This window comes from Ixodes scapularis, unplaced genomic scaffold (genome assembly GCF_016920785.2).
Source record: "Ixodes scapularis isolate PalLabHiFi unplaced genomic scaffold, ASM1692078v2 PGA_scaffold12__126_contigs__length_90152505, whole genome shotgun sequence".
Lineage (NCBI taxonomy): Eukaryota > Metazoa > Arthropoda > Arachnida > Ixodida > Ixodidae > Ixodes > Ixodes scapularis.
The window spans coordinates 15898241-16042419 of record NW_024609838.1 but is presented as its reverse complement, the minus strand read 5'-3'; the positions used below and the strand labels follow the sequence as shown (position 1 = coordinate 16042419).

The following is a 144179-nucleotide window of genomic DNA, read 5'->3' as shown; positions in this document are numbered from 1 at the left end:
TAGTCGAACGCTGAGGATTTATTACCGAATTAAGCTCTCTCGACATCATACCTGTGCGATTATTCGCACAGATTATATCCGTGCGATTAAACAAATTAAAGTAATAGCGTTTCCTAGCATTTTTAATCTCCTCATTAAAGTTGTTTGTTCACGATTTAAAAATCGTTAGTTTATCTAAATTCCTTGTCTTCTCATTTTCTTTTTTTTTAGAGGCAATTTTTTATTTTAATTTTTCTAAGCAACTCTTGGGTTGGGCAAAATTTTCGAGATTTTTTTTTTTTCTTTTTTCCTCCGATAGATTTGTAGGGGAAATAGTTTTCGTAGAGCAGTTCAAATTTATCGATAAATATATCAAAAGCTTTATCCGGGCTGGATTCACCGCTTACGTCATTCCAATCAGTGCTGCGTAATTCAGCATAAAAAGTATCTAAACGGTCACTCGTTCTAAGTTGGAACCAAACACACTTTTCTGGTACTTATTTCGTCACACTTATGAACGTATACGAATGTGGCAAGGTGATCACTGATGTCGCAGATGACATCAGTAATCCATGTACATTACGGCAGATAATTCGAAAATTGCTATAAACAGGTCTATTAATGATTTAGAGCTCCCAGTGATTCGTGCTGGTGTGAAACAACCATTTGCTTGAATAAAAAGTTCCAGTTGTTTTTTCGGAGAACTCTCAGTTAACGTGTTGATATTAAAATCCCCGCCCAAAATCACAACTATTTATTTTCAAACAATTCCGCAAAAAAAAAAAAAAAAATCACGAAGTTATTTTCGGAGGGATGGTAAACAACAGAGACAAGCTTTTTGTCAAACCTCAATGACAATACTTCGTGGTCGTCTGGTACAGTTGAAAAGACACTAAGTAGTTCACAGACAACTCCCCTGGTTGCTAAGATTGCGACGCCGCCACCGCGCTTAGCAGTGCGGTTTAGAAAATACGTGTTATATAGAGATAGCCGGGAAAACTTCACTTTCATCATATTACCATGGCTCAGTACGCATTCTAATGTAAAAAAAAAAAAAAAAACATTCAACTGCTCAAAAGTAAAAAAAAAAGAAAAAAAACATTTTTAAGATTAGAAGATTTGTTTCATACAGATGGCGCGTTGAAATGAATAATTTTAAAAACACACCCCGATCATCTTTAATATAACGTGATAAATCACGTGGCAGAAAAAAACATGCGGTCTGTCATCTTAGGATTAAAAAAAAAGAAAAGAAGAACATTAGAAAAGCTGCCTTTTGTAAGTGGTCTAGTTTACTTCAATCCTAGGCAGTCTTTGTCCTTCAAGGGATACTGAACCGCAATTTCGAGCTTACAAAATAATGCGGGACGGATAGGCGGGACGCTGCAAAACCCCAATAACATCACTCATACAGCGATATCTCTAACGGATGGCCGTATTTTTGGAAAAGAAGTGCGCGACTGAGCACGGCTGACGAGGCCGACGAGCACGTCACGATTCCCATTCCCTCTCCTCCTCGCTGCGTCCCGTCGGGCTGGTGAACCGAAGCGAGGAGGAGAGAAACAAGGCCGCTTCCCCTCATTCTCAAAATCTCCATGAGGACAATGACGACATAGCCCTCGCTTGATCGCGCCCTTTTATTTTCCAAAAGTACGCCCATCCGTTTGAGATATCGATGTGTGAGTGATGTTTTGGAGTTAGTAGCGTCCCGTTCAACGCTTCTGCTGTCTTAGTTTGCGAAATCTAAATTTCAGTTCAATATCCCTTTCACAACGTCAGCTCTTTCACCAGTATTTTTGCGGACTAGAATGTTTCCGTTATGATGTCATGCGTATTCATACTGTTTGTCACGGGCCCATTCTTTCGCGGTTGCCTTATCGTGTTTTCAAGAATGAAAGGGCCAGATCGATTTTTGATTAATTTTCCTTTGGCGGGCAGCCAGGCGTCTCGTGTGTTCTGCATCACAAAACGAACAATAATGCCGGGCACCTTATCTGACTTTCCCGGTAATCTGTGAAATGCGGTGATATCTGCCTTAACGAGCCAACTTTGCTGCTGTTCCATTTACATTCTCAAGCAAGTTTTTATTCTTGGTTTTGGCAATTCCGCGAAGTTCCAGGTTTAATTTTCTACTTCTCCATTCGACATTATTCATCTCACGTTTCAGTTTTTTTACTTCGCTTTTCTGCTTTTGATTCTCGATCGTTTCCCTATTTTTCCTAATGTGTTTATATATTTTTTTTTTCGTTTTTTTTTTTTTCTTTTTGAGCAGGTCGTTATAGTCTGAAAGGTGTTTGACGGTTTTCTCGATATTATCTACCGTCGCTTTCATTGTCATGAGCGAGTCTAGTTTCATGTTCATGCTCGCAAGCAGGCTCGCCATGTCGACTTCAGATTTTTGCTTTTTACCTCTGTACGTCCGCGATCTTTGCGGTTTAAACGCTAGGCATAACCATGCCTGTTTAAAACTGTCATGTTTCGTTTTGAACACTTTGGCACTGACCCCGGACCATGCATCTAGGTGGTATGAGTAATCGCACTCCGAGCAGCACAGCATTTCTCCAGTTTCAGGTAATTCCTCAGAATACAAGTGACACTCATTTTCCATCTATTAAAATGCTAAAAAAAAAAAAAAGTTGCGCACGTGCTTGTGGGCTGATAAGAGACAGCGAATAGCAGCAGCAGCGACAGTAGTTTCGTTAAAATACCTGCACGTAAAAAACCCGTAAACCAAACTGCAAGTAGCGTGCGAGAGATGTTAGCAGGCTTGTATCACCACGCTGCCGCCGCTACCAAATTCACTTAGACAGTGTCTTCCGAAAATCACAGCAGCAACTGAATCGAGAGCGGCATTGCGCATGATTCTAGGCAGAGAGAGAGAATGCAATTTCTTAAACAACACAAGCTAAGTGTTCAAGATGTCCAATGCTTGGTCGACCACCGTTTGATCTTCTAATTGCTCCGACGCTAGCCAGGCACCTCAGGAAGTGGGAGGGAGGTTAGGGAGGAACGGGGTAGATACAGCAACCGGGCACTGTTCTATATTGGCGTGTAGGGAGGGACAGTTAGGGCATGAAAGATCGGAACGGTGTCGAAAGTGGTAGAGCCTAGCGGGAGTTATAGAAGGGTATTTGTTTGGATCTTTTTAATGATGTGGATTTGCGTGACATTGAGGTTAGGGTGGGACCGAGATAGGCGTTTCTGAGAGTTCCGGAGGTGTTCGTAGTGAGCTTTGATTGAGCGTTTGTAGATTAAAGCCAGATCGCTTGACGTCCATATTTGTCGAGCCTTTACGCTTAGGAGGGGTTCTAACGAAAGTACACCCGCCGCTCGGTCGAAAATATTCTACAACTTGCTACAACCGGTGTTTTCGTAATCGGCAGATCTTTTCTTTTTTCTTTTTTTTTCGTTGTTAAAACGGGGAAAGTCTGCGTCAGCGTGGAACTTAATTCGTGTGTATCTGCGTACCAACGAGCAGGTAATATAAAAATAAAAGAAAATACAATAAATGAGATAGCCCAGTAGAAACGCCAACTGGTTATATTGAAACAAAATCAGGTATCAGTACTAGCTATCTTGAAATAAAATAAACGTAGCCAACACACTCTAAAAAAAAAATAAAAGGTGCAGCTTTTACATTTCTTTATTCCATATAATGCACCCCAAAACTTCAGCTCGACGTACAGCGCACTAACGTCGAACTGACGGCCCCAACTTTTACGAGAGAGTTGATGCCGGTGGGATATATAAAAAAATAAACAGCTAAAGTACGTATCAACTATAGAAAAAAAAAACGAAACAAAAAAACAATGAGGTTTCGCAGTTAAACCAAAAAAAAATATGATTATTTTTTTTTCAGTCAGTTACAGGTACAATAGCTATTTTATTAAGTTGTACAACTCGGCTATCAAGCCGCTCGTCAAAGTTGGTACCGTCCGTTCAACGTCAGTGCGCTGTACGCCCAAGTGAATTTTTGTGGCGTCTTATACATAACAAGGGGTGTAAAAATATTTTTTTCTATGTGTAGAAATCTTGAACTTGAAACAATTAGAGACCTACATTTATACTAAAATGCTGGAAAAGAAACAATGTGTCCTGCCTAACGTGTACGCTAGGGAATGTTTGCGTATTACCTAGCAGACGATACGGAATCACGCCAACCACAAAACAGAGTCGCGAAAATGCAAAAGAAAAAAAAATCAGAAAGAAGAAAAAAAAAACCTAATGTCTGTTAATGTGGACAGCTTGCAACTAGCAACTGCCTTCAGTTGCTAGTTGCAACTAGCAACTGGAACTGAACCTTCATGTTCAGTTCAAGTTGTTCAGCTGTCCAGATTAACAAGCATGAACCAACAAGCACCACTAAGCCCGCCCATATAATCCATAAGTTCATACCCCTCATTTTCGCCGCACACGTGATGAAAGTTTCGATGGAACGAAGCGCTAGATCCTCGAGCAGGACCATGACCCTCACTCCTAATCCCACTTTCTAAAAGCCCTCTAAGGTCACTTTTTGAATGAAAATATTTATATACACCAGCCAAAAGTTTTAGCTTTTGGTGACACAGCAAATATTGGGTGAACAAAGTAGATCTTGGCAACGTTTCGGCCGTAACGTCAACCATTCGGCCACGTGCGCGCTTGCTCGGAGACGCGTGTAGCAATATCTCAACAGACCCCATAAGTCCAACAAAGACTGACCCATAAATCCGCCCCTAGGTCTTGTTCACTTGAAGACCGCATCCTCTAAACGCCAGAACGTCAACTACTTCGCACTTAACACTGCTTCAATTGACATTAAAAATCTGGCATTTAGGGACGCGGTCGTGGTGGCGCTTTAAGAAAAGAAACTACAAGCTCACTCGATGCTGCCACCGGCGCAAACCAGTCGGGGACTTCAGCCGACAACGCGCGTGCAAGCTAATCCAATGCAGTATGGACGACAAGGCCCGCACGCCTTTCACCCCGCAGACGTCATCACTATCCACGCAGCGCCGCTTGCACCAGCATCGCCGCCAGCGCACCTTGCAGCGTCTCGCAATGAGAGTGACCCTAGCACGCGGCGACGCCAAGATACTTTAGAGCTTAGCGTGTCTGCCGCTTGGGGCGTGTCGGGGGTCCACTAACGATGACGTCATACGCAGGCCTCGACTTCTAAGTGGTATTGCCAGGGCAGACAGCTGTCGAGAAGGGCTGAAATATTTATGTAATCAAACTTCGACTGGCTACAACATATCTATCAACCAATTACAATTCACATCCGACGGAAAAGAGTGATGTGTTGCCAGGGTCAGTCGGCTCGGTGACGGCTGTCTGCAAGCATCTAACGTGACCCCACGGTCTGGCCTTCGCCAGAAAGCGGCGCCACGCCTAACGTTACTGAGGGCTTCCTTGGGCGCCTTGCGGCGACAAACCGTCAGAACATTTCACCGAGTGAACGAGTGATCGTGAAACTGATATAAGAAGCGCCCCGTCAAATGTTCCGAGGGTTCGGCTTGTCTTTGGGGCCCAAACTAGGGTTTGGAAACGAACGTCTCATTTAGAGCCTGAAATACAACCCCACTGCAACGTTACGTTAGACGTTGTGACATAGGGCGATATGGGGAAGTACAGCTTGTTCCCCTTATTTCGACAAGAGTGCCTTCATGTGCGCTTCGTTTAGAACTTTAGGGTGATGACATCTGGCCATTTTGTTCCGAACGCTTATTTTTGTTTATTGTCTGAAGCGCGTGAAAGAACGTGCTACGCCGACATTTTGTTCTCGACGATTTCTTTGTATTTCCCTGTGAAAGTGTGCTGTTGACATGGAGTGTTAAAAAGGATGGCATTACCCTAAACAGAAGGACGTTAACTGCCAGCTCGACTTGCAAGTTATACGTCCGACGTCACTTCACTGGAGAGCGCGAGAAAATATGAATGCTAGTTTTAGCCTCGCCTCCATTTTCTGTTTCCTAAGTAACTACTTGGAATTAAAAGATAACGAAAAGTATACCAGTAAGAGCAAAGCTTGGGAATTCTTAAAATGTGTGTGGATAGCTTGAGACATATCAAGAAATTTGAGTAACGCAATTGATGACAATCGAACTATGGAAGTGTCGGAGGTTGGAGCCGCCAGCCGACCACATGGGAGGAGGAACCACGGGGAAGCCAACAACCTTTCCAGACGTCCGTCAAACCTGCGGTAAGTGAAGATAGTACCAGAAGCCTACGAGCGTAAACGACTAATGTTCAGAAGAGCAGCGTGAGCTGCACAAGTTCACCAGGGCTGAAGATGAACCTAGCCCAACGAACAATCTCATTATCGCTCCGGGAGGCGATAATGACTGTAGGGGACTGTAGCAAAGTACAAAATAATGAACAGATAAGTACAAATACCCAAATAAAAGAATAATTATGCGTGTACACTAGCACGCAAAGTTAACCCTGAGAAACGGATGATGTCGAAAGACGATACACAATGGTAAACGGCTTCTGATAAACAACGAACAAAATAACTCGGGATGTCATTTTTTGTGCAACCAAATCCACTATGCAAGGAGAAAAGACGAAAAGAAAAATTGCTACTCTGATAGCCTCCGAACAGAGCCACGACCTGGGTCTGGGGTGGGGGCTGTCCCGACTCGTAACTTGGCGGGAACGCGAAAGCGCTGAAAAGCGAAAAGGCGGTTGCGTCAACACACCGCGTCACGACCACGGAAGGCCACCGCCAGAGGCTCGAACCTCGGGAAGAAAGCGGAGCAGCGCCGAGCCGAGCCGCGGGCTTGCCCCCCGAGCTTCGAAGTTTTATAAATAACCGCGAGTCCTTGGAGACGCATCCGGAAGGCGGCAACGCAGCGCAGCCCGCTGGGTCGCTGGGACGCCGCCCCAAGATCTTCCGGAGGTCTTCGGCAAGACGACCGCGGTCGTGGAGACAGCGACCGCAGCAACGTCATGGCCGACCCTGGCAGGTCCCTGGGCGTTAACCTCTTCGTCTGCTGCCTCCTGGTGCTCTGTGCTGGACTAGTCTTCGTGGTACCGCTGCTCGGTCAACTATGGCAGGTTGGTGCTCAGTCCTCCGCGGGGGGAGGGTTCTCATGGAAGCTCGCCTCCTTCCCTCTCCAGGAAGCGTCTAGTGGTTGTCCTCGCGGTCTATATAGCCCTCTCTCGCTCTTATGCTGTTGAATTTCGTTAGCGTCGGTTATGATTTCACGAGAGAGCTACCACTCCTCTCCGAGCTCGTTGGTTGAGCTGTTAGGGCGTGATTGGAGACAACCCGCGTTCAGTCGAGCTCCTTCAGGGAATCCCTCGGTGGATTTTCAGCTCTCTAAAAGCGCTCCATGCTGCGCGCTGCTACCTTTGCCCACTCGGCCGTGGAAGGCGTTCTGAACACGCGCAGTTATAGTGCCAAACACAAGACGTCGCGCACGCGCCCACAGCTCAGTGACTAGGCATTTTCCGCCTGGGTGCGCTAAAAAGGTGTGTAACCTCTCCACTTTTTACCTTGTCCCAACACGGCTGCCCTCGCGGATGTGGGCGGATTATTTTCCCTGCAGAAGACTGAGGTCGTACGTCGGCTTCTCAACGCGCGGTCACACTGCCAAAACTGAAGACAGTCTGCAGACCCCGCCCGCGTGTTCCTGCCTTGACGATCCTGCCACATGAGTCACACAAAAACTGTCTGCATGCATGTTCCAAGCCTGCATACAGGACATTTATATGCTTCGAAGGTGCCCGAGGACCAGATAATTATCTCATTCTGCAACAAACACCTTGACCTTTGTGCGATGTCTGAGCAGTTGGTCTGAGGCATTAGTGCGGTAAATGCGAGCGCATAGGGCGTGCGCACAGGGGAGGCAGGGGGGGCGGCCGCCCCCTCTAATCATCTAGGGGGGGGGGGGGGGCGCAACCTCGCCCCCCTCCTCCCCCCCCCCCCCCCTTAATGAAAAATCCTGTGCACGCCTATGTGCGAGCGCACGCTTGCACGTGCAAGGAGATGCATACAAACAAAAAAGCAGCCCGAAACCATTCCGATTCCGCCATTGGAGTGAATTATTATAGATCAGGAGACGCGCAATAATGAGACAGGAGGGAGCCTTAAGATTACGTAATTGTAACGTGATTCCGACTTTCTGATGACGCATTCAGTGCTGCATGCCAGTACTTTCGCAATTACTTCCGGGAGCGATGCTTGACTTCGCTTGGCGACTCCTTCGCCCGGGACAACATGCGGAAGACGCAAGCCGAATCCATGCACGTAGTGGGTCATTCCATGTGAAACGTCCCAGACGTTGCGCTCGACCACCTCCGATTTCTAAAAAAAAACTCATGGGCTTCGGCCACAATGTCCGTAGCCATACCCTAAAATAGTTTTGACGAAAAAAAAATTTGTGATGACGTGAGCGCGATTTTAGTTTTTGAAAACAGCGTGAAACTAGGCATCACTCAATAATTTACGAAAAATCAGATTTTTTATGAAATACCCCACAATATTTTTTTCTTAAATTTGCACGGTTGTCGGCTTACAATGTGGTTGAGTTTGTGCAGTTTTGTTTAATATAAATATTTAAAAAAAAATCATAATTTGATTCAAAAATAAACATTTTTGTTATTTTATAAAAATATATATAATTGCTCCCGGGACCTAATATAACTGTTTACTGGTTTCCCTCTAGGTATATAACCTATAAAAATATTTTAAACCGCTGAATTAAAACCTTGCAGTAAAACAAAAATCCTGAAGTTGCCAAAAAGTGCGTTTTGACGCATAAACAGCCGTTTATTCCACCCTGAGGTGGTCCAAGTAAAAATACAAAGTATGGTGGGTTTGGAAGAACGATTGATCGTCTTTTGATTCTGAAAGTTTAATCAGAGTAGTTTTTGTTTAAAGCGAGAAAACAATTTTTGAAGTTGAAGTCTCGCACCACTACCCGGCGTCGCTTCTTAACGCCTCTTCCCCGCACAGCACGCCACCTGCGACGATAGCCGAAGCGATTAGGTCCAAAGAAACAACGGAGCTTGCTGCCCGCTTCCCCTCGTCCCTCTTCTCTGGCTGTAAGGGAAGAAACGGCGGGCATCGTGTACTAATCGGAAGTGCCACCAGTGCGTCACCATAGCAGGCACGTTGTGCCCTTTGTACCCGAGGGCGGCTCCTCACACTCCGAAACGTGGTCTTGGACTATCGCTCGGTGCATGTGCGCGCGGTTTGGCGCCATCTAGCGACTGAAGCAAGAAATATTGGGTACCCCTGGGAGTGGTGGCTGCATTGTTTAAACGTGAGCTATTACTCTGGTGGCGCCGCTGAGCCTAGTGTCCGAAGCAAGAAATACTGGGTATCCCAGGAAGCCGTGATCGCGTAACGTGCCAGTAGAGCGGAAGCTACGGACCTGGCGGGCCAATGGGAACGTGACTGCGGATCACCGGAGCGCGCATGAGCTCCGAAGAAGTATCAGGCTTTTCGCTGCGTCATGCTCCAATATGTGTGCGTTGCGTCGCGCATTTCTCTGCCTTCGGCACGCAATGTGGGGCTTATCGTTCGCCGTTTGCCAAGTTGAGGCAGGGTATAACCGTGCGCTCTCACCCTGCTGGCGCCGCCTGGCCGTTGCCGGCTGCCTATGGGGCTAAAGTTCCTAGATGAAAGCTTCCTACAAGTAGCGACATTCTTTGAAGCGGCGACTGCGTGACGGTGCAGGTTCTAGGAAGCGAACGGCGGCGCACAGCAGAAGACTGAACTGAATGCCGCCATTTTGTTCCAGCGGATTGTGCTTTGTCATTTGTATTGGCTGTTGCTTGTAAAGGAAGTATCAAGGGACTTTATATGGGACCCGTTCGCGCCGCTGTTATCTCAGCTCGCGGCTGCGTGGTGCACATGCGAGCAAAGCTTTGTCGCTGCGACAACGTTGAAAAGGTGCGTTGTCACGGTGACACCGTGGTGACAGAGCGCACTCGCGCCGAGCTAAAGCGCTTGCGTACCGAGCGGCGGTCACGGCATGTCATAGAATTGGACGTGCATCTTCGTATATCTGGCCTTACAGCGCACGCGCAACCTTCTCGAGCCCGTCGCCAGCCTGCGCAGCATGTATAGGGAGTATTCACTGGCGGCCATAGCTGTGTGCGCGAATGCTGAGCGCGTGCTGATGGCGAGTTTCCACAGTTCTTTTGCGACGTGCATTCCGCACCATCAAGAGCGCCGGTCTTAGCAGCCTATTAATGTGAGCTCGTTCTGAGCATGCGCTCTAAACAGCACCCACAAATATGGCGTCCAGTGAATACTCCCTATAGAAAGCTACGCGCTCCGTTCTTCGTATTTCAAATTTTCAGTGTATCGCGGTATTTGCTCCCTCAACAGTGCGGGCAGGCGATCACCGGAGAAACTGTGCTATCGACCAAAAGCGTCGCAGTCGTCGGCTTTCCAGGACTGGTCAAGCACGATTTGAGCATGATGATTTTTACTTTCATTAATAGCAGTAAGAGGAACGTCAGAGCGTCAACCTTAACGGTGTCAGTTTAAGAACGCGATGATTACAAGCGTCCACCGCACTTTTTACACACACCGTTAAAATTGTCGCTTGTAAGTAGGGTTCCTTGTTTTCGGTATCTACTTTTCTTCACATTCGAGGATTCTTTTTCGATGTTTATTTTTTACCAGAATTCGGTGTGTTTCGGTGTCTTTGTGTTATCACAAATAGACACCGACCCACAAATCGGGGTTTTTGCCATATACGAGCCCCGATAAACCCACAAGTCGGGGATTATTGGGTCTCATATGGTAAAAGCAAAGGTATATCTGGCGCGCTCAAGAAAAAACGACGTTATATGCGTTTTTTTATTACTCAATAAAGCACACAGAAACAATTTTCGAAGAAAAGACCAGCGTCGCGGACAGTTCCGTGCGGTCGATGCTTGGGTTGGACAGAAAGAAAGTTATTTACAAAACTTTCCTGCCGTGAAACTGCGGTTTTTGCTTCTTCAAAGCAAGCTTCAAGTCGGTGTTTTTCGGTTTTTACCGATTTCGGGAAAAAGAACCTTCGCAGGTTGTTTTCCGGTGAATACCGGTATGTAACGAAAACACAGAACCCTACCTATAATTGATAATCCTGGTCGGGATGTCACAGATAGGAACCATAAGAAGGAGCCACTGATTTGCATATTTCGTTGGTACGTTCCTGTTGCACCGTACCAGCGGGCTTTCCAGTCACGAGTAGGCAGACATGCATGCCAGCTCGCCAGGATGGTGAGCGACCGTCCTGCCAGCTCGCCACTGGCAGGATGGCAACGGCAGGGAGGATTCGCCACTGGTAGGATCGATAACATCTAGGTGCCTTGTGAGCATCGAGTATGCACGCGCAGTCAAAGTACGACCGAAGACCACAAGCACGTGCTGGAGGCATCCAGAAGGGACGCTGTACCGTTCCAACCTGTCAATGACTATGCTGGGCGCAAGTTTGTCTACTTCTTGTACATGGGTAACGATGATGTCAGAACATCAAACGTTTATTGGCCGATTGAAAAAAAAAAAAATATAGTGCGTAGACTCTCAAGGCATATAGCATTCAGGTCCACCCCCCCCCCCCCCCTTCCTGTCAGTCAAAACCAATCCGAGCTCGGCATCATTATGACGTCACCGCGACTCAAGAAGCAGACGACTTGCTTTCCGCATAGAGGTGCAATATAGGACAAGCGCAGGGCGCGTCTTTTTTGGATGCCAGTCCTCACGCACACGCTCACTGCTTTCCGTCGTGCTTTCGCTGCACGTTCAAGGCGCCACATCGGAGGAAGGAAGCTCGAGCTGGAAGCGGGAGAATTTAAATATTTTGTTGCCGTTCTTATCCTGCGGTCAGTGGCTTTACATGGCTTGCACGTGACGCCTTATGGCCATATCTTTCTGGTCCTTACTGAGAAAAAAAATTTCGGTGATGCGAGCTCTTAAAAGGGGCACGTTGAGCAGCAAGGACACCACAATAGCCGCTGATGTGACATCAGTGCGAGCCGTGAATAAGGAGTATTCACTGGGCGCCATATTTGTGGGTTCTGTCTAAAGTGCATGCTCAGAACGAGCTCTCATTAACAGGCTGCTAAGACCGGCAATATTGAGGGTGCGGAATGCACGTTACTGTGGAAGCTCGCCATCAGCACGCGCTCAGCAGTCGCGCACACAGCTATGGCCGCCAGTGAATACTTCCTATAGACGAGACAACGTCGCACAGAAAAGACTTAGAACTTTACGTTAGCGCATGCAAAACTGTCAGTGGTCGCCGAGTACGAACACCGGCTCAGCTGCTAATGCCGATTGCCCGTGTTGCGCTGCGTTAACAGTACACTCCCGGACAAAACACGCTAGCCGGGCGTTTGCTGCGTACAATTCCGACAAGCACCGTTATCTCCAGAATTGTCAAACAGCTTGAAGATTGAGGCCAAGGCTTCGTGTTCCAAGCCAAAATTAAAGCAAAGCTTCCTAAAAAATAAAAAAAAAGTCTTCTGTAATGCGGAATAGTCGCAGTGATAACTGCGATACCTTATCGAACCCAATGTATCCATCTTGCACTTACGTTTCTTGCACCTTACGTGAAGTAACCATTGCCAATGTCTGCTCGGTGAGTGACAGACTCATCTGTAACTATAACATGAAATCATGACGTCACGTGACACCTTGGCGTCATGTGACGAACATGACGTCACGTGACACCTTGGCGTCATGTGACGAACATGACGTCACCGTAGCGTCACAGAACATCACGGTGTCATGTAATAAAATCGACGGAGCACGCCCTACATCATCATTCCATGTGGGAGGAAGAGCCTATAGGACCATGATTAAAATGGCGCGAAAAGGACAGGGTCAAAAAAAGGCACACGTACGACAATACTGGCGCCAGTCCTGTCGTATGCGTGCCTTTTTTCTTCCCTGTCCAGGTGGCGCTATTTTAATCATGTCTAATACAAACCAACTAGCCCAATCAAAAGTCGTCTTACCTATAATTACTAGCGTTGTCAAACAGGCAGAGAAGACGAAGCAAAGAGCGCTGTTTCAGCTCGTATACCCTTTTCTCCTCCATTCTTCCATCTTCGCCACCATAACCCAGCGTCCTCGCGATATCTGTTAAACCTTGAGGAAGGGCGGGGCGAAGCCCCATGCACGTCAAAACTTTAACTATAAGCATACAGCACATAATGTGTCTATCTCTTGAAATTTAACCCTATATACGTCGCCTCGAACACGAAAGAACTTTCACGTGAATTATCAAACACCTTCTCCTTTCCTGTGTCCTGTTTTTTGTGATCTCTACATCGTTAAAGATGATATTCCTTGCATTCTTTCCTCCCACATTTGTGTTCCTGCGTCTTTCCCTTTCTTTTTCACTGAACTAGTCTGCGTGCTCCGCCTCATCCTTAGTGTGCAGGTATTTCAGTGTCAGCATTCGGGTTCGGTTTGTCCGTTTTGTGTTTAACATTTTTATGCATAAATACTCGAATACTTTTCGTGTCCACCGGGTATCGTTTATTCCAGTTAACCTTTCTTCAAATTTCAATTTACCGGTTGCCTCTGATCTCAAAGGACGACCAGCCCATGTAACTCTGCACTCCCTCCTTTTGTGTTCCCACGCGCAGCGCTGACATACCCACGCTCCTTTGTCGAATTTCAAGTCCCGAGTTAATCCTTGATCTCAGACACAGTACCCGATTGACAAAAGACAGTGCTGACACCATTACCAGTTCCCATATATCCCTAACCACTTCGTATTCATTATAGTTCCATATTGCCTCGTTTTTCTTTTTTTTCATACCTGAATTTCCGTTTCCCTTTTCTAATTGTATTTTCTCCGTGTTCCTCTAAGTATTAGTTAGTTTTAGTATTACGTATACGAGCAAACGCAAGCACTGTGCGTTTGCGTTAGCGTTGCGTTCTCCACGCTGCGCATGCGCAAAGTCGCAATGCGCCAATCCAAGGCCGCGCAGCTTGGGTTTGCGTTCGCAACGCTAACGCAAACGCATAGTGCTTGCGTTCGCTCATATACGCAATACTAAAACTCACTATTAATGCGATATCGCTAAGGACCTCGTGTTGCTGAAAAGCCGATGTCGGTGGCGGTGTGACGTGAAAATCTTGATCGGTCGATAGGCTCATGACGTCACAGCCACATGACCTTGCGCGGTATTTTCAAACAACCCCCAACGCTCAAGTGAAACCTGACTTCATGCGCGGAATGAACGTGATTAAAAAACATGACTTGTAAACGATAATAGCCCCTGGAGAAGGGGAACAAGGGAGACCAAGGACAAACACAAATCTCCAAACACGACTAGGTGATTGGTGCGCGACTGAAACAATCCACCTGGTCCTGGTATCGAACCAGGGACCTCTCCATTTCCTGTGGAGCGTTGATTATCGTTATTCTTGTTGAGCTCGCTTGCGCCTTTGCATTAATTGCATTATCAGCATGACATGTAACGCGAATTAAAGTATGTCGAATATCTCAAATGATTTCACTTTATAAAGTAAGTCATTTGAACCAACCGAACCCACGACCTTTCGGTTGCGAGCCAGACAAGCTACTGACTATATAGACCACGCAAGGCTCGCTTGCACGGCTTGGGAAAGAGGGAGAGTTCATATGTTTATATGCTCCGCTATCACGTTCCCCTCTTAAAGGCGAAGCTTAAGCGTCCTCCTGTAATTTTTTGTTTCTTCCCTCATTGAGCTATACTCCCAGATATTTGTATTTTCCCACGCAGTCTAGTTCACTGTCTCGTATTTTTAGGGGACGCCCAACCCTTTGGGTCCCCGCCCGCCCGCCCCAGTTGACACTCGCGGACTCGCCTACGATTCCGCGAGTGTAAACGCACAGTACCCCTACAAATACCGCGGACAATACGAGTAGCCTCCAAAAGTCGGGCACCAAGCCGGCCCGGAGTGGTTCCTGAAGCGTGGCTTCCGACGCGTTCCTCGGCACATGCAGGTGATCCCGGAGCTGTCGACGGTCGAGGTGGCCATGCGGTTCCAGGGGCTCTTCCTGGCGATGGCCGCCGTGTGTGGCATGGCGGCGTACTGCCGCCGCGCGGGATCTTCGCGGCTGCACGCGCTGGTCGGTAGCTGCGCGGCGTGCGCCACGGTGGCCGTCTGCCTGACGGCTGTGCTCTTCGCCTACAAGCTGCTCCTGCTGCTCCAAGTCCTCGAGAAAGACGGTGGGTCGGTGGCCGTTGGTGGTTGCCACCCTCGGCTGTTGGCGATCGTTACACTCCAGGCTATTCTTCGCGGACGCTACGAGCTGAAGGGACACATCAGACAGCGTCAAAAGCGCAGGTCACTGGGCCTCCTCTTATGATTGGTTCAGCGAAAAACACGCACAGAAACATGACGATTACCACGATGGTGCGCTTTAACGCGGTCTCATTGGTCGCATCACATCGTGGGTGAAACGAAATCTAAGAAAAAAAAAATGGATTATTAATTCTTGTTTTTTATGTCATTTTCGCACGACTGAGCGGTAAAGGGAAGAAGCGAACCTGAAAACAATGGCCATTCATTTCGTTGGTGTCTCGTCAGTTCCAACTTGGAGGAAAACAAAAATTGCCCGGCTCAGACATTTTGTCAAATGCTGTGCGCAGCGCAAGTTCGTCTGCTTCGTTTGCAGGTGCTGTAGTGACGTCAGAACGCCGAGCTTTGATTGGTTCTGATTGAAGGATAGTGGGTAGACGTCAAGGCAGCTTGCTTTGACGTCTGCCCACTATCCTTCCATCAGAGCCAATCAGAGCTCGGCATTCTGACGTCACCACAGCACCTGCAAACGAAGCAGACGAACTTGCGCTGCGCATAAAGATGTGATAGCGCAAATACGCAGTTCCTACACCACTACGCAGCCCCCGCTCCTGCGCAGCGGAGAGAGGCGGGGAAGAGGGGGCTGTTAGCGCACCGCCCCCCCCCCCCCCCTCCCCCCCGCGCGGTGCAATGCAATTGGTCGAGAATGCGCTATAACGTTAAACTAACAGCTGCGTTCCCTTGCTTATACCCTCTCCCATGTCCTTGCCACGGCGCGACCAACGCCAACAGGAGCAATCAAGGTCCGTGCAGGGTTCCCATACAAAACTATCGCTCTAAAAAAAACATTAGAATTTAGACAAGCTTTGGCCATATCTGTGTTGACACTAGCTTTATTTTATTTTATTTTTTTTCACTTCCGCGGCCTGTTACACATTTTTCTCGGATCCCATTAGACGTAGAACTATAGCGTATACCCATGTCAGCGATTCAGGGCCGGACCCGAAGGAACAGCTAGAGCGTGTGCCGTACTTACGACACGTGTGTTCGGTGGCCGTCGGCCCCTGTTCCGGAGATCCCCTGGGCAAACAAACTCCCTTCTATTTCGGGTCAGAGCCAGCAGCCACGGCATGCACGGGCGCACCGGACTGCGGAAGCGTCTGCAATAGCGTGGTTGCATATATATATCTCTCAACACAACAGCCGGCACAGACACAGAAGTCCGTGATCTCGACCGCAGGCCGACGGAAAAGCAGCTGTAACTGGATCCGAAGCCTTGCAAATCTCGCGCACAGTGGCTACCGATACGAACTAATAGGCGCAAACGGCGACAAGGCTATACAGACCACGCGGTCGAGCAGGCAGCGGGTGGGATCAGAACCGCAAGCGATACCTCCCAACCCCGGACGCACGCACGGTAGCCGTGTGATAGCGCGGCTTGTGCTGCCTGCATGGTCTCCTTTTGCGCATTCTAGAGTATAACTTTATAGCGCTAGCGTGCACTGTACTTCTGGCCTTCAGCACAGTGTGAAACTTTGGTGTACCTCACAGTCAACAGAGAACATTCGGTCATCCGAGTAAGATAGTACAAAAGGGGCATTATTAAGAATGTAAGTTGTACCCGAAGGGTTTATTTAAGCCGCGACAAAGGCGTCAACGAGCACTGGGACTATTGCTTACACCCAATACTGTGCGTTCTATTTTTTTATTTTTTATTTGGACATACTGCCAGCCGCCTGTTGGCAGCCAAGGCAGGGGTGGGCATAGACGGACACACACACGCACAAAAAAAAGCACGATAACCCAGCGCACAGCAAGCATACATGACAAATCATCGGCGATCAAAAGAGAAAAAGAAAAGTGTTCATAATCATAATTTTATTTTCAATGAAAAATAAAATTATTTTTATTATTATTAATCTTATTATTATTATTAAGGTATTGCCGACGTCATAGAGGAATCGTCGCGGGCCAAACGTCGACATTAGTCCATATTGACCGGTAGATGTACATCTAAATAAGGGCCGAGCCTTTCGCGTTAATTCAGTGAAAGAAGGGCCGATGTGGACGACGATGCTCAGAGACCAAGGAGGTGAACCTGGACAACCTCGGGGCGGTGCTCCTGCTGACGCTGCTCTCGGTGGATCTGCTGGCGCTGCTGGCCACCCTGGCGGCCACCGTCTGCTGCATCGTGTACCTCTCGAGGGCCAGGAAGCTGCGCTGCTGCGCGGCGCGGCGCGAAGGCAGCTACCCCGTCGAGGACCACAAGTACGGTGCCCCCGGACTGCCGCCCAGAAGGCCCCGCGGCTCGTCGGACGTGCCGGTGCTCACCGCGGCCAGATACCCCACGACGGAGAGGTGGGCACCCATACGAACAGCCTTTTCCCTTTCGCTCGCTTTCTTCTTCCACATCCTCTGCTTTAAAATGAGCGAGTTACAAACGCCAGCTTGCTTGGTTCGCAAACACCCGACTGTGACGTCACTGCGGTGGCGCTGCTATCCGAACTGCGCATGCGCAGAAGCTTCAGTTGACGCGGTTACTGCGCACGCGCAGTGCCCCCACCTGACGAGGGCGAACGCGAGGATCGTTTCTAAGCGGCACTTTGGTACCTCCTCGCAGGGAGCCGGAATACAGCCTGCCCCGCAAGGGCGCTTACGGGGACGACCCAGTGGCGCAACCCCGGCTGGTCATGGCCCCAGACGATGCCCCGGTGCTGCACCTGGGCAGGCAGCCCCCCGGCACCGTCTACGTGCTGCCGCCCGGAAGCCTAGTCATGCTGGAGTCCCGCTAACGAGCTCCGCTTTTGTCTCACTCACTCGTCACACGCTGCTCAGAACCGATACCGCCAATACCACATGCTCCGTGTTGTCCTTACCCGGCAACGTCCAGTCATATGGCGTACGTATTAACACGGTGTTTTAGAACGGGCCGGGGGGACGCTTGGGGCACCTGAGCAGCGTAGTGTCTCGACGCACAGTGTATGCGCGGAGCTTCTGGGCATGCGCAGTACGCAAGCTGCTCGGGCGACCCGAAGCGTTGGGGACGCCCTATTCTGAAACTCTTTATTAGCGACCAGTCCACGTACTACGCCACCACGCTCTTCCAAGGGCTGCACGGACCACATGCCTCGTGCGCTGGCACACTTTTGTCTGCTAGCGGGACCCGGTATCATCCAGCACTGCCGCCCTTTGTCGAAAGTCACAGAAAGGACGAGACCAACAGGGCGTCCTTCGTCGCCCTACGGTGTGTTTTGGCTGCTCCTGCGCAGCTTACCAAAAGCTCCGCATGCACGCGACGCAAAGATATATACTTCTCAAAGCCCGCACTAGTGCCGATGACACAATCACGCTGCGCATATAACTTCTGGGACGGACTACAGCCTTTGCCAGGAAAATCAAGTTTCTACAAAAAATCCAACTTCTAAAAGCAAATTTCTAGGCAACACTGATCCCAATCTTCGGACATCTTCTCGAACCCAGCAGGAGAGGGGAGAAATTGAGTGAGACTTCAGCTAGACGGACTGTAACTCAAAAGATGCTCGAGCTTACATTTTACGCGCTCGTACGTCGTGTTTACTTTACACTGCCGCTTAGTCGAAAAGCCCGTGAATATCCTTGCGTTCACCCGCTTGGACAACATGGGCTTAGATGTTGCGTTCCTTTCATCGTGATTCTGAAACTTTTGGCGAGAAGTGAGAACGCAGAGCTGGACCACAAAGCTGCGCTGTTTGGAGAAATGTTGATATAAATGGCGCCTTGGAGCTACACCTCAGCACTGACTGTACAGAACGTGGGCGAACTTAAACTCGACAAACGGCGTCCGCCAGATACTGTTCCTTTAAATTTACCTCAAATGTGTTGTGAAATTTTCGCAAAGAAAAAGTAGCAAATTTTGTTCGCATCTCATATGACAGTGCATCACTCCACTTTCGCTATATTAACCGATGTCACGTTGTTCGTTTGTGTTTTGTAATATGTGACTGACGAAAACAAAGTAAATAAAGAAATATTTACGCCACGTTCACGTGCGGGAGCCGGAATAGACATTTTTCAGCATCCGTCGCATGGGCGCTGCCATCTTGGAATCGCGTGACACGGCCACCATAAGATGATCTCAATTCGTCACCCCTCCGCACCATGGCGACGGCGTTGTATTCGTGTTTTTTGTCTCGTGTCATCGCGTTTATGGTCTTCTTGTGTCTGCCTAAAGTAGCTTCGGTTGCGACTCCAACGGGGCAGCCTTTCACCGGCTTGACGTGGCCTCTCACGTCGCTTACAAAAGTCTACTGCGCGTTCTCTTCGCCCTCGCACCGTTTCAGAGAAGTTGAGATCGCTGAAAGGGCCCTAAAAGAACTCCAAAGTCGAGAGTAAAGCGTTGTCTGCTCACAGCGACAGGCGGCACGCGCGGAAGAGCGCGGTTTCCTCCGCGCGTGCCGCCTGTCGCTGTGAGCAGACGACGCTTCACTCTCGACTTCGGCTAGGTGGCGTAAGCTACCGCCCGATCCAAAGGGCTCAGCCGGATTCATTTATCCATCCATCCATCCATCGCGGGAGAACACGACACTTCCGCTCGGGACGGTTCGGAGGCGCGAGGGAAACTCGAGTTGCAGGACGACTCAATCTTTGACGTCACTAAAAAACTTTACCTACGTCAACGGGCGAGTTGTCTCTCAGCAGTAGATGAGAAATTTGTTTGACGTCACTGCACTGGCGGGTATCGTGCGGGAACTTCAAATCCAACTTTTGGAATTTTGTTTTTTTTTCACAAATATTGAATTCCCAAGCTTCGAATTTTGAGGGTAATGTCGAGGAATCGTTTTCAATCGTTTGGGAAGAAAGAAAAATTTGACTAGTTAGTGCCTTTTTAAAGAATGTAACAAATATGCTCACCATATGAACCAATGTTTGTTTCTTGAAAAAAACATGCTTAGCCTTCATAACAAATTTAAAATAGTTTTTTTTTGTTATATAGGACATATAAGATAGGTAACGAACGTATAACTCACATATTTTGGGATGCTTGGGACAATGGTAACATACACATCAGGCGATTTGTTTGTTCACGATATTACACCTAAATGTGTTAGACGTTCTTAATCGTATTTGCAATATAAACATTTGTTTGATTTGTTTAATTACGAATTTATATAAACCGTACACAATGCTCGGTCCCACTTCTGCAGTCATTCAAGTGCTTTAACGCATTTGTAAGACATACAATTCAATTAATTTATTTCAATTATTTCAACACAAATGTCGGGACTACCCCAGTGAAAAAAAAATCGGTCACAGACAGCTTGAGAGTGCCTCGGGATCGCATTATGTTGTGCCGAAAAGAAGCCATCTATATGAACATCGCCCTAGTTCAACGTTATAGGTTCCACATCGCCTCAGTTTCAATTGAGATCTGTCTACGCGGGCTCACGAAGCGGTGCCTTTTAGCACAACGTACAGGAGGTCTCTTCTCTCGAGCCCGTTAATTTCAGTTGACAAATTTTATGCAAAGACAAAATTTCGGACTTACCTTGATGGGCCTGTCACTCATCTCATATGCTGAGCATACGTCGTAATCAAATTTCAGTCAAACATGTAGTTTATTTTCCAACGCCAACGTTGTGAAATGCCTTGAATAGTACTTTAGCAGGTCAAGTAGCTAAAGATATTTCGCACCCGGCCAAGGACGGACTATCGAAATATTTTTCGAGCACGAATTTCATAAAAAGAAAAAAAAAAAAAGAAAAAAAAAAAAGAAAAAAAAAGCCGGCCGCGACAATATCTTTTTTTTTTTTAGAATGTCTGCGTTACTATAGCTTATACAGTGATGTGATTGGCTAGAATTCTTCCCAGCACCTCTTGAAGCAGCCAAAATTATGTTTAAAATACAAATTATTTATCTTTTTTTTTTTTTTTTTTTTAGCGCGCGGATGCTAATTTGTTTTGAAAGGGTGCTTTTTTTTTCCCCCTAAGCACGCGGATGCACTGCGGGGTAGGCAAGCATTTTAACATGTTTTAACGTTTTTCACACGTGTTGTCGTCATACGGCGCAGTGCACTACAATCTTCACGCGAAGACGCAGAAGCAGCGCCCCGAACTAGCGCAGTCAGTGCCCATACCGCAAATGTCGCTTTTCCGCAGTGCACCAAAGCTTCCGGGGAAGCGCCTTCAACGGAGCCTACAGAACGACCTTACCAAAGACCGCGCTACTGCCTTTCCAACAAACAAATACTAAAAAAAAAAAAAAAAAAAAAAAAAAAAAAACAGACGACTAAGACTTTGCAAGGCGATTAAATGAAAAGTATCCGTCGCCACCTCCATCGCCATTTTGGCGCTTTCGAAAGTGACAGCCACGCCAAGATCGCAATGGTGCGTCGTCGTACTGAAAGCCCTTCTCGCGTCTTGGTCTATAAGACCAAGACGCGGCCCTGACGTCACCAAGCTGCGGTGGCGCTGCCGACGGCACTGCGCATGCGCAAACGCTTCACTCCTCCCGAATTAGGTTTCTGCGCACGTGCAGTGCCCACACCTGGTGTGGGCAAACGCGGGCTTGTTTGTAAACAGGGTGTCGGTCTATAAGTGTCTTTGGCGCTGCATATGCAATCAACTTGTCAACCGGGCTTAATTATGATTCGCAGATCCTTGACAATTATATTGTTCTTCGTAAGTATTTCATGACGGAAAAATTATTTTTCCGATGCCGCCCACCACGAGCGCAGGATGTCGGTGCTGGTGTGTGGACAACGTAACCGATTTTAGATCTAACAAAATCTCGGGTGTTTTAGTTTAGAGCGTTCCGATACCTCCGATACCCTCGACGACAACACGACGCATCCGCAAAGGCGCCGATGGAGTTCCGGGTATCATTATTGGAGTCATCGGAACCATCTACCACAACGTCGAGAAGAAACCGCCCATTTGGTGGACTAAAATGGCGACCATACGGGAACTGAGGAGGTTAAAGCAAGGGGGCAGGCGAGCTGGTTGAGTACATACATCATATTAACCCTGGATGGGGGAAAGAAGGAGGACAATAGTCCTCCAGGGTTAAAATAATGTCTATACTAGTGATGGGGTGAAACTCCGAAGGTTCGGTTTCTTTTTGGACGAAATTTCGGTTGTTTCGAAGGTTCGGCACTTTCGTCGCCATATGGCCAACATGGCGTTGTTCCTCTTTGTTTTGTGGGCGTTGTGAGTGTGACTCTGAACCTTGAACCAAAACCCACATTCTATTCTTTTTATTATTATATATATATATATATATATATATATATATATATATATATATATATATATATATATATATTTTTTTTTTTTTTTTTTTTTTTTGCCTTATAGCAATACATATCGGATTGCAGGCCGTGTTAAAGGGATCTTCGTAGATCCTACGTTCCGATGCTGAAACTTGCGGGGGCGTCTGACCCATTCAACGCGTTCCTGATCCGTGCTCGAAGTGACGGCCAAACTGACGGCAGGAGCTCAGAAAGCAAAGCTGTATGGTCGCTTACGCGTGTCCGAGTGTCAAAGCTCTGGGCGCAGTGTGTAGGCCTTTCGAACATTTCTGTCACGAATCACGGTTGATATCATGATCATATGATCTTTATTTCGGTTTAGGAGAGCAGCGGCAGCGGTTGGCTGATCGGCGATTTCATTTCCACCCTGGAAACACGCTGTAAGTGGTCTTCGGCGCAGCACTGTGTAAACGACGCCCCACTCTGATGCACGAACTGCGGAAATAGCTTTGGATTCGCGCAGGTCTATCCCCGCCATCTGTTTGACGCCTGTGCTCTTGCGAAAAATAGTCACTCGGTGCGTCCCCCTGGAAACCTACATACATATAGGGCGCTATGCATTTCCCCTATTCGCGCTTCCCGCGCGGTTTGTCCTGGATTTAATAAATAAAGTTAAGAAATAAAACTATACACTGCTTATCTTGGGAGCAATGGCGTAGTAAAGGGAGAGGGGGGGTGCTCTCCCCCACCCCAGTACAAAATGCTAGATAATGAAAATAGAATGTTCAGCGCTTTACCCCATTACAACATCTACCAGGACGAATAGGGTGTATTTTTTATCATGATTTGGACAAAATGAAACTGAGAAAGGAGCGTCTCGTCAAATTTAGATAGGAAATCCGAATTCGAGATAAGCGACTCCGCGTACCTTGTTGGTTCCAACTTTTTCTGTAAGTACTGGTCTATTGTTAGTTCTAAGTTGATTCCTTTTTTTTAGTTTTGTAAACCAGTAAACAAACATTTCCTCAAAATAAGCAGGAAGAAGCGGTGACTGGCTTCCCGAGTCGTTTTTATTAAGCCTCTGCGTATTCACCCGGTTGACGCGAAACGTGCGAGATCCCCTCGCGATCGAAGTGGTAAATTTAGTAAGTCGGCCACACTTCAGCGTTTAAAAAAAATTAGGTTACACCTGCTATGAATTACAACCGTTTGTATCTTTAATTTTGAGGACCCAAAGGCTCATAAAGCGTGATGAGCGACTCAGTGAGCGATTATAAATTTGTAAACAATTCTTAGCCTAAAAATTGGATAGAACAAATTAATCAATCACCTGAATTTGCCGGGTCATGTCCGACAATTTAAGAATTACTGAAAATTTCTGCTTTTCTTTCGAGCAGAAGTCGCGGTGCGACAAACTTCTTTGCCACTTACTCGATATGGGGGAAGCTAAGCGTCAGCAACTGTCGATTCACACTTTGATAGAAGCGTCGGTATCGGCAAACTCAGTGTAGCTAAAACAAGTGTGCGGCGCTTTGCAGCTCAACTGTCCGCGCGTGCACAGCTAAAAAGACAGCACGTCATTTACTCTGGTGAATGCAAAACGTTTTCCTACAACAACCTCCACAGAACCGAAGAAAAAAAAAAAATCAGAAAGGCGGTGAATAAGTCTGACGCACGCCGCGCAGGCTGTAACGTGAAGGAGCCCGACTTGTTTTTAGACATTTGAGGCAAAAAAAAAATATATATATATATATATATAGAAAGCAACTTCGAGGCGTTGTTATTCATTAGAAAGATCAGTCACAAAAACGTCATACGCGTTTCTTTAACAAATAAACCGTTTTCAGTCTGCATAGGTGCAAACAAACAGAGCCACTCCGTCCTTCATACATAGAGCGTCGTCCGCTCGCATCCTACCAGCTGCGTCACAGGAGGGCGCCCGCGAGGTGGCGCCACCAATACATCTCGTCCTCGTCGCCCTCCTCGAAACTTGTACCGAAATTATCCGAAACGCTCCGAAGTTTGGTTGAGTACACAAGCACCTTTCCTATCCGAAACCCCCGTTTCGGGTTCGAAATCCGTTTCGGAAGGCGGCTCCGCTGGTGCCCCATACGTGCAAGCACGTGTAGCGGGCGCGTGGGCGTAGCTTTGGCTCGCACGAGCAGAGACACGGCGGCCACCGCTTCCGCAAAGCATCGAGGGAACTTTAGTTTCTTTGCACGCGCGACAACTTCGCTGAAGCTCTGCGCGTGCAGATCACAAGACGACACGACCAACTCGTAAGCTGCCGCCTGCCCCCTGAGTGCTGTGTACTCGAATGCTTGGGTAGTGTTGGGACCGGAGGGGCTCGGGGCTCGCCTGAAGCGCGTGGTGTTGATCGCGACAGGTGTCGATACCGGCGCGTTATCCAGAAGGTGTGCGCGTGCGCGGCTGCACGCGCGAAAATATGAATCTTTGGTGCCGCTTTGGTGGACTGCACATAGGATTCCTGATACAGCTACGACATGCCAGCGGTCGTACCGCGGCATCAATTACGCTGCGGCACGATCGTTAGCAACATGATGCTTCAATGTACTATTGGACGGTACAAGCTACATTACCCTTCCTTTACATAAAAACAATTGCTACTTTAAAGAAGCGGATTGCAAGTTGTTTCAGCATAGAATTAGCTGCGACTTTCGGTTTGTCGGATGGTGAGCATTTTAAATGAAATGCCCATTTCCTTGGTCGCAAAGGTCGAACATTAGATATTTGAAAGCAATATAACTCAGAAACAGTTTATAACTATTTCACAAATAACTATTTCACATCATTTTGAGCAGAAAACATGAGCACACAAAGATCAGGCAAGGAAAAAGTTGTAATAGTTTACAGCATGGCATCGAAATAATGGTTACAATGTGCAGCGCATACATGGTTACAATGCAGCGCATTATCCTCTTGAGGGGAAACCATCTGAAACCTACACGCTCATAACAATACATTTTACCAACAGCTGCTTTCTGGCAACCAGGTAAGTCTCGCCTGAGCTGGGTATTCGAAGGGAAAGACCCATGGTTCCACTGGGGGCGTATCTGGTTCACGCAGACATACAGGGTGTTTTTATTTTGTTCTTTATATAACTTTACATATTTTACAAAAAAGGGAAGTGGCAGATATGTGGATGCCGTCTTTCGTTATATCTGTGGGGCTCGGTGGACAATGAATGGGTGAATAACCGTTTGCAATGTTCAATAATTAACCAAAATCTGTTAGTTAACTTGTTTATTAACGGCTTAATTGGCCATGGTGCAATTGCAGTTTTAAAAGGAGTTATAATTAAAGGGGTAATGCAACAATTTTTGTACTTTGCGCAAATACCACTTAGAACGGATCCCTGACGTTAATGACCTATGAAACACGCGTTCGTTTATCACCCGACGCAATAGAAGTCCCAGAATAAAATTAAAGAAAAACGAGCAGCGTCCTACCCCTCAACTCGCAGCCAGAACGAGCAGCCACGTGATCTAGAGCCGATTATATGCCGCCAATGTAGATCATAGCCACGCACTGGGGTTGGCAAAGCACAGGACACGCGCCGAGTTCCACACATTGGTATGTTTCGGCTCACTGTCGTCGTTGCAGCGATTGGACACGGGCCACTACCCGAATGCTTCTCGAGCTAGTAATTATTACGAGCCCAAATCAAGTGCCCACGCAATGCTCGGGTCCAATCTATGAACCGCATTCAAATATCGTCATTGGGGTCTACTGCGATCCCCACGTTACGTCATCAAATTTTGCAAAGGAAAGATTGAATGAAAAGGATCGCTTTTGCCCTTCAAATTACACCGCAACAAAGGAGTTTCTTGGCCAGTGGCGTTGCGTGTGGGTATCCTTGAGTCCCAGGTGTGCCAGTAAGGTCGTGTAAAGTGAAAAACATTCCAATTGAATAAAGGTTCACCGCCCCTTTAAAGGCATACACAATTTCGATAATTCGCGAAAAGGCGACGAGGCTCGCAAAGTTTATCGTAAAAATTTGCCTTTCTTCGCTTGATTCAGAAACCGCGTTATGAAAATAATACGTAGAATAGTGGACATAGTCGTCTTGATGTGTGGCGCCGGCGAGTCCACCGAAAGCACGCTGTCGAGTTAGTGACGAGGGGACAGAAACAACTGCGTCATTCTTCTAGGCATCGATATCAGCACAACCTCATTCGCGCTTTCAGCGTGCGGTTTTTTAATTAAGCGAAGGCAAAATTTTAGCGATGAATATCTCAGGACAGAACGAGCGGGTTGGTAGAGATAATTAAGCTTGAGGAAGAAAACGAGAAGGGACGGACAAACTCAACAAAAACGAGCGCCTTGTTGCTTTCGCTCAAAGCTCGAATTGTTTGTTCGCGGACTTTCTAAAGTGGGTTGGCCTTTAATAATGGCTCCCTTTGAAGCTGCAAAAATGTCAAAAAGGAAAAGATTTGAAAATACTGATTTTTTTTATGTGCCCTGTACCCTATTTCACCTTGTGTCGTACCGCAGGAAAGGCTACAAGCGCGAGCTCCTTGCTTTAGGGCACATCTCGGCGGCACAAGCTCTCGCGCACCAAGGGCAGCTGCCAACGCTATGAGCTCGCGCTTCTAGCCTTCGCTGCGGTACAACATGAGGTGAAACGGAGTGTATAAAATCGTGGTACCGACACGTGCACCGCTCAAAAAAAAAAAAAAAAAAAAAAAAAAAAAAAGATAAGCGGGCTGCGCGAGCCAAATAACTCAACTACAGCGCCGCTACGAACTGTCAATACACGCGCCCTCACGAGCTCCCGTTGCCCAGCCGCTTCGGTCCCAACCAGGGTGGTCCCAACACTACTCAAATATTCTAGTACACTGTACCCCGAGCACTGACCGGTCACAAACTCCCAAGCCTCACCGCTTCGCTCGACACCAACACGACAAACGACAACAATCTGCATCAAAACGCCCCAAAAGTGAAGGCGTTTGCTTCACTTTTGAAGTGAAGCAAACGCTTCACTTCAAAAGTGAAGCGTTTGCTTCACTTTACTCCCCGAGTACCAAAGTTCTGGCAGAGCAACACATGTGCCGAATCAACGTAAAATACGAAAGTGTAATAATAAAAAAAAAAAAAAAAAAGAGAGTTTTGTGTTGCTTTGCGGCGACGTTGAGCAGAACTACGCAATTTGTGCATCGACCGCGCGACTCGCAAGACACATCCACACGACGTCGCCGCCGCGTCTTGGCAATACCACCTAGAAGACAAGGCCTGCGCATGACGTTTCGTTAGTAGATCCCCGACCCGCCCCAAGCGGCAAACACCCCGAAGCTTGACGAGAGTACGGGCCGCGTCGCAACTACGTCGCATTCACTTGCGGCCGCAGCTGTGTGCGTGACTGCTGAGCGCGAGCTGATAGCCAGCTTCCAGTGCATTTGCGACGTGCACGCGAACGCTCCCTCGGCCAGGAGCGCGAGCTAGCACGCGCTCCTGGCTTTGAGACGCGCATTTCTAGCGCGCGCGCTCGTTCTGCGGTAGGGCGTTTCGAAGCAGCTAACCGGGGTATAAACAGCGCCCTCGAAAATGGCGTTCAGTGTCAGCGTCAAGCGTCCAATGAAGGGCTTTTCAGCCGTTCGCGCAGCAGTAAGGCAATTTCACTCATGCATTTGACGCTCCACGTGAACGTCTAACTTCGTCGTATGCTATTTCCAAGAGACACTCTTCGTGAGCATCTGTTTCATTATCTGTTACACAAACCACCGAAGCAGGCGATGGAGCAGACGATGTAGCAGACGATGTTGCTCATCCGGGCTAGCTAGGGGGCGCTGAGGGGATCTACTAGTAATGACGTTTAGAGGAGGAAACGCGCAGGCCTTGTGTTCTAGGTGGTATTGGTCTTGGTCGGTATCAAAGCGTGCGAAGGTACAGAGACACGGCATTTCGGCGTGCCAAGGAAGCTTTGACCACGCCGCGAGACCGGCGAAACTTGCTTTCGACGAGTTGTGCCCTTTCCCTACAACACTGCGCTTTCGTAAAATTTCCACGTGTTCTCAACGACAAGTCTCAAAGCTTACACAGGGTCTTAAAAAAACTTATACTGCGAATGAAGACTAACGAGTAGAAAACGTAGCTTCAGCACGCTGCCGCCAGCCTCTGCAACGCTAGCGAAAACGCGATTTCGCTGCGTGCAAGATGGCCGTCCGGTGGCCACATTCAGATCACTGGTGGAAAGTTGCAAAATGAGTGCTAAGCGAGAGGAAGAAATCTAAAAGAACTCATAATATATTTTATAATAATAAACATACTATAAAATGCTGCCTCGAATAAATTTAGAGTTCAGACATTTGTTCGGGTTTCGTTTAAAAACGAAGAAAGGTGCGTATCTGCCCAACTAAACGGAGAACTTCGGAAGAATATGCGTTTGCGCAGTGAACTGAATAGTAGCAAAGCTTGCTTGTTTTTTTGGTCGCGTTCCCTGCTTTAACACCGCTCTCTCTCTCCTCCTCCTCCTCCTCCTCCTCCTCCTCCTCCTCCTCCTCCTCCTCCCCCCCCCCCCCCCCCCCCCCCCCTACTTTGTAGATCAGGTCTCAAACACAGCGTCCGTACGCATCCCGTGACAGCGAGTCCCCGTTCCCCAAAGCTCTGCCGTTCACATGCCTCGAGCGCCACAAATCATAGTTTTATATCGTGGATTCGTTTCTGCTCGAAAAGGAGTTCTGCTCATATAACGTGTTCACACATTTCGCACAATTGCCTTCTCTTGGACGAAGTATTACTTCGCCTAAATATTTGCCTCTCGGCCCTTTCTAATTTATATCATCCGGAATGGTAATACCACTACTAGGCTACAAGTGTGAGCTCTTTGCTCAAGGAGGCACCTCGATTGCATGAACTCTTGCTTAGCTGGAGCAACTGCCAAAGAAAAAACTGGGATCCAGGGCTTCTAGCTGCTAGACAACGATACCTTTAAAATATAAGATTTTTCTTAAAATACTGCCATAAAAATCGTCGCGAAACCAAAAACCGATGTACAATGAGATTTTTTCTATGACTATTGAGACATTGTGCTCGTTTCCAGTCTATGGTAAACTGTCAGTACGTTCGTTTTATATACATTTTTACAACATCAGGTGTGTGGCCAAAGTAGTCTTATCAGCAAATGAAAGCTACAGTTGGCAAAACGGTGAGCTTACAAAAAGCAAGAGGTTCCTTTTCTAGCAAATCTCCGGGGTGTTGCTAGGACAGTCGGCTGCTTGCAACGTGAAACACCACTGCTGTTTGTTTGTTACTGCTGTCTTTGTCCCAAAATAGCAAAAGATCGCCTTTGCCCCCTCCGCTCCCAGGGAACCAGCCAAAAGACATCATCTTTGGACATCTTTATTGAGTACACTGTCTTACAAACGGTAGGAAGCCAGATGGGGGCGGCGGCACAAGGAACACGCACGGTTACTTTGGAGCAGCTGCACCCTTTCACAAAAACAACAGACCAATCTTTGCCCGAGGGGGTAAGGCGGGCCACGGGACACACTCCGCCACTCACCAGTGCCAACACCACCCCAAAGACAAGGCCTGCACATGATGTCATCATTAGTGGACCAGCCATAAGCGTTGAACACGCCGAAACACAATAAGAGTCGCTGCAAAGCGGCAGATGCCGACGCATTATGGCGTCATGCTTGTTTCAAGATGCCGCAAGACGCAAGCTAGGTGGCACTGCATATATTCACTAGTGATTACGTTTTGAAGCATGGTGTAAGGCACAAAAAACACCGAACACAAGGAAGACACACACACAGGCGCCTGTCTGTGTAACCCCTGGCCAAGCGCATGCGTGGACGTGAGGAAGGGGACAAGATATGTATTTCTTTCTTTTCTGCACTTTTCAAATATAGTGAGTAGCACCTGTGTGCGTGTCTTCTTTGTTGTGTCCGATGTTTTTAGCGCCTTATGCCATGCTTCATAACGTTCACCAACTAGCCCAACTACAAGTTTTTCTATAGTGCCGACGTTTGGGCAGGAGAAGCGCTGGCCTTGCCTTTTAGGCGGTATTGGCAGTACACACTGTGGTATAGGCTCTGCTTGCAGAGCCGGAGTATTGCGTTTCCTTTCAGCGCCAACTCCGTGTAGGCGGAGAAGCGGTCACGTGCGCCAAGCTGGATCCAACTTTCATGCGGGAAAGCGACCTTCCAGGCGCCGAGTTATGGGCGGAACGTGCTTCTCGCTTTGTATTTGCAAAATATGTACCCTACACTAAAATTGGACGAACAGGAAGGTCATAGAGAGAAACAGGGGAAAAATGACGAGACGACGGCGCACGCGTGGCAAGTCGCCACACTTTTTGCTCCGCACGCCGCCTCACAGTCACGCCATCCGCGCACCCGGTTCTCCCGCAGAAGCGATGGTCACTTCCCGCAGTGCAGCCTTGGATCCAACATGGCCACCGTGGGAGCACCATTGTAATACTCTGCTCCGCAAGTGGAGCATACACAGTTACTCTACGCCAACCACTCAAATAGAGAGGGGAAGCAAAAAGAATGAGTAGATGCCATAAACAGTTGTAAATAGTCTTTTGATCTTAAAATGATACACCATACAAACAAAAAAAAAAGAGGACTCACACACAGACAGAGGACGAAGCCTAGGGAAGGAACTTTTTCAAATTGCTGACCACTTTCGTTTGATTTGTTTCCAAGTGGCAATGAGAAGAGAAAAAAAACAAAGCGGCTGGGAACGGTTTGCATTCGCGAGTCTTATTGAAAGCCGAAAGCGCGCTTGCCGCAGGTGGCTCAGACACGAGGTGTTATAGCACACGAGTTGCACGAGCACAATGAGACTCTAAAAATCTTACGTCACAACCTCATGAAGTCAGGCTGGGTTCGGGCTGTGGTTTAATTTTTTCTTTCTTTTCGACTCGCCCAATCACAGGTTGAGCTGCTCGAAAATCCTGCCGTCGAAACAGCTGCTGCAGAGTACTACACACGGTGATATGTCCCTAGAGAGTAGACAGTGCAACGTGCCCTGTGTGTTGGGCACTTGTCCTTGATTATGTATCTCTCCCGTTTCGTTGGCGCTCTACGGGTAACTGCTTCGCTCGAGTCCCGCAGAAATAACCGAAAACGTGGCGGGTTGCACACTCGACCTTTCACGACCTCCACGAAAAATGTTGCTCAAGTATTTACAGGGGATGTGCAGAGCTATACGTAAACAAACCCAAGTCTAGCGAAAAATATTGAAATAATGATAAAATAGTAGGCGGAGCTCACGTTGTACGCTATCGTGTGTATATATGTACGAAACAGACTTCCAATGCTGCCCAAACATCGCTTGTAAAAATATCTACCTGGTAAGTTATAAAGGGCTCTCTGTTAATATAACAGAAGTACAAATCAGCCTCAAAGGACGCACACGAAGACGCCTCCGTCGCAACGCCACCCTGAAAACGTGCCGTTCTTCGAAAACCATACACACATGACGCACACGGCGGGAAACCACACGCAACCCACGTAAACGCAGTCTTCAAAAACGAGGGAGGGGAACGAAACCCAAGGCGTGAACTCTGCACCGTAACCCATTTGTACGCTGCTCACGTTTCTGTCAAAAAAGAGAAAAGAACGGATTTCTATGCCAGCCACTTTTTGTCGGAAAAACGGCGGCAGACATCGTATATTCGGCTTCAAGCACACGCACATTTGAGACGGGCAGGACTGCTGCCAGAATTAAAAACGGTGACCTAGATTGCGAGCGCGAGCTTGCGCTCTTTCCTTTGCAGACAAGACGGCCTCTTTTCCCTACCCTCAAGTTAGGGACCGAGCGAGAAGTCCTTCCGTCGTACCCTCGGAGATACGCCGTCGTTCGTTCGCCGTCGTCGCTATATACAAAAAGGCGCCGTCTCTCCCAACACAATATAAATAACATGATGCTACGATGCACGTATGATACAATGAAAGATGAAGGTAAAAAACCTATGGAGTGAAGGCGGGAAGTCGGATCCCCGTCCCTTGCTGCCTCCCACGACAATCCAAAGAACACACCGACTAAAACGCAAACGACACAGAAAAGTCTGGCGTCGTGGGAAAAGGATACAAAAAGAGAAAACGCTACGCCCACCCCCGCCGGAGCCCTACGTCAAGTCCTTCTGCACGGTGCGTATTGCCTCTGCGATGACGTCAAAGTCGAAGGGTAGAAACCGAACCGAACGTGCTCCAAACTCGGGGGTTCCTGCATTCCTGTTTCGAGTTGGTCCTGCTTATTAATTCTCGGAGCCACGCTAGGCCTCAAGAGGCGTCGTTGTACGCCGGTCTTTTTTTCTCTTCAACTTGAGCACGACGACCTGGGAGCACGTCTCGTCTGCGCGCGACGTGCCAACAGAGCACGTCTTGCATGCGCACGATGCGCTGGTAGAGTCTCGGCGGTCGTTCTCGGGAGGTCCGGCGTCCCACGAAAATGCAGATAAGGGTAACCTGAGTGACTACGGGAGGAGCCGGGCCTCCTGCTCCCAGCAAGTTTCCGCTCCGACGCTCCGACCGCTTTCAAAAAGCGCCGAAACGAATAGAGAGACGGCTGCGCTCGGAAAACGTTTCTACTTACGTCGGCCTGGAGGCCCCGACTCAGCAATCTTCGTTCGGCGCTAAACGCCGTACGACGTCTCCTCGAACTGCAGAGCGAGAACCATACCTTTCGTTACACGATGCGAGCTTCTTGTTATAGCTACCTCCGAGTTGTAGGGACCTCGTTATGGTGCGACTCCATTCATTTTTTTTTTCTGATCCGGTGTCAAAAAAGAAGAACTGATAATGCGCAATCGGCTCCACAGAGAAAGCAACGGGCACTCGTCACGTCGATGGAGGTGAGAGGCGTGGAGTTTGGACCTTGGCCCAAGGGGGTGGGGACTCAGTTTGCATAGTGGTCGAAGCTGCTCATGTACTCCAGCGCTGCCCGGTAACAGAACTGGTACTGGTCCTGAACAGAGACAGACAGAACAAAGGGTATGAGTGACAAGCATTTTCCTAACCATTTCTGCCATGCTTGGCTAGTTGAAGCATGCATTATTTGTAGTGTTTATATGTCTGCAAGAACATCTTGTACAAATCGTAAATATGACCCAAAATCTGTGCCTTCGTTGTTAGGTTGTGACTAAGGTTAAATATATACACTTTTTCTCAACATTTTTGACATTAGTTTTATATGCATAGTTCCCTGTTTGTGTTGTGGAGTGTACAGCTGTTGTCATCATTTTTGTTTGTATTATACCGGGCCTTTCTTCTAAAGATGCTATTCTCCTTGCCTCGTTTCAGTTTTGCCAGCACTGCCATCTTTGTAGGAGGTGGGAACTCTCTAAAGCTGCAGCACTGTAGCTTTCTTTCCAGCCCTTCCCACTCCACTGTGGTGGTAAACAAAATTTAATTCACCTCAATTCACCACAAAGAAATTGCCCCAAGAAATAACACAGGTGTCTGTCATCACCCTTTATGCATTTCAGTATAACAGCGCAAATCTTAGGCACCCGTTTCCGGCTTGAGCGGCGTCGCTGTCGGCGTAACCATGTGTTGCATATTGAGACGTTTCCCATAATGACGTCACACGTGACAAAGGTCGCTCTCGTGAAGGTCACGACGAAGGTCACGACCTTTGCAAGGCCTTCACGAGTGACGTCACGAGGGCCACTAGGGTCCCGAGTGATGCCAGGAGGCTCTCGAGTGACGTCATGAGGGAGGAGGAAGGAAGGGAGAGGAGGAAGGGAGGAGAATGAGAGGAAAAGGAGCAGAGGGGGAGGGGCATACCCTCCTCTCTGCACCTTCCCCTTTTCCTCAAGAGCTGCGCTCTAATTCGGCATTACACGAAATTGTAAACGTCTTCATTTTTCTTCTTGGCAAGCGTAAGAAAAGAAAAAAAGGAATGCCAGCTTCCACAATTTCTAAGCACACTGCATCTACAAGGGCTCGCTTGCTACTCAAGAAGGGAAGAACCGTCAAGGATGGTTCCGACATTTCCGCTCGAGTTTGATCCCCTCCGTTACACCGCTTGCGACTCCTTACGATGATATGACACACTGAAGCCAAATATCCGGTACCCCTGGCTCACTTATGGTCCGCATATATTTCTGAATTTTCTAAATTAAGCAACAATCTTTTACCATGAGCTTCGAATAATTTTGACAATCTTATAAGCAACTATTTCTCACGGATGTTGCATAAATTTGATCTTGCGGATACCACAGAACCTGCAATCTAGTTCAGGACAGAGGTGTCCCAAGTTCTACTTGCCCACAGGTGCCCCCCACATTTCAACTCTGCGCAATGCGTCGTACTGGAACGCGACGAGTTGTAACACAGTCGGTCGTAATGTAACGCACATGTCCGAGCCTGCCTTTAAAATTACGCCTAAAATGTTATCGAGAGGCTATCGCTATAAAACGCCTCTCCAACTGGTCTGTTTACGGTGTCCCAAAAAAGCTCACTCGATTTTGTCACACAACTTCAGCGCTCTATTGCCAGGACCGGGACATTCAATGGCATGACACTCTGACTTTTGCGACGTCATTCACTGCCCCTTCGGGACCACTTTTGGTGTGTAAGTGGAACGGGACACTAAAAACACCACTTGGTGACATGTTTGAGGCTACTAAAATTGATTTTGAAGATTCGACTAGCTGCGCTTTTGCGAGCGACAAGCGGGTTCGTTTTTAGTCAAGGAACGCTGGCGCAGCACCCCTGTGACGTCACGTTGCAGCGGAGCTGCAGTCGATCGGTTGCATTGCATACCGCAGCACCACGGTGACGTCACGTCATGGCCGCACAGCTGACATTCAGTGTTGCCATAATTCTAGCAGATGGTTTCGGCTTTGCCGTAGACGCCCGAAACCAAACTTTGAGCCGCAATATTTATATAACTACACGCAATATCGAAAAAGAAAATTATACCTCAAAATTCAGGGATACCGCCTGAGCTTAAAACAGTCGTAACCCCAAATAAAAAAACATGAACTGCAGTTGCCCTTTAAGGATTGCAACATGCTAGGACCGCAATGTGCAAGGACGTGAAAACGCACCTCTGTCTGGACCATTCCGGGACGCTGGGTGCGAAGTGTCCGCACCGTCTGGAACATGTCCATGACGCCTTCGCACTGCAGTCTCTCCAAGACGATGCTCAGCGAGATGAACATGCCGGTGCGTCCGACTCCGGCACTGAAACGAGAGGGAAGGCCATTGGCACATACCACCTGGAACACCGTAGCGCACACCACCGTCCAACAGGCACGGAAGCATATTAGCAGGTGATGAGCGATTTGAAGACTACCGAATATGCGGTGCAATTGTCGCACTTAGAAAGGGTCACCCGAGCAAAATCGAAGCATTTCTAGTTTAACTTAAAAAGACAAGAATTTCACATTAGGAGCACTTGGCACAATTTCTCATTCAATTTTAGGTCAATCATTCACTGGATGTGTGCTCTCTATCAATGTTAGCAGACTGTTTGAACAAAATAATTTCTTTTTAAAACATGTGATCAAAATTGTGCAAGTCAAGTAACAGAACTAAAACTGCAGTTTTTGTTTTGGGCTGGTATAGCCTGGCTCACCTTGGATTACATCTGAATGAAAAATTTTGCTACAAAAACACAATCAAGTTCTTATGAAAGCATGATAGCAGTGACAACAATACTTTAGGGAAGCACAAACAGCAGCGACAACAGTACTTTAAAGGGCAACTCCGGCCAAAACTCAAAATGAAATAAATTACTGGTATCGCTGTAGTGACACAAAATACGACCCCAGCCAAAATATTACGTCCGTGGGACGCCGCATTCTCAACTAATGCCGATCATAAAAATGCAACCCGCCACGAGCCGCTGCTCCTTAGCGGGTGGCCAGCGGGTTGCCGATCGCTAAAGCAACACTGGGCCGTGACGTCAGTATCGTTCTCTTTTTTTCCTCCGGTCCGGGCGTTGCGCGGAGTGCGCTTCTTTGAACCGCTACCACCGCTACCTCGGCTTGTGATTGGCGTGTTTAGCCGTTGGTTTTATCTGTAGCCCGTGTAGCTTCGATATAGCCTTTTGTTTATTTGCTAGCGAGGACTCCAAGACTCTTTTTAGCGAGCAACTCAGTGCGCCTAAGACTGCCCAGCTGTTCCTCGAAAGATGCCGAGTGCAACTTGTAGCGCTTTGGGCTGCTCAAACAACCTGCCACGCAACACAAAGGTGCTTTTTCACAAGTTTCCAACACACCGGAAATTGTAGAAGGTGTTGGTGAACGCTGTTTGACGAGTGGACTTTGGACTTCGGCTTTTACGTGCCCGAGGAAAAAAAACGAAAAAAACAGACGCGTACAGCCCAGCACACGTGTGTTCGGGCACCGTTGCTCGCGCCGGAGAGCCTCAAAGCTTTGTGTCCTGGGAGTGACCCGCGGCACGAAAGCGAGAGGGGCCCCCAGTACTGTACGTCACTGGCAGCGTGGCGTAGAGCAACGCCGCTCCATCCACGAAGCCCCGAGGACAATTGAGGCCTAGCGACGAGTACAGAAGACCGCACCCACGGCGGCGGCCGCCGAGTACGGCACCGTAAGAGTTCACAGGTTTTCCAGTCGCTAGCTTTTGGGCACATGCACCAACTCTTTCTAAATATGCTGGATAACTACATACCTGCCAACCAGTGGGCTTTCAAATTCGTAAAAGTTCAGCAGCTGCAGTGGGGGGGGGTTACGCGAAATGATGTGCAGCTTAATGTCAGCCTGGCCAACGTGCGAAACGCTTGCATCACATGTACACGAGCTACAGAATCCAAACTTTGCTTGCTTCTTGGGCGGCATGAAGCATGGAAATTTCGCCGTGTAGGACTTCAGGAACACCTGAAAGTACTTCTTTTGAGGTTTGGAGTTCGGCATTGCGCCGACGAAGCCACAGTGACCAGAAGAATGCTACAGTTACACGTGCAACAAACACAGACGCCATACTTCTCGCCTCGAAACTGGCCGAAGCAACGAGGCCCAACAACGTCTGAACATGCCGAACCAACGTGCACCCGTGCACCGCCGAACACACAAACAAAGGCTTTGAGCTTTGGATTGGTTTTCGATCCGTGGCCACCGGATAGACGGATAGTAAAAACCACGACGCTGCTGTGGACGGTACCTATCGTCCTCTTCTGGCGGTGCAAGATACCGCCAACAACTGAGTTACAAAAAATAAAAAAATAAACAAAATTTTAAAAATATATATTTTTCGTAAGATTTGAAGCAAAATTCGTAAAATCGTAAAATTAGTCCCAATTCGTACATTTTACGAAACATTCGGAAGAGTTGGCAGGTATGCAACTACCACGTATATGGAATTAAAACAAAATCAGCTTACCTCCTATCTTTAGACGGCTAGCGCAACAGAGGTAGGTGCCGTTCGGCCTGCATACTCGTTGAACGAGAACGATCCTGACGTCACGTTCACGTAGCGGCTCATTTCCAGTGTTGCCGGGGCCTCGAGCAGCTAGTTTCAGTTTTGTTGGCCACGCTAAACAAAACCTTGAGGCGTCGATATCTTTAAAACTACGCACAATAACGAGAAAAAAAATTATACCTTGCTATTCAGGGAAGTTGACTGCACTAAAAACAGTCATAATCCCAAAGTCGAAAGTATGGACCGGAGTTGCCCTTTAAGCCTGTTCACACACTTGTATCTGCTTACGACCCAGTTCTTTTGATCTCTCATGACGAGAGAAAACAATGCTGCCGCCATCTATGAGGTCTACCCAGAATTATACATTTCACTAGAGCGAGGGTTTTGCGGAATTCGTGAGATCAAATGCATGTATTGTCTACGAGAAACGGTCGTACACAATAACAGTGTCGGAAGTTTTTACAGCGAAGAAAGAGAGGAGGATAAGCCAAAAAAGTAGGAAATGTACGGAAGTGCCGAGTCTTCCACAGCTTCCCGACAGATGGAGCCGGTGCGCTTCCTCGTCGTAAGAAATCCCGAGAGGTTTTAAGGCACACGGTCGTAAGCTGCCCCAAGCGTGTGAACCAGCCTTTGGACGTGGGAAATACGGGTGCCACGGCGGTCGGCGAAAAGCCAACTCGAATTCAATAGAGTTCAAGGACCTGCAGTGGACCGTGATGGGGCCCTCCTGGCCAAACTGCTCCTTGGTCTTGTGGACCTGGGCGATGAACTCCAGGTAGCCCTCGGCCGTCTTGGGAACGCCCTGTTCCGGCCAGTCCGTGAAGTGGAACTGCCGGATGGTCCGAGACTGGCCGTCCTGCACGGGCCACAAAGACACGTCTTGGCACGCTTTCGTCACTCCCAGGCAACTTCCACTTGGTAGCATTTGCTCAAAAATTTCTACGCCTGATAAAATCGGTTAGCGACTATCATAGAAATTAGGAAAGAAAAACCTTCCATGCTATGAGTATGACACAGATGATCAAACTTGGACCCGAGAATCATTCTGACCAATTTTCACCGTTTGATATATTGCATTTTCGATCGCAACATCACATTTATTCGCAGACCTTGATACAAAGATCCGTCAAAGGCCTATAAAGAGACGTGTGTCAACACATAGACACACACTCACTATTTTCGCCTCAAACAAAAATAGCGAATCAGAAAAAAACATAACAGACGTCAAACGACTTACACTGGCGACACGTGCGAACGAGGGCATTACCTTGGCATCTGTGACTTTGAACTCTCTGAGGATGTACTGGGGCATGTTGTACTCTGTGATGGGGTCCACTACGTAGTACAGGTAGCGCTGAGAGTGCTCGGAGGGCCAGTACTGGTGGCACTTCTCCTGTGAAACACAGAGTGGAGAAGGCTTTAAAACCGGAGGTACCCAAAGAATAGCAGCTCAAACTTGGGAGCCACGCGATTCTCGTTTTCAGGTACAACCCGAATTCACTCGAAATTTTCGCCTTTAATGACCAGACTAATGCCCTTATGTCCCAAAAACCGTAAATTCACTCTCTCATGTCCATCTTTTTAACTGCTCAAAATATGCACTTTGGTGTAACTACATACTATCACAGCAAGAGAATTTCGATGACCGTGATGACGTGATTACGAAGAAATGAAGAAAAAGAATAGAGCGAAACACAAAAATGAAAAGATGAGTCGTCGTTCCCTTTTTGTGTTTTGCTTTAATTCTCATTATTAACGTGACAAGAACTTTACACGTGAAAATAAAGTGCCGATAGGATTTCCCAACTACAATGTTTTGATGGTCTCGAAAAGGTTGTAGATGAGAAAAGTTTGGTTTTTCGCTAAAAATGTCCCAACCTTTAGCGGTGAAACATCCCACAGCATGTTAACGATGCTTTGAGAGTAGGAGGGGGTACTGACCCTGCCCATCTCCTTGAGCTTGGTTAGCATGACCACAATGTTGGAGTTGTGCTCCCACACCATCCTCCAAAAGTCTTCCGTGGTTTCGGCCATGGGGCCCTGGGTGGCTATGTAGGCGTTGCGGTACCGGTAACCCTGGAACAAGAGCGCATCACAAAACCCGTCACCTATGTTTCAAAACACACAAAAGAAAAGCTGCCGGGGCAGGCAATCTACAAACGGTCAGTCAGAGATGTCAGTTTATTTACTCTTCATACCACGCTGTAGCAAAGTTTGCTATTTTGTTGACGATTTCTCCGCTCTCATGCCGATAATGTCCACAATGTTAAAAAAAAAGAAGAAAAAGATTGAATAGGACAAAAAAGAAAAAAAGAAAAAGCCATATCACAGAATCTAATTTAATTTCATTTATTTTTCCTTAACCCTTTCACCATCTTGTTTTTCTTCTGGGGGGGGGGGGGATTTCTTACCCTCAACTGCTTAATTGCTGTCCTAAAAATTATATTTTGTTGCCTTCAAATGAAATTTATGCCAAAAACAAAATGGAAGCAAAATTTAAAAATATTCGCCGCTGCCATTCATTGGCAGAGCCGCAAACTAAGCAATGAGCAAGCCTGGTTCGTCAATAACTGTTGGGTGTGTGAAATGGGGAAAGTGGACGAGCTACACTTTCTGAACGGTTCAGGGACGGCTCCACGTTGACGAGCTAGGCTCGTCCAAAATAATTAAGGGGTTAAATTACATAAGGGGTGGGATATGAGTGAAGATAATACAATAATTTGAAACATACAATACAAAGAAAGACAAAAATAGAAACAGTAGTAACAAAAACTGCATACAAAGACAATCTAATAGGACAGTGGTGGTTAGCAGAGGTGTGAAGTGACTGACTGGCGGAAAATGGATCGGTCCGAAATAAGTTCTATTCACTCGGGGAGGGAGCTCCGGATCGTTAAAGCCAGTGGAAAAAAATGAGCTATTAAAGGCTAGTGTTCTGCCTGTTATACATTTTTTACACTTAAACTTTACATCTTTTGTACATTTCACTAAAAACGGGCTTGCTGCGCACAAAAGTTTACTGCTTAGGTTGCCGCACCAAACAGACACTCTCCACCATAATATTAGTTTTAATGACGATTCATTTCTAGAAAGAAAAATTAGAAAAACCGACGGGCACTTGTTTGTGCTAATAGTGTCCCGCCGTTTCTGCTGTTTATTTTTGTTGCTTTTCAGCTGAAACTGAACAAAAATTGTGAGTAAGGGTATAGAGCAATATGCTTGATTTTAAATTTTTTGTAAGTAATTTAAATGAACAAATACACTATTATATGGATGTTTTAATGTCATTCTACAGCCTATCTGATGTCCGAGTCCTCTAGCACAAATTAAATAGTACAAACAACAAATACGCTTAGATAGAACCACGCGAAACAAAAACGTGAAGCAGGCAGCTTACGGGCAAAGCACGTGTCACCCAGGTGTGAACACCAAACACGTCATAGCTACTCACGTCGATGAAGCTGGCGTTGATGTAATCCGAGCCGTCTACGCCGCGGATCGGTTGAAGACACACTCTAGTTGCTTCATCTGCGCAAAGACACAACTCGGTATAGAAAAGCAAGAGAGCCTCTAGAGAGATCTATAGAGTAAAAGGAAAGGTCCAGCTCACTCACAGGGTAGGATGTTCATGAGCCGGTTCTTGAACTTGTTCACCGGCAGGTTCGCACTGACAAACTTGTTGGACTGCGTCTTCATGTTCGCCAGTTTCTGCGCAACGACGACGTCAACCAAATGCCTGGTTTAGGTTGAGTGTCACTACCTACCTGGGCAACACTGTGGACCTATATATGCCTATTCAATAAAAGTTCTTCCCCAAAAACAATTTATACAGGACGCAAAGTGCAAGCAGGAAAATCTAAAGCTCGAGGTGAAGGGGGGTAGACTAGAACCACCAAATGAGCTACGCTCGAAAATAAAGACACTTCGACCACGTTGGTGCTCAAAATCGCCGCTGCCGGTTGTCCGAAGCTTTGTCTGAAACCCCGAAAAATGCTTTTCCGCCCTCCATGAATGGTAAAACAGTCAGCGAGAGAGCAAAACTATGTTGACGACACCATACCATAGCTCAGGAAAGTTGCTTTTTCGAAACATAACGGTCGCCGATTGTGTTTGCTCTACGCTAATCACCAAAATGATAGGGCCCACAAGAAGAGTTCAGGAACGGACTGCCGATATTGTACCTCATTGAGTGGCTCCTTGGTTGACTCGAGCCAAGTGTTGGAAATAAAAGCTGCAAACGACCAATCGAAGTGTGCTGCGACTGACGGCGGTGGCGGCTGCTTTGTGAAAAGGCACGTTGAAGCAGATGCGGCTTCAGCCAGTGTGCTGTACAATGTCTGGAATGGATTCTACGCTTTTTAATTGATGTAAAAGATGCCTATGAGGAGATGTGTGCTTTGGTGGAACAAGTGCGAGAAATGTTGCACGCATTGAAGAACGACAAAGACGCTTTTTCTATTTGGCTGAAACACTCTTTTACAACGGGGACACCTGTGACCGCACCTGCAGTGGAAGGAGCAAAAGTAGCATGTATGCAAGTTGTTCTGTAAAGGCACTTTGCGCCTCTACAGAACAGCTCGCATACATACTTTAGGCGGCGGTAGTGGGGAGACAAGGGAGCGTTTCCGCACAGCGCGACCACATGGGTATTTTGCAGCAGCTACTGCCAAAGGGGTTAAGGAGAGGGGGGGGGGGCTTGACATCTGAGAAACGACAGGGGGAGGGAGAGCAGTACCTCTGCTGTTGAGTGGCGTTGTGCGTTCATACGTGAGCATTTCTTGCCGGGAAGGGGCACTAACCGCTACCGTCGTAAAGAAGTGTGTAGAGGAAAGAGAGAAGAGCAAAACCGAAAAGAAAAGTTCAGAAAGAAAGAGAACCAAAGAAGAGGAACAGGAAGCCTGGGGAAGGCGGAGAAAGAGAAGAGTGGAAACATAAATGGAAGCCCAAAAGAAAGCGACAGGTATAACATTGCGAAGGAGGGCAGTAACCATTCCACATACCCAGGCATTTGTTGCATTCTTTGTACACCTAAGTGCATCATACATGCATCTGTCTGCTGCACACGCGTACGTGTCTATACCCCGTTTCGTCATACGATAAACCGCAGCAGACGCCACGAGTGATCCCGGTCAATCCGGTGCCGCGAACGTGCACGTAGCTATGCGCCTCGCACCGTCTGCACCCCTCTCGAAGGTCGCGCGACCCTCTCAGAGCGACGGATTGGCCGCGGCGTCCGCCGCATTTCATAGCAAGTTGAAACGGGGTATAGTGGTAAGTGTGGACTACACAAGACTGAGTGAGAGAGAACTTGCCTTGAACTCCATTTCCATGCCCGTGCAGGCCTCACCCGGCAGGGTCTGGAGCAGGGACTGGACGTGCGCCGCCAGACTGCGGGCGGGTACCTCTGTGTGCCCCGCCAGCACCGCTTCCAGCACCGCGTCATGGATGAACAGGTACTGGTCCTCCGTCTGCACCATGTAGTTGCGCTGGGCACGCAGGCAGGTCACGTGGCCGTAGATGTCCACCGTGCCCTCGTGACGCAGCCGCTCCAGCATCGAGTCAATCACCACAAAGCAGCCCGTGCGCCCCACGCCGGCGCTGCATTTGGCGTCACGCAAGGGCGTGCATTCAGCGTCACCAACCTCTCTTTCTCGAGTGAATGCGGCAATGCCGACTTGTCGGCTCTTGCCCACCGTCCTTCGGCACGGAGCCCCGGTTCCCGCCGTCTAAAAACGGTACGTCGTTTTAATTTTCGCCCGATAGAAAGGTAAAAGGTCAAAGTTTACTTAGGCACATTTCGGCTTTCGCGCGGCTCTTTTGACACGTCCGACAAGTGAGCCTCGAATGCCCTTCGATGAAGACTGATGGTGCGCTACGCCGAAGTACCTGCAGGCAGCTCCGAAGTTTCCTAAAATCGGGAATGCTACGAAGCTTTCCTCGAATCGGATCTCATCTCTCTATTGCACTCGATCAGCATGTAAGATGAAGAGAGAAACTGCTCCCCTCCTTTTCCCACGTGTCAAGTTTGAGGTGCCGCAAAGCTACAATTAAACGGGAACTGCGAGGCCCCTACACTTGGGCACAAAGCTTCGAAGTCCACCGCGCGCATTTGCAATGTCAATGGGACCCTGCTCGGTAGCATGCCATGCTAATAAGCTCCTATAAAAGGTAAAACAAATGTTAGTACAGTATAGACCACTTACAACGTAACCGCTTATAGTGCAGGACCAGGTATAACGCAACTTTTTTAAACCACCGGTTCGCTTCCCATAGAACTCCATGTAATTACATACCGCTTGAAATGCAGGCGCGCGAAGGGAAATACCGGTTATAGTGCGGTTTCTGAAACAGCCCACCAACCGGGCCGACCGACCAGCGCAGCGAGCACGCTTCCCTGTGCGACACTAGATAACGGTGCTAGCCTGGCTACCGCAAGAGGCACTCGCAGGGCAAGAAGGTTGCTCGAAGAAGCGGGGAGAAGCGAAGAAAGAGGCTTCAGTTGCCATAACGACGGAGGGACGCACGCACGTGTCGTTCACGTGCGTGTGTCCCTCCGCTGCGTTGGAAAACAACAGCCGCAACGACAGACCAATCGCAGGTCTAGGAGAAGTGTTCGCGCGCGTTGCATGCCGGTTGCGGGCTGGCTGCTTCTATCGGCAAACATGGCATCGGTTGTAATCGTCGACGTAGACGTTGTGATGGAAGCTCATCGTTCCGCGTAAAAGCGCTATCCTTGACTGTGAATTTTCATTGTGTGAGCGAATAACCCAGCACATACTTGAAGGGAAGATCCACCTACTCGTGCGGCGATGTCGTGGCGGCACTCGCAAGACGGCAGAACATCCGTGTCGTCGTGTTTGTTTACTTCGACTACAGTGGTGATTTCAAAGCATTTGTGTTTTCGAACATCGCTCGGATTTCTTATTTGGAGCATTTCACGCCTGTGCTCAAATTGAAGGTATTACTGGTGCGTATAAAGGATGCGAATTTTCACGCGTTTTTATCACCAAAAAAAAGTTATTAGGGTTAGCAATCCTGAACGCTTGCAACGTCGGGTCCGTATCACTTGAGTGAATGACATTTTAGCGAGCAGCGATATTTGAGCGAACTAACGTTTTAGCGAATAACGGGGGCGCGCGTTAACCCATCCGCCCTGCTGCGCTTACGCCTCTTCGCTGGCGACAGTCTGCAGCGGCTCATTACAAAAACGTGAACCCATTTGGCCCACCCGAAAATGCCGCTTCGCGGCGTCCGACTCTTCGCTAAAGTGTCATTTGGTGAAACGTGGGCGTTCGCTAAAACGTTGTTCGATCAAGTGAGTGCCTCCCCGCAACGTCCGTCCGCAACCCGCGACGCCGTTAAAAAGCTGCGCCAGGCGAAAGTTGCTCATTTCTTTCAAAATGTGTGACACACTTGAGAGAGAAGTGTACTAGTCTGCTGAAATAAAGACTTTCCTCAAACTAAGCTTTATTTTTCATCTAACATAAAATAAATTCTTTTACAAAGGTAAGTTGTCTCATGGCATGTATTTTGGCCTAAAAAACTGATGTTTTGGTTATTGCGCGGTACCGCTTATAGTGCGGATTTTCTCGACTCCCGCGACATACGTTATACAGTATAGACCACTTACAACGTAACCGCTTATAGTGCAGGACTGGGTATAACGCGGCTTTTTTAAACCACCGGTTCGCCTCCCATAGAACTCCATGTAATTACACACCGCTTAAAATGCAGGTGCGCGAAGGGAAATACTGGTTATAGTGCGATTTTCGGAACAGCCCGGCGACCGCGCCGACTGACCGACGTAGAGAGCACGCTTCCCTGTGCGACACTAGATAACGGCGCGAGCCGCAAACGGCACTCGCAGGGCAAGGAGGTTGCTCGAAGAAGCGGGAAGAAGCGAAGAGAGAGGCTTCAGTTGCCATAGCGACGGAGGGACGCACGCACGTGTCGTTCACGTGCGTGCGTCCCTCCGCTGCGTTGGAAAACAACCGCAACGACAGACCAATCGCAGGTCAAGGAGAAGTGTTCGCGTGCGTTGCATGCCGGTCGCGGGCTGGCTGCTTCTATCCGCGAACATGGCGTCGGTTTTGATCGTCGACGTAGACGGCCGTTGAAACTCATCGTTCCACGTAAAAACGCTATCCTTGACTGTGAATTTGCGTTGTGTGTGTCGCTATGATAACCCAGCACGTACTAGAAGGGAAGATCCACCTACTTGTGCGGCGATGTTGTGGCAGCACTCTCAAGACGGCAGAAACGCCCGTGTCGTCGTGTTTGTTTACTTCGACTACAGTGGTGCTTTCTAAACATTTGTGTTTTCGACCATCGCCCGGATTTCTTATTTGGAGCATTTCGTGCCTGTGCTCAAGTTGAAGGTATTACTGGCGCGTACTGTATAAAGGATGCGAATTTTCACGCGTTTTCATTGCCGGAGAAAAGTGATTAGAGTTAGCAATCCTGAACGCTCGCTACGTCCGTCCGCAACCTGCGACGCCGTTAAAAGGCTGCGCCAGGCAAAAGTCGCTCATATCTTTCAAAATGTGTGACACACTTGAGAGAGAAGTGTACTAGTCTGAAGAAATAAAGACTTTCCTCAAACTAAAGCTTTATTTTTCATGTAACATAAAATAAATTCTTTTACAAAGGTAAGTTGTCTGATGGCACGCATTTTGGCCTGAAAAATTAATGTTTTGGTTATAATGCAGTACCGCTTATAGTGCGGATTTTCGCGACTCCCGTGACATACGTTATATGCGGTCTACACTGTATGCGGTCTATACTGTAGCATTGAAAACGGCGAAGGGCGGTCGTTACCTGCAGTGGACGATCATAGGCCCCGCTTCGGGTGGGTTCATGGTGCGGACCCGCCGCAGGAACATGAGGAACGGCGTCGGGTGGTCCGGAACGCCGTGGTCCGGCCACGCCGTGAACTGGAACTGACGGACCTCCCGGCGTTCCAAATAACCGGACTACAAAAAAAAAAAAAAAAAAAAAAAAAGAAATTGTTTATACCACTCTGAAAATGATGGCACAATACGACCCCTCTACAATCTAGGCCAAAGTAATTTTATAAACAGTCCTTATTGTGCAAGCACCTTTACCACGTCGATATTCCAGATAAGTAGGGAAGTGCAAATAGCAATCTTTCAGTATGAAGCGAATAGTTTGTGGGCTGTTGATACAACTGTAGTCCACACAGTTGTAGTTAAGGGAACAAGAAAAAGAAAAAAAAAAGAACGAACACGACAAGGTTCTATAGCGTGATCAATCACCAGCTCGCCTGCACAATTTCTCTCATTTCAATACAACCATGTCTCATTAATATGGACACATCCATTGCCCCGAAAAATGGCCCATAAAGTGAATCTTCCATGGTACAATCGACTCTCATTAATTCAAACTCTCTTAGTTCAAATTTGCAGATAATTCAAACTTACATGCAGGTCCCATCCTATGCGTCTCTATGGGAGGAAACTCCCGGTAATTCAAACTTTGCTTTATTCAAACAAATTTTCAATCCCCCTCAAGTTTGAATTAACGAGATTCGACTTTGGTGAATCAAGACCAGGATCACAAATAATCAACAAGAAAGGTGGTCACAAAAGACACAATTTATTTAAGGAAAACAAATGCAGAGACTAATTTGCACTGACGTGTTAGCTATTAGAAAGACAATCTGCAATAGATTCGAGAGAGTAGACTCGTTGCTCCTATGGTTAGTTACTTGTGTTGCAGCCTTAATTGATGAACTCATTTTGAGCATGTACTGTATGCTGTTTTCATTCCTTTGTTTCTAGTCTGAAATAATGTATGCTTTGCAACATTTCAAACTTAGAAATACTTAGAAAAGATTCATATTCGATTCGAACTTCAAATCGAATATGGCATTATTCACTTCAATATTCGAAAGTTTGGAATATTCGTACAACCATATCAATAAGTGAAACACGGTAGGTAACTCGACCGAAGTAGGTTAATAAACCAAATGTTTCTTGCGAAAATACCTTTACTGCATTGGCATTCCTGACAAACAAGTCAATCAATTGTCAAGACAGAAACAACCTTGGGAGGTCTACCAAGGTAGGGAGAGAGCACAGATTGTGCTGCCTACCCTCTTGAGGCTGAAAGTCCGGATGCAGTAGGTCGCCAGCTCTTGGACGTCTTCGAGGGTGACCTCCATCAGGCCGTAGGTCTCCGATCCTCTCGAAGGCCAGTACTGGTCACACTGCACGAGCGAGTCAACCGGTCAGTCTTCGGTGCTTCGTGGGCTCGAAAGGAGGCCTAATGTATCGTCCATTCACTGCTTCCTTACAATTGTTGCGAATAAATTTTCCCAATAAAAAAGTTATAAAAAAACATTGTTATAATAGTAGAGCAACCTTTTATTAAGTTACCAATTGCTTGTTGTGCATGGCCACCTGACGGACCATATACAAAGCCCCACTGAGCAACGCGGGCAGCCATAATTTTTTCAGGCACCGCTTCCTGCGCAGGGCGCGACTGGACTCGAGGTAGCGCCGAATGGCGACGCAACATTCATGTGCAACACGCACTTAAGGCTGGTTCACACACGCGACTGCTTACGAATGAGTGCACCACAATCTTTTATGGTATCTTACGACTGGCACCATCTATGATGTGACCCTGGAACTGCATCTCCCCTAAAGCGAAAGTTTTGGGGTATTGGTCAAAAGACTTTCGAGCCAACAGTGAAAAAACGATGCGCACAAAAACAAAAAATATGCGGAAATTACGAGTGTTCAGCGGTCACTCGACAGATGGCGCCAGCGTAACGCATTCAGTTGTAAGCAGACGCAAGTGCGTGAATGGGCCTTTAGAGTCTGTAACCGAAATGTGGTGAGCCCGGATAATTGACGCAGCAGCTACTAGGCCAGTGCACACTTTTATAAACACCGTCTAGGTGGCGTAAGCTGCCGCCCGATTCAAAGGGTTTGGTCGCGTGCATCCGTCTATCCATCTGGCCCATTACGGTAGATGCGACGGGCACGTGCGAGGCGAACAAGAGAGGGGAAGGCCACCTTGACGCGGGTGCGCTCCTCCAGCTTGGTCATCATGACCAGGGTGACGCTGTGCTGTTCCCAAGTCATGCGCCAGAAGTCCCCGCACGTCTCCGGCAGGGGCCCCTGGGTGGCGATGTAGGCGTTGCGCCGCCGGTACCCGTCGCAGTAGTTGGCGTTGATGTAGTCCGAGCCGGGCATGCCCTCCAGGGTCTGGAGCACCACCCGGCTGTGGTCGTACGCTATGACGTTGGCGTACCGGTTCTTGGGCTTGTTCACTTCTAGGTTCGAGTTCTCCCAGGTGAACTGCTGTCCCGGATCGATAGACTGTGCAGAAACAAGCACAACGCTCATTCCTTTACTGATTTCACCCTTATTAGCGTATGAATGTGAAAAAAATATGTCATATACAATTTCAATAGAAAACATTCATAGCAAACATACAAAATGAGAAAAAAAAGAAATGTAAAAAAACGCCTCTAAACATGTCCACGAGGAACACGGTTATATAGACAGTTTATGCACACATACGGGAATGAATAAGATTCTCCAGAACATCTTAACATCAATGTAAGTAATCACTTGGGAAAACAATAAGGCCAATGATTCAGGAAACAGGTTGTTTAAGCTTACAGCTTCATAAGAACTGCTTAAGAGAAGCCCTTTGGAATTTTCATGCTGCACTTTATGAAACCAAATGAGAAATACAGGCTATACACAGGTTGTGCTGCACTTCAAAGTATAGGTTTTTACTCCTAAATTAACCGAAGCATATGTAAAGCTGACATACAAGTAGCATTTTTAACTTCAAGTTAGGGGGAAACATGGGCCTAAATTTTTAATTTTTTTTTTTTTTAATTCATTTTTTAATTTTGAGGTTTTCAGTATTAGAAACTAATTATACACCCTTACACCAAATTTGATAACCATACGCCAAATAGTTACGTTGATATAAAATATTTTCAACACATTGTGAAGCAGTAACAAAGTAAAGGAGCTCAAAGTTTGAATGCATTTTTTTCAGTTCCACTTTTTGCTGCAAATTTCATACGAAGGAACCTTTTGTTCGAAGGTGAAAGTATTCTGATACCACAATCAAGATGTTTCTGAACTAAAATTTACTCAGGAATTGGGCTATCTACTTTATTTTGTTTAAGTTGAAGTCCTCAGTGATAAAAAACTAAGTTTTCAAAAATTGACAGAGGACATATATGCATCTCATAGTTTGAGGTAATAACTCTTCCTAAAATATTTACATTTAAGTTATTAAAACTAGATAGCCCGAGGTCCCATATCCCCCCCTTTGTATTCAAGCAGTCAAAATGATGCTTAATAGCTTGATTTGCATATCATAGATTTCTTAATGAAAAGTAACACATCATCTTATGCAGGTATGTAAATTTTTCCTAGAGAGCTGAAAGTTTGCACAGTACACCTACATCTGAAGCTAAATATCCCCTGCAAATTTGATTCCAATCACTTCAGTAGTTCAAAAGTTTGACCTCTCGCCAGTGTCCCACATAGATACTGTCCACAGAATAATGAAAGTGTTCCCGAAATTAATCTGAACGTCAAACATCTTTCGGGGGATGGTCTCTTAACTCTACATCGATTCTTTTAAGTCGGAAACAATTTCATACACTTTTTACGTTCGAGGATTCACAGCCTGTCACATGCTCTATGCACTCTAAACCAGGTTGCTTCATTCATTTCATACCCAATTTCACTGCTTTTCCAGGTCACTTTTTACAATTCAATATTCTTGTCATAGCATCGGAATATCTCAATTTCGGTTAAGCCCACTAGGCAAAGGCAACAAACACTATCCGGAACAACACCGGGAAATAAAGAGACACGAACGAATGCAAAGGAACACACAAGCATGCACCCACCTCATACTCCTGAGAGAAGCGCAGGTTGTCGTTGGCCTTGAGAGCATCCACGTGGACCACAAGCTGCCCGACCGGAATCGGGGGATGCCCGACCATGGCGGGCGTCTGGTAGTTGAGCCGGCGCATCTCCACGGGGTCCGTGCCGGGCTGGCCACCCTGGGTGGCCGTGAGGTCGCCCGAGTTCATCAGGAGCTTCATGGTGGTCTCCCCCGCCGGCGTCTTTGACTGCCGACGTCTCCTGCGGGGAGTGGCAAAACGTACCGATTTAATGATGGCCGTTCGAACGATGAGTGGAGTTGGTGCCACCTAGAAGACAAGGACCGCGACTTTTTCCCTGAACGTCGTCACGAGTGGATCCACGCGGCGTCTCACAACGAGTGCGGTGTTAGAACGCGGCGAAGCTGAGACGGGTACATCAGCCTTTTTGCAGCGTTTCTGGTCAAGAGTGTTTGTTGCTTGGGCGGTTTAGAGATACACCAACGACGTCGTCGTACGCCGGCTTCGTCCTCTAAGTGGCGTCGGTAAAGGTCTTTTGAGGGGACGTACTTTCCTGGCACGCCGAATTAGTAACTGAAATTTCAATTTGATACCGTAACCACTGCGCTGCAAACACGACACTGCACGACATACAACTGCTGCAAACACGACACTGGCGCTTCTTCAAATTTTGCTCAGACAATATACTGGGGAACACAAACTTGAATCACCTAAGTTGGTGCCACGGATAAGACCCTTCAATCCCTCATGTTTGATGACAGCACAACATTTATCAAAAAGGAAAACAAAAACCCGGCAATGGCTTGTTTGTGCTGTATAGCTCACTCTGTACACTTTTGACTTGGTGCCAAAAACAATTTTTCATGAAAACCACTTTTTTTTCGGTCGTAAATGTATTTATAAAAGGAAAGCGCAGTCAAGGAAGACAGGCACTTGCAAAGAAAAGTCACATGTCTTGTGCATTTAGTCGTGACCCACGTTAGCATGCCTAGGGAAATCGGCAGCCAAATAGACAAAATTAAATGAAAGCACTGCGTCGCATTGTTGTCAAAAGGTAACAAAGACAGACACTCAAAGATCTTTTGAAGATGCTACATATATAGAACTCTAAAACTAACACTAAAAAGAACAGGAACGTTCCAGTAGAGATAGACAAATACAAAAGATGATGTGTCCGTCTCTATGTTTCCTTAACAACATGTTCGTTTCGCACGGCCTCCTTTCGTGACTAGGATAGTCGAGGAGGGCCCCCACCTTTTCATGAGGATGAAAAAGAGCGTGAGGAAGAGGGCCATGAAGACGATGAGCAGCAGGGGCCCCACGATCCAGCCCACATCCGCCCGGGAGCGCTCAATTTGCGACACGTTGGGCACATCGTCCGGGGAGCGCAGTCGCACCTGGGGCAGCATCTCCAGGCTCATCTCGTCCGAGAAGGGGCTCGTCGTGAACAGGTTCTGCAACAAAGCCATCACGTCGCTTGTCCAAGATTGCGCAAATATACGAATTTTCGAATAGAGGTTTCAAATAATAGGCTATTCGATATTTGCTCCCCCCCCAAGATGAACTGCAGTATTCATATTTTTCTCCCCATTGAATGTGCTTCTTACCGAGCACTGGTGCGACGCAGAGAAGCAACACTACAAAGAGTTCGCCTTCCACGGGCGTCTCCTCTCCACGGCGCACGGCACCTTGGTAATAAGCACGCTCATGGGCATAACTTACCGCGAGATCAACAGTTTGAAAAGAACAAGTGTTGCAGCCACATGCTTGGGAGAAAAGCACACTTTCAAGGCGGTATGGCGCACGCATGCGCTTGATGTATTTAAAAGGACCCGACAACCTGCCTTCATAATTCAAGATTGTCTTTTTTCTTTTTCTGAAATTATAAGTGTATGAAAGGCTATTTGCATATAGCATGAAGATTTAAAATCCCCCCCGATTAGGTATACCTGGGTATCTCTATAAGTTTTAATTTTATGTCCAGTGCATCGTTTACCTGGCATCCCTATGTAGGCATTGGACTTTCTGAGGCCACCGTCCATAACTATACCGTATTTACTTGCAGAATGAACACACATTTTTTTCCGAAAAATCGATGCAAAGTTGGGGGGTGCGTTCATTACGCGAAGTAAAATTTTTGCGTCCGTATTTACTTGCATAATGAACGACCTTTTATCCTGAAAAATTGAAGTAACTTCTTATGTATTTGCGCGCGGCGCCCGACCCCCTAACCAAACTAAGCTGTGCAATAAAAAAAAACAAAAAAAAACTCCTCTTTGTTTTGTTTTTCTCCTAATTCCTTGGGGTTTTTTTTGTTGCCGCCTTTCGCAAGCTGTTTCGTTTGCTTAGGCGAGGGCTCTCCGCTTATCTTTCTTATCTTCTTGCGCGCGGCGCCCGACGCACGACCCCCAATAACCAAACTGCGCTGTGCAAAAAAAAAAAGAAAGCTCATCTTTTTCTTGTTTTTTTTTTTTTTCTCAGTTCCGTGGGTTTTTTTTTTTCCGCTTTTCGCAAGTTGTTTCGTTTGCTTAGAGGGCTTCTCCGCTCCTCTTTCTTACCTCCTTGCGCGCGGCCCGCGCGACCCCCGTAACCAAACTGCGCTGTGCAAAAAAAAAGAGAAAAAAAAGCTCTTCTTTGTTTTTTCTTAGTTCCGTGTTTTTTTTCTTTTTTTTTCTTTTTGCCGCCTTTCGCAAGCTGTCTCGTTGGTCTAAGCGCTTCTCTTTCTTACCTTCTTGCGCGCCGCGGTGCGCGAACCCAAAGTCCAGACTGCGCTGTGCAAAAGAAAAAGCTCCTCTCCATGTTTTTTTTTTCTTGCTTCCGTTGGATCTTTGCGAATTTTTTTTAACGCCTTTTGCAAGGCGTTTTGATCGCCCACGCATTTGCGACCTCGCTGCACCAGGGTAAAAAAAGTGCGTTCATTTCGCGCGCGTGGGGTGAGGGGGTCAAAATTTTGACGTCCGATTTGAGGGTGCGTTTATTACGCGAGTGAAAAAAAAAGTCGAAATTTTGAGAGCCGACTTGGGGGGTGCGTTCATTACGCGAGTGCGTTCATTGTGCGAGTAAATACGGTAGTTAGATTAAAATCAGTATAGCGTAGAAATAGACAAGCGGAAGCTTGGTTAAGGCATCGATTCTCCCCGTGCGTCTTATTATTGCCCTGCAACAGGGTGGAAGGAAATCATGACTTTGAAAAAATCTAACAAGTCAAATTTATTTTATTTTAATTGAATTAATTTGATTTATACCACTACCTAAGAAGTTATTCATTATCACTATTTGTATATTTAAATATGGCAGGTTGATTGATCAATCTAGTTGATCACCGAAGACAATGTAAAAGAAGAGATTACTGTACATTTTAACTTTTTGTCTACGGTTAATTAGCAACTTTCTATCGATGTGAATCTGCCATACTGGAACAAAGGCAGATATTTTTAGTTGGTAAAAATTATGTATTTGTCTTTTTTGCATTCTAATTCGCTGGCAATATGACATTACTTTTATTGTTTTTGGTTTCTTTCCTTTTGTTTTGATTTGCTGCAGTAGGACATTAGGTAACTGAAAAAATGGAACAAAAAAAAATCTGAATGCTCCGATTTGCTCAGAATACATATTGAACCTGCCATAAATGTATTCGATCTAATGATTGTTTGATTTAAATATAAAACAAGTGCACACAGAAAGCATCAAATGATACACAAACCGTAAATAAATATTTTTGGGATTATTTTTGCGGGAAATATTTGATTTAAATCATCATCCGATGTGACTAAAATAACAATTTAAAGCATTATTTAAATCACAATTAAAATCACTTAGATCCTTTTCCTCCACCCTGCCCTGCAGCCAATGAAATTGCCGCGTTCGCCGATAAGAATGCAGAGGAACAAATCACAAAGCGAAATTCACGATAAGCCGTGCCCTGCATTTCCTAGAACGGGTACTGCAACGAAATTCTAGTGCCTATTTTATTATTGTCTAAATGTGAACCCTGTTCTGGCCACACCACAGACACCAATCTTTTTGTTTTAAAAGACACAAAAACATTATTCAAAACGAACAAACCGACTGCCAGGCCACACCACAGACAAAAATTTTCTTGTTTTAAAAGACACCGAAACATTATTCAAAATAAATAAACCGATCGCCAGACAGTGCCTGGTGTATGTTCCCAAAGCTGCTTCGAACGCCGTTACGTTCCCACGAAAGCAGTGCCACTTTCCAAAAGTACGCCGACAAGACGCGTGCGCGTGAGCCCTGTCGAACTTGGCCTAACCGCGCTTTCCTTCTCTCCTGCACCTGTTTAACCCTATCAGGAAGTAAGGAGAGAGGAGTCTGAAGCAGAAGCGAGTAACTTTTTCGCCTCCGCTGGCATTTCCGAACCAGCGATGGGGCACCTCAAACGACCAGGTTGTAACGCGTTGACCCCACCAAGTAACGAGGCTTGCAACCACGCCAGCCTCCCCGTATCCTCCCCCGTGAAGTTAAACGGGACGTCACGAACATGCCAGATCTCCCCAAACGCGTCGCGCTGACCAACGGCTGCCCTTCGAGTGCTCGTCCGACTTGTCCGTTTGGAACGAAAAATATGGCCATCCGTTCAAAACACAAACGTGCGACTGTCATTAGCCTGTATCGTCGATCGTGTTATTTCTGAAAGTGGAAGGTAAATTTTAGTTTTAGTTTCTGTCCGTTTTTTAGCTGCCAGAGACAACAGCGCACGTAACAGACATTCCAACGCGATATCTTTGCACGAACCCTTTAAAGTGAGGGAGAGGGAGGAAGCCCACCTTTTGAAGAGTGTCCACCACGGCCCTGACGAAGATCCTATAGCGCCTGAGCGGCTGCAGCTTGCGATTCCGAAACCCCCCGTTGACCTTCTGGTCTCCGAGGGTGAACCGCGCCGGCATGTTCTGGCGCACGAATGCCGCTGTCACGTACGGTCCGTCTTCGTCCAGCGGTGTCGACATTAGCTGCGAGATACGTTTATACAAAATGAATGGCTCTCACTTTTTCAACAATGGGCCGCCTACACTTCACAAGAGCGCGCGCTCGGCCGCCGGCCGCAACTCCGGCAGTAGCGAAACGTGGCCACCCACGCCAGTATGCCGCAGACAAACTAAGGGAGCGGAAGAACGACTTTGTCCTCGGAATTTTTTTTTTCTTGGTAACAACAATTAAAAAACATTCAAATTAGTTTTTTTTTTTCAGTAGTGGGCAACAGCGATATTTCTAACATGATAATTTGAGTGGCCACAAGACTACACCTTGACAGACCCAACTGAAGTATAAGCCTAGTCTACTAATATATTAATAAAAAGTAATTAACTCACCTCTTCTATCTTGAAGTCGTCGGGATCCTTGTTGGCAAACTCCGAAGGAACCACCACCAGGTAGTACTGCTTGATGGGACCATACTCTTCCGAAGCCTGAGGCAGCATCACCGTTATCTCGTCCCCATTGCTGATTGGCCACAGAGCGTCCGGCTTCACCATCGGCTTGGGAGCTGCACAGCCGAGATCAGACAAGCCGTCAGCCACCTCGTCGGCCGTGACAACGGTCGACGCCTAGATTTTGTGCCGGGACTGAATGACTGTAATTAATAACCGTTTGTGAGATCAAAGTTAAAAAAAGAAAAAGCTAAATCTTCTACAATGTTTTACTCAAAAGTCTGTGAACCTTCAAATACTCCAGATGGATTACAAATTATGCCAAAATCATCGTAAAAAGTGATTAGCACTGATAGTTACTAGAGAGTAGGGAAGCACCTACGTGCCGTTTAAACTCTGGAAAACTGTCTATGGCTCTACGTAGGGGGCTAGAATGCACCTCCGACTGCTGTGCTTACTATTCTATTCTATCCCCGCAACGAAGTGGTCTTTAAATTGGCAACAAATTGCGTCACAAAAGCTGGAGTGTCATTCCGTTGGCTGTCGCTACCCCGCTGGGCAGAAATCGAGGGACCATAAAGGGGGCGCGGCAGACAGACCAGTCGGAGACGCGATTGGGGCAGCGCGGTCTGGACGTACCGGCCATGGCGGTGGTGACCATGATCTTGGCGGGTGGCTTGAAGGAGCCGTCCCTGGGCACGGCCGTGATGTTCACCCGGTAGCTCGTGAATGGGATGAGGTTCTCGATGGTGATGTTGGTGGTGCCCACGTCCAGCAGCACATTCTGGGGGGGAATGGGCAGCTCCTGTAGGCCACCCTGGTTGTCGTAGAACTCCTTGTGGGCGCTGTACGAGATCTGGGCACGAGACGACGGCAGAGTTTACAACACTGTGCGAAGCAGGCTTTTGTTACAAAACAGACGGGGGAAGGAAATCGGCGGGGAGGAAGAATCATACTTTTGGTTTCTAAGCTAGGTGGCCCAAGCTACCGCCCGTTATAAAGGCTATAGCTGTTAGCATCCATCTATCTATCCCTTCATCGATAATAAAAATTAAGATTGCATAAATTGTGATATAAATCACACCAATTCAACTATGTTAATTTAAATCTCACCAATTTAAATATGTTGGTGTGGGCATGTAAAGGCAGCAGCTTAAATGGCTGCTAAAAACCCCTTCTGCTTTTTCATCCAGATCCTCGCCTGCACTTGCTGATTCCGTGTTCGACTATGCTGCGGTGCATCGCCCCCAGGATGGTGCATTCATGTTCGCGTCGTCGGTTTCCGGCCGACTCGTGAATGACTCAGCTTACGTGTGCTCAGACTGCCCTACCTACAAGGTGAACGACATCCGTAACGCATGTCTAGTCCGATATTTTCTTTGGACCAGTCATTTACCTTACAAATTATTTCAGAAATCACTGCCAACTGCAACAGTACCTTAGTCATGGAAACTTGCAAAGGTCCTTCCATTTTTTAAATATGGAAACACTGACTCGTTGTTCAACTACAGACCAATTACTGTAACATCTCATGTGTGCAAATTTATTAGAACATATTATCTACAAACATATCATGGAATATCTAGAAACTAACATCTTATGTGATTTACAGCATGGCTTTCGTCGGGAGTACAGTACCATATCACGACTAAGTGAATTCACTCATGATATCACTCGGCCTCTCCACACTGGCAACCAAGTGGACGCAATATTCATAGACTTATACAAGACCTTCGACGCGGTTCCTCACTCTAAACTTTTGCACAGACTCAATGTCATACTATACAACCATTCCCTAGTTAATTGGATAGCCAGTTTCCCCTTTCATCACTCGCAGTATGTATGTTTTAATTCATCAAAGTCTTCTATTAACAATGTGTCATCAGGTGTCCTGAAAAGCACATTCTTGGTTTGCTTTTCTTTTTGCTATACATTAATGATCTGCCTCGCAACATCCTCACAAAAATATGTTTCTATGCTGACGACTGCATTCTGTATAACACGATTAACTCAGAGAAAATACTGTAAGGCTGCAGGCGAGCTGGTGAATATTAACCATGTTGGATAAACCTGAGACTGAGGTAGAGAGGAAACATCAAAACGTAGAAGGGACAGAAAATAGACAGGACAAAGTCTGTTTTCTGTCTCTTCTACGTTTTGATGTTTCCTCCCCACCCCAGTCTCAGGTTTATCCAACATGGTTAAGACTAACACCCCCAATGATTATACTTTTCTAACAATTAATTTTTAAGCTTCTGCACATGGTGTAACACCTGGCAAATGAGTATAAATTTCTCTAAAACCGTCCTCCTGTCTTTTTTTTGAGAGTTCATCCCCTTCCTTGTTCACTTATTCATTTAACGGTTTCTCCCTGCAAAGAGTATTTCAATGCAAGTACCTTGGACTTCTCTTCACGCACAATGTCTTGGTCTAAACACATTGACTTAACGTGTAGCAAAGCACTAAAAAAATTGTTACCTGCGGCATACTTTACATGTTGCCCACCGAGATACTAAAGATCTGACATATAAAACACTTATCTGTTCTACCATGAAGTACAATTCGATTGTTTGGAATCCGTATAAAACACCAGATATTAAAAAACTCGTCACATATTAACAAACTCGAGTCAATTCAGATGACGGCAGCATACCACAAAAGCCCGCATATAATACAAGTTTTTCTTCCAAATTTTGCCATGTAAAATTTGCAGCTCTTATTATACGCGGGCCCCAACAATTTTCAGCTTGGATGAGGTGCGATCTAACGCTGTTTGATGTAGTTTCGGTTTCTAAGCAATATGACGTTCAAAACAGCTATCGTCATCCTTAAAATCACAATGTCCGAGGCGCCCACAGTCAGGCTAGGCAATAGCGTCGGCGCAAAAACAATGCTCGGCCGGCTTCAAAAGAAAAGTCGTCTTGGTTGCGGAAGACATCGGCAACAGTGCTGCCAGACGACAATTCGCTGTAAATGAAGGCAGCATTCGTGGATGGAGACAACAAAAGCAAGCCCTGTTCGCGTACAACAGAGGCCCAAAGAATGGCGTGTTTGCCAATGTCGAGGCAAGTCTCGGCAACTTTTGTAAAAGAGCAACGTGAAACGGCTCCTTGCCGTAAACATCGAGCTGCTGCAAGAGAGGGCGAAGAACTTTGGTGAGCCGACATTGCGTTGCTCGCTTTATGTGCCGCGCCAAGTTTTCACTGCGTCGGCGCACACTCGTCGCTCGCTCTTTCAAGAAGTGTGGGATTTCAAATGCGCTCGACGGTACTGAAGACGACTGACTGCCTTTAGGAGGAGGCGTCGGACAAGGAGTCTGATGATGGTGATGAGTGATTAAAAGGTTCAATTACGATGCAAATAAATGTTTTTCTTAAGACTTCTCGGTCGTATTTTACGCGGAAAAGTTTCGCGGTCTTTAAATTGTTTCGTGTAATATGCGGACAAAACTTTTTTTTTTTTTTTTCTTTTTCACAGTCCTCAACTCATGCCTCGTATTATACGCGAGTTTTTACGGTATTTCATTTTTAGCCGCTACGGCAGGGAATTTTCACCCACCTCTAACCTTACCACGTTAGGCCCGAGTCCCCTTGCTGCACATCGTCGCATCGAAACTATGAAGTTTCTATAGTTTATAATTAACTCTTCCAGTTGCACCTGATTAAGTTCATATCTAAACTTTTACAACGCAACATCGACAAGGAGCCACCACGGCTTAAATACTTCATCCTCTTTTTGCGAGTACCGACATGTTCAAATACAGCTCCTTTACCCGAACAATCAAAATTTGGAACTCATTACCCGGAATTATCACTATCACTATCGCCTGATGAGTTTTTGAGTGCCGTTGACAGCGGCTGATGTCGACGTTTCTGTTGTTTCATGTTGTGTGCCTTTTATTCTTTTATGTTTGTACGATCACACTTTTCTTTAGTCCCCACCCTGGAATAGCCCCAATGGAGCTGCAATATGCATAAATAAATAAATAAATAAAACACCCCCAAATTCAAAAACATTTTTTTTTTTTCATATTTAATGATTTTTTTAGTCATTTAATTTTAAAGCGAGGAATGTCCGAGCAACAAAGATTTATATGAGGCAGTCATTCCTCAAAATATATCTAATGTCGAAAAATTACCGTTTTCTAGCTAAAGTGATTTAAATCAAATAAATGTGATTAACTCCATTGTTTTTTTTCCTTTGATTACCTGTGTTTTTTTGTGACTAAGTTAAGAGCATTTGAATGTGAATGGCCACAAGAAAGCGAGTGTGAGAACAGCAGCAATCCTGTTTCTTCTTTGGCTAGAGCTATTAAAAAAACAGGCACGAAGAATCTGACAACAATTTCGAAGTATGTAGTGACCACTCACGTTGAACTTGATGTAGTCTAGCCGTGTAGGGGGTCTCCAAGACAGGATCATGCCATGAGTGGTTACTCCATAGGCACGCAGTTGCGTTGGCACATCTACAAAAATAAAAAAGAGAAAAAAAAATTGTTCCGATACTCTTGCGTTCTCGGGAAGACAAGTGCTTCCTCAGTATCTTACGGCAGATACGTCCTACAAGATAAGACTATGAGGGGCAAGTAAATCGAAAGAGACACATTGGTCCTTTGTGAAGTCATGTCATCTGGCAATATGTAGCATGACCGCATGACATCACCCTGTTACATGGCCATCAGGAGGTCACGTGACCTTATATCATGCAGCCTTATGTCATGTGATGTCATGTCACATCGCGGTGCCCCCTGACATATGGTGTCACATGACCTTCGGCCAGGTCGCGTCATGTGACACCATTATGCAACAGTGGCAATTGCTGTTAGAGTCTCGTGATGTCGCAGTGTCACGTAAAAATGATGACATGAGAGTTTCCTCAGTTGGGACTCTGTTCAGTTCAATTTAATAATCCTCAAAGGCACTTCAATGAAGTGCATTGCATTAGGTGCATTACACAAAGTGCATTACAAGAGGAGTTCCAGTGCACTATGAAGTGCATTACATGAGGAATTCCGGCACCACGGTCGGAGACTAACTGTTGTGAACACCACAACATCATCAGGGTGACATCACCATCCAGACTGCGCCCCAGAAGGTGACACAAGACCCCGGCTGACCCGTGGGGGTGACCTTGACGGTGATGACGTCCGAGAGCTTCCCGAGGGAGTCCCGGGTGTATGCAGCCACCTGGATGGCGTACACTGTGTGGCTCTCCAGGCCCGTGATCTCGGCCGACCAGGTGAGCGGCACCATCTTCACCGCCCACTGGTCCAGGTCTTCCACCGCTGTTTGCGCGTACAGCACCTGACAACGCAAGGGGGCATCAGACGCCACTGAGCTGTCAGTACTGCATTTTCTGGACTATGGTCTGCATCCGATCTGCACCCGGCACCTGCACCTTGTGCCTATTCCACACTTCAAAAAACTCTCATACACAGCATACTTTGCTAAATTCCTGCTTTAATTATTAGCTTTAAGAAAAGTTAGTACCATACATAAATCATTGCTAACATACTCTGTCGTTCACAATCCTTGCATTGTCCACACCTGCGGGTAGTCTGCACCACATAAAATTACAACCTTTAAATGTGTATAGTCCATGGATTGTAGTTCAGAAACTATGGTGAGTACGATAGTCTAGGGTAGGTTCCGCAGGGCTGTCGAAGCTACTTGTGCGAGCGAGACGAAATGCAAAGACACGTGCTGGAGCAACTTGTGGTGCAGGGGCAGTGGCAACGTGGAAGCTAAGCTAGCTTTGTAAACGTAGCATAAATTACCACAGCGCTCATCACAAAATCTTGATCCGACGGATGAAGTTGTTATAAGCAGAGTGTGTTGGCTTGACTCACTTTTCCAATCTCCCGTGGCTCTTTTGAACCTTTTGAGTGATATCACATCACATAACACGGCCATATGATATGGCCATGTGGCTACTCCCACGCTTCCCACCCTTGGCATAGCGTAGTAACTCTCCCTTCACAAGTCTCAACCTTTGCACAGTGGTAGAGCGTCAGGCTCGGAATCTTGGGTTCCGGGGTTCGATTCTCGTTGGCAAACATTAGGAAGTAACAAACAAAAAAAGAGGATGCAAGCAAGCTGCCAAAGGTTAAGCATAGTGACTTGACTTGAGACTAGGATTTTTGAAAACACGAAACCTTTGTCTCAGCTAAAGTCACCATTATCAGAATTCCAATCTTCCTCCTCACTAACGTGTTCTTTCGTTTCCACCAAATTCCGTGTCACACGTTACACGGCGGTTCTTTGTGGCACGCCTTCACGGTTTCCTCCCAATTTCAAGATCTTGAAACATATTCTACATTACAACTTGGGAACTGTATTCCTCGGCTGCAATTCACACGACGCAAGAGATACGGTTCAGAGTGCGCCGCCACCGACCTGGTAGCCCAGGATGTCTCCGAAGTAGGGCATTTCGTCCCACCAGACCTCCACGGACTGGTCCGAGGTGGCCACCGCCTGCACGTTGGTCGGGGCGGACGGAATGTCACCGGGCGTGCTGGCCGTCAGGTTCTGACTCCAGGGTCCGCACCCCTTGGCCGTGCAGGCGCGGACTCGCATCGTGTAGTCCGTCTTCTCGCTCAGCGAGCTGCAAGACGATAAGCATTGTGTCATCTAACGGGAAGGAGTCCTGACTGTTGCTTCCCAAATGGCTAACTTTAGAACTATGCCCACACGGGCGGCAACCACAACACTCGGCGCTCGACCGACGCAGCCGAACACTACGTCGGCGTTCCGCCGGGGCACGCGTAAACGATGCAGCGTGCACCGTGCACGCGTCCAGCACCTGCTGGGCACGAAGGCCGAAAGGGGTCAATCTCTCATCCTCCGACGACGTCTTTCAACCGAGATCCGGCTTGTTGCGTCCCGCCAACGTCATTTTGTTTATTGTCGACACTTCCTATATTACACCGCACCCCGCATCATCCAGGAAGACGACGAAAAGAACCAAATCCAAAAGCCTTAAATCTTAACATGATAGAATATCATGCTAAGATTTATGTGTCGGCCTGGCCAGCTAAAAGGTAATAATTACTTCCCCTTCTCACTTGTGTGCAACCTTTTGTTAGCATCGATTGCACAGCAGGAATGATCCCCTCAAACACAGAACTAGCTGTGCAGTTGTGTTTAGAAACAACAGACACAACAAGACAATGATTGGTGGAGGACAGCACAAACTACTGGCAATGATTATTTTATGTATGGAATTTCACTGAATTAATGTCACAATACAATAATTTTGAGCACCTAAATTTATGCTTTCCTCAAGTTCAAGAGGTTGTAATAAAACTATAATTCTTAATGTAGATAAAATACAAAGTATTTGCTGTTGGATCATGAAATGTCAATCACATTTTACGTGCAGAACTTCATAACGAAAATTGACATAAGAATGATAAGCATGCCTTCTTAAAAATCCCGCAGACCTCATCAAGGTTCTTTTCAAGCTTCCATCCTTTGCTTCTGCTACATTGGTGCAAATTTACTCCCACCTATACAAAAGTGATAACTAGATAAAGAGGTTGGCATGAAAAAATTTCAAAGCCTCCTTGCTAAATATGGAATAGGAAGAAGATATCGCCAGAATATCGCGGTCTATCACATATACTAGCCGAAGTTTCATTCTCAAATTTGAAATTTTCAAACGTCCTGCTCTGGAGGACTGCTTTCCCCTTAGCATATGGATGTGCTGCGGTGAAGCAACAGGCGCAAAATCGCTATGCCTGTTTTGCGGTTATCCCTTCGCTGTGGTAAACCCGTGAATGGTGCGAAGCGCAGTCAACGAAAATAACTAACCTGCCAGAATGGATAGCGAACACGAGGAATACTACGACACTTTCGAGTACTGTTCGCGTTTGATACGAGATCAAATCAAATAGTACGTTATCTGAGGTGACAACCGGAAGGTCTGAACACTCGCACAAGCCTTCCGTAACAATTCGGCCATGTGGCCGGGCCCGAGCCATTATATGTTCAGTGTTATTAATGCCAATTTACGTTACGGCACAATGTTGGCCCACCATTTTTCACTAATCGGTAAAATGTCGCAGGATGTAGCGGGGTCTGCACCCTGGTGCAGTTCGGTGCAAATGGCGCAGCAATCGCATCACCGAGAGACCGACGCATTCTTCGGTCACGAGGGTCTCCCCGGTTTTGCTACGCCACAGTGACTAAAACGCGTCTCCGATCGGCGCGTTTGGCGTCTTATTTCGCCCACGCATCAAAAGCGGTCTCGAAGTGGCAACGGACAACATAAAAAAGGCTGGAGTGTCACGAAGTCCGACGTCGCGATCCTGGCAGTTGGGCGTACAAGTTCTACAAACAAGCCCGAGAGAATGTGAGCGTTGACGTCGTTGCGGCGTCCGAATGCCTGGCTGCCGAAGCTTCCGTGAAGGGACCTGCGACAGAATAGGCATGTGCCACACCCACCACTGCTACAGAAACACCACAGAGACAGCATGACACTAATACGACATCGTGGGGTGAAAGTCGAGGGACCCCACTTTAGGACGCGGCAAACGCAGCGGCGGAGACGCGTTCCAGTCACCACAGTTAACGTGGCCGTACTCTCGTCGGGTTCGAGCCCGGCGCAACCGAGGAGGCTGGAGCACCGACCTGAACACCATGCGGGTACGGGAGGTGTTCCGGTCCTCGGCGCTGAACTCCGAGGACTTCTTTCGGAACTGGACGCTGTAATGGGTGATGTGTCCGTTGCGGTGCATGGCCGCCGGGGCCTCCCAGCTGAACGCCACTGTGTTGGGGCTCTGCAGCCGGAATGTCACGTTCTGCGGCGGCGACGTCGGTTCTGGGAGGATGGAGAAGAGGGGCGCGTTGACTAACCCAAGTTCGATATTGTCGGCCTAAACATCGATGCCGTGGTGACCCACCTTTAGCGGCTTCGGCAAGAGTGTCTAGACTTCCGGAGTACCCTTACGGGTTCCTCAATTAGCCAAAGGGGGGGGGGGGGGGGAAGAGAATCGGTGACTCACCTCCTTCAGGCGTGCTCACAAAGGTGATGGCCTCCTGACCCCAACCTAGAAGATTCCTTCCGGAAAGCCGGAACTCATAGCGGGCCCCTCGTGCTGCATAGAGAAAGAAAGGAACATAAGCTCGTGACAAGAAAAGCTTAATTGAACAAGGAGTTCGTTGGGTCCCGAAATACAAGACTCTACGAAGAGTTGCAAAATAATACTTGCGGTACTGACAACCGTGATAACCCTTCAAATGTTGCCAGCGACTGCTGATCCCAGAATTAACCGCAATTCAGTAATGTCGGACACTCGGGAGGACTGGTGCATTTCAATTGCGAGACCCTCTCTCATAACATTATCATACACCAATTCCTTTTCATGAACGATAGCAAACTTTATCTTCAAACGACCCCCCCTTCCCCTTCAAGAAAGAAGAATGAAGCATCTGGGTAAGAACGTACCCACAAGTTAAAACTCGCTACTCTCTCGCCCCGAGATTAAAAAAGGGTGCGCCAAGATGGCGGCCTGCTTGCCCACCCAGCTTCTCGACGGTCAGGTGTTGCTCCATGGGGCCCAGCTCTTGCTCCTCCAGGGCGCCTCCGTCCATGCGGCCGTAGCGCAGTCGGTACTGGAGCAGCTCCCCGTACGTGTGGTTGGGCCTCGACCAGTGGAGCTCCACCCGCAGTCGCTGGTCTTCCGTGTGGATGCGAGCCGTGAGCTCCGGCCGCGTCGGAACTGCGCCCGCACGTCAGCCAAAAGGGCGGCAGAGCCTCAGTACAGTCCAGTATGCATGGACGGACGTGTAATTTTGTGGTTCCTTAATACACCAGACATTAACCAAGAGCAGATTTGCATTTTTCTCTATGGTTCTTAATACACCAAACGTACCCAGGAGCACATTTGCGCACTTCTCTATCTCCTCTCATTTGTGTGAAAGTTCCTATTATTGAATGTTCAGCTGGTTCTTCCCAATGTATAACCAAATAGCTCAGCTTATCCTTGTCCCAATTACCAAGAGGGCCAACTTTTGAGAGCCTAGCCTAAAATGAATAAAAATGAGTGTCGACAGCTAGCCATGATGAAGGTGCGGAAAGAAGTTTCAGCTCTCGTACATTAACCGTGAAAGGAATTAAGACAGTTCCTATATCAGAGACAGACTAACATTGCTTAGTCGATTTATTGTTGGTAAAACAATACAACGTTCATCTTTTTTCTTTTGCCACATGCCAAGCAGAATGTCTGGAGAGTGCAATTGTGAAAAAGATTTTATAAGAAGCTTTTTCTTTTGATAACGACATTGTTTAGAAAAATCAAGCGAGTTTCACGCTTTCTGTGTGCTCGACTAATTCTTAATGCTTTGCATGAAAGATAACAATAAAGTAAAAGTAACAATTCCACAGCAGGATTCCTCATAAAATTTGAGTCAGGAAAAATAAAAAATAAATCTTTCCTTTAGTCCTATTGAGGAACAATAAAAAGACAAAAATGAAATTTATACAGAAAATTGAAACGGAGAAAAATGCATTCAGTGCCCATGCCTCTGTCTTTTATATACTACCGAGGCACTGAAAATAACCGATAGCAAGTTAACTAAGCAGCATTTATGAATGAAACTTTGTGGAAATACTCTTCATTACACGGGCGTGCTTAACCGCAGCTATAAGACTCTTCTAGCTGCAGTTAACTCTTGGACAACGTTCTGTGGCTATGGGTGCACGTGCTGTGCATGCACACTCTTCACTTCTGAAATAGTGGCTGTCCGAGAGTATAGTGCGGTGACTGGGGTGAAGTGTAACAGCAGTCAAGGGTGACTTAATTGCGGCTAAGGGTGCCCGCGTAATGAGGGTATAAAAGGTTTCGAGGCACGTGGCCGTAAGAAGTCGCGAGTGATTAAACCAGCCTTTCACGAAAATAAACGTACAGTTCCAATTAGAAACTTGCCGAGCGTCGTCCAAAACCCCTATATCGGTCAATTTTAGGACGACCAAAAGAACGCGGGAAGTGCGGCGATACAACAAAGTTACCGCTCGTGCAGCAGGCTCGAGGCCAACAACGCGAAAACGAGAACGACATTCTCGTCGTTTGTGGTCCTCGCGCGTTGCGGAGCGGGGCAGGGCGCGGCACCACCCACCTCCACCGTGGGTATGGGCCGTCTTGGGCGGGCTGCGGTTGCCGTCCCCCTTGCGGGTTACGGCGGCCACCTGTACGGAGTACTTCGTGTCGGGCTGGAGCCCCGTCACGTTGCGCTCCTCCGCGTTCTCGTCCGCCACGTCGTAGCGCAGCGCGTCATTGATCAGGTCCCCGTGCCGGTTCATCTCCTGCACGTGGATCTGGTAGCCCCGAATCAAGCCGTTGCGGTCCCGGTTCGAGGGGGGCTTCCACGAGACCGTCAGGGCCGTGCTGTTCAGTGCGGCCACCTTCACCAGGCGTGGCTCTCCAGGAACTGTTGTCAAAAGCAGAGCGTTAGCCCCGCCCCGTTTACCCTCTTCCCGGTAACGGCGCGTACCAAGAATGCAAATACTTTACTGGGGCGGTCACATTTGACTCCGCTCGTTCGCGTTAGATGGCGCGCCAAGTCCTTTCCCGTGCTCCGTTCACCCCTAAGCCAACGGCGCAGTGGGGGCTACGTGCTCAAAGTGACGGTCGCATGTATGTGTTTGGCAGTGCCATCATGCCCTCGCCAACACCCACGTGTAAGGAAGCGGGGTCGGGTGAGGGAGGAGAGAAGGTTTGTCGGCCTGGTGGGTGCCTGGCACCCACCACGCCGTCTGCTTTGTAGGTGAACCAAGTTTAGTTCTCCGGGCATCTCGCATCCGAAAGAACGCGAGAGTGCTGCGAGGTCCGTGCCGTTGCGCAGCCATGTAGAGCTAAGGATGAGGTTTCTGCTCATGTACCAAAACACTCGCCTGGAACCACCAGATAAGGTATGCTTCGAAGTGACAACACTCGAGGAATAGGGTATGAGCGTAGCAACTATTAAGTGATTCTGGGGAGATGCCTGAGACGGCTGTCTCGGCTGGCACTCGAGATGCCCACGACGCAAGACGGCAGCAGCCACCCCTCCCAATTCGAATGGAAAAGCCCAGAAACACAGTGCACCCGGCCGTTTCAACTGCGCAAAACCTGCCCGCACCGAGGCCGTTAGATTTTCGCGGAGTGAAATGTATTGCCCTAGTAAAGTATTTGGGTCAAGTATAGAAACGAGAGAATGGTAGCTTTGTCTCACAAGGAATGGCTGCGAATGATGTAAGAGGCAATGTCCTATTCATCTTTACGTGTTTTAGATTTATTAGACTGCATAAAACCGTTCCTTCATTAAGCACATTTGGTGGATTCAGCCATATTTGTACTACAATGGCTTTAGCCTATGTATTGTGCATGACCACATAACTGAAAAAAGGTGCCCTTGATGCACGAGCACCTGTACATCGAAAGCACCTTTTCGGGCAATGACTTAATGCAGGCACACACATTTGACCACAGATTTTACTTCCAAGTTAAAAACAGTGCAATGCTTCGTATGCTTGGATATTGAGGAAATCTTAGAGCACTGCGAAGGTTCAAATAAAATTGCTACGCACTGCATGATCCAAGTTTCAAGCGGATTCTACAGTACTTCAGCACTAAAAGTTTCTTTGCTAGGTCGTACCAGTACGTCTTCTACTCTGATGAATAAAACACAATTGGGAATGTGCCTCGGCAACAATCAAAATGCAGCCTATGTAGGGAAGAGGTAAAACTATACAGTAGGTTAGGTCACAAAGGATAGAGTTACAACTATAAATAAAATGGTTTCTGTCCAAGTGCCATAAACAACTTGGGAGATGTCACATTCTTTGCTACGTGCAATTCTCCATTACAAAACCATGCCACGTTAAATGAATTCCTAAAGAAAGTTCCATATGTCGGACTACGTGATTTTACCTCTAGAAAACGTGTGAGCAACTAATACATTTTTTAAAGAGAAAGTTATCCTAGTTGCAAGTACAACCCTATAAACCATCACACTTTAAGACTTTGATAAAGACAAGAAAAGAATCCGAGTCGTCGGGTGACGATAGCAGAAAGCAAGACAGGTACAGCGACATTGATGGCCACTGGGTTAGTTTGAGTGGCACTTAGGTCATAGTATGTACAGAGTAAGCGAGGGAGAGAGAGAAAGAAAAGAGCGAGAAGGACAGAGAGAACCGGTACCGAGAGCAGCAGCGTGTGTATACAGACCCGGGTACGTACATACAGAGGCCAGCCCTTCAGGCACGTTTCAGACGCAGTAGAGACAGGTCAGACAGCGCATTCTCATTGAGAGAAAGACAAGAGAGATACACATGCCCCCAGATGTAGAGAGAGAAGAAAACAAAGTAAACAACGGACAGAAATGGCAGTTGTCAACAGAGAGGCACATGCAAATTAGCGTCTGGTACCAACAAACCCCCAGTGAATCATGGACCAGTGGACTAGTGGCAGTAAAATGGCCTGCCACTTTATTGAACTGTCATAAAACTTGAAACTGAGGCAGTAAAAATTAACAAGTGTTTGTCACCCTGCGAGTTGTTCTCTCCGCATTTTTAGCTGCAGTCAAATAAAAAAAACACTGATTTGATTGATGATCGCGAAGAGAGAGAATGTGCAACCAAAAAGGTTGCAAAGCAATGTGAGAATTTTTTATTTGATGTTTGAGCGATTTTTAACAACTCAATTGTGAAAAAGGCTGTCATGAGCATACTTTCTGGCCATCCAGACACACCGGGGATTCGCCGTGAAACCATAGAAAGATAAGAAACAGTCGCTACACCAGCACTGATCCAGCATCCAAGAGCACATTCTACATCTTCAGCTTCTGGAGGCTATGCACGTATATCTGCAAATCGGCTCTGTGTATGGCTGTGTCAAGTGTCTTCAAAATTCAAAATCTCGTGTCAAGATCGTGTCAAGGTGATGTCAAGCTCAAACCACAGTAGGACACACTTCAATGTGCTTGGCCCAATAAAAAAAAAAAAGAAAAAAGTCCAAAACAGTTTGTTGAAGGCAGTGCCAGGGCCACAAAGTATGCCGCCCCCAAAAGTGCACAACACGCTGCATTGCAACCTTCGTCGGCAAAAAAATAAAAGAGACAGTTCCCCTGTCCACGGTTGCCAAATCAATTAGCTGGCGCACGGCTGCTTTCCGCAAATCATGTGTCACAAAAAGAAAACTTGTTTGGGAACAAGATGGCAGCAGTTGTACAAAAATGCACGACAATCGCGCCATTGTCATGAGACCAAAAAAAAAAAATGCAGTGAAAATGTTTGCTCTACTGTGTTAGGTCAGTGCTGCAACAATGCCAAGACCCGTTCACAAAAAGAAGAAAAAAAATGGGGAAAAGGGAGGAAAAAGACGACAGCCTCAAGAAAGTCGGCCAGTAAAAACTGCGGAAGAAGAGGATGTAGAAGGAAGTACAAAAACAAAAAAAAGGTTAAAGGAAAAAGAAAAGAAAAAATGGGGCAAACCTTCCAAAAATTGCCCTGTGGAGCCTTTAGAGTGTTGCTCCTCATTTGTTAAGGTGCTGGAAAAAAAAGTGAGTGAGAGGAGGAAACCTGTTGTTGCCAGCTGCGCTACAGAGGGAAAGGGGTAACAACCACAGAGAACATGCTCACGGGTGCAACGAGCAGACACGCATAACCATGCAACGAACGACGCACGCGGCGAGGGAGCCACCACATCCAGAGAGAATGGCTGACCGGTCACGGCACGGCTTGCGAAGCAGCTGCAAGATTCTCGCCAATTTTAAGAAGTCGTGTTCAGGATTTGAATTAGCCTTATCTGTTTCGTATTCCTATTGCTATGCACACACTGAGCCAAAGTCAGAGAAGCAGGTCTAAGTTGGCTCGAGAAAAATCGTAAGAGCAGTTCACTATCATACTTTTACAATGAAACACTGCTGGATATGTTGCAGTATACTAGTAATAATGTGGGGCTGCTGAAGTTTCCGATGACTGTTCGGCAGCAAGCGATGCTACAACTGGGCGGGGGTCGCTTCCACCCCTAGTTCCGACATTAGTGATGCCGTGAGGCCAGAGGACAAAATTAAAATGGGAGTAAGCAAGTCGGTCAATGACGTATACAACAGCTTAAGTATCAGGCAACGACCTGTTCTTACGGATTACAGCGGTACTGCAATGTTAAATGGTTGCACGAATTTCAGAGCAGCTAAGCAAAGACGTTACCGCGGACGCTGCCACCCACCCACGTACTGGCTTTGCAGCAGACTGCTTCGAAGCAGTGCCGCGACGCTGGAGGCCAAGCCGATCCGGAGCCATAGCCGAAGAGCAGCAGCAGACGCAGCAGCAAGGGAAAGGGCAACACAGAGGAGCTGGAGCAGGAGGAGGAGGAGGAGGAGGAAAGGAAGGAGAAGACTCGACACCACGGAGAGGGTACGCGTGAAACTCGGCCAGAGGCATTGACGGGCTACCGTTTGCCGGTATTACCCACGCTTGTTACCCGAGTTAGCAGATTTCTAAATCACATTCAACGTCTTTGGAGCAATGGAAAAGGGAGAGCTGCCCGTCCAGGTTTGTTCCCAGAATTTTACAAATCCTCAATTTCTTATGGGCATTGGGGACTATACATATCATTTTAGTGGTTTCTCCAACCAAGATCTGGAAGACGGAATCTCGGTCCCTAATAATTAACTAGTTACCATCATTAACCGGTAATAATTCATTAGCGATACTCTCCACATTCAGCAAGATGTAGAGGCCGATTCACACACTTGCGACTGCTTACGAGAGAACCCACTGGCACCTTCTAACGGGTGGAACACTTGGCGTTTCCATATATTCCCATTTTTTTTTTTGCGCATCATTCCTTCTTTTTTTGACTTCAAGACTAATGTTATAGGTGATCATTTCTCACAAACAGCACATACATTTGATCTTGAAAATACTGCAAAACCTTCATTACAGTGAAATGCAGTTCAATGGTCACCTCCTAGAGAGAGCTCGCATGTCCTCTCGTCGCAAGAGCTCGCAACAACTCGGTCCTAAGCAAACGCAAGTGCGCAAACGTTTCCTCATGCGTCTGCTCGTTACGAAACCCGCCCTCAAATAAGTGAGCTTTGGAGCCCGGAAACTTCGTCCCGCGTTCCCTCTCCGCGGTGTCCGAGAAGCTGCGCCGGTGCCGGGAGGTGGAAGGGGGTGGGCGGGGCACACGTACCGTCCTCGTCGGTGCGGACCAGCACCTGAGGGGACGAGGGGCCGTCTCCGACGGCCGTTCCCGCGAGCACCCAGACCCGGTACTCGGTCCACTTGTCCAGCCCCGTGATCGTGTGCGAGAGGTCGGCGGGGCCCTTGAGCGCCTCGTAGGGGGCGCCGCCGGGGGGCGCGTCCGACCGCAGGTACTTCACCTTATAGTAGGTGATGGCCCCGTTGTGCTGCTCGCGCGGGGGCGGGTCCCAGCTCACCCGCAGGGAGCGCGAGTCCAGCGCGTGCGCTCGCACCTGCTGCGGGGGCGCGCCCGGAACTGCGAGGCCGGCCCGGGACAAAATGGAGGAGCGTGGAGGGGAGAGGGGGAGTGCAAGACTCGCGAGGGGGAGGAAGGGACGTGAGCCTACGCTACATGTGCCAGAGGCTGTCCTTCCCTACTATATCCAATATAGTTCGACTTCCTTATGTATAGGGTTCGGTGTTTTTGGTTTAAGCCCCCCTTCCCTAAAAGAAAAAGTATGCCAAGTTTGTCCATGAGCAGTTTTAACTGTAAAACAAGCAGTATCCAGAGCAATGTGGCACACCTAGGCCGTGTTCCAAAATTTACTCAATCTTACTCCCGAGTAGTACTGTGCGTATATTCGAATTTTCGAATAGTCATTTCGAATAATACGCTACTCGATATTCGCTTCGAGATGAACTCTGATATTTGTATTCTTCGAATTGTTGACGGCGACAGGTTAGCCCCGTTAAACGCACTTCTGACCGAGCACCAGTGCACTGCGAACCTGCGAAACTCGCTTCCGTGGGTGTTGCTTTTCCGCAGTGCGCTGGTGCTCGGAAAGAAGCATGCTCAACGGGGACAACCCGCCATGATCAAGTTCAACACTTGAAACATACAAATATTGCAGTCACGTTCTAGAAACTCAAGTCCACTTTCAAAGCGAGATGGCGCACGTGCGTGCAAGGTTTGTGTAAGAAGCGAAAAGTTTGTGAATATTGATATCTACACTACAGTGAAAGGTCCAGAATTAAACTGTAGCTATTATGCGAGAGATGTCCTGACAACCTATGTTCACCATTCACGATCGTCTCCTGTTTAGTCAAATTCTGGATTTAATAAAGAATATTTGAAAACAGCAAGACGACTGATAAATCCCCTTGATTAGGTATAGCTGGGCATCTCAATAGGCTTATTTTTATGTCGAATGCATCGTTTGCTTGCCATTCCCATGTAGGTAACGAAATTTCTGAGGTTACAGTTCATACGTATAGTTGGATTAAGATTAACTTAGCTTAGATATTGACAAGTGGAAGTTTGGGAACAATGTTTACAAGTTCAGATGGGTTTTCATTCAGGCACGGTGCAATAGCGAAAAGGTTGGAGAAACTCTTCAACATTCGATTTGAAAATATTCGTCCAAAACCAGTATTCGCTTAAAATTCGCTTCGAACTCAAAATCCACTGTTCGGAGATGCCTACTCCAGAGTAGGGGTTTTGTACCTTGGCATTCTAAAACCCACCCCCATCCAGCGTTTTTCAATCTGTGTTGTCAGGTGACACAACCCACTGGAGTAACTCGGGTTCATTCGGGCAAGATTTAGAACACAGTCTTAGTGAACCATACTGCTTTACATTTTAGGCCCAATCGCTCATAGTTTCCGTATTGTCACTCTCTTAAATGGTGGTTGTGGTACTTCCTGTGACCGCACCTACCCTGAACATTGCCATTTTTAAACTGGCTTAAACTACAGTAATTGCTCAGTACTGACCAAAACAAAAATGGAAGGACCACATGGTCTTGAGTTGAATAAATATATTATTCATACCAGCCGCCGCCCCCCCCCCCCCCCCCCCTTCCCCACACAGCAAGCTTTTATTCTAGTCACAATGACAAAAAGAAATTCTTTTTAGATAAAATTTAAAAGTATGACGAATTCGAAAAAGATTAAAACCAAACACACCGAACCTATGTAGTGCCCTCACACCCAGATACTAAATTAGCCAGCACATCGAAAAATAAACAAAGACAGTGTGTCACATTTCTAATAATGTAGCGTTTCAGTGATTTGCAAGAACTACCCATGCAACCACGAGCAGAGTAATCAAGGTCACAGGCCACTAGAGAAACCAAGATAGCCTTGTCACATTTTTTTATACCACATATCTCATAGACTACAAATAGGCTTTCCAAATTTCACTCTATTGCTGGCACCAGAATGCCATTCCCAAGAAAATCGCTTTCTCGAGTCACAAGAAATATTTTCTATGCTCACCAAAAGCATGCACTGTTAGAAATGTGACACAGTGCGCCCATGCTGACAAGGGTCTTACCCCAGAGACACCAACAAAACTAGGTCCCCAACTGACGCAAGTGGCGTTGGCTCAGGGTGACTGGGCATCTCAAGGAAGGTGAAAGGCCGTTACACCATTCATGTGGGCTTCAAAACACAGGGAGCTGAAGAAAGGAATCACTAGTGGCTACCCTCAGGTGCAGGAGCGGTAACTTCATGGTGACTTAGTGAAGCGTGGCTCCTTCGAAGAGCCAAAGGAAACAAAAGAGGGGCCTCAAATAGTGAGCAAAGCGTGAAATCCCTGGTAATAGAGGGTTGTAATAAAAAGTCATCATCGAGCTTCTAGAAAACCGAAGCCAGGAAACCATAAAAAAGAAATAAATCAGTGCAATAGAAAGGAACACTTATGCGGCAGAGCATCTTAGATGTTTGATGCTTGCACTACAAAGGCGAGTTTACCTCTCCCTGCTATAAAAAACATTCCTTCGAATTCTTTACTCATGCTCTTGGCCTCTAAGGTGTTTTATGGGTGCACCTTAACCAAGGATCACTAGAGCTGGTGCAAAGCAAGGTACCACTACCCCAAACAAAACATGTAAGGCCACTGACATTATCAGAACAGCAGGGAGAAGCTTCAGTTATCGTGCCTCCAGCACGAGTTTCCTGTCTTCAACAATACTTCGGCGTCCTGCGAGCCGCAAGCGGGCGTGCGCAGCCGAAGCACGGTGGAAGGCAACAGGTGTGTGCTGGATTTCGTCTTGTCAGTAACTACGGTAAAGGTACCAAAAATGCTGGAAATAAACTTCAAATCAAACAAAAGGGCTATGCAAAAGTGATGCCCAGAAAAGCAACGGCACAAAATCAGTGGCAAAAGCAAACAACTCAAAAACCTCTAATCAGAATGCTCAATGTCAGTCATGCACTGCATTTGAAAAAGCAGCAGTAAAAAAAGGCAGGCAGGCAGAGTTAACAAAACCCACTCACCATACAAAAACACATTCAATTTAAATCAGTTCCATAAAGACTGAGGACTCCAAGACACCCTAAGGCATGGAGTTGTGCACAACAGTATGTCTACAGAACACCAGGACAACTAGTCACATTAACTTCTAAAGGAATCTGAAGCTGAAAGTGAGGCTCAATCGAAACAGCTGGAATCTATGGCAGCTAAAAATGCTGTTATGAATCCTGCTGCAGAATTAGCCGAGCGTTTTCCCAAAAATTTCTTAATGTCACGGACCTTAAATGAGCTAACCAATTCTACTAAATTTGGTTTCATTTGAGCGAGAACGAGAAAAACTAATTTTCAAGAAAATCCAGACGCTTTTCTCTTTTACCTTTCAAAGTAGCTAGAAATGAAGGAGTACCATGTGATATAACCTGAGAACAGAGAATGCTCAAAAATAAAATTTGACTGGATGATTTCTTTTTAATTAAAAGAATCGTCTTTTATATGCAAAGTGTTTACACTCTCCCTTTAACTCCTTCTTTTCCTTCTCATGCAAACAATTGGGGTTTCAAAAGAAATGCTCCCGGGAAAAGAGTCTCCAGGAAAAAATGTCTCCGGAAAAAAAGAACCCAGGCAAAACGTTTACAGAAAAAAAGGCCCCAGGTGGAAAGTAAAGAAAAATGTCCCCAAGCCCTATTGAAAATCCATTTACATTTCAGGATTTCTGAATATTCTGACGTACCCATCAAAGATGTTTGATGTGTTTGAGATGTCCCTTAAAGTTTTCTAAAAGGCTTGACGTACCCTTTAAGAATTCCTAAAGGATGTAAGAGACCCGTCACAACTTTTTGAAAGGCCTGTGGGGTCTGTCCCAATCCTATCCGTGAAACCACGCCACCCATAAAAATTGTTTTAATGGGTTTGTGGTAGAGATCACGTGACCCCTCAGGACATATGCGTCGGGGAAGCCACTTACCGTATTTACTCGCAGAATGAACGCACTTTTTTTCCGAAAAATCGATGCAAAGTTAGGGGGGGCGTTCATTACGCGAAGTAAAATTTTTGCGTCGTTTATTTACTCGCATAATGAACGGACCTTTTATCCTGAAAAATCGAAGTAACTTCTTAGCTCTCTGCGCGTGGCGCCCGACCCCTTAACCAAACTAAGCTGTGCAAAAAAAAAAATCCTCTTTGTTTTATTTTTTTAGTTCCTTGGGTTTTTTTTCCGCCTTTGGCAAGCTGTTTTCTTTGCTTAGGCGTTGCTTAGGCGAGGGCTCTCCACTTATCTTTCTTATCTCCTTGCGCGCGGCGCTCGACCCCCCGTAACCAAACTGCGGTGTGCAAAAAAAATAAAAAAAAGCTCCTCTTTTCCTTGTTGTTTTTCTCGGTTCCGTGGCTTTTTTTTTTTTTTCTCTTTTTGCCGCTTTTCCCAAGCTGTTTCGTTTGCTTGAAGGGCTTCTCCGCTCCTTGTTTGTTACCTCCTTGCGCGCGGTGCGCGACACCCGGTAACCAAACTGAACTGTAAAAAAAGAAAAAGAAAAAAAAAAAAGCTCCTTTTTGTTTTTTCTTAGTTCCGTGGGTTTCTTTCCTTTCTTTTTGCCTCCTTTCGCAAGCTGTTTCGTTCGCTTAGAGCGCTTCTCCGCTTCTCTTTCTTACCTCCTTGCACGCGGCGGCGCGCGAACCCAAAGTCCAGACTGCGCTGTGCAAACAAAATAAAAGCTCCTCTCGCATGTTTTTTTTTCTTGCTTCCGTTGGATCTTTGCTAATTTTTTTAACGCCTTTCCCAAGGCGTTTTGTTCGACCACGCTGCCCATGCATGCGACCTCGCTGCACCAGGATGGAAAAGTACGTTCATTTCGCACGCGTGGGAGGAGGGGGTCAAAATTTTGACGTCCTAGTTGGGGGTGCGTTTATTACGCGAGTGAAAAAAAAAGTCACAATTTTGAGAGCCGACTTGGGGGATGCAATCATTACGCGAGTGCGTTCATTGTGCGAGTAAATACGGTAATCATTTTTGGACCAAGCTGCCATGATGAGTTTTGGAAATTGAGGATATGTTTGTGTGTGTGTGTAGGTGCTGTAGTCGGGAAAAGGAAACAGACAATCGTGGATGTGTGCTTATAAACCTGTCTGTCACTGCCCGGGTGACCGGGCGCCAAGGAGGTGACCGGGGGCGACTGCTCCATGTCGAGAATTGACGAGGCGCCGGCCAAGCAGTGCTAGAAGGCAAACGTGATCCCTCCGCAAGAAACCCCCCGTGCCCCCGAGCCAACCTAGGCGTGGCAAAGGAGGGCTGCACTTCCCTTCGCCCAGCGCTGGGGAGAGGGTGCAGGGCCAGCAAGGCTCTTCTCCAGCGGTCGGCGGGGGAGAGTGGTGCGAGGAAGCCGAGGAGATCGGCACAGCCCTTTCCATCTGCTCATGGGCGGTTTGACTGTTATTACTGCCGTGCATGTTTGGAGCAGACCGATTTCCTTCAGGAAGGTGAGCATAGCTTTGAGGGCTCACTCCTTCGTCTGTTTTGATCCGTGCGGCTTCTTCCACGGTACCGCAGAAGAACCAAAGTGCAGCGTAAGCCGCCTTCAGCGCTGCCAGAGCATCATCGTGTCTGAAGCATTCCAGGAGGAGGTGGTCGGTGTCGGCCTACTTGCCACAAGCCTGGCAGCTGGAGCCAGCGTCTCACCGCATGTAGTGCCTGTGCGCTGGGGTCACGGCACGGTGGCTACCGAGACAGTGGGCGACGGCCGCAGTCCGGCTACGTTTTTTGAGCTTCTTCGTATGTCTGGTTTCAGACACACCCAGCGAGCGAAAAAGATGCTGGGGACGTCGTCGCGACGGCATCAGGGACGACACCATGACTGTACTCAGGATTTCTCAACGGTGGCGGATGTTAACTGCGCGTTCATGGTTTTCGCTAAACGTGCTCACTGACAGTGTGTATGTGTCCTTATGGTGCACCTGCTCGGTTTTGTTAGTTGAACCACAGTATATCAGGAATTTACCCAGGGGCATTGTGAGTACTTTGAAAGATTTTTTTTTGTCACAATGAACTTGGTTGCCTTTATTTGATCCGATCCCTTTCGTCTACAGTTGCTTGCGCCCAGGGTGGAGAAAACATTGGTTCTTATCATCTTTTTGAGTTACAACGAGCATGCGAAACTCAATGTCTGAAATAAACTTCCAATAACGTTTTAAACAGCGTTTTCTGTATATGGCTCACAGTAGTTTGGGCGCCGTCAGCCTGCATAGGACGCCTCCGAGCTATCCTCCCACCACAGGAATGTTTATTCGGCCACTATAGATGCCGGTCACATGACCAACAACTTCTCTAAAGCATGGAGCCGGAGATTTGGAAGCATGGTCGGTCACAGCCACCCAACAGTATGGGAGGCTGTCGACGCTTTGCGCTCGGAGGAATCGACCGTGACAATGAAGGTGCCCCCAGATCAAGTTGTTGCACCTCCGGTGCAGTTCGACACTCGTCGAAAGGCAACGCAGTCTTCAGAGCCTCTGCGAAAGGCACGCCGCTGGGGCAATCAGAATTAAAGATTTCACGTGTGCCGCCAGCCGTACGATCCGCTTTTGACTTTTTTGTATGAACCTAGAGTGTGTCATTTCATTCCTGCTTTTGTAACATTGCATCTCAACTGATTTTTTTAAAGCTGTGAATTAAATATTTATAACACCTCCAGCATTAAAACGTGATTATTGTTTTGGGGGAAATTTGAAAGGTTCTTTTGTACGAGTTCTAAATAGGTACCTCGGGGAATCAAACATATGTTTGCTTCTTTCTTGGGGACGTTTTTTTCCTACTTCTTACCTGGGTTTTTTTTTCCTGAAGATATATGACCAAACCACCCGAAGGCCATGAGAATCATAGCACCCCAGCATTAGAGATCCCTTTGGGGACATTTTTTTCTACTTTCCACCTGGGACCTTTTTTTCTAGGGACATTTTGTCCAGGAACTTTTCTTCCAGGGACTATTTTTCTGGGGACACTTTTGCTACACCCAAACAAATGGCATGGGAGATCTTGCTTGAGCTTGTCACATGAAAAATTCTGACCACAGTCACGAGCTTTCAAAAATGCTTGCAGAATCTGCCACGAGCTATTTTTATCTGAAGTTTCAAGAAACTTGAAAGACACTCTTGCCTTGAGGAAATTTGATTTATAGTAAACACAGATGCATTATATACCTGCCATTACGCAAATTCCAACTTGACCCTCACTTTTTCAGTTCCCTATCTCTTTAGAAGCCTCCCATTAGGGCAATCTTCGAAATCTGTAAGCGACACAAAAAGATGGGGCAAAATAAAAAGAAACAAGGAGTAAAGGGTCTTGGAGCATTGTAATACCTGAAAGGCCTCAACAGCCTAAAATTACCATACATAATGCAGTTGTGACAATAGAGGGGCCATAAACAAAGTAAATGAAGCACATTGAATGCTTCAGTAGAAATCACTGCTATCAGCTCACTTTCAGACAATCACAAACAGTATGCTCCATGTCTGATATAAGCTACACAGAGAGCCGAGACAAACTCTAAACTAATCCAGTTACAATTTATGGAAACTAGTCACCCTTTGCACAAAAAGGCAGAAGCCCCCGCAAGTGAATCTGAGTGGAAGAGGAAAGCGTACGATAGCTCTCCACAGGAAGAACATGCATCGACGTAACGCTGGTGCATACACTTCCTGTGGTGAGCCAAACAGATCTTAGTGGTGAAGCATAGTGCTGGTGTTACAGAGGTATACCATAGGAGTCACACAATACTGTCACTATGGTAACACAGGTGCAACATTGTAAGAAACAAAGACGTGCCATTGGACAGAGAACACTGGTGCCTTGTTGGTGCTACTGGTGTGATAGGAGCGGGATAGTGATGATCGAACGGGGAATGGGAATTCTCGTTTCGAATACGGGCCGGAGCTGTGCAAGGGGAGTGAGACGGGCACAGCAGCTGGCAACCACTGCTCCACGCAACAAAGGTGTTGTCTAATCTTGGCAACTGATGGTGCAACAAAAACGTTCGACACTAAATGGATTATGCTACATACAATGATCGACAGAGGTAGCCCGAACGCGACAATCGCACCTTGTCTCAATTTGCTGTGTCAGACCTTGAAATTTTCCCCCACTTGTACCACACATAAGCACATTCCACCCTGCTCATAGTTTAGATAACAGCATTTTAGGCGTGAGAAAGAAATGGAAGCCAGATACCGTCTACTGCATGTTCGGGCTAGCTATGTCACACTTTATATATAAAAAATCCCAAAGAAGCTATCTAGATTTGAATAGGGCCCTGTTACATAGTAAATGGATGTCACTGGAGACTTTTACTTATGCAACACCCCAGTCCTCTGTATGCTACAGAACAAACGCCAGAGAGTACTGTGCCTGTACGCGCAATTAGCTTTTATCCCACTAGTAACATGGCTCCACCAATTCAGTCAGTACATGATGAAAAATAGACTTTGTACAGAGAGCCCTACACCATAGGGCCGTATGGCATCTTCGCGTGCACAATTTTCTTCTGTCTCTTGCGGTGAAGGTCATTCTCCACATCATACTTATGGACATTACAGTGCTATGGTGCTTGGCGGTGGTATGAGGGGCAAAAACAAGAGCAAAAGTGACTTTGAATAGTATAACTGTTGCTTCCAGCATGTCGTCTTGCAGATGACTTCTCGTCCTTGCTGGCTGCCGTCTTCAGAAACTTCGACCTGTACACGCATCTTTCGCAAAGGTGGCAGGACACGAATAGGAAAAAAAAATGTCCAATCTTGGTTGGCAGACAATAGACTACTGACAAGCCTAGTTAAGGTCTCCCTGTTCGCTTGACAGTTTCTTAGACAAATATATACTATGCACAGATAGCAGCCAAATGTGAAGAAAGCACTCCTACTTGCAATGAGGTGGCAAAAAAAAAAAAATCAGGGACGAATCATTTTTGTTAACTGTCAAAACGAATAATCTTCTAAAGCCAGCGTCACGTCAAAATAGAAGGAAATGCTTTCTAATGCTTCCTTCTGCCTGGAAAACACAACTGTGACCATACGCAGATGACTAGAAATTGCAAAGGCTTGTTTTGCATCGTCCAGAGGGCATGACCTCAGCATAGTGTCACAATTCATCAGAAACAAGAACAATCTTGCAGAAATCAGTCATGACCCCAGTAACATCTTCCTTAGCGTACAGAGTCAAATAAAAAGCTTTAGGACTTCCATAATTACAAATCCTAAGACATTTTGATACCACAATGCACCACATTCTCGGTTAGTCATTGAACAAACTGAATTTTGCTGGCTGGCTAATCAGCTTTCATATTACAGGAGTAGTACAACGAGATTATGACCGGCAGAGGTAACAGGATGATGAAACAACATAAGGCTACACACTTGAAAAAATATGGTCTTAGTCCGTAGTAAAAAAAACAACTATTCCCAGAACCACTCAAAGTTACATACACACCTGCTAAGAGTTCTATTGTTTAACTAGTAACAGAGTATTTCTTGATGCACTGAAAACTCAAAACAGCAATCCAGCCATTATCAAAAGGTGGATATAGACAAAGACAGGTTACAGCACCTAATATGGCTGTCGGAATACATCTAGAATAGTGAGATAAAACCCTCCAGAGCACAAAGCGCTGAGGACTAGAGATGCAGAAAGGCACAGATGTCAATCTATGCAAATCCTGGTGTGACACAGCTAGAGTGAATGAGGCAGGGTTTTTCATACATGCAAGAACCATTTTCTAGCAGCGTATTAATTAATCGATAAATAGCTAAATAAATAAATGGCGCGAACCAGGTTGCGGGTGAACTAGCGTATTTGCTCGATTCCAGCGCATTGATCAGCAGTAATGTCTGCCTGTTTACTTTCCCAGAGAGCATGTGGAGAGCCAATGATTACAATCTATGAAAGGAGCTAAGTGAATGATGGTGCAGTGATCCCCTTTTCACACAAAACTGTGGAATTCACTATAACTAGGGTTCCATGTTTTTAGATAAATATTTAAAAAAAAAAACACTTGCCGGTCAGATTTTTGTTAATTAAAAGACAAAACTTTAAGGTCACAACGGCAAAATAAAAAGCAAGAAAAAGCAATAAGAAATAGTGCTTAATGAATAAATTTTGCAACAGCACAGGGTTGGTGGTCCTGAGGAGTGGCCCTTTCAGTTTCCTTTAAAATCTTACCGTATTGACAAAAGGGTTTATACTGTTTACCTCGTCAAGGTTTGTTGTACTTCTGGGTCACGACAAAAGTCGCTGTTCCTGTTTCCAGTATGGAGCATGCTACTTCTGCTTCTTAGAGGGAGGAGGGGTTGTGTTTTTATAACAGTGAACACTAAAAACTTGTAGATTTCACAGGAGGGGCAGGCAGCTGGAGCTTGTACGCTTCCCACCAACTACATCTACCAGTGTTTAGTTCTTTCAGAGTATAGAAGTTAATCGGAGCAATACTTTTTTGCAAGATATGTCGTGGGACAGCTAGTATTGCAATGGCAGGGGCCCCAGTGCCAAATGCATCCGTGGACATATCATTCAACACGGGTGAGTTCTAGTGAGGGTATGTTTGTGTCCAAATATTCTTTATTTTTATTTTTCATTAAAAGATTAGAAACACAATAGAATTAAACTCAAAATTTAAAAAGAAATTTCAGAACCCAAAATGTAAAATAAACTTTGATAAGCTCCAAATTTTCAGCAAATATTAAACACCGATAAACACCCTCTGAATTTTACAAAAAATAAACTTCGAAAACATAAAATCCTGGCTATAACCTCGAGTCTGGCTGTGGCGCTTCACAAGAACCGAGCCCATGCATAGAGAAAGACATATTTACAGTGCTTTGTCTAAGCAAATGATAATGCAGGAATTATCATTTTGCAGAAAAAAATTAAGCATATTTTAGTCCTACAGGTAATGTCTGGAGACGCAAAATGCAGACCTCGTTTCAAGCTGCACTCAGTGTTTTTTTTTTTTTGTTTTTTTTTTAGTTTTTGGGTGTTTGGAGGTTACACTAAATTCTGCCCCATTTAGGAGAATTTTTTCTCACAAAATTCATTCGGAAAACATATCCCGCAAAATTTAGAGAGAAAAAAGGTCAGTTGAATTCAGAGGTTATGAATCTTCCCGAAGTTGTGAAGGTTGTGAACCTTCACAAAGGTTTTTCATAAAGGTTTTTGTGAAAGTTTCACATGAAAGGTTCCTATAAATGTTTTTCAGGATGATTTTCGGGATAGAAATACCTTCACAAAGGTTTTTCACAAAGGATCTTGTGAAAGATTTTTGTAAAAGTTTCTTGCAATCGATTTTCGGGATAGTTTTCTGTGACGGTGTTTCATAAACGTTTTTTATGGTGTCACATCACACATTCTTCGTGAATTCCAGGCCTAAACACATTCCATATTAAAAAGCTAAATGCAATATTATGCTAAGTGTGGCATTTAACATGGACTGGGGTTCAATGTAGACTTCTACCAAGCTTGTAATGGCTATCCATCCAGACGCCCTGTAGAAAAGTAGGTGAACGGGCCGTAGAATCGAGCAAGTATGGCATCTCAACGTCGTAGACCATCCCAATTCCGCAACCTTTCTGTCCGAACCGACAATTCCCGCATAACCGCGTCACAAGCAGATGACCAAGGCAATCCACTCACCGTACTGTTCCGTCCGCACGGGCAGGGGCGGCGTGGCGGCGCCCTCCCCCATACGGGAGCGGGCGGCCAGCCAGAGGTAGTACACGGTGTCCGGGTACAGGCCCTCTAAGAGGTAGCTCTGTGAGTCCGGCACCGAGCGGTGCTCCTGCTGCTGCGTGAACGTGTCGTTCCAGTAGAGCTCGTAGCCCACCACCATCTCCGCCGGGTCCACGGGGCGCGTCCAGTTCAGCTGGATCGCCGTGGACGACACCGCCGAGGCGCGCAGGTGGCGTGGCTGGCTCGGCACTGTGGCCGGAGAAAAAGTCTCGCTACATGCCCTGGAACACGTCTTCGACTACTGTGAAATCCCGTAAGGAAGCCCACCCACAATGATAAATAGTGCAAAATATAGGGTAGATGATCTTTTGAAGTGAGACAGCAAAATTTGATAAATAAAAAAATACTGATAAGCACGAGGGCATTGGCTACAAACCATGTGACACGGGAACTGATACCACAGATTGCGTATATGGCACATTGGCGTTTTACTGTTTGATGAGCTACAAACTTGCAATTGTAATGGATTCCCTTTAATCTCCTCAGTGACACCTCTAACAGATGTATAATGGGCAATAGAGTCAATTCAGGCAAGCAATATAGACATGTCTTGTTAGTATGAACCCTGCTATACAGACAACATTTTCAACGACGAACTGAGTAAATGCACGCATTTTTGCCCAATTATTGGGAACGACTCACATTAAAGACAATTGCAAGAAACGGAGGTGTCCATGTTATAGAGACACGACTGTACCTTGCCTCAGAAACCGTCTAAATGGTTTGACCGGCAAAAGCAGGCCCCGCTCACCTCCCTGCTGGGTCTTGACCTGGACCGGGGAGGAGAAGGGGCCCTGACCGCGGCTGGTGAAGGCCTGCACTCGGATGGTGTAGATGGTCTGGGGCGACAGGTTGCTGATGGTCGTCAGTTGGTTGTTGTCCACAGTCTGGGCACTCCATGAGAGTGTCGGGATGCTCGGTTGGGTCGTGTAGTACACATTGTACCCCTGCGGCGGGAGGCCAGAGCTGCACACTCGCGACACGGACACGCCTAACATTCCACACTCAAGCGATCCCTTAAAGGCTGATTCAGACATATACGTCCATGTGCGACAGACTGTGCTACGACTACTTATGATGATGTGGCTACTATCCCAGGTAGCAGGCCAGAGAAACACCCAACTTTGCACAAGCTTGGCAATCCTAGGTTCCCAACTTGGGCCCAATACGGCTTGACTCCGAAGCATTCATTTTTATCGGAATACCTATTTCTATGGCTTTTCTTTGGCTCGCCCCATAACTGCCAAAGTGCCAGACTTGAGCCGAAGATGTCATATATAAACCAAAGAGCCAGCAGTCAAACCCAAGTCTGGCATTTGTTTGGCAACTTAGGCCCAAGGATGCAAGCCAAACTACCAGCAGTGAAGCCTAACTGTGGCATTTGTTTGGCAAATTAGAGCCAAGATACCCCGACTTTGGCCGAAAAAGGCCAAGTTTCGGTCTACCTTGGCTTCTATAGGTTTTTGAAAGCCCCAAATTCCCAGACGAAAACAAACTTTGGCCCAAAGAACTGTGCTACCTAAAATGGCAACTGAGGTCTGTGCAACGCACTGTAGTGAAGCGTAAGGAGCCTCCCCCTTACGCAATCAGTTGCTCAAACACAGATGTCTCGAGCGGCCCTAAGTGCACAACCCACGGCACTAATGCAGCTTGGCGAGAAACATACAAAAGTAGCTAAAAAATGCGTATCATTTATGGATGTATTGGGCAAGTTCATGCGTCCTTATTCTCAACACGAGTAAATATTATCATAGACATTGCTTATAAACTGTGGCGAGATAATCCAAGAAGCTGCTGCATTCGGCTGGTCTCAATCCAAAAAGGCTCGATTCGTGGCGCGCCGTGGCAAACGCACAACTCACCATGACCTGTCCGTTGGGCTCCTTAGGTGGATCCCACTGGACCAACACTGTACTCGAGCTCAGGGTTCGAGCATGCAGGTTCCGAGGTGCACTACCAGGTTCTGAAACCACCGAGGAGAAGAAATCAATACAGTCCGATGTCCAGGAACTGCTCCACTTTTTCACCAAACAATCGGGAACCCAGAAAAAATGACATGCACAAGCTAAAAGGAAGGATTAGCTACTACCCCCAAACCAGTACAGATTAAAAAAAAAAAAAAAAAAAAAGTCATGTCCTAAAATGTCACAAGCAGAGACGAATGAAGTTATCTATGAAACCTCATAAACTTAAAAAAAAAAAAGAACTACTACAGCTTCATGCCATTTTGGAGAGAAAATGTCAAAGTAGACAGGTGACAGCAACTGAGCTAATTGGTAAAACGTAAAAAAATAAAGAGCACATGAAACACAAAGACGAGAGGATGAACAAACCACAGCAATGTAGTCTGTTAGCTTTCTCGTCTCTGTCCGTGATCTATGTGCCCTTTGATTTACCACGTCAGAGCAGCACTGGCAAGAGAATCTAGCTGCTTTCTTAGCTGTATAAAAATGTAGGTTGAACATCAAGCGTACCTCATCCTCACATCATTAAATAAACACACATACAAGAAGAAAGAGGCATCGCTCGGACAAGAAGAGATGAAAACGAGGTAGACAAGACGAAAAGTTTGTGCAAGTCAACCAGTCCTTCCAACAGTCCTTCCAACGAAAATCGGGAGTTTGAGAAACCAAAACAGATGATCCACTCCTAAAGGAAGATGGACCGCGGCCTCTTTACCAGTCACAGTCAGGTGCAAGTGTCTACTTCAACCGGCAGTCAACTCTACAGCAGTCCCGGCAGCTACTTCGGTGAACGGGGAAAAAAGGGTGCGCTCTTAAAGGGGTATTCACACGAGGGAGAAATCCCGGGGATTTCTCCCCGGCACGCGCATCCCACGACGAAAACGTCAGGCTTCTCGATGTGCAAGAGCCTCACGTTTTCATCTCGTGATGCGCGCGTGCCGGGGAGAAATCCCCGGGATTTCTCCCTCGTGTGAATACCCCTTAAGTAACAGAAAACAGGGAGGTGGTCTACTTGTATGCAATGCAAGGGAACTACATCCTACAAATGCTCGAGACATTTATTTATTATGGTTTTTTGGATAGTTGCAGCGAGCCCTTACCCGAAGTGAAGGCATGCAAGTAAGCATGAGCTCTTGCAAAAGCCAAGCTTTGGATAGGAAACATGTGGTTGGCGTAATGCCCCAAAGCCTCGTGCCTTGCAAAGTAATGCATATACAGTCGACTCTCATTAATTCAAACTTGCGGATAATTTAAACTAACATGCAGGTCCCATCCTATGCGTCTTTACGGGAGGAAACTCCTGACAATTCAAACTTTGCTTTATTCAAACTAATTTTCGGCCCACCTCGAGTTTGAATTAACAAGATTTGACTGTAATAAAAGGGTGACAGACTTTACAGCAAATCATGCGGGGTGCATAATAAAAAATCTAGGGGGTTTTCCTTTTCAAATCGAAGAATAATGCAATGCAGAAAGCTAAGCGCATGTCTTCCTTGCATGCAACTTGAACTTTCTGTGTGGCACAATTCAAGACAAGCAACCAAGGAAAATTTAAAAAAAAAATCAGATGGTGGGAAACTGAAATGCGGGTAAGCAAAGCGTGCAAATCAGGGGCTGCGTCTCGACTCAGGAACTCTCGAATTGGCAGAAGCGTCAACATGGAGAGCAATCTAGCTACCTTTTAGTACGATACAATCATCAACTGATTGATTACTGAAGATGGGGCCTAATTGAAACTTCCAGCATCGAAACTTCTAGCTGAAAAAAGGTTTCAGCAGAATGGAGGCTGCGGGCAAGAAGGACACTTCAGCCGACTTGAGACGCCACCGAATCGGCAACAGAAAGAGGGAAGAAGCGTCTCGGGAATGAGCGGCACACTTACTGCTCCCTCCAGCCGAATCCACTGAGGTTGGGGGGAGGGACAGTTTTAAGGGAGAAGAAAGAGAAGAGGGGGACACGAAGGGAAGGATGGAGCCGAGGGTAAGGGAAAAAAAGAGAACAACAGCACGGTGGTTATGATACACACACAGAAGCAGTGCGCTGCACGACACCAAGGACGGCAGCGGCGGCGGCAGCAGTGGTACACAGGGCTCTCTTTCGGGATGTCTATGTGTCTGCTGTGCTCTGAATACATGGTGCACGAGTGGAACTATGTGAAATTATGTCAAGAGGATTCTGTGCCTACACAAGTTTGAAAAGACAAAGATTAAAGCCTAAATAAAACGTCACAGAGAGTCAATGGAACTATAATGAAAGTGCTTTTACATCATAGACTTGGATTACAAAAAAATATTTAAGAAGTTTAAAATAAAAAAATGAATCAAATACAAACATAATAAGTGCTGTGCCTTCCTGACTGAAGTTTGACATGCCACCTCATTGTGAGCATCTTTAACTTCTTTGCATTTAGTTGGAGATGTTTAGATATTTCAGTAAATAAGACCACACTCTTAAAAGGAAATTCCAGTCAATATTTTTTAATTCGGGATTACGGCTGTTTTCAGCTAGAGCAGTGACTTTGAATTACAAAGTAAAATATTTGTTTTCTCGATATTTTGTGTAGTTTTATAAATATCACAGCTGAAAGTTTTGTTCCGGGGGTCTACGGCAAAACCAAAATTATATGCTAGAGGAATGGCAACACTAATCATTCGCCATACAGCCGCAACGTGACATCACAAGGGTGCTATGATGCGCAGTACAACCAATCAACTGCAGCTCCACCGTGACGTGACGCCACAAGGGTGCTGTGCCAGTGCTCAAAAGCCAACCTAACCTGCTTGTCACCCACTACAGAGCAGCTGGTCGCATCTTGAAAATCGGTTTTAGTGGAGTACACGGCTTTACTTTGACATACTAATATTTCACCTATGATCCTATTTCGTGGCAGCAAAGCGATACCAGTCATTTATTTCAATTTCGTTTTCGACCAGAGTTGCCCTTTAAGCAATTTTTAAATACAGAAGCACCTAAAAAAGTTACTGTATCTTTAGCTGGTTGGAACTGGTATGCTCCCAAGATAGTGAGTGAGTTTTCGTGACACGTTAGCTTAGAGAAACAACTCAGTCATGCACCCCTTAGTTACATGGTGATGGTGATGACTTAACTACATGGTGATGACTAGCGGGTGAGTTTCACTCAGAAACTAAGTTATGAAAAAGAAAGTCAAATAAGCGCATGCATGAGCCAGCTCGCACGAATTTAGCAGGAGCACTTGATGAGAAGGTATGTCTCAAGAAGATGCAATATGCATTGCAGCGTCACTCAATGAAAGTGGAAAAGACCACTGTTTGAGCAAAAACCTGCTGAACACTTGCGTGACTGAGTGAAGCCATCTTTGAACGCCAGTCGTCTTTTCACTCATACCTAACAGATACTGAGAGCACCTGCAGATTTTTTATGAAATTATTTCAGGGCTTCTAATCACATGCCGACACCTTTCAAAGAAAGGAAAACCATGAAATACATAATTTTAAGAGCAGCAATGCATCGAGGAATATTTCACAGCACAACAATAACGACAGCTATTCTGGGGACCACTGTTTAGTTTTGAGAATAATTTACAAAATAGTCAAAAATTACATACAAGGATACAAATAAAATCTCACACACAAAAAACCTCTCTACTACATGATTATCTTTGCCACATCAGTACCTTAAATGCTATGGTCCCAGCATTACACAGCAGAATTTCTCTTTACAGCAGAGTTAATTGTAATATGCTTAAAACAACAGTTCTGCATTCAAGTACTGATGCAGTATTTCCCTTTTAACTACCTGACTTTGGTAGAGGACCCCACTGCAGTTGTTTACATACCTTCGCAATAAAATGAAATCAAAGGATGCAGAGGGCACAGGGCAAGATGTTGGGCAGCTTCTCTGTCCCTCTGCAATCTACCATTATTAAAATACCGAGCATGCCCATGTCACACTAAGCACCCAGCCGTTACCTTTAAAAATTTCCAAAATAAGCTAACGAGATACAAGCCGCTCACCCCAGATTTCCGAGCCCACCTAAGCTCCTAATCACCTTTAGAACCGTAGTAAAAAAACGTACGACTCCTCACAGCGAGTTACTAATTTCACCAGTCATGCATTCAATTAAGATATATGTACGTGCCTCTTAGATCAGACTTACATTATTCTATCGAGAAGTACACTTTCCGAACGCCACAGACATTGTTTCTTCCTTTGACAACCAAACCTCGTAAGAACCACCTGGCACGGTGCACGAATAACGGGCAAAACTTCCCTTTTTTCTCAACATGACGAGTACAGCTGAAATGCTCCTCCGCATCGGCTGCCTCTCCAAACGCGCCGGTGCAAAGCGGCTAAGTCCAAAGCACACTTGCCGGACGACGCCCGATGCATACGTGCCTGTCCAAGGTGGCGAAGCTCGCCCCCATCACGTGCCCCTTTGTGTATTCGCTCTTGGACTGAACGAATGCCCTTCTCCCCTTTTTCGAGGTTCTCTCCAAACTGTGGGTGGGTGCTTGCTCGGTACTAGACGGCAGTAGCAACCAAGCCGCACTCTTCTGGCAGAGAAGCACACTACCACTGTAGTGCCTTGAACGCCGAACAGTGCGTTTATCGCATCCTAAAACGCAATCCCTCGATTTCCGTACTACGACGTCGTAGACGTGCCGCATTATCGCCAGCTGTACAGTCGCCGACCAATTTTTCGGACACCAATATTTCAGACTCGTTCGGTATTGTGGACCTAACGGAGGAATCGTGATTTACCCGACAGAAATTTTACATATTCAAAACCGACGTTTCGGACAGCTTGAAGTCTGAAAGTTTGACTTTTCGGACAAAATCGTGGCGAGCGATTGGCGAGAAAAACCACAGTGAAGCCGCCATTTTAGATTCGACGTTGGCTGCACATGGACTGACTTGATCTGGCAGCGCTACTTGAGTACTGCTAAGTCCTACCGCTCGATGACGCATGCTAGAACTTTATATTTCTCTAGTTGCACGTCATTATTGTCATCATTGTTACCCTTTTGCTTCGCTCGTTCGCCATTCTGTGGTCGCGGTCTTGCACATTTCATCTCGTCTCGGTGAATCGCGTTTCCGGACTACGCTGGCTCGAACGTCCTAACCTCACTCATTTTTCCACCGAGCTTTGCTACGAAGCGCGAAAAGTACTCAACCATAATGCTAGAAAAGAAGGCGGCGGTTCCCGAGCTAATAGAAAGTGGCCGAACGCAAGCGAAGGCGCAGCCTAAAGCAATGCGCTATAAACAGCTTTTTGAAGCCCGCTAAAACATAATAAAGGTAAGCTTATTATATGCCGAATTTTCGGACTGCTCCATTATTCGGACGTTTTTTCGGTCCCTGCAAAGCCCGCAAAATCGGTCGGCGATTGTACACGGCAGAAACACCCGTTATGGCGCAGGTCACTCTCCAGCTGGACGGTGCACGGAAGCTTCGACGGCCGGAAGTTGGGAAACCACGACGACGGCGACGCTTGTGTCTGCTAGTTCTTTTCATTGGCATTTCTACCACCAACCGCGGGGATCGCAACATCTGACAGCACCACGTGCCAGCTCCTGTGACGCCACCCGTTGCCACTCGAGAACCAAACTGAAACCAAACCTGACGTCGTGTTTGTACAACGTAAGGTTGGTCCTTACGTCGTACAATACATACAGTAAATACTACCTAGTTGTGAGTAGCGTTCTTTCCTATCTCTGTCTCTTTCTGGTGTTGTCTTTGCACTGCATTGTAATTATAAGGTTGGTCCGCTTTCGAGACGCAGCGACGCCGGTTTACGACGCAGAAGAGAAATTTAGCCAGTGCTGTGCTGCTGCTGGCTCGAGGTCTTCGACGTGCGTCATGCAGTTGTAGTATGCGACCGCATGCCGGTACGAAGCTCGTCCGTATCGAAATGGGCAGGGGCGGGGGAATCGGGTCCCGAGATTCCTGGGTTTCGCGGCGCGAGGTTCTGCTCCACGTGCTCTGAACTGTGGCATGCCAACGCGTTCAACCACCAATTTGACAACCGCCTTCGACGATAAACGCGCCGGCCGAAGACGCGCTCCAGGCAGCGTACTGCCGCACCCAGGGAACGGGTGCAGTGGTGTACCAACTTTTTTTTGAGTGGGGAGGCAAACCATGCCCCGGCCCCCCTCCCACCTCATAGCTGGGGGGTAGTGCCCTTGGTATCTCTTGGGCGCCGCCGGCCAGTATTTGTCCTGCCCAGTGGCGGCTGTTTCAAGGGAGGAAAAACACATGCCTTGCCCCCCCACTCTGAGAACTGAGGGGGGGGGGGGGGGGGTGTGCAAGCACCCACCCTGCCCCCCCGGTTGGTACGCCTATGAACGGGCGGTTCCAAAGAAGAACGGGCCAGCGCTTTGGGGCTCACCGGTCTCGCCGGTGGTGACCATGACGGGCACGCTGGGCGTGCCCCGGCCCAGGTCGTTGGTGGCCAGCACGTAGAACTCGTACTCCGTGTAGGGGCTCAGGTCCCGCACGTGGTGGAAGGGAGTGGTGATGCCACTCGTCTCACTGTAGTCCCGGTTAGACTGGCGCGGCTTGTACTGCACCACATAGTAGCGGATGTTGTCCGCCCCGGCGCCCTCGTAAGACCACGACAGGCGCACCGACGTGGCTGTCACGTCTGACACCACCAGGTTCGTCGGCGGATGCGGAAGGGCTGCGGGTGAAAAAGAGAAAAACCATCTAGCAGCACTGTCTTTCTCGAAGTGCTGTGCAACAGCCGTCACGAGAAACTTAAAGAGGAAATTTGCAGCACCATAAAAAGGGTTCCTCATTCCTTTCCCTTCCCCTCCCCCCAAACACTACGAGGGTTCTACAAGGTTGACCAAGGGCCCCATGCTACACGGTGGGACCAAGCAGAACCAAGGCAGCGGGACAACGTCGTCTGCTGCGATTGGTCAGCGCCGCGCCACTGACCAATCGCCACAGACGGCATTGTCCCAGTCCCTTGGTCCAGCTTGGTCCCACCGTGTGGCATAGTGCCCCCGGAGTTTTGACCCCAAAGAAATTGCTGAACAAGTGTATCACGATGAAACTGGCGGAAGACGCTAACATGATACTTCTCGGATATTCTATGGCCAGAATGCCGTATCTTAAACATGCGGATTAACACCAGCTGGTATCATGGTAGCACGCAATGTGCATAACTGCAGAGCAGTGGTGTACTATATACCTACTGTAAAATACCGAGCAAGCGCCCACTCAAAATTTGAAGGTAATAGCGAAAAAATATGGGTGGTGCATGTAAAGTCATCAATCTTACATACTGTAAATGACTTACTTTTTGTGGGCTCAATATTTTGCAATTTAGGTCAAAGCTAAAGCTTCGAAATAATTCGCAGGTTCTAATTTTTGCGAAGCGGTGGGATCTCAATATAGATTCCAATGTGTTTACATTTTACCAGAATAGTTCGCGGGACCTGTTTTTCGTGAATTGTAGGTGACTCGCACGTGAAAATTAGGTCCTTGCGAAAATTAAGTTGTTTACAGTGTGCATGCACTGTGCATGTTTTTTCAGATGCTTCAAATTTTGGATGTGGGCGCTTAGTGTGGAATGGGTGGATGCACAATATTCTACGGTACTACAATTTTGGGTGAATGAGAGAGTTAAACCAACTGAAACAAGACTGAAAACACAGTATGGAGAGAAAACAATGTTTCAGACAAGAGTGTACATTGTTTTGGCGAACAATGACGACCAAACGTTTGTCCAATTGCACTCGCACCGCTCAGCTTTTTGTATGCCGCAGGAATCGGGGGGGCCACCAAAAGGATGGTAGCGGTATCTGTAGGGTTTCCACCTTTTTTCAAAGAAAAAAAATGCATGTATATACAGCGTATAGGTCGACTCCGAATATAAGTGGACCGACCTCACCACGTGCCCCTCTTTCAACTTGCAAGGATGCTCTAGTTGCTGCCACGTGAAAGAAGAGCACATGCTGTCACTTGTCTCGTTTTTCTCTATTTTCACGACGCATCTTCAACACTCTAAAGTGCTATAAGTTGAAAGAACCAGTTCCAAAAAGATTAAGAGAGCTTCAGTACGCCAGCTAACATTCAGCGACGAGACTCGGCCAAGCTGCTCGGCCAAGGCTGACGACGAGAATGAGATCCTGAAGACTCGTAATTCTGAATCCACAACTCCGAACACGATGTCAAAATTATCCGACGGGGTAGCTGAGACAATGTTCCCAAACGCAAACGGCGCGAAAGACCCGTGTTTCGCGTTGTTTCTACGTCGCAGAGCAGCACGTTGCCCCAAACATAAACAGCGCCACGTTTTGTAAAACAGCGTGGCGGCCTTTTGTTTTGCTGCCGAGACAACGGAACGAAATGGCCGGCTCGGGACGCACCTTGCACGAGCACTTGGGAGACGTGCTCGATGCTCCCCAGAGAAGAGGCCGCCACGCAGGTGTAGTTTGCGGACTCCTTGATGTTCTCCAGCACGAGGACATTGCGTCCCACGGGCACGTCGCTCTCCGGCGTCAGGTCCACGTGCCCCTGGCGCCACTTGACGTACGGCATTGGAGAGCCCACCGCCACGCAGGTCAGGTTCAGGGTCGCCCCGGGGGTGACCTCGTACGACGCCTCGGGCGGGATGGAGAAGTAGGGCGGCACGCGGCGCACTGGATGCCCGAGGAAAGAGGGGAAAGACCCTTCGTTGAGACCTCGTAAAAATGCGCTGGTTGTGCGAGACCGCTTAGGGTAGTGCCTCCGAAACTCTGGCACCCTGCGACGCATCAAAAATATCAAATATGCCATGACGAACCGCCCTCCCCGACGGCTTTTTTTACGATGCCCAAGCTTTTCTTTTTGTGTGCACGAATAATAAAGCCAGAAATTGAAGTGGAAATTTTATTCGAAAGGTAAAATAGCCCAGGGTACGCCAGCTGGGCTAGAAACTGTTGCAAAAACAAAACAAGAATGAGCACAAACATGAATGACTGCTCCTAATGACAAAAGAGGACTTGTTTGTTTGAACGCAGTTTCTCTAGACGAGGGCGGAGTTTGGACGACACCAGAACTCTTATTTCTGGCTCGATGTTGAGCTGCGGCCTGTACTTTGTTTTCGTCGACGCCACTATTAAGACGAGGGAAGTGATGCTTCGTTAAAATGAAATAAAAAGAGTGCTGGTTATGCGTATAGCATAGGGTTTTTTATGTTACCATTAGAATAAAAGATATTTTGGCATTTCAGTGTAAATTACACGCCGCATAAAGCTACGCTATTTTCTTTACAAAGGAGAAAAACATTATCTCCTTAGCAGAAGGTGATATGCTGCTTCGTGCAGTAATCCTAAAAGCACAATATAGACCCTTTTTTCTAATAGCGTCGTAAGGAGGCGCTGTTGCTTTTCACATACCCACGAACTTCCTTCCGGTCAAGTGAAAGGACAAACAATCCCCACCATAGCACCGCTTCTTGAAATGTTCGTGAAATATTTTATGACCCATTTTCCAGGTGGCTAGCTAACGGATGGGTTAGCAAGAAATTTGTTGGAAATTTTTTAATACTCCGTAAGGCAACCGGTCCCCCCTTTTACGTTGAATAGCACAACAGGGGGACTTCGCTAAATCTCCAACTTTGCGGTTTCTGCAGAACTTCGTCATCCCAGGAATTTTGACATCAACAGGCTCGGAAGACGCGCCAAACAGAGCGATCAGAAGTCTTTTGGGAGGCAAGAGATGGCCTGTGTTTGTAAACACAAAAAAGGGTCTATTGAAATCAATGCAAGTACAAGCACCGATCATATTACTGATGTAGAATGACAAGAAGTGCCAGAAATGAAGCAGTGCACTCTTTCTCAGAATCCTTAGCCAGTCTGACATAAGTGGATGTCTGGTCGTCCCCTCACCGCGGACAAAGAGTGTCGCCATGGGCGAGATGGCAGTGCCCACGCTGTTTTCGGCGATGCACTCATAGTTCCCTTGGTCTTCCTCCTGTGCATCGAAGATCTGCAGGGAGCCTGGGGAGGGGAAAACGGAAGGGAACAATTGGTCAACGTAAGACAACGCCTCGGTAATATAGGTGGCACTCCAAAAACGTCTCCGACCACGCGTTTGGCATCCTACAACGCGCATGCATCTGGATTGGTGACAGAGTGGCAACGAAGTATGTCACGGAAGCAGATGGTCCATCCCACCGGAAATTGCCGCCTTGACGGTTGGCTGTACGAGTTCCGACGAAGAAGGCAAGCGGGTGCAACATCCGCTGTTGTGCCACTGCTAGAATAGACCCCTTCACGAATTCAGCTTAATCTGGTGGCTAAAATGGAAGTTTAACCTTTACCGTATTAATGGCGACAGTGGAGCCTGTAAGTCTGGAGCATTTTAATTGGGCGCCGTCACTTTCGCGAGTCGACGGCAAACGATAATGTGCGCTTCACTCACTGTACATATATATATATTTTTTCTCAATCTCTTTCAGTGTCGATGGCAAAAAAGGTGCAACCGGTGGGAACGAATCACCAATTCTCACATAGACGCCTCGATAAAGTATAGTATACATCGAGGGGCTTTGAAGCCGATTGTGTGCTACTAACAGATTGACCGGGCCCAAGGTAGAAATGAGCGCAGTTCTTGCATCCAATTCCTCCTTTGCGTCGAGCTAACCTCTCGAACGTATAGGACTGGAATCGTCTACTTAGGAGCGCCTTCGAGTTCTTCTCTCATCGGTAAACAGGAGGCCACCATTAGTATAGAACATATTCCATTTTCAGATGATGATAGTATCAAGGAGGCCAGACTGAATTTCGAAAAGGGGCCAGAAACAGCACGAGACAGTCAAGAAGGAACAAGTCAAAAATTAAGGGACCAAAAATAAAAACTTAGTAAACGTGCCAGTTAGAGATGCCTTCTAGGCACCGCAGTAACATCGACCTCGTATCACTCAAATTATCCAAGCGCCTCTCTCAACAGCTACTAGTTCGTCAAAGAAATCGCACTACTCTTTATCTTCGTAACTTTGCTGGGCAAGTTGGTGATTGATGCAAGGCGAAACGAAAACAGAGTAAAAGAAGAAACAAAGGATGAGTACAAGTAAACAAACCGGGCATTCTTTCTTTCCTTCTTCTACTAATTGCAAAAAAAAGAAGATAACATGTCAGGTTACAATGCACACTAGGTACATTTCAAAACTTGCAAACTCCTAGTTGAGCAATACCATATTTCCCCGCCTATAGGTCATATCGTGGTACAAGTCGCGTCCCATGTACACGGCCATTTTCGCAAAAAAAGAATTGGTACAAGTTGCGCATTGTCCACGCTTATAAAAAAAAAAAAGAAAAAAAGAATATAAGTTGCGACATTATATAAGATAATGAAAATTTCAGGAAAAAGGTGTGGCGTGTGCACTGAAGAGATATGGTACTTCAAGGAAAACTTTAATTACTCCACAGAACTGAGGTGAAATCTGCATTGTCTAGACGCAACACGTTTGTCGCTTAAAAGCCGAAGGTGTGCAGGGCAACGATGCGTTCAGACAGCTCTCGGGAGCGAGAGGAAGGACGGGGGAGGAGTGGGTGCTCACCGCCGGAAGCCAGCGAGTATCTGGGGTTGGACATGTCGACGGGCACGTCGTTGCGGAGCCAAGAGAGCCTGGGCTCGGGCTCCCCCTCCGCCTTGCAGGGCAGCAGGGCGCTCCGATTACGCTCCACCCCTTGCAGGTTGGGCAGCAGCTTGAACTGCGGGAACCCCGGGGGGACCTGGTTCTCTGCGGGAAAGATGGCGGCCGCTTCGTTCATTTGCCCCAAAGACTCTGGGACAACTTTCTACGAAGGCAAAGCTATGCGTGCACGTGAGCTCGCACACCTTGAGCGCGGTCAAGGCTGTGCACGCGCGCTTTTCACTTCTTTTGAAATGCCACAGAAAGGTGACTTCGAATGCGGTAATGCATTACTTGAGGGAAAAAAAAAAGAGTGGGGGTAATTGTAACATATATATCTCAAGACGTATTAACCGACCAAAAAGCTTTGCCACTTCCCGAGTTTTCGCAGTAGTCAGATGCTCCGGGACCTTAGGTGGCTCTGATACAACAAACAGATTATTTATTGTTCTACGCGAACTGTCACACGGATTCTCAAAATGGGTCCCCGGAACACATTGCACTGCCCTTTTAACCCCTTAACAGTCAAGGTTTTTGCACAAAAGATGTAGTCGGGTTTTGCTTCCAAAGAAATAGCATAAAGAAAAGGTCAATGCACAGGTTTTAACGCGATAGCGTTTAGGAGCTCGTATCACACAAAATCCGGCATCGGCATCGGTGGGACCATAAAATCCCATAATGCAGCGTGCACAGCCACGTGTGACGCCACGTGTGACGCCACGTGTGACGTCACATGTGGCTGTGGTGTCATGACCCCATCGACCCGCCAAACTTAGCAGAAAATTTTCCCGCCAAGTTTAGAGAAAAATTCTTCCTTTCAAATTTAGCGGAAAATTTTCTATATGAGAAGGCTCCGTGAACGGGCCCCGATAATGCTATCGTTTTCCACTCTTAAAGGCTAGCTGAAGTGCACCCAGAGTTTTTCTCTTAGTTACATCTAGCGGGAGCAACTACAGTGCTTGCAAGCTGTTTGCGTTTAGAGGCATCAAATAGAAATTTCGAGGGAGAAATGTGGTCACCCTTTTTTATTTGGAGAAAGGTGACCACTTTTCTCCTCTATCAAACAATGAGCTCTCATCCTCTGAATTCAATGCTGAGACGCACTAAAAGTTTGAACGGTCATAGCCAGCCCTCCAATTGTAACTACCACCAGACCCGCCAACATGCGAAGGGACCATATGGCGCGTATCACGTGCGTAGAGCGCCTAATTTGGAACTATAAATACACCAGCAAAGCAGAACACCGTGCGAATATAATGTTTATAGCTCGCCAAACACATAACAAACAGCAACATTGCCCCGTGTGTGCACAGTCTCGCGTTGAGGCAGGCATTTTCAAACATGTAATCACCACCGTACAGGTGCGGCAATGATTGTCGAAGGGTTAAAAGAGGAAGAGGCCCACGGGCGACTCACCCTCGAGCACGGTGAGCACGAACAGGGCCCGGACCGGTTCACCGACACCATTCTCGGCGAGGCATTCGTAGGTGGCGTTGTCCTTCCCCGTGCGGACAGGATCGATGCGCAGCACCGAGCCCCCGGGCATCTCGACCACCGTGTAGCGGTTGGTGGACACTCGCTTGCCATTCTTGCGCCACTCGATCTGAGGGCGCGGGTTGCCCACCGCCGTGCACACAAACACCGCCACCCGCCCAGTCACCACCGTCTGGTCCCGGGGGAAGATGACGATGCTCGGAGCATCTGCGTCGTGAGAGAGGGGAGGGGGCGTCAAGAAAACGCGGATGCCTTGTCATTGGCAAGATAGCGGCACGCTATACTTCATTTCAATGTAACTTGGCAACAAGGGGGGTCAAAACGGGAACTTGTCAAGATGGAAGCTCGTGCGAGCTGGCGACTGACAGTGGCAGCAGCGCAAAAAGACTACAAAAAAAGTCGGACACACACAGGAGGACAAAAAAGGCATTACCTGGCAAAGAATTGTACTACTTGGCAAAAGGGCCAATGTGAAGTGCATATATTTCACAGGTGTTTTTTTCGTTTTCTTTCTATCATGATATTGCTTCTTGCAAAGATGTAGGAGAAACGCATGAGTTGTAAGTCAGTGCCCTTGCTCGTGCTTCCTACTTTTCTTACCTTGTCTTTTTGAACCGCTAAGAACACAGGAGGTGAGCATGACAAACTGTAAGCATCAACATCAGTGGTCTTGACAGAAGGAACAACAAAGAGCGATAGAAGACCGGAGAAAGAAAGCACGCAAATGGTCCGGTATTTTGGTTTTGTGCCACGATGCATTCAAGTTGTTCAATTGATTGTCAGCTTTAGTTTTCCTTTAGAGCAGTGGTTCTCGACCTCCAATGTTTTGGGGGTCGATGGGCGACCCCACCCACCATTGTGGGAGAGTGTTGGAAGATCACAAAGGGAGAAGGGCAAATAAAGAAAACCAAATGTGTGCTAACCAAATCTGAAGCCCTGTTATGAAGAGTTGAGTAATCAACCCTATTTACATGGTGCACATTGTAATGTTTTTCTAGCATTGTAAACCAGTCAGCACCAAAAAAAAAAAAAAACAAGAAAGTTACCGCTTGGCCCGATTGATGGATGAGGGCCTTGGGGACCCTACGAACGCCTTCAGGGACATCAAAGGGCTCGCAGACGCCCATATGAGAACCACTGCTTTAAAGCATGCAAGGTATGGCCTTCAAAATGAAGATAAAAAAAACTAGGCACCGTACGTGCAGGTAATATTTTGCTGCTGTTCTGTTTATTAAAGGTTTGTCAGCAATCTGGGGCCCGCAATGCCTGCTTCTGTGCCTTGCCGTTCCGAGGTTGCCGAAAAACATGGAAAATGGCAGACCTTTTCCTCTAGATCCTTTAGATGGACTCTATGCTTGGCAAAGAGCAAACTCTTCAGCACCACTGCACCAATCAGAGCGAAGAAGGGACTAATGTGACAGCTGTCCATACAAGCAGTGTGATCCACTGATATGCTATCACATGTTTCACTCAAATGCACCGATTGGCTCATCACTATGGCCGGTCTTGGTTATTTGCCAAGTTATGCTGAAATGAGGTATAAGTGAACACTTAGATTGCACTTTCATAAAATGAAATCATACACCTTGGATGGTATGCCTAAAGGATATTTCTACCTTACTACATTTGGTGACAAGTGAAGAAGGTAGGGCAAGGGAAAGGAATGTGGGAGGGCAGGAAATGGACACAGCGCTGGTGAGGGGAAAAGGAAACACCCTCCCCTTGCCAGCGTTGCGTCCACTTCCTCCTCTCCCATCTTCCTTTCCCTCGCCCTACCTTCTTAACCTGCAACATACTACAATTGTATATTAAAAATATACTCCAAGTATGCACACCCTCTTTTATAGAGAGGGATGATAGCAGCAGCAGAGCTGCACCGCCAAAAATCATAAGTATGTCAAAGGTATACATTAAGAACATACCTTAGATATTGGGAGTGTATTGCAGTGCACTAAAAACATACAAAGCTTTTTTTGTTGTTGTTGCATAAAAGTATACTTTCAGTGTATTCCTTTCTTGCCAAAGGTCACTAGACCTTTTTGTTCACCCAGACCAGCTGCAAGTAAGCAGTAGATCTGCAATTACTGACTGCTTGGTAAACGCTGTGGATGTCTTTGTGTGCCCCCTCATTTATGGAAGACAGAAGTATTTCAAGGACACCATAAAAGGTTGGACCAAAAATATCCACTGATCAAACAAAATGAAATTGGATCCTGGTCTCGTTTGAAATACTACTAGGCATGCTGTTCCCAATATTATGAGATAAGACACAAAATCATCTCGTTTTGTCTTGATCTCATAAAACTTTCTCATAAAACTTGCTCAAAGCACTGCTGCCTGACACACAAGGCTATTTGTCCAGGTCAATGAATTGTAAAAAAAAATCTGTAAGATCGGCTTCGTTCTAAAAGAACTCCCATTTTTCGCTGGACACATGTTTATACTAGGCATTTATTTGCCACGATGGACGATACCACAGTCTGCTTATGAAGGATTCATCCTCGATAAACTCGCGTAAAACAAATTCATGCAAAGTCATGGATTTGACACGAATCATGTGTTGACATGCTGGATTTTCTGGGAATAGCAGTTGGCATGACCTGTCTGTGTCCCCTTGGCCTTATTCATTACAACAAAAAGAAGAGATATGAGCACCGTCAGTCTCAAACAGTTTACAGAAACACTTTTTTCAGTTTCAGAAGCATGCATTTTCAATTCACGGGGCTTCTTATACATCCTGCATAAATAAAAAGAAAATCCTTTTTTGGGAAATTAGTTGCCGAGCTAATAGATGGTGTTCCAAATGTCCCAGTAAATGCCCAAGGGCTTATGCAGGTCACCAGGTATTTAACAATAGTAACACTAGCACAATCATATTTTACGCAAAAATTCTTATTGAAAGGGGAAGCATTAGCTTAACGGTAATATTTCTTTTATTAGCATTGAGCAGCTTAAGTATAGATTAGTATTTATTTCTTAAAAAAGAACTCCCTGAAAATGCTTCAGATCAAAGTCAAAATTCCTGAGGCAGCGGGTTTCCGGATGTCTGCATTTTACACCAAACTTTTAAAAGTAACTTAAAATGGTGACATACATTATTGCTACTTACATTTGCAAAAGCATTCACTTGTAAGGTGTTCACCTCAGAACATACGTTTACACATTACCAAGGCCAAACTGGTGTGGTTTCTTGTGTGGTTGGATATGTTTTCTAGCATTGTTTCTCCCCATAGCCCTGTTGATTTGCAACAAGATATTTTTAAGAAATAAATATGAGCAACAAAACTTTCTGACCCCTTCCCATTTGCTATCAGTCTATTGACTTGTTTCAGCAGAAAATATTTGATCAAGTCTGAATTACTGCATCAAACACAGGTTCCGCCACAAAACATTTTATCAAGTGTGGTAGATTTTGGCCCTGGCTTTATGAGAATGAGGCCGACAAGCTAGGGGGGTTTTCTTGGCTGATTTGGAGCGGTTATGGAGCACCTTTTTTTTTTGGTATCTTCTTGGGTGTGCATCTACAGCAGTGCAGACACAAGAATAGAGCATGTATAAACCACTCCAAATCCGCCAAGGGAATTCCACATTAGACAGTTCTGCTAGCACAATAGACAAGGAACATGCTGGTCTGGTGTTTTTTCTGTGGGCCTAGACCACTGGCAATAGAAAGTCACCAATCTGTTGATAAGTGAGAGAAACTAGTGAAATGAATCTCTCAGGCTCGAACATTAATTACCACATGAACGATGGCTCCCTAGAGTGCCGAAACGTTTATACAAAAAGAGTCTGACCATTTGTTAAAACGTAGATTGATAAACCATGGCGGGGCAGTTTCACTAAATGGAACGCGAATCCCCCAAGACAAACGCCGTGATCACATGCAACCAAAGCAGTAGTGCAATTAATACCAAAAAACCAGTGCAAAAACTAGTGCGCTGGAAAACTTTTAAGCTGCATTCCAAACTACAGCAATGAAGAACTACAGGTTACATGACAGGTGCAAATACCCCACCCCAATAGCCGACATCTGTTACTAAACACACGGGATTCAAATATGGCTCGACGCTGCAAGGCGTTTGACACTAGTAGTCTCGTAGGGCATTCTTAAGAGCACCTATTTAAACCTGTACCCCAAACCTTCGGTGAAAGGTAAGTCCCTTTAAATCTCTCACGTGCGGGCGGCAGCTTCACCGAACCGCGCAGACCTCATGCTTATCTCTGAAGTTGCCCAGCGCATCTTGCAAACATTTGGAAGTAATAGCAAGCGCGATTCCTGATACGACCCGCTTTGTTTGCTTGGCAAACTTTCCGAGTCCAGAGGCCATTCCCCCGACAAACATTCTTCGAAGGCGGACAGGGCGTGGAACTTCAAAAACACCATCAACATGGCGTAGCCCTCGCAAAGACTTCAGAACATTCGTCCACATTCGCGACCTCCCCCGAACTACGCTTCCTCTTAGCGAAGCGAATTCTCGCGATCATTTCGTATCAAAAACGCGTCAGATCGCATTTAGCAAGCGCGTGCCCACGTTTGTGCATTCCAAATCGACTTTGCTTCTTTTTTTTCTTTTTCCTTCGTCGCTCAACTTTGGTTTTAAAAGTTGCAACGCGAAACGTGCACGGCAGCAAGAACGCGTACGTGGGTCACAGGAGACAAGAGGGGCTAGCGTGCACGTTTTGTGATCGAGGGTTCGATCTGCATATTATTGCTCCGGGACCAACCTTCGCTGGGAAGCAGAGCGGTGGCAACATGCAGGGAGAACAGAGCTTGCAGAAGATGCCACAGCATAGCGATCGCTGTTCCGCCGCATCCGGCATTCACATCAAGAGCGCACTTGCGATCTCACACTGCTACCGCACATTTCGAACATGGGGACCCCTAAACGTGTCTCAACTATTCACATCTTTGCCGGCTAACGTAGCTCGCACCACAGCCCCTCGCTGGCGGCAGGCATTCGAGATAAGGCATATGCCTAACGCCAACGCTTGACGGGCGGCTCGCTGCTAGCTTTTTCGTTTTGGTCTTTTCGACTGCTTTTTGCCCGCTTCGAGCGAGCGAATGAGCGGAGTGATACATCGAACTGAAAGAAAGTGCCACTCGTGGTTTATCAATACAGTGTCATTCTTATAGATTAGTAAGTAACACATTTCAGCAAATGAGTTTTAATTAAAAAAATTAGCGCGTTAAACAAGCGACCTTAGTCGATCCGAAATCGGCACTAGACTTTCAGTCGCAGGAATCGATAGCGAAAGCCGGTGAGTGACGTCAGCCGCCAAGTTGCCAGACGAGATTGAAAAAAAAAAGACTTGCAGGGTTGTCGGACGAAAAGAGCCGAGCGCGCTCCGCCGCTCTACACTATCCAGACTCCCTCCCACGCGATGAAAGCAATCAATAACACTGTCACGCCTAGGGTTCTTTTGGGCGTGTTGTGTCGCCGGTGTAGCAGTGCATATTTGATGGCGGTCGCTTCAGTGCGCCGTAATTGCTCCCCTCGCCCGTCTATTTTATTCTTGTTCGCAGCTCGTAAAGTGTCTCCCCCCGCACCGTCTTTAATTTTCCAACGGTTTTGGAGCGTCCGTCTCTGCAGTCGCTTCAGAAATTCCCGCTCTCTCTACCTCTTTCCCGTTTCGGGAAGAAAGTGAAGAGCTGCTGCTCGAGCAACATTGGCTTGAAGACCCGGGCCCGGATCAAGCCAAGGTTAGGAGCAGAGGTCATCGTGGTCAAGGAGTCAGGCTTGTTTCCCTGATCAGACGACTTTTATAACGTTATAAATAAAATTCCGTGTTTCCGGAGTTTATTTCTCGTGAAATTGGGAGGGTGTTTTTCGGAATTTCTTTTTCGCTGGGGATGCGGTGTTTTATTGGAGTTTATTTTGTTGGATTCCCAATTCTTTGAACTTTAGAGTTTATTTTACTGCGTAAAAATTTTAAAATTCAAAAACAAATTAGATAAAGACCGGGTACCATGACCCGTTGTCCAGAAGGAACCTCGGCGTGCTAAAAAGCAAACCTCTTTTTGTCAGTAGTTCTAAATTTCGAAGGAAACTGAAGTGGAATATCCTCAGGACCACTGACCTTGTGCCTTTATAAAGTTGAGTTGTAAAACTCCGTTTGCTTGATTTTTTTTTTCTTCTGATTCCTTTGCAGCTGTGACCTCAAAATTTGGAGTTTTTCGGATAAATCCGAATTGACTGAAAATTTACCGGCGAGTGTTTTTTTTTTTATCCGAAAACACGGAACGGTGCTTATATATCAAAATGCAAAGAATGTACATAAAAAAAAAGAGCATAACGCACCGCCTCTTGGAAAAACGTCTAAACCCCCCCCCCCCCCCCCCCCCCCCCCGCCCCCTCTAGCGACGCCACTGCAGTGCACTACTGCCGGGGCAAGGCCATTATGACATCAACCAACAGGCCTGGCTTGAGCCATTTAACGCGTTTCACACCCCGATCCAAATCCGCGGAGATTATATTTTATAAGCCACGTGCAGCAGGAGTTCCCCTTAAAAGGCTTTATACACCTACATAAAGATTAAAGTTCATGCCCTTGCAGGTCCTGTGGCAGGACTGACGTCTTCTCATTTCCCACGATAAAGTGTACACCATTTTTTTTTTTCCTTTTTTTTAGTTTCGTGGCTGCGTTTAACTTAATACACAAATTGAATCCGTAAAAAAAAAAAAAAAAAAAAAAAAAAAAGCGCTTTACAGGTTATGCGTGATTTTCAAAAATATTTGCCTTGGCTGTCAAATTTCAGCTAAGGATTTGTGTCCCGTCTAGGGTTACCAACTCTTGAGTAAAAGAAGTCGGGAGAGAGAGGAGGTAGGGTGGCTGCTAGACATTCAAGATACCTGCAGAGTCGCGCTCGCATATTCGACAAATCGCTAAAACTCCCCTCAGTCAATGGTCCCCTGTTTCAGTTCACTGCCCCGCGGACGTCGCTCTTTACGAGCTTCTTGGCCTGTCCGAAGTTTGCGTATAGCCTGCGGGAGTCGCACAAATTATTTACCTGGGACCCAAATTCGCCTATCCGGGACACCATATACACTGTCCCGACTAGGACAAGTCGGGACCCGGGACTCTGTATAGGAAAGCTAGGGACAGATTCAGTCCCGCAATATTCGGGACTATTTATTTGGGAACAATTCCTAGGACTCCCGTCGTCAAAATACGCCATAGCTGAAGAGATACCGAAACCTATAAGACGCAAAAGAGCGACGAAGTTCAACCCGGGAGGGCGACGTCGACTCCACGGTGGACTCGGGCAGCGAGGCAACGCGAACCAGTCTGTCAGCGTCACGTTATCTACAAAAGACAGTCCGCAGATGCTGCCTGATGAGGGGCATTCTTGTACGTAGGGTTTTCTCGCATTGGGTCACACAAAAACTGCTTCAATATGGCGGACTCGATCCAGTGACCCTATCCGACTCTTGACAGGCCTGACTTCGCCATTGAATTGTGCGGAGGTGAATTTCGTTTGTCTCACGTCCAACGGTCTGATATAGAATTGAACAACGGGCAACAAATCTACAATTCAAATCAGCCAGATAAAGCAAATATACTTGTAAAAAATATTTAGCGGGTTTTAGGAAATTAGATTGCTAATTTCCATTCATACCGCAACGTCCACCGCGGTTTGAATTTGTCGTCCCGAAGGAACCGTTCTTTACCCCGAGATTTTTTTTTTTTTTTGGTTATACATCTTTCAAAGATATAATCGCGATTCTTTGCGAATCAGAACGTAAATTAAGTAAGATTAGTAGCGTCGTGTAATCTCACGCTCGTCTTTCCAAATTTAATATTAAACTGTCCTTTAATGAAATAAAGACTCGTTAGGACACAATCAAGTCCCGTAGCCGAAACTGTGCGCACACCTGCTGCTAACAAAATTTAAGAACGCGCGGAGTTTCGCGAGAGATAATTAACTTCGCCATTGAGTATTCTTTTTCTTCGCCAAAAACATAAAAGAAAAACACGAATTTACGAGAAAAGAAAAAAAAAGAAAACGAAATCAGAGCTTCATTATTTCGCCGAGCAGAATTAGAGGACAAAGCCAGTCCTCTCGACGAACCCGAATTGTGACAGAATTATTAAGAACAAAGCTTCCCGGAGTTTTCAGGAACACCGTGCTCCCGGCCCGAAAAGATTAGAGAATGGACTATATAGAGCCCGCATGCGCGAAGTCGCAGTATAATTGAATGCGACAAATCTCTCCGAGTCGGGTCGTCATGCCTCGCTACTTTGTGATTCAATTCCCGGTGCATTTAGGCCGCCCAGAAGAAAATAAAAACAATTAAAAAATGCGAGGCGAGGGTACAATGGAAGTTGCATAAAATGCCGAAACTGAGAAAAGAGAAAAATAATAGAACATAATATATAAGAACGTTTACAGAAGAGACCGTAGTCCCCAACTGCAAATAGGCTATGGTTAAATAAATTTACAAATTAAGCGACAAAAAAGAAAAAAGAAAAAAAAAAAGAAGAAGAAAACTTTTAGCCTTTTTATTTTGGTGAAGAAGGAAGACCAGCGAAGCTGTACTACGGTGGGACGACCTCAAGGTCGACTTCTAGGACGACCTCTAGGACGACGCCTAGATAAATTAAACCTTTCCACTCTGAAAACCGAAGTGGAAAGGATGGAAAGGTAGCCGCCATCATTGAGCGATGGCGGCAACCAATAACCGGCAAGCAGGTTATCTGGTTGCCACCGACGCTCACAGATGGCGGTAGCTGTCCAGAGTTTCGTGTCGACATTTATTTGGTGACGGACACGAAACTGGGGAAACTAGCCCTTAACAACTCCGCTGTAAAAAAAAAAAAGGAAAAGTTATTTTACTTAAACCCCAGAAATGCTGCGAACTGTGAGGTCACTATAGTAGAATTGCAGCAATATGGATAGGGATCATTTCCAACGTTCTTTTGAAACTCATTGCTTATAAATAGGGTTTTGTGCAAAAAAAAAAGAAAGAAAATCCTGATTTTTTTAGCCAAATAATGTTGATTTTATTTATATAAATCAGAATAATTTGTTTTAAATCACTACAGCTAGGAAATAGTGATCATTGTATCACAGGACGTATTCCCACACCTACCTGATTGATCGATCAATCGGTCCGATCACTGAAAGCAATGCGGAAGACTAAACGAATGCAACCCAAAGTACAAAGCCACACTAAACAAAAACAGCTTGATTTCCAGCTAGTTAAGACGCTTTATTTGTTTTTACTTTCGCGTTCTGATCTGCTCGTAATATAATGTTACGTGAAACAAAGTCTACGCTAGAAAGAAAGCCCAACGCTCTGGTCTGCTCAGAAGAGCACTGCATGCCTTTTGCTCGCGTTCACACCATGGAGATAGGAAGATCCTGGAGGCGAAATGACGTAATCGGAGGTGGAGCCAGAAGTGCGGAGGGACACACCCCCAACGACGATCAAAACCCAGAGACGCTATTGGACGAAAAGGAGAGCTCTCTCCTTTTCGTCCAATAGCGTCCAATATTTTCGTCCTTTTCGTCCAATATTGTAACCGAATCAAGGACAGATACTTTCACGTACTATAAGGGGAAATAAAGTTTGTGTCAGCTCACGAGCCTTACAAACGCAAGCTCCTCGCCTTGAAACATGTCTCGACTGCACTGACACACGTAAACAGCCAGAGTGTCAACCAAAGAAATCGCCTGACAAGGCCGCAATGCTGGAGCTTTTACGTCACCTATCGGAGGCCTGCGCGAGTCGCTGATTGGACGCGAGTCCCAGCCGAACGCTGACGCGGCGCTCGCGTCCAATGGGAGTCTCCCACGCGGTAGCTGAAGTAGAAGAAACAAGCACCGCGGTGTCCACCCTGCGAATGTGATTTCTCCTCTGCACACGCATGCATGGGGTGAAGCGAACTCAACGAAGCCTTCCAGAGTTCAGGAAAACTTCCTCGCAAGATGGCACGATTTGGGATCCTTTATAGCAGAATTTTTTTTTTTGGGTGGGCGTGATGGTGCAGGTTTTAGAAATGAAATCAAAATGGCGGCGTATAGCGGCAGATTGAAGATGTCATGTTCTTCCGTATGTTAGTCGCAACTTCTAAAGTGTTATCAGGTTGATGGAGGATTTGAAGTATCGCGCGAGCAAGCAAACTTTGTGGGCAGGAAAGAGCGCGCTAGCTCGGCGTTCTTGCGGACGCTTTTCCCGGATCTAGCGAGCGTCTCGGCGAGGGCTTGTTTCGGCTCAAACAGCAGCGCCTTTGCAAACGTTTTCTGGAATCTTGTGAAGCAGTTGATCCTACGCAAAGGAAAGTTAGCAACCAGTGCGTTTGTTAAAGTTCACATCCCCGCTCCTTTTCGTTTTGTATAAGTATATTAAGCGCGGCCGCTTTCCCTCGTTTAGAGTGGCTTTTTTACGCGTTTTCTTCTTCTTCTTTTTTTTTTTGGGGGGGGGGGGGGGGGGACTGACCATCGTTTATTCATATGAATTTGTGTTGTAACTCGGTGTAACGTAGCGTGCAACACAACTCGCCCGAGCACATAATCATGGCTGTCTTTAGCGATTATACAGGTTAAAGGTTAAATGTCGAAAACCAAGTAATTTTCACTGTCCAAGTTCATCTTGCACAAAAGCCGAAGTCGAGCAGACTTCGAACAAAGGTCTCCTTTTTGTGTCGGGAAGGACGAAAAAAAAAACCGTCGATGACGTTTTTGCGCAAACTGTGTTGCGGATCTGTGTATCATTCCACCCTTCAGTTTAATAAATAAATGCCCGAGACATCCCCGTACCAACTAGGGATAACCGAGGGACTCCTTCAGAAGCCCTCGAGGATTACCCTGTCTGCAACTAGCGCGCTACGCCGTCTCTATCCAAAACCGCACGGAAGACAAGGCTACCACCTTTCCGCCCCTGACGTCATCACTAGTGGGCCAGTAGCGCGACGCGCAGCGTTTCACTGCGCGCGCGACGCTAGGACGCAGCGACACCAAGACGGACGCGCCTGCCGCTTTGAAGCGTCTCTCGTCGACCTTCAGCGTGCTTGCTGCTTGGGGCGTATTGGGGCCCACCAATGATGACGTCATTGGCAGGCCTTGTCTTTTAAGTGGTATTGCTCTATCGCTCCAAGCCAGACGGCCCGAAGGAGCCGGATTTCAGGTTTGGTTTCCCCACTCTCTAATGCCCTTTAATCCCAGGCTCATTCCTTTTGGTCTCTCCCAATTTTTCATTTTTGTTTTATGCATTTATTTATTTTTACGGGAAAAAAAAAAAAAAAAAAAAAAAAAAAAGAAAATTTGAGCGGCGGTGAAATGATGTGCCTGCGCACGATCCTCCGGGAAATTATCGATATTGATTTTTGTATCGTGTTTTGAGTTTGCCCTACAGAGCTGCGATGTTTCGTCGGCATCATGAGAGATGGCGCCACCATACTGCAGGTCGGTAGGTGCAGCAAGCAAGACGGGATTTTTAGGAACCGAAGGAGCGGTTGTGGAGCCGTGTCACGTGGTGATGTACTACAGTCGTAAGAAATAAGAATTGTGCCAAGTGCTCGCCATTTTGATGCCAAACGTGCATGCTGATGCCTTTGACACGTGCAGTGTCCTGGGAAATCTAGTGCCCACTTGCCCGGCATTGCTTCAATTCACCCGATAATTTCGGCCGTGGTGGTTTCGGCTACCGGCCATCGGGAAGAGAAAAAAAAAAAGAGGTCGGGAGTTGTAACTATTTGCCATGACGCTCCAGAGGTGGCGCTAGGAGCGCCGTACTGGCGGTGCGGCAAGGGAAGAAAGGGGTGCATAGCCGAGGGGAGGCCATTAAATAAAAATTTAGAGACTGCATAATGAGGACGAGCGCATGCCTGCTCATGTTTTATGCAAGGCTCTAAAGAAAATGAATGCCCGGGAACTATACGTTCTTGGGGGGTACTCGGCCGCCTGTGGGCGCTCGAGTACAGGTAGCGCCATCTATCAACAGTTTAAGAAAGCGCACGCACTCCGGATATTTTTAATTTATCAGAGTGGAGTGGAGGGTTCCTCACAAAAGCGGAATAATAGGGTGGGCACACACACACACGCTCGCACGCACGCACGCAAGCACACACGTGCAAGAAGGTAAAAAAAGAAAAGAAAAAGTTCAGTTTGCAGAGGAACCTATCGATAGGCAAAGGAGAAAAGGACAAGAAGAATTGCCGGACACTTACGTCGAAGGAAGTCGACGTATCCACGTTGCCGGTATGGACCTAGAAAAAGAAATTAGAATACGAGAGTAAGACAATGCCCTTGTTTGCAAAACAATATGTCTTAGATGTATACTTTCTTTCACCTTAATGACGGGACCTATCAGACAGTAATAGAAGCGCCCCAAGGTGTCCGTCATATCCGGGATTTATCATCGCTGAACCCTCTTACCCAATCATAAACAGAAAAGGCCCAGTGACTTCTTTCCGAGTTCAGGCAAGGCGCCGAAATTATTAGTCTTGTTTACAATAAGGTCTACTCACCTCGAAAACACTTTTAGGAGAACGCAAAACTTGTACTAATCAAAAAAAAAAAAAAAAAAAATCGAGTCAGAGGAGACATTGGTCTGGGGTCCCTAGATAGTCAATCGAAAATAATTTTTCCTAGCTTGCTAAATAGATATATCCATATTTACTCGCGTATGCTCTAGTCAGCTAGAAAATGCAGTTTTGTTTTATTAAGGATATTCGTCGTGTCCTACGGTCTAGTATGCTTATTAATTGTAAACTCAGACGAGGCAGATTTTATAGATCACGGACATGAAAAATGCACGCGTATAACATTCTGTTTCGATAAAATATCGAAGTTGACAGAACTGTCGCTTTACTTTATATTTTCCTGAAAAGATCCGTTACTATACTCCGTTTTACCTTATGTTGTACCGCAGCGAAGGCAAGAAGCGCGAGCTCATAGCGTTGGCAGCTGCCCTTGTTGCACGAGAGCTCGTGCCGTCGAGATGTGCCCCAGAGCAAGGAGCTCGCGTTTGTAGCCTTCGCTGCGGTACAACACAAGGTGAAACAGAGTATACACTAGTCATTGTCTATAGATCCTGATCACTGCATGTTTTGCCGTTCATATTGGTTCCGTAAGATTAAAAAATAAATAGCTTCAGCACAGAAAAAAAAAATCCGATGTTTAACATTCTTGCTTTCTCTCGGGTGATAGACTACTTCCATATATCCGTCACCGCGCTTTGCATTCTGGGAACCTGTGGGCCAGGAGCGGAACGCGTATGGATTTTGCTTCGCACTAATTGCCACAACGAATAACATGGAATTACACCGCGATGTAGCACGTCAAGATTTAAAACGTTTGTAAAAACAACAAAAACAACAAAAAAAGAACATTAAATAAGTGGTTAAAGGGGCGGGGCAACGATATTGAATTGTACTGTTTTTTTTTTTTCACTTTATACAAGCATTAGTGGGGCCCAAGTACACTGCACGCAACGCTATTTACTAGTAAACATCTTTGTTGCTGTGTAATTTCAAGAGTAAAAGCGAGCGTCTTATTTCAATCCCTCCTTCGCAAAACTTGATAAAAGTTGGCGTGTAGGTATGTTTACACAGCCTAGAACTGAGTCTGCCTCAACTGACGACTTGTCTCTCAGCTGTAGATGACCAATGTAGCCAGTGCAGTACAACCGCCAACCTGGGGTCTTTCACGTACACCAAACGGGCAGGGGCGGGGATTGAATCCTGGCAAAACCTGATGACGTAGCGTGGGGGTCGCAGTGTCTCCCAGTGACTGTATTTGAACGCGGCTCAGAGATTGGACCCGAGCATTGCGTGACCACTCGGTTTGGGCTCGTGATAATCGATAGCTCATTCGGGTAATGGCCCATGTCCAATCGCGGCAATGACGACAATAACCGAATCCTAACAATATCTGGAACCCAATGATCAACATTGGCGGCATATAATCGGCTCCAGATCACGTGGCCACTTGTTCTGGCTGCGAGTTAAGGGGGTGAACACTGCTCGTATTTTTTTTTTTTTCTGCGACGTTTATTGCGTGGGGAGAAAAACGGACACGCGTTTCATTGGTCATAAATGTAATGGATTCGTTCTAAGCGGTACTCTCGCAAAGTACAAAAATTGTTGCAATGCCCTTTTAACATTCTGACTGTCGCGAACAACCGTAAGTATATTACGACATCTAGGAGTAAATTTGTTGCTCTCCCTTTCCATCCTCGAACAAAAATGCACGCAAGAAAAGTAGTTGTGAAAAAAAAGAGAAAAAGAATAGAATCCTAAACTGCTTATCTTTCAGATATGCACACAAAAATATTAACATAAAGAATCCGACGAGGCTCAGATAACTCAATTTTTGAGTCCCCAGTGCGCCCTTTCCCCAGCTTCCTATTTCCGAATTTCTTGCTCCTCTGTCGTCTTGTTTTTCTTTTTTTTTTTTCTTTTAATGCTAGTTTGGTGTTTAGTTGTTTGTTACACACGTTCGGGTACAAGCAACACTTTCACTCAAATAAATAAATAAATAAATAAATAAATAAATAAATAAACACATTCTAAGGGAAAAAAACAACGTACTTTTATTTATTGCTTTCAGCAGGAGCGAACTCAATTAGAGCAGAGCTGAACGAATAGAGACATCCGCAGTGCTATCGAGCATGTCGGCGTCACCTTTATCGCTGCTTTTTCGACCGCGGTAATTAATTGTTTAACTCGTGGGCATTGTTTTAGTCCTTTCAACACCCTCGAGGACTTGTATCACATCCGTGCGAGCAGGTGAACATGCGCAGCTATGCAACGTCCATTGGAGGACTAGAACAAGTGTCCGAACAGTCGAATATATATATATTTTTTATTGTTCTGTTTTATTATTATACTTCGTCTCACCTTAGCATGGATTAACCGCTCATTCACACTGGAAGCGGATCCGCGTTCGCTAAGCGGTTGCGAACGCGGTTGTGTAAAGATCCAGTGCAATTGCACGCGCACTCGATGACATCATATGCGCGTGAAATTGTACTGGATCTTTATACAACCGCGTTCGCAACCGCTTTGCGAACGCGGATCCGCTTCCAGTGTGAATGAGCGGTAACTGCGGAGGCCGTGCAAGCGCGAGCGGCTAGCCTTTACTGCCTTGACTGGAGCACTCGCTGCACAAGCGCTCGTGCAGCCGCCATGGCTTCATCCGAAGTATCCAAAGCAACTAGCTCGCGCTTTTCACGTGCGCTGCTAACAATAGTCAATGCTTAGTTGAGACAAAATATAAAAAGTGAAATCGCTTAATCGCTGTATAAAAAAAAAAAAAAAAAGCGCGCGAAAGAAACAAATTAACGGGGCTAAGGGCATGTAAATCGTAGTTAGCTAACGGGTAACCACGCGGAACTTTTTTTTTTTAACTCGCGAGTTTGTTTTTAAGTTAAAAAAAATGAAAGCCGTTTACAACTCCCTGTAGCGCCGAATTAGAGCGCAGCTCTTGAGGAGGAGGAGGGAAGACTACTGAGGGGAAAGTATACCCCTCCTTCTCACCTCGTCATCCTGCCTGCTACTCCTCACTCCGAGCGGCGTCGGCGTCACTGTTGCCGTCAGCGTGACCGTGAAGTCACGTGACCCTCATGACCTCACGGGGGTAACGTGACGTCACCGGGGTCACGTGATGTCACTGGTGACGTCACTGATGACGTCATCGTATTGACGTCATTGTCACTGATGACGTCATCAGTGACGTCACGCGTCCCATAATGCACCGCGCGGTTACGCCGACGCCGACGGCGATGCCGACAGCGACGGCGACGTCGACGCCGCTCAAGCAGGACACGGGCGCCTAAGAGTTGCGCTCTAAAAAAATTAGACGCACGAAGACTACCTCGTGCAGAAAAAAGTAATACTTAAAATGTTATCTAATTAGTCTCTGCCATGTTTGGTACATCTGAAGAAAAGATCTTGACTCGCTCAATAGGATTGTGAAGAATAGTGCGTTGGTTCGACACGCATAGCCCGCACTAACCTTTTTAAAGTCTTTATATTATCCTCAGGGCGCTCGGAGGCGTTAGAGAGGGGAGTGTTTGTTTCTATTAGAAATTAGCTGCATGTATTGTGCACTATGTACAGTTACACTAGTTGCAACAGACTACAAACCTTAAAATCCCAAAAGAACACCCCCCGGCCCCCCCCCCCCCCCCCCCCTCAATGCCCCCTCTCCCGAAGATAGCCCACTTAGTATTCCTTTTGTATCCCTTCTTCACTGCGGGAGGACGTTATTTCAAAACTTTACGGCAGAGCTTTTTGTTTTTGATAGTATGTGCATTTTCTCATTCTTTTTCGGAGAGCAGTCGAAGTTTCCCCCCAAAAAATCTATATAAAAATTGAAAATTTTAAAAAGGAAACGCGAAAACAAATCGTCTTTTCCCGCAGGTGCTTTGCGGTACCTATCGGCAAATCAAGAAATGCATTGGGTGGACTCAATTATAATGCAATTAAATGCAAAGGTGCAAGCGAGCTGGACAAGAATGACGAAAGTAATCCCTGGAGAAGGAAACAAGAGGGACAAAGGACAAACATAAGTCTCCAAACACAGCTAGGTGACTGGTGAGCGACCGAAAAAACCGCCTGGTCCGGGTATCGAACCCGGGACCTCTCCATTACAAGTGGAGCGCTCTACCAACTGAGCTAACCAGGGGTTAGACATCAGTAGAGCAAACGGGTTTTATCAGCCGCCACCAGTCGAACACCAACAAGGGTGAAGCTTGGAATTTATGGTTTTAATTATAATGCAATTAAATGCAAAGGTGCAAGCGAGCTGGACAAGAATGACGAAAGTAATCCCTGGAGAAGGGAACAAGAGGGACAAAGGACAAACATAAATCTCCGAACACAGCTAGGTGACTGGTGAGCGACCGAAAAAACCGCCTGGTCCGGGTATCGAACCCGGGACCTCTCCATTACAAGTGGAGCGCTCTACCAACTGAGCTAACCAGGGGTTAGACGTCAGTAGAGCAAACGGGTTTTATCAGCCGCCACCAGTCGAACACCAACAAGGGTGAAGCTTGCAATTTATGGTTATAATCATAATGCAATTAAATGCAAAGGTGCAAGCGAGCTGGACAAGAATGACGAAAGTAATCCCTGGAGAAGGGAACAAGAGGGACAAAGGACAAACATAAATCTCCAAACAAAGGACAAACATAAATCTCCAAACTCCAAACATCATAAATCTCCAACGCGCTCCACTTAATGGAGCGCGTTGGAGCGCACTTAATAATCCGCCTGGTCCGGGTATCGAACACGGACCGCCTGGTCCGGGTTCGATACCCGGACCAGGCGGATTTTGGTGGACTTGTTTAAAAAAAAATACGGAAGTTTTCGTCACGGTATGCAAAGAGGCAATAGCGATATCAAGTCTTGCGCGTGGTCCCATCCACTCTTGTGCTTATCCGCTTTTCATCTACTCGATCACGCAAAACACTGCCTCGTTTTCATTGATGTTTGTAAGAAAGAAAACACACTGCACTGCCTGCACACATGAGTGCTGCGCCGCTGTTGTGTACAAAACAGGCGGGTGCCGCTCTGGGAGCGCCCCCTGTTCGAGAGTAGTATGCGCGCCATTTTGCCTTTTGTGTTGCTACTTCCTGGTGCCGCCTTTTGCACGGCTGCAACATTAAACCACTTCTAGAGACCTTCTCATCGCATACAAGTTCAATGCTCTGCTCTCCATCCAAGTAACGGCACGAGCAGGACACAACAGCCGCCATTTGCTTCCAAGGACTGGAAGCAAATGGCGGCTTCCAAGGACGACGCTCAGGTTCTGGGCAAGTTGCGGGCGGGTCTCCTGCGGTGCGAGACCACAGAAGACAGTTTCGTACTTCCGTATCTTACAAAATGTGCCGCCGGCGTCCTGCGTCGTCTGCTAGGATCCGTGAGGGCGCCTGTTTCGGCTATGTATATGGCTTATGCGCTGCCATATACAGTGACTTTAGTGCCGCGGCCTGCGCCGCCTCTTCCACCGCTTGGTGGCGGGTATGTCGACGGATCATCGCGCGTTGCTTCTTGTTTCCGTAATTTCTAAACTGCATTTGTTTCTTCTCTCATCTAAAATACCGAACAAAAAATTGAAAGACGTTTACAAATCCCCGTATTGCGAAATTAGAGCGCAGCTTCTGAGGTATTTTGATTTTGCGATATACACCAACTCATCTCTGTGACGTCACAGCGCGGTGGTGGCGCGTCGGTCGCACTTCCGGTCTGGGGCTGTGGGCAGAAGTCCCCATGCCAGACGTGTATTCCTGCGTTGTTTTGAAGGGAACCAGACAAAAACCTGCCTTCTCGTCAAAACGCCGGGACTGGGGCCGTACCAAAAGTGTCGAGAAAGGTTTGAAGGTCAGTTTTCACGTCCTCAGTTCGTCCGAAAATCTGGATATGTGCCGTGAAAAGGGGAAAGCATACGCCGTCGGACAACGATTGCTTGGGTGGGAAGCACTTTGAGTTGAATTCACGGATACTTGTGGTCATTAGATTTTTTTGTTTTATTCCAACATGAACGACAGAAAACCATCAAGTTGTGTGGACCACCTACGGACTACGTTCAGTACGTCTTCAAGTTCAAACAGCCGCCTGATCGTTCGAACTGTCGTCTACTCTTTTAAACGTTTCTGCTTGTCGTCTGCTCTCTTAGACGACGCCGGCCCGTACCAAATGTGGGCCCGGTACTTGCGATAAGAAGTAAGCGCAGGCCTCAAAAGACTTAAGTTCGAAGGTTGGTAAGCAGGCTCGATGTAAAAAGTAAATACAAGGAGATATTGATCATTGTTTTCACTGACCATCACTGACTTGCTATGCCTAATTGACTTGGTCCGATTCTGCTTGCGATTTTTAGTATCGACGTCGACCATCTCAGCTACGGTTCACGCTTTTGCAGCCTGAGCGGCGTCGCGACTGAAAATTGCGAGCGAAATCTCATCATGCAAATCAGTTTACAGCGTACATACTGCTGCGTCCACGCGGAATATATCGCCACATGTCACATTATTCACGCGAAGTTTCGCGGTGTAGCGAGCCTCGGTAATTTCGCTGACGCCGCTCAACTAGTCGGACATTGCCAGGAAGACGTAGAATCAACAATTCGAACGCGAAAAAGAGCAGGGGGACTCACACCGACGCCGACAACATCGCATTTCAATGGTTTGTTTCTGGGCGACGGCGAGCTTGTTGCCCACACCCCCATCGCGCATGCGCGGCACCGGTGGCGTCCGCTAGGGGTGCTCCGGTTTGTTTGTAAACATGAGTTGGTGTATACCGTGACGGGAGAGTACGCAGGAGGAAAAGGGGAGGGTACGAAGGAGGAAGGGAGGGTATGGAGAAGGTGGAACGGAGGGTACAAAGGAAGAGAAAGGGAGGAGGAGGAAGACGAGAAGGGGAGGGGGAAGAAAGAAGGAGGAGAGGGTCTTGTGTACCCTCCCCTCCCCCTCCTCTCCTCTGCCGCCCCTCCTCCTTCTCCATATCCTCCCTTCCTACCAGAGTTTCCCCGCTGAATTTAGCTGGAAAACTGACGCCACGTTACCTCAACACCAATTCAGTTTCCCCGCTAAATTCAGCGGAGGAAACGACGTCGCATGACCTCGTGTCACGTCACCTATGAACAAATTCAGTTTTTCCGATAAATATAGCGGGAAAATTGACGTCACGTGACTTCAGGACCAATTTAATTCCACGCAAAATCGGGAAAACTCAATTCGTGGTGAGGTCGTGTGACGTCAGTTTTACCGCTAAACTTAGCAGGGAAACTGAATGCGCAATGTTCCATTATGGGACATCACAGACCTACACACCAGATCAGTTTCTTCGTTAAATTTAGCGTGGTATTAAATTGGTGTATAGGTCTGGGAGGTCCCACAATGCAACGCGCGCGGTTACGCCGACGGCGTCGCCGCGAAGCACTGGAATGAGCACCTAAGAGCTGCGCTCTGAAAGTACTTTCATGAATAATTGACACAGTTTGCACCACTTATATTTTGTATTTCAAATATAAAAAAGAAAAAAAAAACTGTCAACCTTTTCATTCTGGTGAAGAAGACCAGTGGAGCTGTACAATGAAAAGTAATGGCCGGCCGCAAGTGGGCAGGCCAGAGTTGGAAAGACTGCCGCCATCTATGAGCGACGGCAGCAACAAGATACGGTGCTTGCCGCCGTCTCTCATAGATGGCGGTAGGTGTCCAGAGTTCGGTGTCTTCATTTCTTTGCGGTGGACACGATCCTGGGGAAACCAGCCCTTCCCGAAGAAAAAATCCATCAATGTAACCCTGTTTGGCAGTCAATGTTTTCTAGTGGACCGCTGACTGTGCCTGACTGTACGTCAAGCATGTCTGATTGGCCAACAAGTTACTCTGACCGACAGTCAAACTCCAGTCAGACTCCGCTTGTCGGCTTTCTGATGGTTTCCTGGTGGCAATCGGCCGCCGCGAAATGCCATCAGGATGTCTTGGTGGCGATTCTGACTGTACGTCGATTGTCTCTGACTGTACGTCAAAAAGCTTTGACGTGCAGACAGACTAACGGTCAAAGCTAGGAAACCACTATTTCGTCAAATCTATGAATACGAAAAGTAATCTATGCACGAGGAAACGATTTCGGGACGTGAGCCCATAAAACCGCTGACGTTAGAGATATGACACGCAACCGACCGACAACCTTGATCAGAAGCCTGCCGAAGCGCCGAACACAACACTTCGCTTCGCCCATAAAGGCTTCGCCGAGCTTTCATGAACGATCGCTCTCGACTCGTTTTGTTTGCCCGCTTGCTCCAACCTGTCGATCCTGCCCGGGCTCTACGATGTCTTATGTTTTAGTAGAATTTCTACTCGACAAGACCCAGCCTGTTGTGAGTTCCGACGATGTAAGGGACTTTAGCGGTGTAGTTGAAGACGACAAGGTGTACCACTACCAGGTCATCTGGGCCGGTGACGCGCGAACAAAAGGATCGTTCTACGACGCGAAAGTACTCTACATGGCAGGTGAGTAGAACTGAAGTACGGCGAGTGATGTACGAGTGCTTTGCATAACATGCCGACGGCTTAACTGCATTTGCAGCCGAAGCATCTCGTATAAAACGAATAGTCAAATCGAGTTTACCAAACGGTGATGTAGCATAGCCAATAAAGAAAAAAAAAATGATGTAGCATAGCGGTTAGGGTGCCCGATATGTACGCAAGTGGTCGCGGGTTCGATGCGCGGTGGCCCTGATTTTTTTTTCTTTTTTTTTTCTCGAACATTTTGTTTTATCGAGGCATTTGGCGATACTTATGAGTGCGTATAGCTTTACTCTTATATAAATGCTGCCCTTGTCGATGAAATTTCCTTGGCAGTGGCAGTCAGACGTCATCTGATGGACCATCAGATGACGTCTGATGGTCCATCACGTTCCACCAAGGCTGCTGACTGGCAGTCAGTGTCCCAAATTACGTAGCTTGATGGAATTTTCAATAGGATTAACAGCTCCGCTGTAAAGAATTTGAGTGGTTCTGACTAGTCGTAAGGCAGGAGATGACCGGGACCGACGATGCCACGAATTCTTCGCATGCCGATCGCGTTCGGCACAACGTGGCGTCCCCGTGTGAAAGGAGGATGTTTCCGCGTCGTCCGGTTAAAATAGGACGCACTGATATTTAGCGACTCTCTCCGTGTCCACTGGGCTGCCCGAACCACGATAGATGTGGAACCAGCAAAAAAGGTAGAGATTTCATTAGGATTGCAGGGCCGCTTTAAGCTCCCTCGGGTTACTCAAAGGCGCTACGAAAGAAACCATTAGGAAAGCAGCTATATACAGTATATGTTTTCATCTCAAGAAAAAAGGACGTTTTGCGCATTGTTCATACGCCGCGCAAAGTATTTCTTACAAGATTTGGTTGTTGGAGAAAGAAGCGACGCTTTCGGTAGTTGAAACGTTTACGTCTTGGAAATTTAGCACGTATCCAGTCCAAAATACACCTATGCAAGTCTTAATGCTCCACATAAATAGGAAAATTAGTACTGCGCCGCGACGTGGAGCCAGACCTTTTTTGCTACTGTTCTTGAGGTGAAGACGGGTACAGGAGGACTAAATTCTTGGAGTTTTGATTAGAAGCTGGGCCACGAGTTGTAAAACATTTGTTGATTTTATTTTGTTTTCTTTTACGCGCACGAACAGGCGCCGACAGACGCTAGCAATCGAACGTGGCTCGTGCACGATAGAAAGCTACGACGTCGCCTTTATGGTCGCATCTTGAAGACGCTGGAGCCAAAATTTACATTAATCGCGTCTCATGGACGTGCTCACGCCCCCTGGGCCGGTTTTCTCGAAGCGATGGTAAACCCAATTTGGTAAACCACGGTGCCTAGGAAGGAAAAAGTACCTAGGTACTGTAATAAACAACTGGATATAGCACAACAATTATTATTTTTGATAGGGCAGTAAGATGCGCCATCTATCGATGAAACAAACTAGTCATTTTGTTTATCCTCTTTTTCCGCTAGTTGTTATCGATCTAGTATGGTATTTTGAGTCAAAATATAGTAATGTTGTACTTGAAGACCAATTTATTTGCTTCAGATGGTGCGAAAAAATTTTAGCTACTATGCTAGAGTTCGTCGACGAATATTCGAAAATGTAAGAAACATTTCCTTCAATATGTTTCGCCATAAACAACACATAACTTTCCAGTGTGCCTTCCAGTCTGGCAACGCCGGTGCTGTAGTCTCGTTTTTGTTCCTTGCGACGCACGTTTCGGCGATTCCTGCTGATCTCAACTGTTTGCCCCCTCTTCCGTTTGCCCAACCGATCCACCGGTGACGAGAAGCTAAGCTTCTCGTCACCGTTGAATTTCTGGCCACCGGGGATAGGTAGAAACCTCGATGCTGTCGTCATACGGTCGGCGCACTGCGAACAAAAAAACAGCACAATGTCCCAGCTGTTCACCCGGAACGAAGACTTTATCCAGGATAACCCCCTTTCTCCGCAAAGTAATCGCTGCTCACGAGTTGGCGTGCATAGTGCAACAAATTAAACGTGTTAGTATAAATATATACCAACACTCGTTCGCAAAACATTTTTTTACTCACCATAAAATCACTTGCAAGGCTTATGTACCGTCATATGTCTTGGATCCCGGACTGCTAAAGAGTGATGCGTTCGCGGAATGCTGCCGTCGGTTAGTTTAGTAGTCCCTCTGAACTACCGCTTTGCTTGACGAGCTAACAGGCTGATGGTACGTCATTAATATAACAGCCGGATCGAAATGATTGTTCAGCAGAACCAAGCAGAACTATTAGCTCTCATTAGGCGACGCCGCGGCCATTTTGCTTGTAGGTACTGCTCCTCCCTCGGCGCCCCTGCTCTCGCAGTCACGTGACCTAGAATTCCCTCTTCTAGGGACAATAGTTAACTTTAAACCACGGTTCGCGTTCGAGAAAACGGGCCCTGGCCGAGTGCAACAGTATAGCCCCCTATCTACTGACAAAGTCTGGCAGATCACCACTAGAAGCGGCCGCCGAAATGAAAAAGGTGGAGCGGCAGACAACGGATGAGAGGAGAGCCACGTAACTGGCGCCCCGCTGCGACGAGGCGGTGAAACACACTTCTTTTGAGCGAACAAGTGTGTTCCGGGTCCTCGCCGCTGCAAAAGCTGTGCGCTGACGTCCAGGTTCCCCGAGAAATGGCTCTCTGATGCTCTGTGCTTCCAGATCCTCGCACTCCACATCTGCAACCGGGCACTCTATGGCTACGTCGTCGAACTGCCAAGCTTCGTGAGTATAGAAGAGGCTATGGCAACAAGCATATTGAGGGAAGCGCTGTTTTCTCCGAGTGGTGCGTTACCTTCAGTATGGTGCCTGGAGCGCATCTTCGGATGTCGCGATTCTGGCGGTTGGTCGCAGAAATACTGGCGAAAAACACAAGCGAACGCGAGTGTCGCTGTCGTCGCGGCGTCCCAACTTCTGGCTGCCGGAGCTTCCGCGTAGACTGCCAAACTGGAGAGCGACCTGCGGCAGAACAGGCGTCTGCCACATCCAGCACCGCTGCTGGGACACCGCCAGTATCGTGACCGGCGACAGTATGACAGCTCTATGACGTCATCAGGCGAAAATTGAGAAACCTCTTTCTTGGACGCGGCACACACACCGACATGGCATGTAGTTGCGTTAGTTGGTGCTGCATACTTGTTTGTGGGAACAGCGCTGAAGGAGAGAGCAAGAAACTTTCAGTTGCAAGTCGGAGCCCCGTCTGTGTGTTTTTTCGTCTTGGTCCTACGTCTTTGAGCACTGTTCCCACCAAACAAGTGAACACACCAGTCAGAGACTCGTTCTGCTGGCATCTTAACTTTAATTCTTAGTTCGCAACTGACTAGTTATATTCCAGGCTCTCTGTGCCACAGCGTGTCTCCGCAGTGAATCTGTTTTGTAAACTTGTTGCATCATGTAACCTTCCAACACAAACTGCTTAATTAATTTTTTTTTCTTTCAGACTACTATATATGGAAATAAATAATCCGTAGCTCGATTCTTGTCACTATAGATTTAGCAATAAAATAATTAGTGACTGCAGACAGGAAAGGACCAGATTAATGGCTCAAAGCCCTTGTTAGTTTTGTTTACAAGATATAATTTCTCGTTTTGTGCATGCGTGCGCTCCTGTGTGTGTGTGTGTGCGTGTGTGCGTGTGCGCGCGCGCGTGCGTGCGTGTGTGTGTGTGTGTGTGTGTTACAATATACAGATGGATCGTTAAAGTAAAAGACTCCCTGGGCAGTGCCTAGCTGTCAGGATCACACTTAACCGGTGCAAGTACTATGCCTGCTTTTGGCATATTTTGGTCTTTTTTCTTTGCCCTCGCGCGGGCGCTTTCGCACTGGCGTCAAGTTATCTCTCTGCTTCTCGCCCCATTACATCTACGCTAGACTTCTGGTCCACAGAAACACTCCCAAGTGATATTACGCCCTAGTTTTGTTTTCTGGTCAGTCGTGTTCGCTCCCGCTGTTCCAGTTAACTGTGATCGGGGCTGTACATTTCCGCCAAAAACGCTCGCCTCCTTTTATCTCACGTGCCCCGCCTGCTTTATGTTTGTTTCGTCTCGATGTTATTGCTTTTTTTATTTTTATTTTGTTTTTAGAGGCGCAACCGACTATGAGTTTCAGCCCACGAGTCTAAGTGCATGGTCTGCACCCGGCAGCCTGCAGCTGACCAGAAGGAAACCAGGAGCTCAGTACGACCTCACGGCGGAACCGCAGAGCACGCTATACGAGCCATCGAAAGCCAATCCAAAGCCGCATGCGTGCCACGTGGTCTTCGGCCGAGGCGCAGCCGGACGCAGGGCGTGTATGGTCACGTGATCCGTTCGCCGCGCTGGATTGGCTAGGAACGACTCGTAGCGTTAGCGGCGGTCCGCCGCAAAGCCGAAACGGAGCGTAGAAATGTAGTTTGGCAGCGAGGACAAGGGTCCCGAGGGAACAACTATGCAACAACGGTAAGAAAGCTAAACACAAATAAAAAGATAAGAAAAGAATAAAAGCCACGCGTGCCGGTTCTGGCGCGGCCTAAAGGGCGTGGTCCGTTCCCTCCGACTCCCAGGGGTAATACTTCCCGTAACTCCCCTTTCGCTCCTGAGCGAGGAGCGCGCCGCACTTCCCTACTCTCCCGCGGGAGGCACTGGCCATGGGCGCGTGAGGGTTAGGGCTCTCCGCGCCGTGATTTTACTACTTTTCTTTCTTTCTTCTTCTCGTTTTGTCATATTTCACTGTTCTTTTTCTTTTTCTTTACCTTTTTCATTTAGTTATCTACGCAACTTTTTTTCCCCCGCCTTCATTTGGAACATAGTGCGTTTCGTTTATGTTTTAATCATTTCGCTGATTGTGTTCTCTGGTGGCGTTTTTCTTTTTTTACCGTTTTTCGTGGTTTTTCAACCTAATTTCGCTTGTCTCCAATTTGATGTTATCGGGCGGGGGTCGAATTGAGGGAAAGAAGGGGGAAAGGGAGTGGGAGAGGGGGACATTCAGGGAGAATAAGAAACAAGATATTCTTGCCTATGTGCGTGCGTGTGACTCTAGTTTGTTTGTTCGTGTGATGTCAACAATTTTGATGTTGGGTGACTTCGTTTTTGTGTTTTCTATGTTTTTCGTGTTCCCGTTATTGTGCGACCGCAGAACTGAGTTGGGCTGTGCCTGCGGTTGTTGCGGGTATTGCGAAGAGGAGGAGGAGAAACTCTTCCCGCACTGCTCCTAATTGCGAGAGTTTCGGGAAATCGGGACCGAGGGCAAGTGGGTGAGGAGGCACGGGGATTAGGGAAGAGGAGACGGGAAAGGAAGAGAGGGCGAAAGACGAAACCGCGGGAGATGTGGGGCTCACGTTGAGACCAGCACAGTCTGCCTGCTCTTCGTATACACGTTTGCCAGTCCGGTCTCAGGGCGCCGCCATCTTGCTCAGATGGGGCGTGCTTGGGGTCGTCACGGTCCTATTCCCAAGACGTCGTAATCAGATTATGACGCGCCCGATTCAGTGCACCTTAACTGAGCGAGATGGCGGCGCCCTGAAGCGATCACACGGTATGCAGGTGAACCTACTTCACCGGAATGGTTTTCGATGACGTGAACGAACTCCACACGGGATGGGTTGTTCTTGATAACGACTCTTCAGTTGCAAGTACACAAAATAGGAGAAACCGCGGCACGTCGCTTCTTTGAAAGTGTCACGCTCTGTAGAACGTGTACAGCACGTGGTTGTGGTCACTGCCTTTATCACGCCTTGATTTCGTGATATTTCTTATTCCTTGTTGGTTGAATACTAACGCTTGGTTTCGCTTTTATCCCAGTTTGTGGTTTGTTGTCTGAACTGCAAACACATGAAAAATTACAAGTTTTTAATAACGATGCCCCTTCTGCTTGAATGCATACCATAAATATAAACGAACTAAGTGAACGAATAATTAAAGTAACAATTTTCCAGATAAAAGTCTCACATTCCTCCCAACAGCTTTCCCAAAACAACAACAACAACATCAACAAAACTTCCCCCCCGACGCGGTATCGCTGATAGACTTCTTCAAACACATACAGGCACACATAGGCGCGCCGGCGCAACGCTTCCAATGGTGATCGATATGCGAGCGAGCGTTTTTCTATTTGGACAGGACAACCGTGCGCGGGGGACTCCCCCGTCGACCTGTACTCGTTGTTTGTCTTCATTGAGCGCCTGACTCATGCTGCAAGCGAGGAGCACACGTTCAGGTACTGCTTCCCGCTCGTCGTCTCCACCCTCTCGACCTTTTTTTCCATTTCTTCCTTTTCGCGCAGAATGCCCATGGATGTAGTACGACTCTCTCATCTAGCCGCTCGCATTGAATCCCCAACGTGTTCGTATGTGTGTGTTTGTGTATGTGCAGTGTGCGCACCGGATCCTGCCGAATCGATGGTAATCGTTTCGTGACCCGAAGTTTACACAGGACCTTTCGAGGAAAAAAGGTGAAAGAGAAGGAAAAAAAAAGAGGGAAAGGAGAAACACTCTGTCCGAATAACGTCGCGCAATCTTGTTTGCGAATCAAACTGGGGATTCGGAATTAAGGGGGAGGGAGGGGCTGGAATCGGAGAAGGCTAGGGTTGGGAGGACTTATAGATTACAATTTAGGAGCGGGCCAACTCATGCGTGGTGGTTTGGAAGAGAATCGAGCGCAGAGCAGGAGAGAGAGAGAAGGGATTTTTTCCTGGCCGAAAGCGATCATGACGGGGAGGCCGCGATGCGAATTCATTTCTGCATTTGCACTGTGTCGGTATGCCTCAATGCGTATACGTTCCTCTGTGTGTATCCCTTGCATGTGCGCGCGTGTGTATTCCGTGTGCGTGCGTGTGTGTGCGTGTGTTAATATTTCCCGCCACTAATTTGTCCAGTCGTGTTTGAGTTACTTGTGCGTTTTGTTTAGTGGTCTTTGCTTTACACAGGACGGAATGAGGCGAGTGAAATAAAAAAAACGTTTTAAATATAGTCTATTGTTTAAATTTTTTATGCCATTTTTTTTAAGCGAAAAGAAATTTAGAGAATGGTTTATTAGTACGAAATGAGCAGCTTCGCGCTAATGTTTTCCTTTATAATTGCCCCGCGCATATACGTCTACAAACTGATTTTTTTTTTTTTTTTTTTTACGTGGCGGGCGTTGCTTTTGTTGTTTGTGGAAGACCTATTGTTATCTTTTCTTTATCTTCCACTTGATAATTAAAGGTTTAAAGAAAGCAGACAGAGCACATTAAAAAGGAACCCGGATCGAATGCGACGAGTAAAAGTGCACTAAAATCATCCTGTAATTAAGGTTCCAGACACTATACCCGTACAAATCCTTAAAGCTATATATATATATATATATATATATATATATATATATATATATATATATATATATATAAAGCAAAACGTATAAACTTTTTTTAAAGATTGTGTGTGCGTTACACCCCACAGCTAGGTGGCGTCAACTCGTTTTCAATTTCCGCGCATGCACATGATGGTCGAACTTTCGACAAACCTTTTGTCGAACTTCAGGCTAAAAGTTCGAAAGTAAAACCTCGCCGAACTCGAACGTCGGCATGGTTCGCGACATTCCTATCCGCGGAGGCAATTGCTGACACCGCCGATTTTAAGACAGCACACGCTTTAGTAGCCGAAATAATGCAAAAGGTAGAAAGCGGGGAGGTTTTTAAGTTGCACCATAGCCTCCTCTATACTCACAAAGCCTGGCAGTTCGATGACGGATCCATAGAGTGCCCGGTCGCAGATTTTTGGAGCGCGAGGATCTGGTAGCACAGAGCATAAAAGAACCATCTCTCGAGGAACCTGGACGTGAGCGCAGAGCTTTTGCAGCGGCGAGGACCCGAAACACACTTGTTCGCTCGGGAGAAGTGTGTTTCGGCGTCTCGCCGCAGCGGGGCGCCAGTCACGTGGCTCTCCTCCCATCCGTTGTCTGCCGCTTCACCCTTTTCATTTCGGCGGCCGCTTCTCGTGGCGATCTGCCAGGCTTTGTCTGTATATAGGAAGCTATGCTATAATGCATCAGGTCGGCGATTCGTCAACCTCGAGCATGCATGCGCAGCCAATGCACGGTGTAAGGCAGCGAGCGCGGGCTGGAGACCGGGCTACGGGCCACCGTAACTGGGCTTCGTGAAAAGACGCTCTACCGTTCTCATCACCATATGACTATAATTTAGGAAATGACGTTTCGTAATCATTTTCTATTTATATATCCTTTCATAAATTTCGTTTTAATTTTTACATGTACTGTAAAACACCCAATTCCGCTGTGCAAGGGCTCTCGGACCAAACAAAAAATGAAAGAAATTAATTAAATAAAAAAAAAAAAAAGAGACACATCTACTTTTTTCATATACTCGCCGAAAAAGAAAAAAAAAAAGGAAAGAAGTCTTTTAAGTTCGCCATTTTTCCCGTTAATGAAAAGTGAAGCTCGCCTGGACAAGGCAGAAAAGAGAGGTCCTTAGAGTAATGAAAGCGACACACCATCCCTATTGTGAAACGTCCGTTGGCTCCAACTTGCTCGCGGTGGTCCGTTTAGGCTCCGCCAACGTCGCCGCTACCGCACATGCACGCACATACACACGCACACAGACACGACGACTTCGCCCCCGTTTAAGCGCCTCGAAGTACGAAAAAAAAATCTAATCAAGCGAATGGAAGCTCTTTCGAAAGAAACACTTACAATCATAAAAACACACACACGCACACACCAAGAGTCCTCAGGTCTACGCAGGGACATACGCGTTCCGAACTATCAATATATTAAACTCTATCGCGCATGTGCAGTCTGCAGTTCTTTTATATGTCTTCTAATAAACTTTTAGTTGAAAGTACGCCTTGTCCCGTGTTGCCTTTAAATTTTTGACTATTTTTTTTTTATTCGTAACACCTTAGGTTTACACATATTAAACCGCTTCGCCGCAGTCTTCTTGCTGGCTTCACTCTCTATAGTGGACGCAGGCAGCTGACACCTTCAAATTGGGCGGCAGCTTGCGCCACCTAGCTAGCCTCCTAAGTGCATAGCATTCATACCGCCGGTTCTTGACGCTTTCGTGCCCGCGTCTTAGATATAACCCGAGATAGAACGTACAGCGCGAGACGTGTGGAGGGACTTTAGGAGACTGTCCTTGGAGCAGGTTACTTTCTCATTGTGCCCTCGGCGCCGTAATCAACCAAATCTGCTAATGACGGTCGCACGTTTGCATTTTTGAACGTATATGGGTATATTTTCACGGCCGAGTTTCAGCGAGCGCTCGAAGAGCAGCCGTCGGAGAGCGCGATGTGTATCGGCAAATCCTGCGCCTCCGGGCGCGTTCGTGACGTCATGTTTACCTTCACGGTCGAGGCTGCAGAAAGGCTGACGTGACCGTGAGCCTCGGCGGCGACAACGCGTCACAACCTGGCAGTCCGAGATCCCTGATAACTGGTTCGGCAATGCCATAGAAAATGACAAAGTAATGCACCTCCGCTTCAAAATCCACCTTCTCTCTCTCTTCCCCCTCTTTTTTCAAGGGAATTCCGGTTCGGCGGAACTCAACGCCGTTCTTCCGCGGAGCGGTAATGCTTTTATGGGAGAAGGGAGGCGTAGCGACACTCGATGTAGCTTTAAGAGCATCCACCAGGTGCAATCTCGTAATCGGTTTATTCTTTTCAAATAATGTTTCGGTGACTTTTCGAACAAAAGATTGGCGTCTCTGTGGTGTGGAAGGAACATGGTTCCCATGTAGACAATCAAATAGGTGGTAGAATATCGTTGCAGTACCCCGACGGACTGAGGCTTCGGACAGACGTGAACAGAGACCTTCTAAATGCATTTACATCAAATTTGTGAAATACCAAGGATGCATTTTTTATATATATATATATATATATACGGAGAAAACCTATATTTAATTTATAATAAAGTGAGGTTCTACCTTTTCAATTCCGCATTGGAGTAAGAACTCCCAAATGGCGGACCCGAAAGGCGAGGGCATGCGTGGAAGGAAGCATGACCTATTAATGGACCGACGCCGCAACACCACCGAGACACGGCCCTGATGACAGTCGCAGAAACACAACCCGCACCTGCTTTATCTGCTTACTCTTACCGCGACGTCTACTCATACATATTACCTTGTCCTGCCCATTCCCCCTTGCCTCGCGCGTGTCTTTGGTTGAGCAATATCTCCTAACCGTTAGCAGTCCGTCGCTGGTTTCAGACAAGGTACGATAGAGAAGGGTTTTCGTAACGCATGCTTGTTTTAGCTTACTTCATCTTATCACTAAACGTGCTTTTGTGGGGGAGTGGTTGTTAGCCACCCACAATTATAACGAACTATCAGCGGTTTCCGCCGATCATTATAGAGACAGATAGCCTAATCGGTGGTTTGGAGACTGTGGGTCCGCTTTGGCACGCAGATTGTTATCTTAGCAAAAGAAAAAGAAAAGTTAATCGAGTTTTTTTTTATCTTTCGGTGGTTACAGGAACTTCATTGCATCGTTATACGGTGCTTACAGCAGCCTCATTACCTCATATTCATGATTTCTTCTGTAGTTTGAGGACAACGTTTCAGACGAGTACTTGGTTGGGCAATGTTCACGACGAGAGTTATACTAGTTTTGCTAATTACCTACAAGAAACTTCACTACTTTTTTTCAATCAGCCAATAAGAGCTCGACTTTGTTCTGACGTCACCGCCACTCCTGCGCAAAAAGCAGACGACTTGCTCTCCTCATTGGGCCCGAACCCGACACCGAGCGTCTCCCGACGGATAGAACCCGAACTTCTGCCGAACTCGTATATTCAGTCTGTGTATGTGATTCATCTTAATGCGATGACTCCATAACGCATGAGCTTTGGTTATTCTTGGTGGCGTCGGTACGGCCCTGCGTGTGTGTGTCTCTGCGTGACACGTGTCGGCGACAGAGACGAGCAGGTGGTTTCCGAGGTACACACCTTGTCTCTGTGTACACGTGAGTAGACTGACACAAAATAAAATTACCCAGGTTTTCTTTTTGGTTTGTTTCATAGGTTATTAGTTTTGCGACGAAACGACGAGAGCTAAGTGATAGGGACGATCGAAACGTTGACCAATCGCCGCTTAGCGAAATTCAGGGCGGTAGTCAATAACAGGTCTTTCCGTTCACGTTTGATCGTAACACTGTACAGAGGTACGTAAGGGTCCATTCAAAAGCAATCAGGCGAAGCTACACTGAAGCAGAGATAGGCAATCTGCGCTCGATCGGACGACGCGGTGAGTTGCGCGAACGGTAGAAACGCAGATGAGACGGCGTGCATAAAAAAGGAATATATATATTTAAAAAAAAACGCAACGTTTTATTTTTGTATATAATTAATATTGAAAATATTTGGGTGAGGTAGGCTAGTGTGAGGCAAGTACTTTAGGCTGAAAATGAAGAAACACTAGTGAAAAGAGTGAGTGCTATCCAAACGAAAAATTGAAAATTTAAAGTTTTACAATACATGACACGCGGTATGCATGCGGAGCTAGCAATTTGTTTATGGTCACCGACATGTTAAGAAACGCGTGGCTTACAGGCTCCGTGATTGGTTCTTTTGCGCTTAGACGCCGCAATGTCGGCAGGGCGATATAAAGATGCACTCCCCACCCCCTGCGTTGTGAAGCCGGAATATCACGTGACAACGTGACATTCTGCGCGACATGGGTCAGGTGACGCCTGGTCGTCGTGTTGCGTAAACTGACACGCGATGTTGTCACGTGGTGTGACGTCATGTTACTCCACTGTTTGACTCTCGATGGCAACAGAACCGGGGATGTTGCCATTTCTTGCCATGGGAAACGTTCAGACGGACGGACGGACAGACAGGCACATTTCTGGGAGTAGGGAGTTCTGTTATAAAGAATATTTCCACGTATTCCAGCATCATCCTGTTCCCTAAGCGCCGGGCATGACAGAAACGTATGTGTGCAAGCACCACTCTACGCTACAATACGACACAACACAAATGAACACCTCCAACATGGAACAGGTGCACACGAAAAGCCTCATTAACGGCATCAAGATACACATCATCAACATCTACTGGTCGTCATCAAAACGACTTGACGTATTTCCTCAATTCCTCCTTGGCACCGGTATCTGCAGAAACAGCACCTTCCTGGCCAGCACTTCCTCATAGCAGGGGACTTCAATGCCCTCAGCATCGCTTGGAACTACAATAGAACCGAGTCAGGAGGCCGCAAACTCAAAAGTTTCATGCAACAAGAAGCCTTTACTGCCCTCAACGATTTTACGTTTTCGATGAGAACTGGCAACAGCAAAGATACCAACTCGGACCTCACGTGGCACAAAGGCCCGTACGAGCCACGCTGGGAAAATGCCAACGAATCGATCGGGAAGTGACCACTGCATTATTCAAATCACCCCGCAAATAGGCCTCACAAGTACATTACGCAGGCGTATCAGACAGAACCACATCACTAACTGGCATAAAACACGCCTCGACACTGAAAGCTCACTAAACACATTGTCCTACCCGGAAGGGTTATCCTCCCTCCAGAACATCCTTAAAGCCCACACAAAACATATCCGACGGAAGACTAGCCTGAGGTGGATACTTACCTAATTTCCCTGTGGACGCGCCGGCACAATCTACTCCGCAAGTGGAAAAGGCAGAAGAATAACATCAACCTTCACCAAAGAATTCAAAACCTTAAAGATGAAATCACCAGGTATGAAGAACACATCGCCACAGATCAATGGCTCTCGCATTGCGAACATCTATCCCATCAGCTCCACAACAGGAGGATATGAAGTATACTCCGTTCCCTCCTTAAGAACATTACTCAACGAGATCACCTCGCCAAGCTCAAGATGAAGAACAGCTACACCGAAGACCAACTTACAAAATCACTTGGAGATACCTACTATCTGGAACACAACCAACCACCGCTCTCTATAAAGCCAGAAGCCCCTGAAACACTCGAAAGCATTCAGTCCAAATTCACCTTCAGAAGACTCAAAGCAACCCTTCGAACACTTCGGCGAAATAAAGCTCCTGGGCCGGACAACATCTCATACGCTGCACCCCGGAACCTCTCTTCTCAGGCAACCATGAACCTACTACAACATATCAATCAAGCCTGACGCACAGGGATTTTCCTCTCAGAATCGAAGGAAGCTGAGGTTACTTTAATGCCCAAGCCGGGCAAAGATCCCACTATTATCCCAAACCTTTGTCCGATTTCCATGACCCCCTGCATAGGAAACGTCATGGAAATGATCGTACTCACCAGACTTGTATGGCACATTGACCACCACACTAACCCTCTACCATCAAGTGCTTCCGAAGACACTTGAGTGCCCAAGATATTGCGGTTTGGTTACAAGCCACCACTTAAGAATACCCAAGTGCGGCGCAGCCGCGTACAATCGTAGCAGTCAATATTAAGAAAGCCCTTGACAATGTCGGACACGCCAGCGTACTGCAAAACCTCCAACAGCTCGGGGTCTCCGGCCGACTATACAATTATGTTTAAGCCTTTCTCCTGGAACGGACGATACGCATACTCGACAGTGAGGGACAACCATCAGATCCCTTCCCTATCATTAGAGGCATGTCAAAGGGATCCATTATATCCCCGATGTTATCCAACATCGCCATGATGAACCTCCCTTCCCAACTCAACCGCATACCTCATATGCATCATGCTTTATGCGCTGATGATATCACTATCTGGTGTAACAGAGGCAATCCTGGGGAACAAGAGCGGCACTCCAAGAAGCTCTTGATAAAATCGAAACTTATGCCAACGGAATTGGTTTATCCTGTGCCCCCGAAAAATCTGAATACATTGTCATCACCGACGATCGAATCAAACTCAAAGCTCGGACACAACGAGACCTCATCCAACTTCGCCTTCACAACAACGCCACGCCCCCTAAGGCATTTATCCGTGTCCTCGGCGTCCTAGGGCAAGAGGATAATCGGCACACAATATGGCTCCACAATACCCTACGAGCTATATATCAGATCAAGAACATCCTCCAACGCATTACCCACTGGAACAAAAAAATGACTGAATCAGCCCTACGAAGAATAACGGAGGCCCTAGTCTACATCCAAGTACTGTACGCATTGCCGTACGTCCGGCTGACAACCACAGAACGCGAGAAGTTAGAAGCAGTATTCCGTCTGTGTCCCCGAACAGAACATAGGAGTGCCCAAACATGCACAAGCCACAGCCCTACATAACAACCTCTACGACAGAGTCTACGTCCACCTTGAAGAACAACATGTTCGCCTCAGAACCACAAAACAAGGACGAGCCCTCCTTCAGGAACTAAGCCACACTGTACCCCCAGTGTCATATCCCCCTCAGCTTCCACCTTATGATACCACGACTCATTGTGGCGCCAATACAAAAAAATATGGACTCCATCCGGCCATCCTGCCAGTCGCCAGATGAGAGCCACCCACTACGACAAAAACGGCCCGGGCATATACTACACCGATTCCATTTTCCACGAAGGCGCGGCATATATAGCCGTCCACTGTACAACGGGTACGATCACCTACAAGCATACCTATGTCACCATGGCAACAGACGCAGAACAAGCAATTCTCAAAGCCATCACACTGCACGAGCACCCCACCACGAATGCCGTAATTCGAAAGGACAGCAAGGAACCCCTGCGTGATTTTGAGCTCAACATATTACCCCCCCCCCCCCTACCCCCCACTACTGCAGAACTGCAGCGCTACCTACACCTCCATCTCCTCATCCATATTCGCTTAGATTGGATACCAGGCCATGGCATCACTGGGAAGGAAGCAGCTCATTTCGCAACCCGAGACAACCAAGATCCGGGTCCCGGCAGTCCCCGGCCATCGGCTCTTTCTACTCAAGCTCTCACACGACAGCAGCGGCAAGAACGCCATTAACGTCTTCGCGCGCTGCGGCATAACGCTTGCTCTCTGCCCCTCATACCGCATGCCACATCTCGAGAGGACGCAAGCAGTCTTAGACAGGCACAGATTAACTCCCTCCCCTGCGACCTTTTTCTCCATTATATCTCCCAGCAATAGGGCTATCCCCAGTGCAGGGTCTGCGGGGGATATCCCACTCCCGAGCACACCTACTGGACATGCCGCGAGCAGCTAAGCATTTGAACAACCTATCCTTCCGTTCTAGCACTCCCCTCCCTCCCTCTCCTGGAAGCACTGGGCCACTCCACCACCTGAGCTTCAGGCCATCTTTTGGCCACGATTGCTACAACACAATAAAACCATCCATGACAAGAACTCGTAACATCCAAAGGGCATCCGGGACTGGGATAAATTTTAATTTGTTTTGTAATTCATAGAGTATTCTCTCTTTTTCTGCTCACGATGCATGGCGACAGCGGTGGCGTAGTCAAACTAGCTGGTGAGATCGGTCTATTAGCATATATCTTGCTACGTTCGAACACTTTTTAGCCATTTTTCGAGGAAAACGCGTTTATACGTTGTGAGTATCATACCGATCGTGTTGTTCATAACTTTAATCTATGTCTATTAGTTTCTGCTAGGTCTGTTCCCGCACGTGTTTTTTCACCTTGGGTTATTTCGACCGCAGCATATGTCAATAAATAAAAGAGCGTTAGCGCTGGACAGTGTTTTCGATTAGGTTCACAAGTATCGCAAGTAGGGGGCGTTCTCGTCGCTTATACATTTTTTTACGTGGCCTTAGCAAGCTAACCGAAAGCAAACACACTGAACCGAAAGCAAACACACTGAAAGACAGTCGAAACCACTAGAAGGGACTTACTTTTGAACAGACATCGCCACCGAGTCCCTTGATATTGTCACCGTTTTATGCAATGCGTGCCTTACACCACCAGTTCATCGGCAACGGGAAATGTCGGCACTATTTTAAAGCATTGAATGTTTTTTTTTTCTTAATAACTGAAGCTGTTATTTCCAGAAATTAGTACGTCCGTGCCTGCGCGCAAACCCCATGGTAGGTAAAGACGCGATGTTGCGTGGCAATCTGTCACATAACTTTACCTCCCGTCGCGTGATGTCACAGAGTGACTTGACGTGACGTAGGTCTTGGTGTCACGTGACAACACAACTTGATACCATGACGTCACGTGACGCTTAATGTTTTCTAAACAACGTGAAACTATCGCTCCTTGAATGGGGCATTCGATGCATTATGGTGTTGGCTTTCCTCCGATTAAACGAACTTTTAGGAAAATAAAAGTCTTTAATACAGGAAAATAAAATTAAAGGTTGCACGTGCGGCGAACGCACACTTGCATTCCGCCATCTTGCCCGCATCCCTGGCCGTCTGTCCAATGTTGCTCCCTTCGTTTTCGGATTTCGCTAACAATAGGACTTCAGAGATAAAACTTGGTATAAAGGTTGACATTCTTTTTTCCTGATTTACAGTGAAGAGTGAAAGAATAGTGGACACACGTGTTTTCAGCGTAACAGATAAAAGCTGGTTACAGAGAAAAAAAGGCGAAAAAAAGAAAGGCAGAACATATGCAACAGAAACTATATGGCTCCTGAAATTCAATGTGTTTGAGTATATGTTAATACAACCTGAAGTTCGTGTGCCTCATCCGGCGACTCGTCTTTCAGCTGTACATGAGCAATGTAGCCAGTGCATTTCAAACACTACCCTGGGGTCTCTAACGTGCACTCCACAGTAGTGATACACGACCGCACACCGGTACGAGGCTCATCCAGAGCGAAACGGGCAGGAGTGGCGATTGAACCCAGGATCCCTGGGTTCAATCGCAGAGTTAGGTTTCGCTTTTGAAATTCGAGGCACGCAAAGCTCTGCGTACCTGCGGCCACGACGGTTTAGAAATATGCCACCGCGCTGGGACAGCGGCGCGGTGGAAAGTTAAACAGCGTGCAAGATGGTTCACGAAATCATACCTCAAAATCGAGACTATACACTTACGCTCGAATTCTTAAAAAAAAAAATAAAAAAAAAAATAAAATTATTTCCGGAAGAGACAGAGAAAATAAATTTGTAATCTACACACAAACGCAAACAAACAAACAAACACACACACGCGCGCGCACGCACACGCACACACAGACACAAATACATTTTTAGTCTGCACACACTCACACAAATAAAATAATACATATTTTTCGCGCTGCAAAGACAATGGTGTCTCGGTTAGAAAGAACCATAAACAATGGACGGGGGAAAAAAAATCTGGACACTCAGTTTTTCCAGAATATTCCCTCTGGGCGTATTCAATGAAAATTCTAGAGGAAATTCTAGAGGAAGCGTGAGCGCAAAGAAATACTAAACATTTAAAAACATCCGTTCGCAAACATGCCTGACGAAGAACAGAAGTTTATTTATTTACCACTCAAAACAAAAACAATATATACAAATACGAACAAAATAGCCACCTAAGTGCTTTCGAAAGGCGGCCGCCGGAGAAAGTTGTTGAAAGCATATGTGGAGGACGACTTTTAAAGTCACACGGCATACTTTCACCATCTGGTTATAGCGCCATTTTCCACATCACCAAGCTTCTTTATTATTACAAAACGCGGATAGGAATCAGATATAGTCACATTCTGGTTATGTTTACTCCTGAAAAGAAACGGGACAACGTCCCTCTTTTCTTCCGTTCTTTTGAATCGTATTTATGATTACTTTCTTTTTCTTCTTCTCGGTCGCTTCCTGTTTCGAGAAGCGCCGATGAAAGGAAACGAGACCGTGTAATTCGTTTATTTTGTTCACTGCATGGTGACCGAGGCGTGGGGCACTCTGATCAAACGAAGTTGACAATGGCGATTCAGGCAATTTATAAGTTGTTTTCTTTCACATCTAGAATAAATAATATCTATTCGTAGTAAAACAGTGAAAAGGATCGACCGAACGTGTTGTGACGATGTCCAATACAAGGGCGAATTTACTGGTCAGGGTTGGGGGAAGGAGGATGGTGGGGGGGGGGGGGGGGGGGGGGCTGCAGGGAGATGCGATGTCGGATGTGACGTCACGGGTGATGCGCTTCCCAAATATATTTTGTCATTTCTGTTGACCAAATGTTTGCCGATTAAAAAAGTTCGTCGTTTTACCAAAAAAAAAAAAAACTAAAAATACTCACAATGACCAAAAGTGAACAAAACCAGAATACGCTATTGGACGGAAAGAACACCCTTGGCACCCTTGGGGGCATTCCCAGCGACAGCGACCTCTACTTCCGGCTTCGCTTGGGATTTTCTAGATTGGCTGGCTTGAGCCGTAATGTCGCTTCCTCTTCCTTCCTACCTCCATAAAATACAAACAAACAAAAACCTAAAAACTTGTTTGTAAACAAAATGCAAAAACAAATTCATGATGTATGTCGTTTTATCTATAAAAAAGCTGCCGTTGGGGGTCCTAGGGAAGCCGTCATCCCCCCCCCCCCCCCACACACACACACACACACATACACACACAAAGGGGACATGAAACGATATCGGCAGTCTTCGGTAAGTTGCTTTTAAAAACTAATTAGTTATAGTTACAAATAATTTGTCAAAAATGTATTTAACTTACAGTTGCAATTATCTAAAGATGAAAGTAACGAGTTACAGAGGGGAGCAGAAGGCCACTAAACCATTTGTAACTGAATAAAGTGGAAAAGACCGTTAGTATTAGTCTAAGTAAAGAAAAAAGCGAACAAAAATAACACCAAGTCGTCTATGCAACGCAGAACAAAAGACTCGACCGTGGATCGGGGGCCGTGTTAGTCTAGGTAAAGAAAAGAAAGGAGTGAACAAAAATAACACAAAGACGTCTATGCAACGCAGATAAAAAATCTCGACCGTGGATCGCGGGCTCACGGCCCCTGGGATAAAGAAAGTGGACCAGTAGAAACGTCTTCCGTGGCTCCGTTCAAACGGTGTGTATACTAGCGGTTACACGCTTTCGCAAAGAAAGCTATCGCCGCGACTGCTGCGGCACCTACGACAGAGGTTCTCGTTCGGCGTTAAACAGTTCACCGTTAGGTGTGTATACGGATCACGTGTTTCCGCGAGGTGAATCTGTGGTTTGGTTGATGAGGCGGGGCTGTTCGATGAGGCCGGAAAGGGTGAAGACAAGGCCAGAGAGCCACGCACAAAAAGGTTGAAATGAGGCAAATGCCAATTTCGATCGTCCTAGCAATCAAAAAGGAAAAACAGATGTAGAAAAATGTCTGCCCTCTGTGCTGGCACTTTGTTCCGACGAAAAAAGGTTTGAGTACTTGTTTTATTTTGTCGCGTCTAATGTGCGACCCAACCTGAACACATGGCCGAACCCGCTCTAGTACTAACAAAATAGTGTAATTTGTTTGCCTTTGTAAATATCTTTCAGGTATTTCTTTCAAAATGCATTTCAGATATCGTTACAGTTACTTCAAAATGTATCGAGTTGCCATTGAAAGTTACAAAAAAAGTAACGAATGACAGTATCGCGATACAAGCGGTATCACGATAAAACCAGACTGGATATCGGGTTGGAATGTTCAAGACTTTACAGAGCCGTACTGGTGCTAGTCTGGCCCAAGTATACTCGCACGGACCGCCACTGATTCAGAAGCTTTTTTGTCGCGGCGAAACTGCGAGAATAAAAGGAGACTACTTTTTTTAGCCTTGCTTTCGCACAGCTTGATGACGTAATTGTGGGATCAAAACCACCCACCTGAGGACAGTCGAACGCGCCCCATGGATTGGACGCGAGAACTGCGTGAGCACTCGACGTTGGTTCGTAATAATTGATGTTTCGGCGGACGCTCGGGTAGTGGCTCGTGTCCAACCACTGCACTGATGAGAATAGCCGAACTCTAACAATGCCTGGATCTCAGCACGTGTTTTCTACTTTGCCGACTCCAGCGCGTGGCTATGATGGACGTTTGTGGCATAGGATAGGCACCAGGCCACGTGGCCTTTTGTTCTAGCCCCGAGTTGAAAGGATGAACGATGCTCATATTTCTCGAACTTTTATGGCGCCTGCCATTGCCTGGGAAGGACAACTAAGGGGAGTTTATTGGGTTATTAACGTTAGGGAGTGATTCTAAGAAGTAGGATACGAAAATAGAGAAATCGTTTTGTGACTCCTTTAAGAATGTACAAGCTGGGCTTCCAGCGCGAGCCTTCTTTCTTTGATAACGGCTCGTCGAACGAGCAACCAAAATCAGGTCACGGCAAGACTAAATTCGCGCGCATCTCCAGTCCGGCCGTGGCCCTGCGGAAGGCGACGAGCGCGTGCTGAAAGCTGAGCTAATTCTTACTTGTTAGGATTCATGGTTTTGCGCAAAAAAAATGGACACAAGAGAGAGAAACAAACACGAGCGCAACTTTCAACTGTACTGAAGAAACCTTTAGAAAACATACAGATATATCGTCGTTTTCAATGCGTCCACGCATGCGTCGTGTCACTATCACACGCTCGTCACAGAAACTTATCAAGGAAGCATTTTTCAGCATTATACAAACTTATCGAGGTATCGGTCACTCATAGGTCGCCTTTCTTTTTGATAAAGAAAGCTTCCAACCGCTCACGTGCTTTTTGTCCCTTACACAGAAGCGAGGATGCAGCACAAAGCATGCCAGGCCGTTTGTTGGCTGCAAAACAGAAGTCGTCTATGAAATCCCCCTCACGTGTGGGAAGACATACGTGGGGCAAACAGGAAGGTGTGCCAACGACCGTCTCAGGGTCTGAGACGGTCGTTGGCATTGTTGTTGGATAATGTTGTTGGCAAAAACATTTACGCTTGGCGTTTCTAAAGTCACTGGATAATGGGAAAGTAACGCCATTGCCTTCCCTACCTGTCAGCCGGACAGAAACATATACTAACATACAGACGAACAAAACGTCACAAGGCGATGGGCTACTCTGTCTGCGTTGCCATGGAAATCGCCATCTCAATTTATTCAAATCTTCGAAGCTTCCAGAGGGTCGCTCTAAACCATTCGCGACCAAGATCACCATGGACCATTATCACACTGGAAGCGTTCCTCGCCGATATAAGCGTCTTTGGCACTGTGTATGCAGTCAACTTATCAATTATGCCCATCTCTACGGATCTCTTATTATATTGTTCTACTTGCGTATTTTAAAACAGTAAACGTATTTTTCAGTTCCTCCGTGCACCGACACAGCATGTGGTGGTGGTACGAAGATGTACGCTTGTTTCACTGGTGTGTGGATAGCACAATCTCGGTATACAAAAAACGTCTCCATAAAGCTACCCGTCACCAACGACTTTAGACCGGCTCACCAAAAACGGACCGGTCCAGGAGAAATTGCTCATTTCACGGACCAAGATAGCGACCAGCTTGGCGCTACTTTTCCAGGAACCGGTGATTTTAGGCGTTCGCAAGCGGTCGTGCTTCGAAAACTACTCTGGCCACCTTGGATGGAGAAGGATTTGTTTGGGCGCCTACACCTCAACAGTGCTTGACTAAACGAGCTACGCTTAGAGTATCGGCATTCTGTTCCCCGATATTGTTGTGGGCGCCACCATCTCGGTGCTTAGAACAGCGCAGACGCAACTGCCAATCGTCATGATTCAAAGGTGCGACTACCTAAGCAATACATTCGGTTTTAGGAAAGCTTGTGAAATACTTCTTTGCTCTGTCGCGAACCATTTAAACATTTATTGAGGACGAAAGAGCGTTTTTTTGTGATTTCAGATAAAACTTCCGATAACTGGCAACCATGATTTTAAGCACCAAGATGAGTAACTGTCGTTACTCCGAAGCGTTGCTTATTTAGTGGCTCTAGTCGAAGCTATGAGGGCACGCGTACAGTTGCGCATCTTGAGCGCCATCAGAGCTTTTCACGCGCACTCTGCACTTCTGAAATAGCTGACCGAGAGCATTGCGCGGTAACTGTGGTGAAGCTTAACAGTAGTTGAGGGTGACTTTACTGCGGTTAAAGGCGCCCGTGTAACGAGGGTTTAAGTGGCGACCTAGGGTAATGTGGCCCCTCCGATGAAGTCATTTTCGTTAGTTTTAGAGCGCAGCTCTTAGGCGCCCGTTTCCGGCTTGAGTGGAGTCGGCGTCGGCGTAACCGCGAACCCCCCCCTCCCGAGGACCTCGGGAGAACCTCGCGGGTGTGGGGGGTGGGGAGGCTTGGGTACCTTCGGTGACCTCGGAGAGGGGGGGGTCACGTGACCCCCCCCCCCCCCTGAGGTTACGTGACCGCCCTCTCCCTCCCCCCCCGCCCGAGGTCACATACCCCCCCCCCCCCCCCCCCGAGGTACCCTTCCCTCCTCCTCCTCAAGAGCTGCGCTCTAATTCGTCGTTACAGGGAGTTGTAAACGGCTCTTTTTTTCTCTTCGCCCTCGCGCTCTTTTACTCTGGCGCGCCACCAACGGGCGGGGCTACGTCAAAATTTTTATTGGAAATCACGACAACCCTACTAATAAACACATTAAAACTTAACAGACATAATTTTGTAACAGGCTGCATTTAAAAGATAATTCAAGGACACTTTTACCTTCCATTTCTACTGTCAGTGAGTGAAGCGCAAAGACTCTCTCGTACACGCTTTCGAGCGCCGATAGATCCAAACGCAAACTCAAACTTATTTTCATTTACAAACACAAACAGAAAGACAGCCGAACATGACAGAACAGCGCGCCTCGCTACGAGCTGCCACGCGAGCCGACGAACCAAATCAATATTAAGAGAGCCGCGATGCGAGTGCTCGTTGTTTGTCACTCGGTCACGCCCAATCCATATTGTTATTATTATTATTATTATTTACAAGACTCCCTCGTTCTCCCCCCCCCCCCCCCCCCCCCCCACTTGTTCATACCCACTACTGTAATTCCCGCGTCGCCCCCGAGATGGAGCCACAGTCACTCGGCGGCCGATCGCGAACAACATGGAGACAAACCGCGGCCGCGTAAATGAATTTTTAACGAGCATTCCCCAACCGGCAGAGGAGGGAAGGAAGAAACGGGGGAGAAGAAGGATCTTGGTAGCCGGCTTTAAATATGAGAGTCGGGCCCAACGCGGGGACTTCATAAATCTTGATCCTCGTGCGACGCCAGGCAACCGCATCGGAGCGGACAGCAGTTGGAATAACCTCTGACAACCCTGCGCTTATTTTCAGTCAGGGGACAGCGGTCCGACCGAGCGAGTTGTGTTTGTCATTGCTGACGTCTGTCGTGAGGGTTGAACTGTTTATTTCTGTTGTTGATTTTTATGAACGCCTCGTTTCCTGCAAGACGCGAGCGTGCACGAGTTTTGACAGGGGAAAACAAAAATGAATGCCAACCTTTTGGGACAAGCGGAAAGCGGATGGCAGAAGTTATTCACGCACTGGCGAGTCGACATTGCGATATCTCGTTGCTTTGCGTTGCGCTTTTTCTGTCAGAGAGAGAGAACCAGTGCGATAACAGGAAGCGTTAGCGAGTCACGACGCAAACAGTCGGTGATAGAGTGTGCAGCCATCCGTCCGTGTACAAGAAACAAAAGAGTTCGCATCGCCATACGCGTGTATCTATGTCTGTGTCTAACGTCTTTAGATATCTCGTGTATCGCAAACTTTGTAAATCGCATTTCCGCTTAAAAGAAAACTCAAATTAAAACATTTTTTTTCCTTTTTTTTTTTTTAAGGAAGGGGCATATATTTTGTTTTAGCAATATTTACGCCGGTAGACGTAATTTGGGCGGAGGCAGCCCAGCTCTAGGACCCTCCCATAACGAAAGGTGCGCTTACTCTCGCCCCCGACCGCCAAGTAGGCATATCCGGTATGGGCGACGAAAAAATATCAGAACGTTTCAACCTGCAAATAGTAAAAAAATAAAGGGGAAGCAAAACGGAATGTGTGACGGTTACGTTTATGTCCTAAATGCCTTCTATTGGCGTGGCGACGGTGACACAATGTT

General features: G+C 46.9%; 2 protein-coding genes across 2 annotated transcripts; one reads left to right on the top strand and one right to left on the bottom strand.

Moving 5' to 3' along the window:
• The first annotated feature begins 6652 nt into the window (after positions 1–6652).
• Positions 6653–19303, top strand: LOC115324438. Its single transcript, XM_029985064.4, has 4 exons — positions 6653–7017; positions 14913–15138; positions 17293–17569; positions 17832–19303. Exons 1-4 carry the CDS (start codon positions 6910–6912, stop codon positions 18001–18003), a joined length of 783 nt encoding a protein of 260 aa, XP_029840924.1. The 5' UTR covers positions 6653–6909; the 3' UTR covers positions 18004–19303.
• A 10477-nt stretch (positions 19304–29780) lies between these two features.
• On the bottom strand, positions 29781–104356 carry LOC8035023 (tyrosine-protein phosphatase Lar). Its single transcript, XM_029983600.4, has 33 exons — positions 104069–104356; positions 99266–99550; positions 97775–97957; positions 96102–96212; positions 94599–94871; positions 92612–92902; positions 86140–86240; positions 85029–85224; positions 84182–84466; positions 72280–72585; positions 67220–67531; positions 65626–65823; positions 65107–65199; positions 64733–64922; positions 62498–62705; positions 61219–61405; positions 60473–60567; positions 56742–56958; positions 56046–56218; positions 55503–55685; positions 51967–52166; positions 50716–50953; positions 48845–49150; positions 47917–48030; positions 46620–46774; positions 43115–43400; positions 41417–41510; positions 41254–41330; positions 39744–39878; positions 39070–39195; positions 38504–38658; positions 35468–35603; positions 29781–33378 (listed from the first exon to the last, which is right to left on the bottom strand). The coding sequence occupies exons 1-33, from the start codon at positions 104133–104135 to the stop codon at positions 33310–33312; spliced, it is 6045 nt and encodes a 2014-aa protein (XP_029839460.2). The 5' UTR covers positions 104136–104356; the 3' UTR covers positions 29781–33309.
• Positions 104357–144179: the final 39823 nt, after the last annotated feature.

Coding starts and splice junctions, on each gene's coding strand:
- LOC115324438 (XM_029985064.4), top strand. CDS start 6,910: ATGGCCGACCCTGGCAGGTCCCTGGGCGTTAACCTCTTCGTCTGCTGC. Junction 7,018..14,912: donor TGCTCGGTCAACTATGGCAG/GTTGGTGCTCAG, acceptor CGGCACATGCAG/GTGATCCCGGAGCTGTCGAC. Junction 17,570..17,831: donor AGATACCCCACGACGGAGAG/GTGGGCACCCAT, acceptor ACCTCCTCGCAG/GGAGCCGGAATACAGCCTGC.
- LOC8035023 (XM_029983600.4), bottom strand. CDS start 104,135: ATGCTGTGGCATCTTCTGCAAGCTCTGTTCTCCCTGCATGTTGCCACC. Junction 96,213..97,774: donor ATACTCGCTGGCTTCCGGCG/GTGAGCACCCAC, acceptor TCCCCTCCCCAG/GCTCCCTGCAGATCTTCGAT. Junction 92,903..94,598: donor CTCCCAAGTGCTCGTGCAAG/GTGCGTCCCGAG, acceptor TTTCACCCGCAG/CCCTTCCGCATCCGCCGACG.